Below are 144,179 nucleotides of genomic sequence, written 5' to 3'. Positions count from 1 at the left end.
CAATACAGGAAGGACCAAACAATGCAAAGACAGGGTAAACAAGTGATTACTATTTCAAAAACTTATCCTCCCACATATATGCTGTATCATTTCATCTTCTCAACAACTCAGTGGGGAAGATTTTATTGACTGTTTTACAGTTGAGGAAGCACTCAGAGCAGTTGGAGTACACAACTAGAAGCAAAATTAGAATCCCCATCTCCCTGATTCTAGAACACAGTCTTGTCATCTCACCGTACACCGCCTTTACGCATTTGGAAGTGTAACCTGAATGCTCCAGGCCATATCAATCAACCTGTGTCACATTAGCACTTACCCAAAATTTTGCCCATAGGTCACCCCTCACTTGTTCACATAAGATCTTAGCCTCCTTCAAAATGTCTCCCAAGAAGATTCTCATAGATGTCCAAGAACAAGTTCTCTTGTCTATTTTCCTTGGCAAAAACTAACACAAAAATGATATTCATGCTGCCCAATGTGCCATGAATGATAGAGGTTTTTTTTTCCCTAACTCAGGAATCTCAGGTCTTTTGCCAACATCCATGAAACAGTAATATACTAACTTCTGAACTTGTAAGTAGGGTAAAATCAATCCCAGACCTGACACCTGGCACAGGCTTGAGGTCAGGTGCTATGTGGTGGCAACCACATGAAGCTGTTCAGAGCCCAGGCAGAACTGGTTGCTGTAGCAGTGACTGAAATAAAAGTTGGGTAAAAGCAAAAGAATCCAAATAGGTTGTAATTCTGGAGAAAGTTACTTGAGAGGGAGAGCGAATGGAGCATCTCATGCAAGGTCATTTTGCAACAGCATTTCCAGAAATATTTTTGAAAATCTGTCACTGAAATTAATAAAAAATATTTTGGACACAATAGGTAGTCACATAACAGTACATGTGAATAGGTGTCCTTTCCTCCTACTTACTGGTTGAAAATAGCTAAAATGAGGGATAATAGAGGGTAGAAGAAATAGGCAACGGTCCCCCAAATTAAAGACTATCATTTCCTAAGATCTAGAGAGAGGAAAAATAGAGAAACATACACACAGCTGAGGTTCAACTTTCTTAGTACCTTCAGATTATAAACTTTTAAAAATAAACCATTATTCAAAACAAATATGTGAAACTAGCATAATACTTTTAGTTTTTTTCCTCCCTGTTAACTACTTTTCTTGTGGTTCAGGGATCTCTTGCGACATAGGGGTGGGAGCAGGTAGGCAGGGGTCTCTTGCAACATGTGAACTATGCAAAGGATCACTGAGTGACCAATGGGAACCAGTGGGCATGGGTCACAGATTTCAAGGGCTAATTTTTTAAAAATCACCTTTATTGAGGTATAATTAACATACAATAAAAATGCACCAATTTTAAGTATATTGTTCAATTAGCTTTTAATAAAAGATACAGAACATTTCTGTGATTTCTAATATCTAGTATGCTTTGTCATATAGCTAACAGTACCAGACAGGGGCTGGTAAGAAATAGATGGCCCAGTAAACTGGATAATTTAAGTAGAGGGATTATGTACAAAGCCATGGGCATGGTGTAGGGAAAGCACAAGATGGTTCTGTGTAGCAATGCCAGAAAGCTGTTTCCACTTCTACAGTAGAAGGGTGAAGAGGAAGCAGTTACCAGAATCTGGAAAGAGAGGCTGTATAGAGAGCACTATCTTATAGGAGTTATGACTTATGGCTGGGGAGCACAGCTAGACACAGACTGGGGTCATCCCACAGAGGAGTCAGGGAGATAAACATTCCAATCATACTCTCCTCTGATTTACTGTTAGGGCTCCTCTTGGCATAACTCAACTAGAAGTCAGAGAGTAAGGAAGCCCCTCCATTTAGTCCTTACGTTATCCTCTTAGTTCAGTTCTTATCTTTTTGGTTGCTTTTGCTAGTATGCAATATTGAAATTGCTACTTCTTCTTCCCTAAAGACATAGCTTAAATAATTATGCCTTTTATGTATTTTTGGTGTGTGACCTGTTCTTATTGGCTCAAAGGAAATTTTTTTTCTCCTAAAAATAAACTAGTTAAATTCATGTAATTTTAGCTTTATACAAATAAAAGCCTTAAATATAAGTTTCCTGCCCTTCCTGGTGTGGCTCAGTGGGTTTAATGTCAGTCTGAGAACCAAAGGGTCGCCACTTCAATTCCCAGTCAGGGCACATGCCTGGGTTGTGGGCCAGGTCCCCAGTTGAGGGTACATGAGAGGCAACCACACACTGATGTTTCTCCCCTCTTTTTCTCCCTACCTTCCCCTCTCTGTAAAAATAAAGAAAATCATATGTGTGTGCGTGTGTGTGTGTATGTGTTTTCTAAGCACTTGACAATAGAAGGAATCAAGTAAATTTTTTTATTCACAAGGTGCTTTTCCAGTCAGACAATCATTCTTGAGACTTTGAGATTTTTGAACATAGCTTTTTTTTTTAAAAAATTGACTTCAGAGAGAGAGGGAGAGAAAAAATTCATTTGTTGTTGAACATAGTTTTCGACTCAATAAATTTAGGATACAGCTCTATAAATTACACCTCAAGCTCTTTGGAAGTGGAAATATTCTCAAATATTAAAATCCAATTGACTTAGCCCTGACCAGGTAACTAAGTTGGTTAGGGCGTCATCCAGACACACCAAGGTTGTGGTTTCAATCGTGATCAAAGAATACACAGGCATCAACCAATGAATGCATAAATAAGTGGAGCAAGAAATCGGGTTCTTTTTCTCTCTCCTTTCCTCTTTTTCTTTCTAAAATCAATAAAAAAAAAACCTTTAAAACCCAAATTGACTAAACATCAAAATTTCAACTATAGACCATCACTCAGAACCATCAGAAATCAAGCTGAATGGAAGTCCTACAACTATGGAATTAAAGAAAAAAACCACATAGAGACTGGTAGGAGGGGTGGAGAAGTGGAAAGGGCTGGTCCTATACCCACATGTGGTGGATAAAAATTCAGGAGGGGTCTCTCGGGAGCAAGAGGTCCCACCTCCATACGAGGCCTCCCAGCCAAGGGTTCCACTGCCAGGAAGAGAAGTCCCCATAACTTCTGGCTGTAAAAACCAGTGAGGATTAAGGCTGAAGAAGGTGGAAACTTCTGGAGTCCTAGGCAGTCCTTCTTAAAGGGCCTGCACACAGACTTTCTCAGACTTACTCCCTCTGGGCTCCAGTGCGAGGGCAGCAGACTGAAAGGCATCAGAGACATACAGGGAGGAACTGAATTGTCCAGCATCAGGGTGAAAGCTCGGGGGCACCTTTCTCCAGCCAGAAGTGCTAGAAAAGGCCATTGTTCATCTCTGAGCCCTCCCCTCATAGAGCCAGAGCTGGCAGTTTGGAGCCTTATTTGAGACTCCATCAGTGCTCACACTGTTTGTCCTACCTGGTGATTCCCTGAGACTCCACTCCACCCAAGTTATTGGCCCACCCAAGACATTTCCAGTGGCTCTTCCATACAAATGACTTGTCTTGGCCCATGCTTCAGATCTGCCTAAATTCTCTCAAATAGTATCTGGCTTCAACAAGCCCCATACCTATCATTAAGTTGTCCCAGGCCCAGCACTAGCAGCAGCCAGCCTTGGTTGACAGCTTGGCCTCACCTGAGCAACTCCAAGCACAGCACAAGTAGTGGCCATCTGTGATGACTTTGCAGCTTATACCACCTGACCCTGGATGGAACACTGGCAGCAGCTGACCTTAGATGTGCCAATAGCAATCAATGCTCAACTACAACAGAAGTGTGTAGATGGTGGGTACATCTTGAGTACCCAGCTTTGGTAATAGGAGAAGCTGTGCCACTGGACCCTGCAGGACACCTACTACATTAGGCCACAGTACCAAGACACGGAGTCAAAGCAGCTCTACTTACTACAAAGAAACAAACACAGGGAGGCTGCCAAAATAAGGAGACAAAGAAACATGGCCCAAATGAAAGAACAGATCAAAACTCCAGAAAAAGAACAAAATGGAGGGGGGGGCGGGAACAAGGAAGGGAAGGGGAAAGTCAAGGAACATGTAGCAAGGACTCATGGACAAAACCAAAGGGGAAGAGCTGAGGGAGGGAAGGAGGAAGGGGGCAAGGGAAAGTGGTGGGGGGTTGGCAGAGACAAATGTATTTGAAAAAATAAATTAAAATAAAATTAAAAATAAATAAATAAATAAATAAAATCTTTAAAAAAAAAAGAACAAAATGGAGACAAGAAATTTACTAGATGCAGAGTTCAAAACACTGGTTATCCCGGGGGGGGTGGTTGTTTTTTTTTTGTTTGGGGGGGTTGTTGTTTTTTGGGGTTCTTTTGTTGGTGTTTTCCCTTTTTTTTTTTTTTTCTACGGATGCTCAGTGAATTTAGGACAAGCCTGTATAGTGTAAAAAAAGATACAGCCAGGCCCTGGCTGGTATGGCTCAATGGATTGAGAGCCAGCCTGCAAACCAAAAGGTTGCCAGTTTGATTCTCAGTCAGGGAACATGCCAGGGTTGCAGGCCAGGTCCCCAGTTGGGGGTGTGCAAGAGACAACCAATCGATGTAGCTCTCACACACTGATATTTCTCTCCCTCTTTTTCCCTCCCTTCCCATATCTCTAGAAGTAAATAAAATCTTTTTTTTTTTTTTAACAAAAAAAGATCCAGTCAGAAATGAATACACTAATTGAAATAAAGAACAATTTACAGGGAAACAAGAGCAGAGTGAATGAAGCCAAGAATCAAATCAATGATTTGGAACATAAGGAAGCAAAAACAACCTATCAGAACAAGAAGAAAAAAGAATCCAAAAAAATGAGAGTAGTGTAAGGAGCCTCTGGGACAAGTGTTCCAACATTCACATCATAGAGGTGGCCAGAAGGAGAAGAGAAAGAGCAAGAAATTGGAAATTTGAAAAAAATAATGAAAGAAAACTTCCCTAATTTGGTGAAGGAAATAGACATGGAAGTCCAGGAAGCACAGAGTCGAAAACAAGATGGATCCAAGGAGGCCGACTCCAAGACACATCATGATTAAAATGCGAAAGGGTAAAGATAAAGAGAGAATCTTAAAAGCATCAAGAGAATAGCAGTTAGTTACCTACAAGGGAGTTTTCCATAAGGCTGTCAGCTGATTTCTCAAAAGAAACTTTGCTGACTAGAAGGGACTGGCAAGAAATATACAAAGTTATGAAAAAACAGGGATCTATAGCCAAGGTTGCTCTACCCTGCAAAGCTATCGTTTTGAATTGAAGGGCAGGTAAAGAGCTTCCCAGACATGAAAAAACTAAAGGAGTTCATCATCATCAAACCATTATAGTATGAAATGTTAAAGGGACTTATTTAAAGATCAAAACTATGAACAATAAAATGGCAAAAAAATAAATATCAACAGTTGAATCTAAAAAATAAACTAAGCAAACAACAGAGACAGAATCAATGATACGGAGAGCATGTTGATGGTTGCCAGATGGGAGCGGTGTATGGGGAAACGAATGAAGAGGTGAGGGGAGTAAGAAGTACAAATAGGTAGTTACCGAATAGCCATGGGGATGTAAAGTACAGTAGAGGAAATAGAGTAGCCAAAGGACTTATACCAAGACCCATGGACAGGAACAATGGTGGGGGAATTGCCTGAGGGAGTGGGTTTAGTTTTTTCAAATTAGGGAAGTTGCTGGGCGGAGGGGGGCAAAATCAGGACAACTGTAATAGTGTAACTAATAAAATTTTTTAAAAAAGCAAAAAGAAACCAAATTGACTATCATCTCAGTGCCTCTTGCTAAAATTATTACACTATCCCTCTGTCATCTGTATTTTTTGTTTTTTTTTTTGCAATATAGGTTTATTCTGGAGAGTTACTTCATTATGATCTATTTCAATTACTCAAATGCCCTCCTTAAATTTTGTGCTGTTATTTCTGGGATGTACCCTCTTAGGAGCTCTGGGAATTTAGTGATGATACCTGAGGCCTTAATTTTCTATAAAATTTTTCTGAAAAATTTCAGAGAGGGGATCTTTTCATTCCTGTAGATGTGAAATTGGAAAGCTCAAAACAGTGATGGCTTTAGGTGACTATTAATCTGTGACTGGGGCGGCACACACAAACCCTTAGCTCTGGTCAGGAAGGAAACACTAGGAGATAATGAGGGCAATAGGAACTGAACAGTTGGGCGGGCTTCTTGCAGATACTCGTGAAGGTTCTCTGCAATTTTCTTCCACAGACCTTTAATGAGGTTTTACCTTTCCTAGGCAGGTTTAAGCATCATTTTCTCACACGTTTTACTCCTCCATCTTGTCAGGATGGTGGCTTTCCAGGTTTTTGCCTTTGAAATTTCAAGATATCTTAGTCCTAGAATCCATTAAAGGAAAATATCTCTGGTGTGGTCCCCTTGTCTCATGTCAAAGCTTGACATTCTAAACCCTGTTGTGATATAAAAAACACTTTCCCAGGCTCCTTTGTCAGCAAGTTTCCTATTATGTTTTATTAAGAGGTACTAGGAGGAAGGGGAAAGGGACAGATTGGTTTTTTGCTGTTCCTGTCAGTGTTGTCCTGAGCGGCAGCTTCCAAATTCCTTCAACTCTTCTAGAACAGGACTCACGAGGCCATTTCAGAGTACCAGCATTTGGGAGCTTCCTTCTCAAAGGTCTGAATACCAGGTCTGCAGGGCTCCTTAGTGTAGTAGCCAAAACCCCATGTTCCCCAGCTCAGGGTGGTGGACATTTCCTTCAGTTGTCACCTTTTGGTTCAGTGTTTCCTTTTGATTCAACACCTGTCTAACCAACTTTTTGTAGTACTGCATACCCTCTGCTGAAATACCTGCTGGGGTTTTTGTTTTCTTAACGGGACTCCAATCAATACACCCAATATAATCTACATTTGTCTAGTAGAAACTGAGAGATTGGAGTTCTCAATCTGATCCTGAGACACAGGAAAGTCCATGGTTAGTCATTCTAACCTGCAGTGAGAATACAGACACCCCAAACTTTTTATGGATGATCACCGACTGAAAGCCTTGTGAATTGAACTTCAGGGAGAGAGCCTAATTGTGGCAGCTTGGGAGTACAAAAGCCAAGTTGAAAAGAAATGTAAAGTAAGTAAAATATAAAAAGAAGGGTCCCCTCAGCTGAACTCAGGTTCCATGTTGCTCCAAGTCCTACCAAGACAAGGCAAAATATTCTGGGGGGAAAAAAATCAGGACTCAAACTTTCATCATTGTTTAAGATCTTTACACAGAGATGATGGGTAAACATATAGTAGTAGTTTCACTCCCTGGTCTCTTTAACATCTTAGAGTTTTTAGTGTTTTGCACACCTTTATGCATACGAAATGTGTGGAACCAGTATAAGAACTTGAGGAATCCATTACGTATTTCTGAGAATTGGTTTCCTCTGGGACCGAGGTCTCATGACACACGAAGCTGCGGACACATCTGACAGGGGAGACCTGAGTGGTCTTCATCAGTGGACAAAAGATAATTGACAATTTATGCTACACCTGGGAACCTAAGGGAGCATGAAGTGCTGGATGAAAGTGGGACTGGTGGATGGGGTGGACTGTCAGGGGGTAGGAGCTATCGCCTTATTTTCTTTTTTGAGTCAGGGCCCGTGCAGGTGCTTTATGTATACTACTAAACTCTTGATAGCAACTTTTGGTTACGTAATGATTTCCATTTACAAATTAAGAAAGTGAGGTAATGAAAGTAGCTAAGATAATATAGGTAGAGACCAAGAAGGGAATTCTCTTCCTTCCTTCACTACGTCCTTTTTCTGATGGTCCAAAGCTCACGTACACATTACTAGTCCAACAGTTCCCTTATGGATTAAATACTTTGAGACCTAAGGAATCTAAAGGCATTTAAAGCCATGCTTGGCTCACAGGCCCCACAAAAAAGGTGGCATGTAAATTTGGCCCCTGGGAAGTAGTTTGTAGACCAGTTCTAGGTCATTCATTTGAGACCCTGGTGTGTTAACAGGCTTCCTTCCTTCGGTAGGTACCGAACTTTACTCTCTCCTCTTCAGCACTGTAAACCTGATGACAACTGTCTCTGTTTTTCAAAAGTTTTCAGCCTTTTATCCTCTGCCCTGGGGAGTTTCAAAACTCCACAATTACCTTGATAGGAAAACAGGCCTTGTGTCTGATGGCCCTCTAGTCTTCAATACCATCACTCTAGCTTTATGAAATGGCCAAGAGCTCTGCCAGTTCCTTTGTTCACCAGCAGCAGCCTCGATTCGCATCCTGCATTCAGAACAGGCACCTGCTATCAGTGAAGAAGTGGCTACAAACATCAGCTCGCCGCTTTTAAATCTCCACTCTCTAGAATCTTAACCCCTAAATTAGTCATTGTTTCAGTAGGTCTCTGATATTTTTAAGTCGACAATTATACATTGCTATGTGGCTTTTCTCATTGTTCTCAGCCATGCTATCTGGAAACATACTTAAAAAAAAAAAGATTTTATTTACTTTTGGAGAGATGGGAAGGGAGAAAGGGAAACACCGATGAGTGAAATGATCAGTTGCCCCTCACATGCCCCCAACAAGGGACCTGGCCCAAAACCCACGCCTGTGCCCTGACTGGGAATCGAATTGGCGACCTTTTAATTTGTGTGACAATGCCCCAACCCATTGAGCCACACCAGTCAGGGCAGTTTTGCATTTCAAATAATTTAAAAATAGTACATTAAAGCTAAACAAATTCAAATTCATTTACTATGCTATTTCCAAAAATTCAAAATGCTATTTTTTTCCATGCTGAAAACAAATTAAAGGCATAAAAGAACCTCTAGAGAGGTGCAGGCTGAGATATATAAGCTTCCTCTACCTTGTTACATTTTAAGAACATTAAAATTTTTGACTCTATGATATATTCAGTATGACTGAAAATTAAATCATAGTATAAAAGAACATACTCTCATGTACTAAAAACCACTCCTTTCTCACAGCTACCCAGTCTCCCTCCCTGCTGGCGGAACTGTTTCTCCTTCTACACATATTTTATACAAACACACATACATGTTTCTATTTTTTGGACAATAGTTGCACACTATAGATGCTATTCTGTATCTATTTTTTATTTAACTCTGTACCTTACAGTTCTTTTCATATCTATAAAATGGTGGGGTTTTCTTGTTTGTTTAACCTCTATATAGTTTTCCATTGTACCATATTTACTTAGTGTCTACTGATGCAAGAGTATGGTTGCTTCTAAGCCTGTCATTACAAATAATGCCATTCAAAAGCGTTTTGTACATGTCACTCTACACATATGTGAAGACAGCTTTCAGAAATTCCTAGAGGCACAATTGTCAAGTTTACCTCTCCGGGGATTTATACTTTTCCACTCATACCAAGCAACATGAGTATCTATTTCCTTGCCAAGATTAACACAGACACACACACAAAACCAATCTACTAATCTGAAGAGTGGAAAAATGTATGAACAGTAGTATAAGTGATATCATGCAGCTTTTCACATATTTAAGAGACATTTATATTTCCTTTCCTGGGAACCATTCTCCTTGGTATCAAACATAAATTTTCTAATTTTCCTTTCTGGTTATTAGTATTTTTCTTAATGAATTAGGGGATACTTTATATAAAGGAGATTACCTCTTTGTAATGAAGTACATCTATTTCTTCCCCAGTTTGCCATATCTTCCAATTTTCCTTTATAGAATTTTTTGTAAAATATGTAACAGTTCATTTTTACTTTTAATATTTTAATTTTCTGATTCTCAACCTGTGCAGTTTTAGCACTCCCTGAGAAATTAAAGGCGTTCATATCCCTTCCACAAAAAGGGAAAAGTAGCAATACATTCTAATGACTGACAAAATATTTATTAGTTTCTAACAAAAAGGCATACATAGTAGGACTATCAGAAAGACTAATTAGAGCCCTGGTTGGTGCGACTCAGTGGATGGAGTGCTGGTCCTCAAACTGAAAAAGTTGCTAGTTCAATTCCCAGTCAGGGCACACGGCTGGGTTGTGGGGCAGATCCCTAGTTGGGGACATGGAAGAGGCAACCGATAGATGTCTCTCTCACACATTGATGTTTCTCTGCTTCTCTTGTCCCTCCCTTCCCCTCTCTCTAGAAATGTTCAAACCATTTAAAAAAAAAAGACTAATTAGAGAAATTTAAATTTATTTTAAAACCAACTGTAGTCAGGAAGATTTCAGAGACAAGTAAGTAATTAAACATATAAATCCTAGGTACATCACACTACCCCTCCACCTTTCTGGTCACAGACTATTCCAGAAAATTAAACTTTTTAAAATATTTATTTTTAGAGAGAGGAGAAGGGAGAAAGAGGGGGAGAGAAACATAGATTGATTGGTTGCCTCTCGCACACTCCCAACTGAGGACCTGGCCTGCAAGCCAGGCATGTGCCCTGACTGGGAATTGAACCAGTGACCATTTTGTAGGATGGCACTCAATCCACTGAGCCACATGAGCCAGGGCAAATTACATAATTTTTAATTTGAGGAGATCCATCATTGTCTTCCCTAAAATGTGAAGTGAAATTGCTCTTTGAAAAATATCAGTTCGATGACAAATTTTAGTCTATTTTAGGCAAATTTTGTTAGTTTCTGACTACATGTCATTTCAGCACAATCACTACTCAGAAGGCAATCACTGTTTTTGTTGTTTTTGTTTTTTTTAGAAAGGGCCAAAATAAATTTTAAATTATATCAGGGGTAATTCTACCCCTAATTACCTATCCAATTAATACTGAAGTAGCTATCATCAAATATGCAAAGATTAACAATTTCAGTTACAAAACCTGGAGGAAAAAAAAATCTCAAAAATGTATAAAAATACTGACAAAGTTAAGCTAGACTAAGCTCTAGGACATTTTATTGTATTTTTACTTTAAAAGGATACATAACTAGACATCAGCAGAAATGCTGTTAAAACTGTTTGCTGAAAGTTGTTCATATTAATGAAACAAAGATTAAGAGTTTCTAAATGTCACAAAATGAATGCACTGCCTCTTATTTAACTTTGAGGAGTAATATAAGGTAAAACCCAAGTAGCATACTATTCAGTACATAAAACACAAATAAAAGTCACTACCAATACAAATGATAATAAAAGGAAATAAACACATGGTTATTTGTCTCGGGTCCCACGACATAGTATATTGTGATTTAACTTCCCTATAGTAAATTCCCATATTTTTTTTCTGGAATAGAAGACTAATAGAAATGTTAATTTCCAAAATTTCAGGTTATTTAATACCTAATTTTGATTTTGACACCAGTTACTATGGTGTGACAAGCCGTAAAACCCCAACGTTTTCTGTGTCATTTAGCAAAGAACGAGGGAGGGAGGATGCTCTGCCCAACTATGCCCAACTGTAGCCGCTGTTCCACCCTGGACCCAGTCTCTGATCACCCACTCAGTTCCAGTCCTTCCCAGTTATCAGTTTGCTCTAACTCAGCCTCCCCTCTAGTCTAAACTCCTTTAATTTCCTCTCGCTCAATTCTAATTTTCCAGAAAACACTGATTTCATGTGATGCTAATCCATTTTAAATAAAATGCTATAATGCTTAAAGTAATTAAAAAGATAAAAATCAGATTACTTTAGTGTTATAGAAGATACATTTCAAGTGATCTACAAATACAAGGCAAAATAGCAAAACAACAGATTTTAAACCTGATTCCTTAACTACTTGGTATAATCAAAGCAAGATTATACTCAGGTAAAAAATGTGAGCAAGGGCATAAAACACACATTTTTTTGGAAAGAGAATGGCACTCGAGGATTTCTTGGGAACTGGCCCAGGGATTTTTGCATCTATTATCTATAAAGACTGTCCAACTTTGCACATCAGTTATTAATAAAGAATCAGGACTCTGGTTTATCAGTGACTTTGGCAGAAGTACATTTATACACTCCTCCCTCGTAATTGCACAGTCCTTCAATTATAGACAATGAGTGTGCCCACAGAGCAGAATAAAAAAAAATTATACACATTCTGTAATAGTAAGAGCATCACAATCCAGCTTTATATAGATTTTAAAATATCCCCTCCACTCATGCATTACTCTGTGTATCTCTGAAACATCTGGAAAATACTTTTCTGCGACTTACTAGGCTGTAGGGAATGAGCACTTTTAGATACATTACAATGCTCTCTAGCAGAATTTGGCATCTTTCTTCCATTAACATTAACTGAATGTTTCAACTGGATCTTAAAAGAAGGAGGTTGCCAAGGTTCATTTTTTGGGCCTCTTTGAGGTTTTGAATGCTCTACATCAGTTTGTCCTTTTAAGTTCCTATCTTTGGAATTATTCCTCTTCCCATTTAGCAATTTATCTGGCGGTGAGGGCGTGGTACGTAACTGATACTCATCTGGGGATCCTTTTTGCCTGTTTGGCTTCATTTGTTCTCTATCCACTTCTTTTTGAATTTGTAATGCTAATAACCTGTCCTGTTCTTCTTGTTTATGTCTCTCAAAAAATAGATGTTCCAAATCTAACAGTTTTTGGGTAAAGCTGATTTCTGTTTCTTCTTGCTCTGAGGAAGATGAGGGGAACATTTTCCTTCTTTTTGCAGAAAAGCATGGATCCCTGACTGCTTCAAACAAAGACTCTTGGTTTTTTCTTTTGGAAATATCTTCCTTATCGATCAGTAGGCGAGACTCTTCATTTTCTGTCTCGACTGTGTTATTTCCAATTATTTGTGTCATATCTGATAAAGTACATCCATTCTCTGTTTTGCCACAAGGCTTAACTGCAGCTTCTCTAGAGTAGGGAACTCTGGCCTCAGGTCCCTCGTGATTTGTGACACACAATTCTTTATCATGATTGCTTGGTCTCATTTTGACTTCTCCTTCAACGCACCATTCTGTACCATTGGCACATAACTGAGGCATAGGTGACTCTATTGAAGACTTTATATCTTGTTCTTGAATTTCAAGGCATAATTGCGGAGAAAGTGTTGGCATATCTTCCTCAATTTCTTGCCACTTAGGGCTTTTTACATCACTACTGTCAGTTTCCTGTAGAAAACAAAAAAATACTGAGTGAACCAGTGATATACATCAAGTCATAACATATATGTCTTACACTGATATGACAGTTAAGTTGTCACTATTAGGTAGTTATTTCTACCACTATCACTAAGGTATATTGATTTTTTCTATGTTAATACTTTTGTTTTTATTGTTGTTCAATCACAGTTGTCCCAATTTCCCCCCTGGCATATTGATTTTTAATAGTATTTTTTATTCTGGGTATTTAATTTAATTTAGATTAAAATATCCCCTCACTTTTATTCCCATGAAAATCTATAGAATAAAACCCACAAACTAGATTCTCTATATAAACCAATAGCTGGCACTATGACCTGATCTCTTTTACCTTATAAACTTTCAGTATCCCAGGGATGGTAAACCTTTTTTGTACCATAAACTCTCCTTTTGGCATTTTGGTAAAGCTTACAGACCTCTTCTAAGATTAATATTTTTAAATATAAATTCATAGGATCACAAAGAAAATTTATATTGTAACACAATTATTAAAATGTTAAAAGTTATGATGCAATGCGTGTCCATAAATAAGATCCAGTGGCAAGTTTAACAATGTGTAATACTGAAGTAAGGAAGAGCATAAATTTTTCAAGAGATCTGTAGCAAAGATAGAATGATAAAAACTCATCCTTTTTATTGATAACAAAGTCACAGGTACTGTTAAGAGTATTATAGTTTGCTGCCTACATTCATAATCAAAGGAAACACTAAAATGAGAGGGCAGAAGAAAATAAAGATAAACTTTTTCTTTCATCTAAGTTCATATGTACTCTCTGGATTCTAACCATAAGACCTTAGGTTGAGAATCCTTGCTTTAGCAAGTATAATTCTTCTCACTTACAGGTCTTAGGTAAATCAAGACATAGGATTAGTTTTGACTGTGGGAAAGCCTTAAGAAAGTCTTCACTTAGAATTTGCCCCAGAACAAAAGTTACTCCTTGTTGGAGACGCTCTGTTCTTTTACCTTTTTAGCTATACATTTATCATTTCTGATAGCATTTCTTACGAACCAATATGGTTTGCATCGGACAAATTCTAGGCTGCTTACCTGGTTTTGCTGTGAATATGAATAACAGGATAGAAAAAATATCCCAGCCCTACAATGCCTCTCCCTCCCTTTATTACCTCTACTTAAAGGGCTTTGGGCAAGTCTCTCATCTCTGTGTGCCTCAACTGTAAAAGAGGCACAAGAACGATGTCTACATCATAGAGTTGAAGGTTGTAATGAAGATTTAAAGAAAACACATACATTATCTGGCACACAATAAATGTTCCTAAAAACCCTCAATCTGAATTGAAAAAAGAAAAAAAGGAACCTGTGAGTAAAGGATTAACAAGCTTTTTATGTACGAAATAGAGCTCAGTGACAGCTCCCCTTCCCTCGTTCCGTTTATCTGAAAACCTGATAAAAGGTAGAATGTCATCTGTGTTACTAGGCCACATAGCTTACAGTAGAAATGACCCTTACTGGTGAACTGCATTTGCACTGGAACTATGAGTGGTCTACAAACACCAACCAAGCAGAAAGTGAAAACTTGGGCCTTCTATAAGTGACTTATAACTCCTTTGCCTGGGTGTGTTTCTTATGAGGATCCCTGAAAGTCATACTCTTGGGTTGTTACAATAAATAACTGACTCTCATGGGACATTAGACCCCTAAGCCAGGGTGGTTACCACAGTCACCTGCAATGAGAACTCTTACTAGTTATATGCCTGCTGTTGCCCTACTATCATGCTTTGTTTCCCATCCTGTAATCTTTTAAAGTGAAGGTGGTACTGGAGATAGCCTATTCAGTTTTGTGAGTTTGATTATCTATGTCAGGAATCTACAAACTATGGCCCATTTACCAAATTCAGCCTGCTGTTTTTGCAAATAGTTTTACTGGAACAAAGACAAGGTCATTTGTTGGCATGCCATCTATGGATACTTTGACATGACAACAGCATAATTGCCTTGTGACTTGAGACCACAGGGCCGCAAAGCCTAAAGTATTTACTGTCTGGCCCTTTAGAGAAAAAGTTTACTTGCTGACTCCTAATCTAGGTAAGCCTAAGATGACCAAGAAATGGTGTTACATTTACTATAGTTATCTAAGGAAAAAAAAAGTTAGTAATCTACAAGTATTAGTAAACATGCCAAACTAAGAACATCTTTAGTATCCACATACCTTAGACATGGAGTTTTTCTTGTCTTCTTGTACAACTTCAGACTGTGATGCTGACCCAAATGGAGGTTTAGGTGACAAATACCTTTAAAAAAGAGTTTATCAAAGTATGAATGCTTTGAAAGGCAAGTGGTATGCACCCAGTACAATAAAGCCACTATTGACGCTGAAGGTTGTCTGGTTGCATGGCTGATCTGTCGGAAACAGTATAGTCTATCTCCTTGTCTGACGTATTTTGGTCTAACTCCAGAGCAAAACCTAAATGGCTGAGGATTGATATTTTAGGGAAAAACTGCAGAAAAGGAAGTAAAAGTCAAATTTAAACATTTCTTAATTCTCAAAAAATTTTTAAAAGTTAAATAGCATCAAAACAACCAAGACAATATATATATATATATATAGTCTTACCAAATACTAGAAAAGACATATTAAATATGGAGGAAGAATGTTGTTTTTTTAAAACAGCCAGTTATTAAAAAAATTTTTTTATTGATTTTTAGAGAGAGGGAGAGAGATTTGTTGTTTTGATTTGTTGTTTCACCCATTTATGCATTCATTGGTTGATTCTTGTATGTGCCCTCACTGGGGATCAAACTTCAACTTTGGTACAACCTTGACGCTTTAACCAACTGAGCTACCAGGCAAGGGCCAGAGTGGTTTTTGTTTCTTTTTAAATGTCAGAATTCTTTATTTTTTATCATGGAAAAGTCCATAATTAGATTCTCTCTATGATTTTGGTAGAGAGATATTTGTTTTATACACATTTTATATCAACTATCTGCTTTGAGACAAACATGTATCAACATAGCATAAGACTGTATCTCTAAATTTCTAAACATCTTTAATAGGCTGTTTACCACTAACAATGTAAAGTTTGTAATATAATGGAAAATGCTATAAAAGAAATGGGAATAAAAGGACAGGTCACAAAATGGTAGGAATATTTTAAAAATTATAAAAAATCCAAACACATACACAACTATGCTTAAAAATGGCAGAAATCTCCCAAAATGTTTGATGTCTTTAAGTCATGGTAACTTTGGGTGATTTTCAAAGAGGAGCTAGGTTTCATTTTTATAATTAAAGAAAATAAAAAAAGAACTATCTGATTACAAATAACATGTACAACCCTAAGCTGCATTGTGTTTAATGCATTAACAAGTAGCATGTAGAACAAAATAAAATCTAGACAAAATTTCATATAAAGAACAAATGAATACTCCTTACAGATGAACTAGAGTGTCTAACCCACATACGTAGTTACATCAACCTAAATACTCCATACACTTAGGAGAACAAGAACCACCTTTTCAGTTGATAGGAGAAAAACAGGATTCCAGGTTTAGTTGCACTTTAATCTTGTTTGCCAAGACTATACTTTCAGGGATCATTTCTACAGTTCATTAATCTTGTTTCCCAAAGCTGGAGAATCCCTTCTGTCAAGGTCGGAAGTTAGTCACCAAGTATGTTAGTACCAAGAATTATTACAGCATAATAGTTGTTTTGAAATCCATAAGCAAAGAACCAAACAAAATGTGATCAGATACTTATCTAACTTAATCAGTGAAGATTTATGAACTTGCTTGGATATTCTTTACTTATAATAACCAAGTAACATATGAATACATGCTCATTCTAAAAAACAAAAATGTAGGAAATATATGTCATCCACCCTTATATGTAACCAATTTTTTTAAAGTATATTTCTATATAGTACATACTATCTCTTTTCTAAAGGAATCATATTTCTCTGTGATTTTCTTTTTTCACTTTTGTCTTACAGATCTTTCTAAGAGTATATTTCTGACTTCTTTATGAGAACAGTTTATGAGAAAACAATTACACAATATAAGTAAAAATCACAATACAGGAGTAGGAAAAAGTAACTTTATAAGTTGTTATATGGAAAATGACATACATGCAGGTTATGATCATTACAATAGCTTTATTAACTCAAAAGAATGTCACTCACAACTGTAAACCTACTTTTGCCCACCCCTGTGTACAGGCAGGGGACTACTGACTGGGAAAGGGCACGAGTGAACCTTCTCGAAATATTCTACACCTTAAATCTGGAGGATGGTTTGTGCAAATATAAAAATTCACCAGAAAGTACACTCATGATTAGTGAACTTTAACAGATGTATGCTATACTTTAAAAAATAGTTTTAAATTTACATTATCATGAAAACCCTTATACTTGCCACCTGGTTTAATGGGGGGAAAAAATCACTGATTTTAAAGTCCCTATGGGGCCTCCTATTTGCCCCCTACGTCTGAGATGACTATCCTGAGTTATTTATCTCTTGCTTTTAAAAAGTTTTACCACACACATACCTATATCTCCAAACATCTTATTGCTTAGTACTGTATGATTTTGAACCTTATGTATGTGGAATCATACTGCATGTATCTTCCACAAATTGTTTTCTTTACTATAATGCATATGGAACCATATTATATATAATCTTCCACAATGATTTTTTTTCACTTACTCCATGTATTCTTCCACAAACTGTTTATTCACTATAAATTTGAAGCCACTTTCCTAAATCATGCATGTTTTCTTTAGCTAGAATTCATTTTCACTGCTGGATAAAATTATGTTCTGCTGTTGGAATACAGGTACTTCTGGCTCTTCACTGTTATGAATAATACTGCTGGGAACATGCCAGTACTTGTCTTCTGGGGTTTTTTAAGTGTCTATACTCCAGAGTTACACACTATTAACATTTTACACTCTTCCCAAGCATGTAACTGTTCCTTATCCTCTACAACACTTACTATGTTAGAAAGTTTAATTTTTCCAATAGGATGCATATGGAATGCTAGTTCACTATAATTTTGTGGTTGTTTTTATTGAGGTATAATTGACATAGAACATTGTAATTTGTTCCAGGTGTGCAACATGATTCAGGATTTGTATGTAATGAAAAATGACCTCATTATAATTTTAATTTCCATAAAGTTAAAGTCACAGTGCCTTTTTGAACTTAGAGTCTAAAGTGTACAATGTCCCTTCTGGTAATTCTATTTGTATACTTAAGTCCAACCACATTCAAGGGAGGAATATCAAAAAATTTGTTGACATAGTTTAAAAACAACACAGCTACCTTAAAGGCTCCATAAACTGTGGTGTGTCTCTAAGCTATCTATTATGTTGCCTCAATTATTTTATTTTTCTATCCCTGTGCAAATACCACATGTTTACTCACTATAAATGTGAAGCCATTAAAAAAATGAAATCTCACCATTTGCAACAACATAGATGGACTTCGAGGAGGGTATTATGCCAAGTGAAGTAAGTCACAGAGAGAAAGAGAAACAAAACACTGTATGGTCTCTCTCATATATGGAATTTGGCAGGGGGTGGGGAGGGAGAAACCCAGCTCATAGTCACAGATATTGAGAGCAGATTGGTGGTTGTCAGAGATAGGGAAGAGGGCATGGGATGTGGGAGAGAAATTGGTAAACTGATTTTTGTTTGTAGTATGAATACAAATTTTTTAAAAAGATTCTTTAGCCCTGGCTAGCATGGCTCCGTTGGTAGGAGCACCACCATGTAGACCGAAAGGTCATGAGTTTGATTTCTGGTCAGGACACATACCTAGGTTGTGTGTGGATTTGGTCCCCAGTTGGGTTGCATGCCAGAAGCAACTGATCAATGCTTCTCTTTCTTCTTTTCTTTCTCTTTTTTTCTCTCCCTTCCACCCCTCCCTTCTCTCTAAGACCCATAAGCATATCCTTGGGTGAGCATAAAAATAAAAAAGATTGTTTAACCGATGAGTTACTTAGTAGTTTTTCTTAATGTTCATACACTTTAGTAACATTTTTGTTAATCATTTTAAATTTGAGGTAAAATTCATAACATAAAATTACCATTTTTAAAGTGCATTCAGTGGCATTTAGTACATTCTTTAAGCTGTGCAACCATCACAACTACCGAGTTCCAAAACCTTTTAATCATCCCTAAAGGAGAGACCCTGTATATATTACGCAGCTACTCCCCATTCCCACCTCTCCCCAGCCACTGGCAACTACTCATTTGCTGTCTCTACAGATTAATCTATTCTAGCTATTTCATGTAAAAGATATATGGAACCCTGTTTGTCTGGCTTCCTTCACTTAGTGTGTTTCTGAAGTTCATCCAAATTACAGCATTTATCAGTATGTCATTCCTTTTAAGAGCTAAATAATATTCCATTGCAGGGATACATATTTTGTTTATCCATTCATCCCTCAATGAACATTTGGGCTGTTTCCATTTTTGGCTATTTGAAGTGCTATATATGTTACAAGTATTTGTCAAAATACCCATTTCCAGTTCTTTTGGATAAATATCTAGGAGTAGAATGCAAAGTCATACAGTAATTCTGTTAAACTTTCTGAGGAGCTGCCAAACTGTGTTCCACAATGGTTGTGCCATTTTACATTCCCACCAGCAATGAACCCTAATTTTTCTACATCTTTGCCAACATTTGTTATCCCCTACCCTTTTTTTGATTATAGACATCCTAGTGGGTGTGAAGTGGTATCTCACTGTGATTTTTCACATTTCCCTAATGACTTAGGATGTTGAGCATTTTTTATGTGCTCATTGGCCATTTGCACATCTTTGGAGAAATGTCTATTCAAGTTCTTTGTGCATTTTTATCTTGTTGTTGAGTTATATAAAAATTCTTTATATAGTCTAAAGACTAGACCTTACTTGTTTTTAACTTTGTTTAAACTTTAATCCACTAGTTTCCCAATTTCTGTTTTTAAAATTCACCAGTTTATTAAAATTTGTCAGTTTATTAGGTCCACTGTATTTCTAATAATTTTTTATTTTTGTACATTTCAAAATATATATTTAAGTGCATGAAGACTCATAAGTTATATGCTTTAAGCAAAGTGTTATATTGGGTTGGCCAAAAAAGTTCATTTAGTTTTTTCTGTGTGATGGCTCTACTAGTGCTTAGTTCATTAAAAAACAATTATTAAATTGTATTGCAACAGCTGTCATTATCAGTGTGCATTTAGCCCACTGAGCCACAGTAGCCAGGGTTCTATCAGTGTGCATTTAAAAAAACTTATCCTTCCCTGTCTTGTGTGGCTCAGGGTACTGGCCTGTGAACCAAAAGGCTGCCAGTTTGATTCCCTGTCAGAGCACATGTCTGTGTTGCAAGCTAGGTCCCCAGTTGGGGGAGTGCAAGAGGCAACCAATGGCTTTCTCTCTCACACATCCTTGTTTCTCTCCCTCTCCCTCTCCCTCCCTTCCCTTCTCTCTAAAAATAAATAAATAAAATCTTTTAAAAAATGGTTCTTTCAAAACTTTGATAATTGGTGAATTTTTGTGCAGCCATTTTAATATTGAAGATGGAAGAAGATATGCAGCATTTTCAGCATATTGTGCTTTATTTTTTCAAGAAAGGTTAAAAACACAATTGAAATGCAAAGAAAGATTTGTGCAGTGTATGGAGAAGGTGTTGTGAACTGATCAAATGTGTCAAAAATGATTTGCGAAGTTTCTTGGTACTATTGACCTTTTGACTAAATAATTCTTTGCTGTGGGGCCGTCTTATGCATTGGAAGAGGTTTAGCTGGCCTCTGTCCACTAGAAGCCAATAGTGGGAGATAGTGGATATACTCAAAATATCCAAATCAACAGTTTTTGGTGAAAATGAAAAATGTGTCTTTTATTTTACGGAAAAAAACTAAATGGACTTTTTGACCAACCCAACATAATTATGTAAAGTCTCTGCTTTTCTCCTTTTAATGCTTTTTCTCTTGATTTCTACTTTGCATAACATTAACACAGAAATATTGATATTGCTGCATGTATTTTTTATCTTAATAGGAACCCCTTAATTTAACTCTGCCCCCACCCTAAATCTAAGTGTCCCTATCCCAAATCTCCACTACCCCAAATCCAAAATTTCTAAGAATTCTGGAAGAAGGGAAATTACCTGCAAATATTTACTCAGTTGAACCAAAAGCCCTTATGTTTTTCAAGTCTTTATGGTGGTTCTCAAACTTTCCCAACTATGAATTACAACGGGAAAGCTTATATCCTCATAAAGTCATCAATTCTGTCTGCTGCTGGAGGGGCATTGTGGAGAACTAAATCATTACTCCACTGTTGACTATCTGACTCATGCTTTTTGTATTAGTAGAGAAGAAATGTAATGCACAAACTGGGAAAAAGAAGGTGGGTGAATGACCCACATGCCAAATTACAAACTCCTTCAATGAGTATGACCTTATATGGGGCCAGCTTTTCTCACTTGAATCTAACTAAACCAAGGAGGGGTGGGGTAGAAATCCCACTGGTTAATTTTGAGAAAATGTGAACATCATGGAAACCCTGAGCAATCAAAATTAAAAACAAAAAAAACCTTCACATCCCTCTTCATGCCAGCCGGGAATCTAGGCTACGTGAGCAGCTCTCTTATTTTTACTTTACATCAATCTCAGGCCATCTGGATGGTTTTCATGCACAGCGCAGGAACTAAATTTTGATAGTCAGTGGACTATAGGAACAAAAATACACTGGCATATAGTAGATAGTCAATAAATAATTGATTAATAGTCACGTTCACTTACTTCTGAATATCTCCAGTATTTGTTTGTCTTTTACCTTTCTTTTGCAACTTGCTTGTGACTGGATCCGATTTTCTGGAATTCATCGGAGAAGCCAAGACTTTTCCCTCACAGAAATTGTTCTTTAGCATAACAAGAAAAAGCATAACAGACATTAAAAATAATTTTGTAATAAAATAAGCTATTAATTTAACTAATTTACTCAGAATCCACAACTGAATTTTTCAGGAATTATGCTTACATTTAAATTCTACATACTCTGAATAATGTTGATCATGTAAAAATCAGAATAAACAAGATTAAGTCCACCCAAGTTGGTCTACATTAATTGAATTTTTACTCTACATTATACAGCACAAAAGGTATGATACTAATATTATTAGCTGATAATTTGTTAATTTTTCTAATGAAATGTTTGCTATAACTACTTTAATGTATATGAGTAAATTCAGAGAGCTGTAAGTATATTGGGAATAAACGTTATTTTCCCAAAAGTAATTTAATTTGGGGACTTAAGGACATATTAATAAATACCATGAATATTTACTTGCTGTATGCTCATAAGTTTCTTTCTTTCTTTTTTTTTTTTTAAGGTTTTTATTTATTTTTGGAGAGAGAGGAAAGGAGGGAGAAAGAAAGGGAAAGAAACATCTATTGACCTGCTGCATGTGCCCTGGCCAGGGATGAACTGCAGCCCAGGCAGGTGCCCTGACTGCGAAACTGGTGACCTTCCGCTGTGCAGGACAATGCCCGACCCACTGAGTCACACCGGTCAGGGCATAAATGTCTTACACACTATTTGAAAAAATGAATATATCTGCTGGTGGTAGATACTTGGCCTTGGACCATTGAACTTGCACAAGTAAACAAAAAATTATTCTAAAATATTAATAAATCTACTCTCATAATCCCACGTGAAATGAGGATTACAACAATGTCTCTTTGAAGACAAGTAAAGATTCTCCTTTTTGAAATACAGGAACAAAAGTGGGTTCACAGTTGTATGCAAAACAGATTATTCTTGCACTATGTATTATTGTATTACTTATTTGTACTATATAAACCCACTTTGCCCACTCCTGTATTTTCTTTGTTATCCCATTTGTTATTCTATCAGTCAATGTCTTTTATTTAATTTCCCATCGTGTACCTTTATAAAGCTTTTCTACTTAAATTTTTTAAAAAATGATGAAAAAGGACATACAATCTAAAAGTTGGATATATTATTATGAACAGTAGGCCTCTCAAAAAAGATACTCTGGATATACTTCGTTGTAGTTTGTATTTACTACTTCAACATATTTATTGTTTGAAAGCAGAGTAATTGTTTTTAGAGGCTTACAAACCCAAATGCACATCAGACTTCCCTAGATGCCTCTGGGAATGATATTCCCTAAGTCCCGACCCCAGAGGCTCTGATTCAATAGATTTAGAATAGGTATGGAAATTTATATTTTCAAAGAATTCCCCGGGTAATTCTGCCAGGTTCTTTCAAATTACTGGGTCCCACTGTATTCTTTAAGTCTTAAAGTATGTGTTTTATCATTCTTTCATTCATTTTCCTCTAAGTAGTAATTAAACTACAACAAGATAATTAAATCTGGATTTAATATATGAAGGACTTAATGTGCCTCACTTTTTTTTTTTTTTTTTTTTGGTGTACAGTGAGTTTGTTAGTGAAGCCGTGAGACAGAGAGTGGCTACTCCACAGGCAGTAGCCTGTGCTTCACTTTCTGAAAATGATTTATATCCATATAATGGAATATTATGCCACTCTTAAAAATTAGACATGCTATATGTAGTAATACCAAAATAAAATCTCAATAAAATATACCAAGCGAAAAAATCCAAGGGAAAAAACAGTGTGACTGATAAATCCTTTTCAGGTGACTGGAAAAAAAACAGTTATGAGAGACTCTTAATAGTGCTAACCTTTGGAGAAAGGGACTAATGTAATGGAACAGAATGGACGTGAAGGCGTGGGAGGCAGGAAAGGAAGCTTTGATTTTTCACTGAATAGCCTCCCTACATAACTTGAATTTACTAATAACATGTAAAAAGTTTCAAGAAGTATACTTGGATTAGAGTACATATGTAACAATATGCAAAAACTGCAAAAATATGTAAAAGTTTTTAAGCAGAGCAAATAGAAAGCTTATAGTTAAGGGGAACACTTTTTTGAACCTTTGAAAATCACGTAGTCAAAGCAATAGAAATATTGATACTTTAAAGTTCTCTCCTAAAACTTACAATATCAATGCTTAGTTTTCTTGCCAGTTCTTCATCACTTTTCAACTGTTCTTCCATCTCTCTTCTCCTTTTTTCTGCCTGTCTTTCTTCTTCTTCTTCCTCCTCTGCCAATAATTTCTGTATGTATTCTTCACTGGCTTTGTTTTCTTCTTCCTCATTGGCTCGTCGCTCTGCCTCCACCTTAAAAATGATTAATACAGAACAATCCTTCTCTGAACTTTTTAGTATACCTGCAATATTTCTTAGTAAGAACAATAAATTTTAAAAAATGAACAAACTGGCAGGAATTAAAATATCTCAAATGAAGTACACATCTGGAGAGGCAAATTCCTACAGAACAATTCAAGAGTCTCTTTCATGAAGCCTTCCCCAATCAGCCCAATGAAACCCTAATCAAACCCTCACCCCCCGAGCCTCAGTCTCAATCACACTTTCCACTACACTGTCACTCATTTGTGGACCTGTTTCCAGGTAATACTTTTCTTCAGCTAACAGAATGCCACGTGCTGACTAACTTAGGCCGGGTTCCTGAACTAAACCCTAGCAAATGGAATGTAACGACAAAAACTGACTTAGACTAACATCCCTGAAGTTTGCCAGAATCCCCAAACACAATGGACAGGAGTAGTGTGAGAGCTGAAGAAACAACCACAATGGTTAGTACCTGATTTACAAATAGAGAAACAGACAAGGAAAAGCAAATAACTTTTTTAAAGCAGTAAGTGGCAGAGTAGAGACTCAAACTCTGATTATAGGGTGTAAGGCCATGCTTATGGTCATTTAAACTACACTTCTCCTGAAAACAAACAAACAAACAAGAACCATTTTAGAATTTCAAAGGATTTGACTCAAGTAGAAGTCCTTGATCCAATCCCATGAGAAAACAGGTTTAGAATGGTGCAGCCATCATGCTATTAGTCTGAAGATAAATAAAAGTCATTAGCGAAGATTGGAGCTAGAACTCTAGATGAAACTACCCCCGAAGCCCCTACCTCTGACCTTCCAAATAATTATAATCTTATTATTTAAGGTAGTTTAAGTTAGGTTTTACTTTTATTTGCAGTCAAAACAAAGCCTGTTTTCACTATTGTATAAGTATTAAACTATTCCTTTAAAACCCTTACTTAAGAACACTGCTTAGACAGTGTTTATCATAATTTTTTATTGGGTATTGGTTCTTCTAGAATTGCATGGTCCAATATAGTAGCCACCAGCTACATTATTGAGCACTTGAAATGTTACTAGACCAGAGCAATATGTACTATAAGTACAAAGGATTCTGAGGACTAAATAAGCAAAAATAATGTAAAATCTCATGATCAATTTTTATATAACTTTATATAATAATGCTTAATCACATTGTGATATATAATTATAGTTAATATATAATTATAATTTTATATAATTAATACTTTTATGTTGATAAAATATTTTAGATAGAATGGGTTATATAAATTAAAATTAATTTCATTTTTTAGAAACAATTTTTTTTAAATGCGGCCAACAGAAAAATGAAAATTGTATGTAGGCTCACAATGTCTTTCTACTGGACAACAGTTCTCCACCCGAAGCAGGAGGGCAGGGGGCACCAGGGCTCTCCCCTAGCGCTAGTGAAGTTCAAAGCACTACTGTAAGCGCTGCGTCCTCTTTTTCTCTTTAGGTAATTCACAATGAGATCTATTTTATACTTTCCTCATCTAAACTCATTGTTGTATCCCCCCAAATTCATCTGTTGAAGTCCCAATTTCCAATGTGAAGGTATTTGAAGGTGAGGCCTTTGGGAAGTAACTGGGTCAAGTCCTAATGAATAGGATAATGGCATTAAAACCTTCGTAAGATGAGAAACAAGAAAGATGGCCTGTCTCTGTTCCTCTGTCTCCCCCACTGTCTCTTCTCTCACTCTCTCTGTCACCTCCGCCCCACCCCGTTCTCCGTCTCTGTCCTCTCTCCTCCGCTTCCTATTGCCCTCTCCCTCTCACTAGAGCTCCCAATGCCTTCGCTCTTGGACTTCCCAACCTCCAGAACTGTGAGAAATGTTTGTTGTTCAAGCCTGCTAGTCTATGGAATTTTTGTTATAGCACCCTTAATGGACTAAAAAACCCATAATCTACCACAATTTTTCTATCCTTTAAGCTCAAAGCTTCTAGGAAATGAAAATGCTTAGGGATATCTATCACATAAGAGCAACAATCATGCATAAATAAATTAAAGCTAGTTTGTAACTACAATAAACATCTAAAAAATGGAGCCTTTTAAAAGTACATTAAAATTGTTTACATTTCCATATGTACTATTTATATAAGCACATAAAACTGTATGTAAAATGTGAAACTGAAAACACAGCAGAGAATTTTTCCAAAAAGGAATAACTATTAAGTTCCTACCTTGCTTTTCTCCTCTTCGTATTCTCTTCTCAATTCCCCGGGTTTACTTAACAGATGAACTGGCCGAGAGTCGTCAACTGTTTCAGATTAAGAAAGGAAATAATTAAAAGAGGCAACACTGAATTTAATAGCTTGCTTTGTCTTCCATTAATACTGCATTAGTAAGATCCAGCCAAGATGGAGGCGTAGGTAGACAAGCTTTGCCTCTTCGCACAACCATAAGAAGGATCACAACTAACTTCAAAACAAACAACTAGAACTTCTAGAAAAGCAAACTGTATGGAAGTCCAACAACCAAGGATTTAAAGAAGAAACATTCACCCAAGTGGGTATGAGAGGCGGTGATGGGGAGCGACAGCAGAGAGGACACCGTGTGGCTGCAGCCAGGCAGCAGTGGCGAGGCAGTGACAGCAGCGGCCAGCAGGAGGGGTGGCCCCACATTCACACTGGGCAGATGAAAACTGGGAGGGAAACCTGAGGGGCCAGTGACACCAGCACCAAGCCAGACCACGCAGACCAGGGTTCCAGTGTCAAGAAACAAAGCCCCATAACTTCTGGCTGTAAAAACCAGTGGGGTTGGGGTGTTGGAATAAACTGCCAGTCTCTCGGGAGAGTCCTCTTAAAGAACCCACACATTTCTAGCATATGAAACCCCTACCCACCTGGGGTTTCAGCACCAGGGCAGAAGCTAGAAGGGTGCCAGTTGCATATGAGAAGTGGGGGAAATGACAGGAAAGGGGATGAGATGTGAACAAGCAGCATTGCTCCCTCTCTGACTGGCCCCCTGCCGCCCGCCACAGACAGCACCACAAAGCAGTAAAGCCCCACCCTGGTGAACACCTAAGGCTCTGCTCCTTACAATATAACAGGGACACCAAGACAGGGAGTCAAAGCAGCTCTACCTAATATACAGAAATAAACACAGGGAGGCTGCCAAATTGAGGAGATGAAGAAATATGGCCCAAATGAAAGAAGAGATCAAAACTGCAGAAAAAGGACTAAGTGAAAATGGAGACAGCCAACCTATCAGATGCAGAGTTCAAAACACTGGTGATAAGGATGCTCAGAGAACTCACTGAGTACAGCAAGTGCATAAGGGAAGAAATGAAGACTATGCTAAGTGAAATAAAGAAAAATCCACAAAGAACCAACAGTGAAGGGAAGAAAGCCAGGATTCACATAAACAATTTGGAACTTAAGGAAGAAATAAATAGTCAACCAGTACAGAATGAAGAAACAAGAATTCAAAAAAAAAAAAAAGCAAATGAGGAGAGAATAAGACACTGGTACATCTCCAAATGATACGGGTGCTAGAGGGAGAAGAGAAAGAGCAAGAAATCGAAAACTTACTTGAAAAAAATAATGACAGAAAACTTCCCTAATTTGGCGAACGAAAAACACACACAAGTCCAGGAAGCACAGAGAATCCCAAACAAGGTGGATCCAAAGAGGGCCACACCAAGACACATCATAATTAAAATGCCAGAGGTTAATGATAAAGAGAGAATATTAAAAGCAACAAGAGAAAAGAAAAGCATTACCTACAAAGGAGTTCCCATAAAACTATCAGCTGATTTCCCAAAGGAAACTTTATAGGCAAGAAGGGGTTGGAAAGAAGTATTCGAAGTCATGAAAAGCAAGGACAAAAATCCAAGATTACTCTATCCAACAAAGCTATCATTTAGAATGGAAGGGCAGATAAAGTGCTTCCCAGACAAGGTAAAGCTAAAAGACTTCATCATCACCAGACTCTTACATGAAATGTGAAATGGACTTAAGAAAGAGCAGATCAAAACTATGAACATTAAAATGACAACAAAGTCACAACTATCAACAACTGAACCCAAACAAACAAAAGCAAAAAGAAACTAAGCAAAAAGCTAGAAAAGGAGCAGAATTATAGAAATGGAGATCACATGGAGGGTTATCAGCAGGGTGGAGGGGGGGAGAATGGGGAAAAATGTACAGATTAAGAAACATAACTGGTAGGTACAAAATAGGATGATAAGAATAGAGTAGGAAATGGAGAAGCCAAATAGCTTATATGCACGACCCATGGTCATGAACTAAGGCGGGGCGGGGGATGCTGGAGGGAAAAGGGGTGCTGGGTGGAGGGGGGCAAAGGGGAAAAAATGGGACAACTGTAACAACATAACCAATAAAATATACTTAAAAACCATATTAATATAAAAACAAAGTTAAAATAAATTGTACAATTATTAAAAGCTACAGCAATATCCTCTTTAAGGAGTTTCATTTTAAAAGAAAAACTAGATGTTTAAAATGACACATGAATATGTATACTTAATTCTTTCTCTACATTCCATTAAAATAACAGTAAAGGGATAAAAAGAAAGTAATCCTACATGGCAAAGAGATCAGGGAAAGGGTCAATCGGTAAACAAAAAACTTAACAAATTTGTAGAAAACAGGAAGCCAACATAAGAGCGATGAATGGTGCAGCGGACTACAGGGAAATGTAGCCCTTGGAAGGCTATAGCCTAAGTGGGAGGAGATCTGAGTCATACACCTGAGGAGCAGCTTAGGCTCAGAAATATAAAGTATAATATGAGTACAGTGCAGAGTGAATAAGTGTGGGACACAGAACTCAAAGCTATAAACTATGGAAGTAGAATAATTGGCTGGTTGGCATTTCTTCCTGGAAATATAAATGCACATATATACATTCAAAGTTTACTTTTTAAAGAAACTGAATTGTCTGGGTAGATCCAGTGCAGCTAATATAAGAGATAGTGACCCAGAGCAAAGCCTTTTGACATCCAGCAATTGGAGTGGCAAAGTATAATGGCCAGGTTTCCATCTGCTTAACCTAAATTTCTGCCAGTCACCAGTTTTGACACATGTGCACAGAGCTTTTTTCTAGGGCCTCATTTTTATTTTTATTTTTATTTATTGTAGAGAGAAGGAATGAGGAAGGGTGAGAGAGGGAGGGAGGGAGGGGGAAAGAGAGAGAGAAAGAGAGAGAGAGAGAAATATCAATTGCTGTTTTACTTACTTACGCATACATTAGTTGATTTTTGTACGTGTATGGGAGTATGTGGCCTGGCTGGGATCAAACTCGCAACCTTGGCAAATCTGGACAATGCTCTACCAAACACTGCCAGGGCTCTAGGGCCTTATTTTTAAATATGAAAGCAAAACCAAGGATCATGAGACACTTGAAATAAACCAACAGAATTAAAGAGAAACACTAAGCTATACAAAGAGAGGAGGAGTCTCCCTAGAGTTAAATCCAAAACAAGGGAACACAACTGCCTGTTTAAATGGGCAGCTGTTAGTTACTCAACTCCAGGAAACTTATCAGGAAACTTAGGTCCATTGTTGCCATATTGTTTTTTCAAGACAACCCATAAATCTATATTTTAATGTACAGTCTCCCAATTTTAAAGGTTGGCACTAAGTAGGTCACAGAAAATATGCCTAAAGGCTTTTTAAGGACTGTATGCCAGCAGTTTGCAAATTCTGAAATAGAGGAACTAAAAACAGTGATGTAACTGCAATAAAAGGTAGGATAGAGTATGCTAAATTCTTATTTATTTGAGCCATCAAAGAGGATCTGTTTGAGACAATATAGGGAAAATATAGGAGAGACATTTAAGACCCCTGAAAAAATAGGAAGGGCTAGAAAAAAGCCCAGGAAGAGAGAAAGGGACAGCACTTCTATCACAGCACATCTAACAAAGGATAAACCATGTGCAGAGAGCTAGTATAGTATCAGAGGTGACAGCTTACAGGTTGGCAAACTTTTCCTATAAAGAGCAAGATAATAAATACTTTGTTTCGTAGGCTCTGCGGTCTCTGTCACAGTCACTCAACTTTGCTACTGTAGCACAAAAGCAGTCACAGGCATAGATGAACGAATGTAGTGCCTGTGTTCTACATTAACCTACGAGAAAACTTCATTCACAAAAGAAGATGTGGGCCAAATTTGGCCTGGGAACCACAGTTGGACAGCCCCTGCCTTAGTATATTCCTAACTATTAAAGTTCTGAAATAAAATTCTGTTCCTATGTGTGTGTTTGGGAATGGGGGTAGGGGTTAAATAGTAAAGAGTCGTAAACAATTGGAAAAGGGGAGACTTTAAGTTTCTTTTTATTAAAAAAGCAAATTTAACAAAGTAAAAAGTAAAAATAGCTAACATTAAGAAATTCTTAATAAAAAGATAATCCAAGGAAGAGAAAAAAGAATTCATTAGAAGGAATTTATCCCCATACTTTTTATTTTATTCTGAAGGAAAAAAAACCAAGTTAATTAAAAAACTCAGTGTCCAATACTGGACCAAAAATAAAAATAGTAAAACCTAACTTGAACTTGAATTAAGCTGTTTATAAAATTACTCTTCCATTCCTTAGTTACAGGATACTCCATGGATCCAAAATCCAAGGATGCTCACGTCCCTATATAAAATGGTGTAGAGCAATGCATACAGTTGGCCCTCCACACCCACCAATTCCCAACAGCAACTGAAACAGTACAGGTGTTATTGAAAAAACCCAGCATATTAAGTGGACCCATTGTTCAAGGATCAACTGTAAATTATTGCTGGGATTAGAAAATACAACACCTTTGGAAAATGATCTGGTAGTTTCTTATGCAACCAAACATACACCTACTCTATGACCGAGCAATTCCACTAAATATTTACACAAGAAAAAATGAAAACATATGACCATAAAAAACTTACACAAGAATTTTCACAGCTGGAAACAGCTGAGGTGCCATCAACTGTAGAACAGCCAACAAAGTATAATATAGTCAAACAGTAAAATGATACTCAAAAATAAGAACTAAACTAGTAATACCCTGCCCTGGCCAGGTGGCTCAGTTGGTTGGAGCTTTGTCCGGTGCACCAAAAGGTTGCAGGTTCAATTCCTGGTCAGGGCACATGCCTAGGTTGTGGGTTCAATCCTCAATTGAGGTGTATATAGGAGGTAACTGATCGATGTTTTTTTCTCTCCCTCTCTCTCTAAAATCAATAAAAACATCTCCTTTGGTGAGGATTTTAAAAAGCCAACCAATCAACCAACCAACCAACCAATCAACCAACCAACCAGTAACACCCATAACACAAGGAGGAATCTTAAACTTTATACTGACTAAAAGAACCTTGCACAAAATAACAGGCATTGCTGTAAGAGTCCTGGCTCAGCGGCCCTGATTGCTGTGGTTAAGTTGGGCATCATACAACAAACAGAAAGGTGTCGTTGGTTCAAATCCCAGTCAAGGCACATGCCTGGGTTGCAGGTAAGGTCCCCGGTTGAAGGCATGCAAGAGGCAATGTTTCTTCCATTGTTGGAGGCAATGATCAATGTTTCTCTCCCTCTCTTTTGCCCTCCCTTCCCTCCTCTCTACAAACAAATAAAATCTTTAAAAACTCTCTCTCTCTCTCTCTCTCTCTCTCTCCAAGATTACTCTAAATCCTAAGCCCCTGTACCCAAGAATGTGACCTTATTTGGAAACAGGGTTGTTGGAGATGTAATTAAGTTGAGTTCATCCTGGAGTAGGGTGGGTCCTTAATTCAGTATCACTGGTGTCATCATAAGAATGAGACAGAGAAAATGGAAGAAATGGCCATGTTAAGACCGAGTCACACTGAAAGAAGGCCATGTGACTTAGAGGTAGAGACTAGAGCGATGCAGCTGCAAGCTAAGAACACCATGGACTGGCAACAACACCCAGAAGCTAAGAGAAAGGTGTGGAACAGATTCTACCCTAGACTCTTCAAGAGAACATGTCCCTCATACAGATGGCCAAGAAACATATGAAAAGATGCTCAATGTTGCTAATTGTAAGAGAAATGCAAATTAAAACCACAATGAGCTATCACCTCACACCTGTTAGAACGACCATCATCAATAAATTCACAAACAAGTGTTGGTGAGGATGTGGAGAAAAGGGAACCCTCGTGTGCTGTTAGTGGGAATACAGATTGGTGCAGCCACTGCATTCCCACTAAGAGTATGGAGGCTCCTCAAAAATTTAAAAATGGAACACCTTTATGGCCAAGCAATTCCACTTCTAATTTGAAAGAATATATGCACCCCTACATTCACTGCAACGTTATACAATAGCGAAGCTTTGGAGGCAACCCAAGTGTCCAACAATAGATGAGTGGATAAAAAAGCTTGGTACATACATACAATGGAATATTACTGTGCCATAGAAAAGAACAAAATCTTACCATTTGCAACAGCACTGATGGACCTGGAGGGTGTTATGCTAAGTGAAATCAGTCAATCAAAGACAAATACCATATGATTTCATTTCTATGTGGACTCTAAAGAACAATATAAATGAACAAACAAAACAAACAGACTCATAGATACAAAGAACAGACTAGACTAATGGTTGCCAGAGGGAAGGAGATTTGGGGGAAAGGTGTAGAGACTGAAAAGTATAGGTTGGTAATTACAAAACAGTCATGGGGATATAAAGTACAGCAGAGGAAATAGTCAGTAATAGTGTAATAACTGTACATGGTGCCAGGTGGGTACTGGAAATATCAGGGAGATCACTGTGTAAAGTATGACTGTCTAACCACTATGCTGTGTACCTGAAACCAATACAAAATAATACTGAATGTAAATTGTAATTTAACAAAAATTAAAGAGAACATGTCCCTACTGACATCCTGATTTTGGACTTTTAAGCTCCAAAATTATAAGAAAATAATTTTGTGTTATTTTAAGTTACCTAGTTTGTGGTGTTTTGTTATGGCAAACCCAGAAAACTAGAATTCCATTTATATTGCAATATGAAGTTCTAGAACAAACAAAACTATCTATTGTAGGAAAAAAAGAAAAACAGTAGTTGACTCTTGGGGTATGGGAGCAGGAATTAACAGGAAGGGACATGAGGGAATTTTCAGGGGTGATGGTAATGTTCTGTACTACAGAAGTCTGTATTACAAAGGGTTATGTATGTGTGAACACTCACTGAAGGTACAATGAAGATTTGTGCATCTCACTCATTATGTGTGAATCTTACCTTAAAAGAAAAAATATAATCTAATCATGGTGTCTAATAATATGTATACTTATAAATTTAAGAGGAAGTAAAAGAAATGAAAAAAATAAGACTAATGGATAGTGACACAGCAAGTATAGAAAATGTTAATACTTTTTGTTTAATGGATATGGAGTTTCAGTTTGGGAAGATGAAAAATTGTGGAGATAGATGGTGGTGCTGATTACAAACCAATGTGAATGTACTTAATGCCACTGAACTGTACTTAAAAGTGGTTAAAATGGTAAATTTGTTATGCATTTTACCACAATTAAAAAAACACACTAAGATACCACATCACACCTACTAGGATGGTTATGGGGGAAACAAAAGAAAAAGAACAAGAAAGTGGAATCATTATTTTACATTGCTTGTGAGAATGTAAAATGGTGTAGCCATGTGAAGTTTGGCAGTTTCTTAAAAAGCTAAACGTAGAATTACCATATGGCCCAGCAATTAAGAACTGAAAACATATTCAAATACTTGTCCAAAAGGTGGAAACAACCCAAATGTCTGTCAGTGGATGAAGAGACAGATAAAATATATCCATAAAATAGCCCTGACCAGTGTGGCTCAGTTGGTTGGGTGTCATTTGAAAAGCGAAAGGTCTTGGTTTCAATTCCCAGCCAGGGCACATGCCTGGGTTACAGGTTGGGTCCTGGTTGAGGCACATGTGAAGCAACCTATTGATGTTTCTCTCCCCTTTTCTCCCTCCCTTCCCCTCTCTCTAAAAGTAAGTTAAAAAAAAAGAAAAAGACACAGTCTATCAAGATTCAAAACAGCATAAAAAAGGAATAAAGTCTTTTTTTTAAGGTTTTATTTATTAATTTTCAGAGAGAGGGGAGGGAGAAAGAGAGCAAGAGAAATAGCGATGTGAGAGAGAGAGATACATCAATCAGTTTGGGGACTTGGCCCGCAACACAGGCGTGTGTCCTGACTGGGAATCAAACTGGCAACCTTTTGGTTTGCAGGCTGGGAAGCCAGAACGCCTGCACTCAATCCACTAAGCCACACCAGCCAAGGCAGGAACAAAATATTGACACATGCTACAATGTGCATGAACCTTGGAAACATTATGCAAAGTGAAACAAGCCAAACATAACAGATCACATATTGTATGTGAACACACTTATATAATATCTAGAATAAGAAAATTCATAACAGAAAATGTTGATTAGAAAGGTGGGGAGAGAATGGGGAGTCACTGCTTAATGGTTAAAAAAATCAAGGATGATAAAAGTGTTTTAGAAACAGCCAGTGGTAAAGCTCGCACAACATTGTGAATGTAATTAATGCCACTGAATTGTACCCTTAAAAGTGGTTAAAATAAGCCCTCACCAGGTAGTTTAGTTGGTTAGAGTGTTCTCCTATTATGACAAGGTTGTGGGTTCAATCACTGGTCAGGGCACACACAAGACAAGACCATAGCATGCTTAAATAAGTGGAACAATAAATTGATGTTTCTCTCTTCCTACCCTCTCCCTCTCTCTAAAGCCAATACATTTTTTAAAAATTTTAAATGGTTAAAATAAAAAATACAAGTGGTTAAAAGAGCAAATTTTATGTTATATATTTTACCATAATTATAATCTTGCAACTATAATGTAAAATACCCAAAATCATTGAAGTGTACTCTATAAATGGATCCATTGTATGTGAATATTTCAATAAAGCAGTTTTAATAAAAGATAACTGTTAAAAATGATTAAAACAGCAAAATTTGCTTTATATAGATTTACTACAATAAAAATAATTACAACAACAACAAAAAGGCATGTACACCTGAGCACAGTCGCCACACTGAAACAAGGAACATTTGCATAGCTTATTGATCCACATAAGTAATCAAGATGCTACAGTCAACTGTTCCATCTGGGGCATACTCAATAGCTGCTGAGTCTACACTGTGGAGGACTTTAAAATAAAAATGGCCTAACCAGAGGGAACTGGTCACAGAAAGCTATTTTAGGCTCAATGCATGCTTAAGATGGAGATGTATCAGCAAGTAAGTTAGAGAAAGTAATTGAAAGTAAAAGAAATACTAACACAAGAATCCAGTAGTTTCTTTACCTCTGTTGTTGTTGCACTACCACTATAACTCATCTGAACGTTTATACAAATCATAATAAAGACTCTACGCGAGCAATTCTTTTGATTTTTTTCTTTTTCATTTTTAATCCAACAAACACCAATTGAACAAAGCCATCTTGCAACTGACTTTCGGGCCCAAAGAACCCCCTACCCCCGCCACCGTTAATAATTTAGACAAATACTATTCGGGCTTTATTTTTTAGCCTTTTAAAAAAATGGATTAGCAGTGATTCACTTTTTAAAGGATTTTGGTTTTTCAGCCAACAAACACGCTGGGTTTTACTCACCGATTTTTTCTGATCCTTGCCCAGAGGCTCTAAGCTTGCATTCCTTTGGATAGTGCTTTTTAATTATCTCCCACAGTTCCTTATTGATGAGAGAATTTCTTCGGGTATGGTACCGGGTCCACGAAGAGACCCGGCGACGACAGAAGGGACAGCATAAATTCGCCTTTTCCACAGTCAACTGGAAGCATGCATTACAGACTGTGTGCTTACAAGGCAGTGTTACGGGCTCAATCAGAATTTCCATGCAGATCCCGCACTGGCATTCCGACAAGGAAGGGATGCCGTCTTTCGGTACAGCCATTTCAATATGCTAAAAAGGCATAGTCAACATCAACATCCGAAAGACAAAAAATAGTATTTCCGGCCCAATCAAGGAGAAAGCAAATTAACAGTTTTCTTTAAATATTATGCCAAGCAGCTATCAGAATTCAGATACTGGAAGCATCAAACATATCTTCAAGCAAAAGGCGCCCTTGTGGACCAGGTAAACACAACTCTGAAGGCGGTGTGTTTGCCCATGTTTAAGACAAAAGTCTGGTAAGAAAATAAATGAACGTTCCCGCTGCTCCGAGGTATTAGCAGTTTCTGCAGCGCAGCTGGTGGGCTCCAGTCTTTAGCACCACGGGAGGTACGCGGCAAGTTTCTCTTCTCCCTCTTACCAGGCGAGGATGCTCCCTTTGCTGCCCAGAGTGTAGCCTCAGGGACACCGCTTCCACCCGGACTGCTGGCTCCGCTGGAACAGGATTTCCGTTTTACCGTTTTGCTATGAGGGGAGTACAGGAACCCTGGCGCTCCAGCTTTCCGGCGTCTCCGGCAGCTCTGAGACCACCCCTCCCCTCTTTTTAGGTCCGAAAAGCTTAATCATTGCGGTGGTGCCGTAGTAACCCTCCAAGGGCTAGTGACGTCACAATTGCCCGCCGAAACGGGCCCCGCCCTCTCAGAGAACCGCCCAATGACAGAGACCAAGGACCTCCTGTGGGGCGGGACTTTGGGGGCGGGACTTCCGGGGGCTTGAGCGCACCCATCGTTAACACCATCCAAGGTTGCACCGCCCATCGGGGCACCACTTCCAGGAGGGCTCAGCTGCAGTGTTGTAGCACTTCCTGTTTTAGCTTGGGTGCATTAAGCTCTCGGAGGTTGCAGAAACCTGGAATTGTAGTCCGTGGACAGAAAAGGGAAACCTCCAAGCAAATTTTTTAAATTCTTCCTCCAGTACTCCTCAAACTACCTTTCTGTTTCTGTTAACTTGTAACGAAGCCTCTTAGACTGCTATTCAAAGTTCCGAGACTGATCTCCAAAAAAAAGGTTGTGCTCAGCGAACCGGCAAACTTCTACAATTTATAGAGACACTTACACTTCCTTTCGTAGCGCATTCCCTTCTTAAGCCTGCTGCTCAAAGATTGGTTGTTTTAGGATTGCCTTCCCTTCTAAGGACTTGGGGACCGAATTGCAGGGCTGTCTCTCCTAAAGCTCGGTAGTCCTGTGCATCGTATATGATATATCTGTTATTAAATCAATCTAGAAGAATCAAAATTACAAGGAGGCCAAAACAAAATAGTTTAACATTTTATGCATTTTGAAATGAGTTTTTTTAATTTGGCATTAAGTGCTTGTACCGACAATTTATTCCATTGAATTGAGTGCTATGAAAAATATATTTTGGCTGGGAAATGGCAGATTAAATTAAGACTGTGATCCTTAGAACTTTAGAACCAAGCCTCTGTGGATGAAAAAAAGGGTTCTATTGGAAGTGACCTCACAGGATGATCTGATCATAAATTCCTAATGCAGGTCGCGGTGGGTAGTCCCACCCTAGGCATATATCTTTTTACTAAAAGATTTTATCTTTGTCTTAAGTAAGCAATGTCCATTGTTTCTGTGCATCTAGGCTAACTCACTTTTGAGATAGCTGTGACTACCGTCTAGAGCACATAATCTTAACTATCCTGCAATCCAGTACCTGCCTAGCTTTCTCCTGCCTTCATGAAATCTTTACTGTTCCCTCCTTAATTTCAAATACGTAAAAGGAGCTGCAAAACTGTTACTCTCTGGGGCATCTGAGGTCTTGCTCCTTGGCATATGTTCTCGATTTGGCTCAAATAAACTTATAAAAACTCTTCACAGTTTTAGATGTTCTTATGTCAGCACCTCATAGAGACAAAAAATAGAACATTGTTTGCCAGGGAGCGGGAGAGTTATTGTTTAATGGATATAGAATTTCAGTTTTATAAGTTCTAGAGATGGATGATGGTGACAATTACGAAACTGGAAAAATTGATGTTTGTGCTGCCTGTCACTACCAGAACCAGTAAGTAGAGACAAGGATTGAATCTTTATGGGCGCTTTATTCAGATGCCAGCAATCTGAAAAGATGGCAGGTTATGTGCTCTCAAAAGCCATCTGCACATCTCATCTCCAGCTAATGTTTTTTATAGGGATAAGGAAAGGGTAGGTAAAGGGTTTGGAAAAAAGTTAATCAGAAAAGAGTTGCAATCCAGTGGCAATTGTCCTAGTATTTCTTTATCTGCTCATCAACAATTTTTTTTATATGTCATGCACCTTTCCTTCCTGGAACACAATGGCTCAGATACCATCTGGATCACTTGCAGACCTCCCGGGGCACAAAGGTTGAGTTGATTGTCAACACTCTGGAGTCCCATAGGTCATACCAGCTCTGGAATAACAGCTTTTCACATGCATTAATCACTTAAGCCTATTTCCATGGCTGGTGTGGCTCAGTGTACTGAGTGCTGGCCTGCAAACCAAAGGGTCGCTGGTTTGATTCCCAGTCAGGGCACATGCTTGGGTTGCAGGCCAGGTTCCCAACTGGGGATGCGTGAGAGGCAACCACACATTGATGTTTCTCTCTCTTTCTCTCTCCCTTTCCCTCTGTCTAAAAAAATAAATAAAATCTTTTTTAAAAAGTCACTTAAGCCTATTAACTATGACTGAAGGTAAAATCTTTTCATATATACTCTTTATTATATTTTCTCCATTATTAGTCCCCTTATGCACCCCTGCCGCCATGAAGCTAAAATCTTTAACTTTTGAGTTCTCCCATCATTTACACAACATTATGAATATTTAATACCACTGAACTGATCACTTGAAGCTGTTACTGGGCATACCTGAGTTAGGGGTCTCCTCCCCCTCAGTTCTTGTCTCACTTGGGAGAAATGAATTCAGGCAAGAGACAACACATATAGTTGAAATAAGATAGCAAGTGTATTTATGAAATGCACTTGAGCATGAAACTGCAAGTGGGCACCTAGCTAGTCTGAGTGCCCTGACTCTTGGAGTTTTAGGGGTTTTATGCTTGTAGCTAGCTTCTGGGTTCCTGTCCTCCTCCCTTCTCTGGACCTTGCAATCAACATACAGTTCCAAAGGCTTTCTCTCTTAGATAGTGGAAATCATGCACACGAATTCCAAAGGTTCCCGTTCTCCTATGCTGTCATGACTTCTTTTGTGATTTTCAAAACACTTGGCAATCTTATTTGACCAGGCTCAGGACTACTGAGTTAGCAAGCAAGACACATCTCCCTCCCCCTCCCTGCCTTGTTTGCTATCTATTCTGCCTAACAAAACTAGTTAAGATGGTAAATTTTATGTGTACTTTATCAAAATAAAAAAAAAATGGGGGTGGGGGGAAGAACCAGGCCTGAGTTTTTTGAGGAAATCAACCGTAGAGGAAGAGAAAAGAAAACCACTGTGCATGAAAATACTCTTTAAAGTTTTCTGGCTTTGCTAAAGTCATTCAGGTTGGGGAAATGGGTGGCTTCCCAGATGGAGCCAAAACAAAGAAGTGTAGGTCCTCGGTAGAGAGCTTTGTTTTGTTTTAATACAGGTTCAGAAACCTTTGGTTGCCAACCAGTTGGTCCATAGTATCAATACATAAGCCCATAATTAAAGCTCCATATGATGATTCCAAATGGCTTCTCCCATGGAATCTTGCATTACTCTTTGAGACATTCAACTATGTTCTATTTGCTGTCATCTTGTGCTTTCAGGTCATTGCTTTCTCAATCCATCCTAAATGAGTGGTTTGTGATTTGCCTACTTCAAGGATCAACTCAGTGCACTTTTTTTAGGAAGTATTCCTCCATCACACAGTGATAATCCTTTGAACTCACCCAAATCGTATATCCCTTAGTGACAGTGGCTTTTTATCATAATCTTACTTAGTTCTTGCATTAAAATTTTTTTTACCTCATCCAAGGAAATTTTTTCATTGCTTTTTAGAGAGGAAGGGAGAGAGAAAAACATTGATGTGAGAGAGAAACATCAATTGGTTGCCTACCAAACACACCTAGGATGGAGATCACTTGTGCCTGGACGGGGGATAGTATGTGCCCAGACCTGGGACTGAACCCACAACCTAGTTATGTGACCTGACCAGGAATCACATCTGCAACCTTCCAGTTATGGGATGATGTTCCAACCAACTGAGCCACACCTTCCAGGGCTAATTTTGCATTTTGATTCCATTCTTAGAAATCTTCTCTAATAGATACATTTTATATGCTTTCTCAGATTTCCTTGGCCTTGAATACTTTCTGGACCCACTGTCCTTTGGTCTGCCTGGGGCTGACGAGTTACATTCCTGGCATCTCTGTCTCCTCCTGCCACTTTTAGACTCCTGTGAAACACTGCACTGAACAATGAAGGCTCTGACTTTCCAGTGGCTGATGGGACGGCTTATACCCTGCATCCTGGAAGTATGGAGTATCATTCCCCATGGAGCAAACTGGCTGACTGAAAACAGTGGACTGAATAAGCACAACAGAGAAATTTCCTTTTTCTTTTTTCCCCCAAGGCATGGTTTCTTCAAACTGCATGTCTAAAGAAAGATCAGATTGAAGGGATGTATCTGCCAAGTAACCTTCTGTGTTTCTTGTGGTGGTTTCATTTTCAATGTGGGGACAGCAAGGTAACATATCTTCTTGTATGACTTCTTATCCTTTTCTACTTAACATCCTTCGAGAGTGTTACCTCATTCTTGCTGTCCTGAACTTGTACCTCCCAAATGAAGGATCAACATTTAACCTATGGCACTTAGCACTTGGCATTTGGTATTCAATAAATATCATAAATATATGGGCAATGTGTGTGAGTTCCCTTTCTATAAATATAATATAAATAACTGTGTAACTGCACTAGAGAGAAAATGTATATCATATGCAATATGTATTAGGTAATTTTTATTGAGGTTTTGTCTTTTAATAGATAATACATTCACATTGTTCAACATTTAAAATCTACATGTGGATTAACAGTAAAAAGACTTCCTCCTACTTTTAATCCCCTAGCTCTAGTTTCCTTCCCTAAGACAACCAATATTATCACGTTCTTATGTACTCTCCAGAAGAAGTTTATAAACTTTCTGGATATATTAGCTTATATATATGTATGTATGTATTTGTGTTTCTCCCTTTTTACATTTAACAATATGTATTGGAAATATTTTCAAACAGCACATCTTTGTGATAACCCCATATCATTCATTATATAATAACACAGAGATTCTTCATTTTCACATGGCTACACAGAAAGTACCCATGGTATCAATTTATCATAATTTCTCTAATAGTCCCCCAACTTTTGCTATAAAAATAAGTCCATAACAAAATTGTATATACACATTCTTCCCCATTTGCAAGATTGATTACTGAAAGTAGAATAGCTAGGTCATAAGGTAACAGGTTAGTTTTTGACTGTTGGTATCAACTCTTTTAGGGATGACTTTTGTTCTTCAGAGGCTGCCACTGCTTTCCCCTTGTCAATGAGCTGAACAGCTCTCAGCAAACTATCCTGCAGAGCCCGGTTCTTTACCATGTTTGTGACCATGAAAGTGGCATCCCTAATGTACACCCGTCTCACTTTGGCACTGTAGTGTTCTGCCTTGTTACCGTGTGCAATAAAGAAGGTACAAAGTGCTAAGATATCTCCTTCTTGCAGCCCACACTCCTCCAGCACAGACTCCCACACACCTCTAATGCACTTGTTCTTGGCTTTTCGTCTAAGGACAGAGGCTAAGGTGGGAAGACCTCTTACCAGGTCTGGCAGCTTCTCAAGTACACGAGTGTGCAAGCAGATGAGTACTTCAATGACATAGCTATATATAATATTCAATTCCATTGAAGTGAACCTACAAAAAAAGGAAGAGCTGCTAAAGCAGTAGAACACTTTATGTTCAACTATTAGGATAACTCAGAGAAGTACAAACACACTAGGAGAACCAACTATTCTATTTCAGAAAATACTTTAGAAATTAAGACCTGTACTAAACTGGATACCTTAATTCTCTGGCTACTCATACTATAAGTTTCTCAATTGCAGAGGAGTTATATTGTCCATCTCTGCATTTGTAAGACTTTGACAAGCAAGAGACTGTGATGAGATGAGTACCACAGTGCCTGACATGTAAACAGATTAATCTCCAATTAATCTTTTTTGAATGAATGAACCTAAGAATATGTGATCGCTTCATGATCCATTGCTGGAACCATATTAAGAAATTCAATTTTAGAATGACCATTGTAAGTTCTCACAATGCCACAGGACTCCACTGATTTTTCCCTTGGATACTCACTTGAGTGCCAAAACTGCTGTCCACAGCTCATCTTGGGCTGCTTGGCTTGCCAACATCTTGCTATGATGTTCAAATTTTTGTGTCAGATTATCCTTGGTGAAGTCTAGTTGTTTAAACTGTGCTTTTACAGCTTGGAGTTTGTGGTCTAATCTATAGGATAAAAGAATCAAAGTTTAGTTTTTAGGTCAGGGGACAAAATTAAGGTGATGCCTAAGATGAGGTTATGTTATTCATAAACACTACTATTTGGGTAGCTATTTACCATTCTTTCTTTCCATCATCCTGTTTCTTGCATTCCTTTTTTTAAATCATATTTTATTTTATTTTTAAAATTCTTTTATTGTTCTATTACAGTTGTCCCCATTACTCTCCCCTGCCTTACCCACCCCCACCTCCCACATCCAATCTGCCCCCTTCCACATTCTTTATACAGGGTCCTTTGTACATGTTCCTTAACTTGGCCCTTCCCCTTCTTTCCCGGGTTATCTCCCTTCCCTCTCCCCTCTGGTCACTGTCAATTTGTTCTTTATTTTCATGTCTCTGGTTCTATTTTGCTCTCTTGTTTGTTTTGTTGATTAGGTTCCACATATAGATGAGATCATATGGTATTTGTCTTTCACTGCCTGGCTTATTTCACTTAGCATAATACTCTCCAGTTTCATCCATGCTGTTCTTATATTGCCAAATTTTTGAATTGTCTACTTGAATTCATCTGACATGTTTTGTCTGTGTATTATACTTTAAAAAACATTTATATACAAGCATTACTTTGAGTTTCACAATAACCATAAGAAGTGAAGCAGTCATTTTACACATAAAGAAATTGTGTATCAGAAAGATTGAGACCTAAGGTCATATAGCTAGCTAGTGCAGGAATCAGTATTTAATAAAACAGCTTTCTCTACCCTATTCTGACTGCTCAAATCCTAGCCTTTTTTTAAGGCTTAGCTCAAATTCCACTGCCTGCTTAACTCCCCCCGCCCCACCCCTGCCCCAGCCTTTCTACCTAGTGATCTCCACCCTGCTTACTTCATTCTCACACGGACTACCTCTATCACCTGTCACTTCCCACCCTCTGCTTTATTTTTAGAGTTACTCTTCTTGAACAAAATTGTAAACTCTTAGAGGGAGGGGTTAGAGACCATTTCTTGCATCTTTATACCTGTCTCTCAGCACCTAGCAGAGGACTTACACAGAAGTAATAAAATATGTCTTGTATGATTGAAATCTGCAATGTGAATGAGATGCTGAGCTTAGTAACCAAAGGGGATTTGAGTAGCTCTGAACAGCACTAATCATGAGAGAGCACTGTAGCAGTGGAATTATGTGTAAGTGAACCACAAAGAAACTTGCCTGAAGCCACCCACGTTGCCTTTCATGAAGGAAATGATACACAAACACAGGCCACTTCCCTGAGCTTCTATGTCCCCAATGACCTGAATACTGTTGTAATTGCCCAGGTTCTAATCTTGACCTTTCTCTCAAGGCTAATTCAGCTGCAAGTACCTTCTCTCGCCTAAGCTCTAGACCTGTATCTTTAACTATGTTTTGTACATTTATACCTGAATGGGATGTCAAATTAAACTGACCTACATTGAACCTACTAAATAGAATGTTCCCACTGCTATTTACATATAGATAAGGCTCAGTATGAAGTGTATATTTTGTAGGAGTATAAGCCTGCATGACCTAATATGCTGGCAATCTCTGTCTATACACTAAAACCATGTTATCTAGCATACTGTTTGTATTAATTTTTAGACCATAGGTTATATCTAGCTTGAACTGTAGAGAGGAACTCTAGCTTGTCAATCTATATAAAAGTTTATAATTGCAGCAGTTCTTTGGAGTCCTCTCACCAAAAGCCATCCCCAGACCATTCCAAATAAATCCTGAAGAATGTGTCTGCAGATTTGAATTTGTTTTCTACTATAATTCCTCAGCTTAATTAACGACATCACCATCTATTCAATTGCTTGAACTAGAAATCTCAGAATAATTCTCCACCCCACCCCCGCATTAATGTCTTTAAACTGCCCCTTTTCTCCATCTCTCCTAAACCAGTTAATCATCATCTTTCACATGGACCTAGGATTACAGTAGCCTAGCTGGATCCCTGCCTTCAATTTCTGTCACCTCCAGTCTATCCTCTAGAAATATGCTCTTGAAACACACTTCTGATCACATGCTTCAACTGACTATATACCTTTTATGCCACCCTGACTTGCCCAGTGATGTCATTAGAGCCAAGTTGGATCTCCTCAGCAGGAAACAAAGTCCTTTGCCCTATGCTCCCATCTTCTGCCACTCCTCTTCCAGCCTACTCCCCAGTTACTTGAGGCATCTAGCTGCCGACTGAATAGAGTATGCGATTCCAAGCTCTGTGGCTTACATGCACTGCTTCGCTAGCCTGGAGTTCCTTCCCATATTCTTATTTCTCATAAACTCCTACTCACACTTTAAGACCCAGCTTAAATGTCTATGAATAGTTCCCCCTCCTAGTGTCAAAAGCAAAATTAATTGATCCTCTCTTCATGCTCTCATAGTTCTTTAAAAACATAATCATTATATGGTAATCACATTAAACCTTAAGTATTTTTGAAGACTTTTGTAATCCCTACAGGCCGTGAGTTTCTTCAGGATAGAAATCATGTTTTACTCATTTTTGTATACTACTATATACCACATGCATTAATTGAATGGAATTATTGCACCTGGGAATAAATTTTTCATTATTTACTTTTTCTTTTTACCTAGAAGATTTAAATTACTTTATTTACCTTTTTTCTTTCTTTCTTTCTTTCTTTCTTTCTTTCTTTCTTTCTTTCTTTCTTTCTTTCTTTCTTTCTTTCTTTTTTTTAGAGAGAGAAAGAGAAACAGCAATTTGTTGTTCCACTTATTTATGCATTCATTGGTTGATTCTTGTACATGCCCTGACTAATGATCAAACATGCAACCTTCCATAGTTGGACAATGCTCTAACTAATTGAGCTATCTGGCCAGGGCAAGACTTAAACCACTTTAACAGAGATAGAATTCTAATTGGCATTTTTGTAGTTCTTTCCCTATTTTTATTCCTGACACTTCCCTAACCCATCTTCCCAGAAAAGCAGACCTATGCCTGTTCCCTCCCGGTAGCTCTTAGCAACCTTTTCATCGCGGCCTTCAAGGATATCAGGGTTGTGGTTTCATTGTTCATCTTCTTAAGGCAAAATGAAAGGAAACAAAAGTAAAACAAAAGCCCAACAGAGGTTTGAATCCAGGCTTTTCTGTTCTCTTCCACTCAGCAACAGGCAGCAGCAGCACAAGTATTCAATCTAAATTCTGCCTGAAAGGTCACGTCAGTACAAGAAGCTTTTAATAGCCTGTACATCCAAATATAGTTTCAAAGAACTGATCATGAGAACACAGTTGTCTGAAATGCACCATAATATTTGCCTTTGAAAATGAGCTGTAGTACATCAGCATAGCACAACAGACAGATGTAATTGCGGTTCTATACATATTTTGGTAAAAGTATATACAAATATACAAATGTAGACATATAGTAGGATTTAATTTGATGGAAATATTACTCTCGGACTTTAACAACTAAATTATTCAATTATCATCTAAATTAGGTTTAAAGGAAGACCCAGGCCTTTTATGATGTATTAGATCAACACTAAAAATCTAACCATCTTTAGAAATGAATAAATTTTTATTGAGAGTATCTAGTATTAGATTAGGAAGTGGAAATTAAAACCAATACAAAACAGTATTCCTGAATGTAAGGGATTTAAACTCTAACTGGGGAGATAGAACATTACTTAAAAAAGAAAATGTGTATAAAATGTTGTATGCTAAATAGGTACAGACCATAAAAATAACAGATGATGAGAGTAGGTGGTAATTAAAGAATAGGTTGTACTAACAAACTCATAGATGATTCATGTATTAAAAGTTTCCTTATAAGTATTTTATAGACATCAGCGGTTGCAGCTCCTTCTTAACCAAAGAACGACCCTGACCACAAGAAAATGGGTAAGCATCAGCGACTCATGTCAGGACAAGCAGAAACACTGCTTGCACGTCTTCCTTGCAGATAATTAGCAGAGAAACTGTGAACAGAGCAATGAAGCTACATGATGTGGCATGCAGGAAATAACATTGAAACCACCTGAGTAGAGCTGCGAAACTGCACATCACCAGAAATTCCTTAGTTCCCTTCTTCCCACGGTTCCCTTATGTACACTAGCCAGGATGCCTGAGATGATAAAATGGCCTTTGACAAGAGTCCCCCATCTTCCAGGTTGCTGGCACCTGAATAAAACCACTTTCCTTTACATCAGCACCTGCCTCTCAAGTATTGACTTTCGAAGCAGCAGGCAGCTGGACCTGTATTTGGTTACAGTTTTTGGCAGCCCAGCCAGGACAATATGGACCCTAGTAAGGACCAGATGGCCCAATAAGGGGTCCTCCCTGCTTGTGGGAGGCTGGCCTCATTTACATGCTTTGCTGGGTGAAAGGAAACAGGTTACTGGTGGGTTGATGACCCCAAAGTGGTAAAGTCCCTTGTATGCACAACTAGGAGCCCTCAGCCCCACCATCTGGGTTCTTTGAACTGTCTGGGATAATACAGGAATCAATAGGTATCATATAGCAGTGGGCACTACATGATGACTAAGAAAAATCCCAATTTCCTGGTGTGTGATTTGGAGCATGCTTTGAGTGTTCTGGTTTATGGATTTGGGGGTTTGGAATATTCGTTTTGTTTGAAAACTCTCATCTCTCTGTTTTGTTTGGGAGATCTGTGAGAAAGCTTGTCTGTCTAACGTGAAACTTTGGTTATGGTTGTTCTTTGCTTGCTGTCTTATCTTTTAAGGTCTTGGCTTGCTCTTTGCTGTTTTGTTCACAGAAGGAATCCTCTGTCTTTGTCTCCTGGGTGCTGTGTCATTTAAAACTTGTAAACATCATTTGCACTAATGTCCTGGTCATTCGTTTTAGAGGATTTAGTTGGAGAGTACTCATTTGTTTGAAGTTTGTCTTAGCCTTAGATGTTGTTTTTGTTTCTGTTTAGAAATGGGTGGCTCAGTTTCAATTCCATCAGAAAATTCAACAGGTCACATTTTAGCTGACTAGTCTATTTACAGCTATAAGTCAATGACTAATTAGAATTGTTTTGCCAAAATTCTGGTAAATGTGATAAGATCTCTTATGTGCAAGCTTTCATGTTGTTACATCATAAAAATTCTACTTAGAAAGGATTTAAATTGATGGTTAAAGAGGGAAAAGATCACACTTCCCTCCTAGACTTTAAACTCAGAAAGAAGAAAAATGAGGAGATAGGTCTTTTAAACATTATGAATCCTCCTCCTGGAGGCATGGGAGCTGTGGTTGTCCCAGGAATAATGAGGAGATTAATGCCATCGCCAAATCTTGTGGAAACAACAGGGGTGACTGACCCACCTCAACGTGAAGGAAAAAAAAGACAGGCATTTTTAAACTGCTAAAGTCAGCCAAGCCTGGATCTCCACCACTTCTCTTCCAGCCTCCTTAAAGCTGTCAAGGACACACACACACACACACACACACGCACGCACGCACGCACGCGAAGAAGAAAATCTTGTGTTGTCAACAATTAGTAATAATACTGTTTATGTGTATGGTAAAAAATGTAAGAACTATCACAAATATTTTTTTCAAGATCATGAGGTCTGGAAAAATGTTTGCTATTAAAGTTGGTTTAAACTTGATATATTTTGAAGTTATTAACATAAAATATATGTTATTTGCCTGGTTTGCAGAAATAAGTTCATGTTATTTATATCTGTTACAAATTTTTCAAGAAAATAACTTGGGTAATAATTGACTTTAAAAGTCTCACAAAGTTGTTAAGAACTAATAAATAGATGAAACTAAAATGAAAGACTTTTGATAAAGTTTTTCAGTAATAATTACAAATATACCTAAACATAATTTTCCAAAGTCTTGGTGACTTAGAACTTTGGAGTTTTGCTGGATTAAATGGTGAAAATTATTACATATCTAAATATTTTGAAATAACAGGATACTGAAACATTAACTGATCTGAGTTTGCCTACTTTGGCTTCCCATTGCTATGAAGGTAAAAAATGGATTTGGATCTGTTAATGAATATATCTTACACTATATTTGAAGGATGTCTTTTGAAAATAAGAATGGGTTTGCTGATGGAATAAACGTATTTCTAGAAGCTATGAAAGGTATTCATAAAAGTATCAATCTAAAGATTTCTAATAAAGTTGGAGAGAAACTATATGGTTTGGTAATGGAAAGTATAAAATATGAAAACACTTCTTGAGGAAAAAGAAGAAAATAATTTATTCTAAAGTTGGTTATTTCTGAATGAGTTAAAAAGGGGCAAGCTAAAAGGGACTATGTAAATTTTAGAAAGATTATGTAAGTCACAGAGGGTTTATGTACATTGCACAGACTGTGCAAATTTAAGAAGGTTTGTAAAGAGAGATCTTAAGAGGAAATTATATAGTTAAGCTTAATAATGGGTTTAATTAGGTGAGTGAACCTAAATATCAAACATAAGCTAAGACAGAACTTGTTTGGTTCTTCTTCAGTCTGTTAAAATGAGAAAAGGTTTTCCTGTATATGTCTAGAAAACAAAAATTCTATTTAAAAACAGTTATATGTTATATTGTGTTAATCAGTTACTTGATTACTTAAAAACCCATATTCTTTATTGTAAGAACAAAAGTTTTGCTAGCATGTATTTATATTTGATACCTTTATTGTCACTTTGGGTAAATAATTTCATATTCTTCCATAATAATATATAATTTTTTTATTAACCTCCCCAGAGTTTAAATTTTAAGAGATTTTTCTTGACCTAAAATTGGCTTTGGGTCACTGCAATGAATCCCTGTAATGCCACAAGGATTTGCTCTTTCTCCTTAGGAAGAAATTTTGATCAAATCATGCCTATTTGATATGCTTAAAGTGCAAGGGAAGCTTCGTCAAATAAAGAGATAATAACTATATTCTATTAGGATACACATATTTTTGTTATTAAAGTGAATGTTCTAAAGATTATATAAAAATCTCCAAGAGCCTACAAAGTCCATATACTTTCATTTGTAATTTTAAATTGTTATCTTAAAATGTTGTTACAGGAAAGCAAATTCCTTTGTAAGTTGCATTATAATCAGATCTATACCCATATCATTTACAAATATGTTACATCTTCAGAAAGATCCATGGCAAGGACTCTGACTTATTTTAAATTACATATTTAAATTTATTCTGAGAATAAATTTTCAGATCATATTTTTGAATTCGATGAAGATTACTAGAACTCTGGAATAACTGGATCTAGAGAAATACTGGCAAATAATTAGCATAGACAAAAATTGTTTATGGAACAGAATGAAGGTGATTATAGTTTTGTAACTTTGTTGAAAATTTTTAATCTTTTTGTCTTTCAGACATAAGGAAACTTTTTCTTAAAGCAATTTAGTAAATTACATTTTCATAAGCAATATTGAGGCATTTATATTTATCTCCCTGGTCTCTTTGGAATTTGGAAACTCTTAATGAGTATTATTTCCATGGCAATATGTTTATTTGCACAAATCCAAAAGGAATCTGATTTCTTCATAACAGGACTCATAAAGCTAGTTTCCAATTGTGGCTCTATTAACCAAGACTTTGACTGGAATGTCATGTTTGAGAAAGACATGCCTAGACTCTGGATGTTACCAGAAAACTTTAAGGAATTAAAACTGACTTTGAAGCTGATAAAAACCCCTTAGAGAAATGCCCTGTAATTTTGCTTATTCATAAGGTTCATGGCAGTTTTTCCAGGTAAAGAGTGAAGGTGGCTTTCCTGGAAGGTGGAAAGGAAGAATCTCAAGGCATTTTGAGGCCCTTGAGAACTTGAGGAACTCATAGAGTTATAGCTATTGCAGGCAAAGTTACATGGCAACTGGGTGGCTTGGCTTCCCTGCCCTGTGGAGTTAATTAAAGCTCAAGCTGGAAATTCCTTATAAGATTGTAGCAAAGCACATTTAAGAACGCCTATAGCACTCTGGCTGGCTTGTATAGGCTTTCATTGGATTGAGTGCCGGCCTGTGAACCAAAGGGTCACTGGTTCAATTCCCAGTCAGGGCACATGCCTACGTTGCAGGTCAGGTCCCCTGTAGGGGGTGCACAAGAAGCAAACACACATTGATGTTTCTCTTTCTCCCTCCCTTCCCCTCTCTCTAAAAAGAAATAAATAAAATCTTTAAAAGAAAGAAAGAAAGCCTATAGCCCTGGCTACCATGGTTCAGTGGATTGAGTACCAACCTGTGAACTGAAAGGTCGCTGGTTCAATTCCTCATCAGGGCACATGCTTGGGTTGTGGGCCAAGTCCCCACTTGGGGCATACGAAAGGGAACCATTCAATGTTTCTTTCCCTCTCTTTCTCCCTTCCTTCCCCTCTCTCTAAAAACATACAAATAAAGTCATTAAAAACTGAAAGCCTATACAATCATCTCCTGTTCCTATTGTGTTTATGGAAATAATCAGGCTGAATCAAAACTGGACTTAGTGCAATAAATGAATTGTTCTTGATTTGGCTTTTTGATAAAAATGAGGGTAATTTTAGAGGGAGAAATTGTGTTTCAGTAGACCATAACACACAGTTATGGATATTAAACTCTAGTTCAGTTAATTGTCTTCAAAGCTTAATTTTTTACTTATGCACAGAGAAGATTGGAACAAGAATGATAGATCAGGTGCAGAAGGTCTCCAAGGCAGAAAGCTCAGGTGCCTAACAACATGCATGGGAAAGAGAAATAATAAGCAGATGGTGAAATGGAATGGTGAATGAGGAGGCCCAAAGCTCCTCAAGACACCTCTTAACCAATCATTATTTCCTCACAGGATCCCAAAATACAATTGACAGTGGGGAAGAAGTTGATAGACTTTTAGAAGACAAGAGAGCCACACTCTCTGTATCGAACACCAAACTGACAAAAACACAAGACAAAAAAAAAGCCCCAACAACAGTCTCAGTTGTAGTGTAATGAGAGAAATACAACAAGCCTCCCTCCAGCCTTTAGAATGACAACTCAGAGATTTTAAGTTACCACACATCTTCTTCAGCTTCTTCTATTTGCCTGAATGTCCCATCTCTCTGCTGCGATAAGACTTGCTCTTTAAATTGCCCACCCAAAGAGAGAAGAGAAAATTGCCCACTTCAAAGAGAAAAGTTACCTTTTCTCTTGAAGGGCAGCAGCTTTACTTGGATGTCTGACTGGAACATGCACTCCACCTCCAGATGCTTTTAACCTTTTCAGTGAGACCCAGAGGAGGACTGTACCCTCCTGAGATCTACAAGCAAGTAAGTAAAACTGTTTAGTCAGATAGGACTCCAGGGTGAGCAAATAATGTCCACCCAAATGGCCTGAGATCTCCCCGGAGAAACTTCAGACAACGATGACTATTTCTTTAGATGTATTCTATTACCCTGGTGGCGAATAGCTGCACATCAGCATGTACTTCGGAATCTCTCCAAGACTTTAATCACTATAGCCAATGAAACTGCCACTTCACTTTTTAATATGCAGAAATCACTGGACTTGGTAGCTAAAGTTGTCTTAGATCATTGGATTGCCTTAAACTACGTACTAGCAGAACAAGGATGAATTCGCATGGTCATCAACTCCTCTTCTTGTACATACATTGACACCTCACCTCAGGAGGAAATGAGCAGCTTCATGATTTTGCATGGAGGAGATAACTTTGAAATCACCCAAGAGCAGAGCTGAGATACTGCATGTTGCCAGAAATTCCTTAGTTCCCGTCTTCCCATTGTTCTCCTACCTATATAAACTAGCCAGGACACCTGAGATGGTAAGATCAGCTTTGGGACACGTTTCCCCCATCTTCCAGGTTGTTGGCACCTGGATAAAACCAGTTTCCTTTACAACAACATCTGCCTCTCGAGTATCGGCTTTCAAAGCAGTGGGCAGCCAGATCTGCATTCAGTTACCCTAAGAGGGTACATTTTAAAACTTCTCATTACACACAGAAAATTTATAGCTCTGTGTGGTGATAGATGTTAACTAGGTTTATTGTTTTGATTATGTCCCAATATGTACTTGTATCAAACCATTATGTGGTAGTCCTGAAAATAATGCAGAGTAGCCCCTCTTCCTGACTTGTGGTGGACCTTTCCAAGACTCCCAGTGGATGCCTTGAAACTGTGGATACTACTGAACCCTATATATGCTATGCTTTTCCTATACATACATACTTATGGTAAATTTTAATTCATAGATTAGGCACACTACACATTAACACCAATAGCTAATAAGAAATAGAGCAATTATAAAAATATACTGTAATGAAAGTTATATGAATGTGGTTTCTTTCTCAAAATATCTCATTGTACTGTACTCACCCTCCCACTTCTTGTGATGATGTAAGATAAAATGCCTAAATATGAGTTAAAGTGAGGTGGATGATGTAGGCATTGTGACACAGTGTTAGGATGCTATAAGGATTGCTTGAACACTAGCATTGCGATACCATGACAGTGGATCTGATAACTGAGATGGCTTCTAAGTGACTAACAGGCATGGACACATTGGACAAAGAGATCACTCATGGCCCAGGTGGGATGCAATGGGTCAGTGCAAGGCAGCTTGAGATTTCAGCACACTACTCAGAACAGTAAGCAATTTAAAACCTATTAATTTTTCATTTCTTAATTTTTCCATGTAATATTTTTGGACTATGGTTGACTGTGGGTAACTGATTTTTTATTTCCTATGGTTTTACCTTCCGTAATTAGGTAGGGGGACTACTATCATGTTATATGTTAAGTCCATCTTAACTTAAAACTTTTTCTCCTTTTGACCATTTTTAAACATATACTTTTGTGGAACTAAGTACATTTACACTGTCATCCAGCCATCACCACCATCAATCTCCAGAACTTTTTCACCTTCTCACGCTAAAACTCTCTCCCCATTAAACACTAACTCCACATTCTCCTTCTCTTCAGCCCCTGAAATCAAAATTCTACCTTTTGTTTCTATGTATATGACTATTGTAGGTCCTTGTATAAGTGGAATAGTACAATATTTGTCCTTAATTGACTGGGAGAAACGTTCTTCTGGTGCTAGAAAGAAACACATGGGAGAAAATGGTCTCTCTTTGTCCCTCAATATTGTTGAATCTTTGTGGGATGCATGGAAACTGCAGCAGCCCTTCTTCTATGACCACAAGGGGACACAGCTTCAAGGGTAACCAGGACAGCGGAGCAGAAAGATGAAAAGAACCTGCCACGATGAAAAGTTCCTCAAAAACTTCACAACAGAAGTACTTCAAAAAACCAAAAACAGAACTACCATATAAGATCCAAGAATCCCACTTCTGGGTATTTATCCAAAGGAAATGAAAACAGAGTATCAAAGAGATGTTTGCTCCCATGCTCATTACAGCATTAATCACAAGAGCAAGGTACGAAAACAACCTAAATGTTGAATAAAGAAGGAAATTCTGATGTTTGCCACAACACAGATGAAATTTGATGGCCTTGTGCTGCATGGTATCATTTATATGTGGAATCTAAATAACAAGTGAAACACATAGACAGAGTAGAGAAGTTGTTGGCAGAGGATGGGGAATGGAGGAAATAGAGAGGGGTTGATAGAATGGTAAAGGAAAAAAAAGAAGCTGCCACTGAATTAACTTCCCCTAGAGTTATTCCATTGTTAGCGTGCTTATTGTGAAGAATAACAGCTTTGCTTTATTATAATTTTTTAAATCTTCACCCAAGGGCATTTTCTTTTTAGAGAGGAAGGGAGAGAGAGAAACATCAGTGTGGGAGAGAAGCACTAAGTATTTGCCTCCTGTACATGCCCAGACCAGGGATCGGGGATCAAGGATTGAACCTGCAACCTTTTGGTCACAGGACGATGCTCCAACCCCCAGAGCCACAACGACCGGTGCACAACTTTGTCTTACTGATTAAGCTTTTTATAGTTGGGGCTTCTGTCCTTAAGGAATTAACAGTTTAGTAAAAGAGACTTTATAGATCAGATTCTTCTTTGCAGAGGTTTCTTCTAAAGCCCTTTATTTCTCTGGAGCTAACAACAGTTTTCTTATGGGTAGTTCTGTGGCCCGAACTTTGACAAGGAGATAAAACAGAAGGAAGGAAAGAATGGTGTAGACTCTGATGTAACCTAGTATCTCTCATTAGCTCACTCAGAATAAGCCATTGGAGGACCAGTCCGCAGCCCCTGGAAGAACATTTAAAATAGGGCAAAGAGCAAACAATTCTGCTCCAGGATCAGAGCTGTTTCCTGTGGGATGCTTCCTGTCTCCGCAGGTCTAACGTGTGTTTCCTTCCTCCTGCACTCATCGGCTGCCTCTTGTCTCTGTAGACCTAAACAATAACTGCTTATCTTTCCATCCTTGATTTCCTCTTCCATATTTGGTCTTTTGTCTGCCTGCTCTTTTGTAATTTTCGATCTCTTCTGAAAGGCTCATCTTCTTCCTAACCTTCCTTGTCTCTTGTCGTATCACTTTTCCAACTTTTAAAAAATAAAACTGAACTTTATTTTTTGGAGCAGTTTTAGTTTCACAGCCAAATAGAAAGCAGAAGAATTCCTCTCTACCCCTGCCTTCACACATACACAATCTACCCCATTATTGACGTCCTGCACCATAGAGGTACATTTGCTATAATTAATGAACCTATATTGACACATGATCATCATCCAAAGTCCATAACTTTACATTAGGGTTCACTGTTGGCAATGCCCATCCTATGGGTTTTGACAAATGTATTGCAACATGTATCTACCATTGTTGTACCATACCAACTAGTTTCACTGTCCTTAAAATCCTCTATGTTCCATCTATTCATCTCTCTCTTTCCTCAAACCTCTGGCAACCACTGACCTTTTATTGTCGCCATAGTTTTGCCTTTTCCAGAATGTTATATGGTTGGAATCATAAAATATGTAGTCTTTCCAGATCAGCTCCTTTCACTCAGTTAAATGCATTCAAGTTTCCTCCATGTCTAGTCATGACTTGATAGTTCATTTCTTTTTAGCCTTGAATAATATTCCATTGTTTGGATGTACTACAGTTTATTTATCAATTTACCTACTGAAGGAATCTTGAGTGCTCCCAAGTTTTGGCAATTATAAATAAAACTGCTATAAATATCTGTGTGCAGGTTTTTGTGTGGACATAAGTTTACAGTTTATTTGGGTAAATGCCAAGAGCTCAATTGCTGGATCATATGGTAAGGGTATGTCTAGTTTTGTAAGAACTAACTGTCTTCTGAAGTGGCTGAATCATTTGTCATTCCTATCAACAATGAATGAGAGTTCTTTTTGCTCTGCATCTTGTCAGCATTTGATGTTACCTGTGTCTGGGATTTGGGCCATCCTAATATGTGCATATCTCATTGTTGTTTTAATTTGTGTGACTCCCTAGTGACATATGATGTAGAGCATCTTTTCATATGCTCACTTGCCATCTGTATATCTTCTTTGGTGAAGTGTCTATTGAGGTGTCTTGCCCATTTTTAAATTGGGTTGTTTGTTTTCTTACTGTTGAGTTTTAAGAGTTCTTTGTATATTTTGTTAAGTCTTTTATCAGTTGTATTTTTCAAAGATTTTCTCCCATAAACTTAAAAAAATATGTATATATAGAGAAAGGAAGGAAAATAGAGAGAAAAACATCTATGTGAGGGAGAAACATTGATTGGTTTCCTCCTATATGATCCCAACTGGGGATCAAAACTGCAACCTACCTATGTGCCCTGGATGGAAATCAAACCCCCAACCTTTCAGTGTACAGGAAGACACTCCAACCAGTTGAATCACCTGGCCAAGGCACTCCCACAAACTTTTTTGTAAGAAAGCTGTAGCTTGGATTTCTGCCTGTTTTCTGTTTCAGGGCATAGATCTTTGACAGAATGCTGTGCTCAAGAGCTAACCAGCGGTGCCAAGAGGTAAACAGTTCTTTGTGCTGCTAAAATAAGTGTCTAAAAACAAGCAGCTAAAGCACAGCAGGTTTTTGTTGTTAATGGTAGAACTGAATTAAGTACTAACAATTGAATGTTTGAGTACTACACATTTGAGAGCTTAACTCAGGGTACAGACACTAATAAAATAATGTAATTTCCAGAGTCTTCTGACCCAGAGTAAAGATCCAGGAGTTTTTTTTTTTTTTTTTTTTTTTTTTTTTTACCAGAGATTAAGTTACCATTAGTAAACTTATTAATGGGTGCTTTGCCCTAAGAGTTCTCGTAACAGTAGCATATGTGGATGGAAATAGAAATTGTTAAAATGATTCTTTGGTGGGCTGCCAACCTGGTTTTGCCCACTTTGGACTTGCTCACAATGCAATCTTCAAAATGATGCATTTAGTCCAAATAGTTATCTACACCAATATTTCAGAGAAAGGGGTTCTTTAACTTGCAGCTTCATAAAGACCACAAAAGGATTCACTAAGGTCTGAGCTCATATTCTAGAAAGAAAATTCCATACATTTTTATCAGTTCCATCATCAGATTCAAACTTGCACCTGGCCTGGTCATCATGTAAAAGCAAGATACACACAATAATGACAATTATAGGCAATCACTCCATTTACTTACACCTGGCTTGCATTTAGTTCCCTCTCTTTCATTCCTATAATAGATTCCATTTTCTAAAACCTGATTTGGTGTTCTTCAAACCAAACTATCCTTGGGCTCTGAACAGATTGGTATCAATTCTTCTTCTTCTATCACTTTTTAGCTCTGTAGCTTGTGTAAATTATTTAATATCTCTCAGCTCATTTCTATATTTGTAAAAGGGGATCATGCTTGTATTGAAAAACCTCTAGAGGGATTGAGGTACAGTTGTCCACAGCTTCCTTCTATTCTCTGTCTCAATTTCCTACTTTTGCACTACAGGTGCTTCAGGAATTTATATAATACGCAGTAAGACAGGCATGAGCAGAGTAGGAACAATAGGCCAGGTACAAATGGTCACCCAAGGCTTTCTGCTACACCTTAAACCTAAGCTACAGCTTAAAACACAGCCATAGGGTGGGACCTTGTCCCCAGTGTCACCTTTTCTCCCCTAGCATATTGCTGATCATGCAATTTAGACCCCCTGACTTTTCATATTGCTGATCATGCAGTTTAGACTCCCTGACCTTTCATATTGCTGGTCATTTGGTTCAGATCCTCCCCGACCTTTCCTCTCCTGGCATGTCACCAGTCATGTGGTAGGTCCCCTTAGAGAAGGAACAAGGAGACATGAATAGACCAATCAGTGGAGCCCATGACCCTAAGGAGACACACCTGGAAAGCTGATGAATATTCTATAGAGATCTTTAGATTCTCTCTTGAAATCCCTGCCTTTACACTTTCGTCCTTTTGGCACTCTAAGCAGCACCATGGCGGTGGGCAGGAGCAAGCACTTTACAAGACAGCAAAAAGGGAGCCAAGAAGAAAGTGGCTGATCCATTTTCTAATGAAAATTGGTATGATATGAAAGCCCCAACTATGTTCAACATAAGAAATATTGGAAAAACACTAGTGGTGGGAATTCAAGGAACCAGAATAGCATCTGATGGTCTGAAGGGTCATGTTTTTGAAGTGAGCCTAGATGATCTGCAGAATGATGAAGTTGCATTTAGGAAATCCAAGCTAATTACTGAGGATGTTCAGGGCAAAAACTGCCTGACTAATTTCCATGGCATGGATCTTACCCATGACAAAATGTGCTCCATGGTCAAAAAATTGCAGACTGTGAGGAAGCTCATGTTGCTGTCAAGACTTCCAATGGATATTTGTTTCATATATTCTATGTTGGTGTTACTAAAAAACACAACAATCAGATCTGGAAGACCTCTTATGCTCAGCATCAACAGGTCCACCAACTCTGGAAGAAGATGATAGTATAATGACCTGAGAGGTGCAGAAAAATGACTTGAAAGAAGTGGTCAACAAATTGATTCCAGATAGAATTGGAAAAGACATAGAATAGGTTTGGTGCCCTGGCTGATGTGGATTGATCACCAGCCTGAGAACTGAGGGGTCACCAGTTCGATTCCCAGTCAGGGTGCATGCATGGGTTGCAGGCCAGGTCCTCAGCTGAGGGTGTGCAAAAAGCAACTGATCAATGTATTTCTCACACACGTATGTTTTTCTCCCTCTCTTTCTTCTCCCTTCCCCCTCTCTAAAAAATAAATAAATAAAATCTTTGTTCTAATTTTTAAAAAAAATTTTATTCATTCACACTGGAGAGCTATTATTGGGCTGGCTGTTGTCATTTTATTTATTTATTTATTTTTTAGAGAGGGGAAGGGAGGGAGAGAGGGAGAGAAACATCATCGTGTGGTTGCATCTCATATGTCCCCTACCAGGGACCTGGCCTGCAACCCAGGCATATGTCCTGCACTGGGAATCAAACCAGAGACCTTGTGGTTCACAGGCTGGTGCTCAATCCACTGAGCCACACCAGCCAGAGCACAAAATCTTTAAAAAAAAAGAAAGAAAGAGAAGACTTGCCAATCTATTTATTTGCTTCATGATATTTTTGTTAGACAAATTAAAATTCTGAAGAAGCCCATTTGAATTGGTAAAATTCATGGAGCTTCATAGTGAAGGTAGAAGTTCTGGAAAAGCTATTGTGAACAAGACAGGTGCTGAAGTTGAATAAGCTGAGGGATATGAGCCCCTGGTCCAAGATTCTGTTTAAAATTCAGACATTTAATGGTGACAAATAAAAAGACCTATTTGTGATTAAAAAAAAAAGAAAGAAAAGAAATCCCTGTCTTTAAGACAAATGACCCACTGCATGCGCACTCTCTCTTGAGCAATCCACACCTTTCCCCCTCTCCTTTCCCCAATTCCATTTTGTCTTTCTTTCTCCTAAGGTTCTTTGGCCTCTGTAACTTTCTTCATGAGTCCATGTAGCTCAGATGGCTCACTTCTTCCACAGCTCACTTCATCTACCTCTGTGACTTTCTAAACAATCTTCTACTTGTCTTTGAGTTCCTTGGCTCTAAATTCTTTCCTTAGCCAAACTCAAGGACTGAGGTCTAACATCTGATGCCATTTGCCATCAACAGAATCACCTCACAGAATATTTCCGCTCAGGCCCTGCTTCTAGTGTAAATCAAATTAAGGCTACATGTACTCTACTGCCTGTGTGACATTTCTTGTTCAAGCATTAATCTCAAAGAACCTTAGCAGATCCTACCAGCTAGATCAAAACTATTAACCCCAAAATGTGTTTGTTACTTTTAAATTTATTATACATATATAGGCATATTCACAGACAGCTGTTCTTATGGAAGCTCCAATTAAGGAACTGGTGAAAACAATTCCTTACATATGGTTTACCTACTTCAAATCTACTGGAATATTTTTTTAATTATTAAAGGTTTTCAAAAATTGAAGTATTCACAAACTCAGTGATGGTGAGGTCATGATATAAGAAATATATAGTTGGTCTTTGCCCTGGCTCTTGGCACAGAGCTTCTAAAACACTTGTAACTTTCTAGGCGATAAGAACAACAGGAACATCTTTTGTTATATTTGTGGGGTTTTTCTTGCCCGCCCCCCCTGCCGCAGATCCAGAAACTGGTGAAAGGGTTGTCTTTGACTATAATATTTGGTTTTAATTCTCCAGTTAAAAATAACTCTGAAGGTATAAAAGTGAAAGGAGTATCCTTTGTTATTCATAACCAGCCCCTTTCAACCCATACACAAGTTTATGTTAATGAGGTAATTTTTACTGGCCCCTAAGGATGTGGGGCTGGTTGTCAGGAAAGGCAATCTCATGATTAGAAGTTATAATTTTCAGTTCTATCCCTCAATCTCTGGGAAGGAAGGCAGTGAGGGCTGGAATTCAATCACCAATGATCAAAGACTTAATCAACCATGCCTACTGTAATTAAATCTCCATAAAAACCCATACCAGAGTTTGGAGAACTTTAAAGTTGGTGAACAAGAACACATCCACATCTTGAGAGTGTGGTATACCCAGAACTCCACAGGGACATTCTCCTATGCTTGGGACCCTTCCAGACCGCTCTCTGTGCATCTCTTCATCTAGTTATTATATTCTTTAATATATCCTTTGTAATAAATCAGTAATAGTAAATAAACTGTTTCCTTGGGTTCTGTGAGCAATTCTAGCAAATTATCAAACTTGAGGAGAGGGTCATGGGAACACCTGATTTACAGCTGGTTAGTCGGAAGTATAGGTGACAACTTGGAAATTTTGATTGGCATCTGAAGAGGGAACAGTCTTGTGGGACAGACCCCTTAACCTGTAGGGTCCAAGCTAGCCCCAGACAGTTTTAAAATTGAGTTAAATTGTAGGACACCCAGCCAGTGTCTGTTGAGAACTAGAGAACTGCTTGATGTGAAAAAACCCACACATCTGGTGCCAGAAGTATTGCATGTAGAGAGAAAAAGATGCTTTCCCTTTTAATGACTTATTATAAAGTGAATTCACTCATTAATCCTAACCAAAATCAAGAAATAGAGTATTGTCAACTTACCAGAATTGGAATGACCCTTGTGACTTCTCCCATTTATTGCTCTCCTTATCTTCCAAAAAGATAACCACTGTGTCTCATTATACATTAGTTTTGTCTGTTTCTGTAGATTTGTCTATTCTGGACAGTTAATATAAATGCATATATGCAGAAAAGGCTGAAAAATAAGTGAGCTAAGTGTTCATCTTAAGATGTTAGCAGAAGAGCATATTAAACCTATAGATAGTAGAACTGAGAAAAAGAAAACAGATCATAGAATTATCAAAAGCAAACACTGGTTCGTTGAAAAGGCTATTAATATCAAAATACTACTGATAAGACTACTAAAAAAGAGAAGCCAGATAAGCAGTAACAGGATTGAAGAAGGGGACATCACTATATATGTAAACAGGTATTAAAAAGCTAAGAGGATATTATAAACAAATTCATGACAATACATTTGAAAACCTGGATGTTTATATAGTTTGTTCCTTTTTATTCTGAATATCTGTATGAATATATCACAGTTTTTTTTAAACCATTAATCTGTTTAAGGAATCTGGGCTCTTTTCAGTTGGGAGCTATCACAAATAAAGCTGCTATAAATATCCATGTACAGGTTTTCATGTGAACATATGTTTTTTTCTGGGATAAATGCCCCAGAGTGCAATTGCTGGGTCATATGGCAATGGTATATTTAGTTTACCAAAGGAAGTTTAGTTTTGTAAATTGCTCAACTCTTCTTCAGAGTGGCAGCACCATTTTACATTCCCACCAACAATAGATGACAGATCTAGTTCTCTCTTATTAGCATTTGGTTTTGTCACTTTTTTTCAACTTAAAATAACACAGTTTTAGTTCTTGTTTATACTGTGTATTGATGGAGCAGCCACTATCTGAAATGTCATTTGCCACCATGGAGAAAGATGAATACCTCTTAAGGGTCTGGAAATAGCTTGAGTGGGCTGGCAAGTTTGGTGGGGCAGGGTCTCAGGAAATCACTAGGGAGGGCCACAGTGTGAGCCTGGTAGATGGAGACTCAGATGTGGCGCCTGCCTGCTGGCTGTATGTGTGTGTTGGGAGTTATCTCAAAAAAGGAACAATGAAATCAACAGAGACAAGAGGGAAGGCGGTGGGGGGAAGGAAGGGAAGGGGAAAGTCAAGGAACATGTAGCAAGGACTCATGGACAAAACCAAAAGGGAAGAGCTGAGGGAGGGAAGGAGGGAGGGGCAAGGAAAAGAGGTGGTGGGGAGGCAGAGACAAATGTATTTAAAAATAAATTAAAATTAAATTTTTTAAAAAAAGGAACAATGGCCTCAGCCAGCACTTTTTTTCTGGCGGAAAGCTGCACCCCCAGCCCCTGCGGCTCTTCTGATGCAAGACAAGTCAGTTCCTCTCCATATGACCCTGGTGCCTTTCAAGCTGCTCCGTCTCCCTCAGAGCCCTCTGTCTCCCTCAGCCTCAACCGTGCTTGGTTTTGCAGCCAGAAGTTATGGGAACTTATCTCTCTGGCGCTGGAACCCTGGGCTGGGGGGCCTGGTGTGAGACTGGGACCCCTTGCTCCTCAGAGGGAACCTCCGCAGCCAGATATCCCTCCTGATTTCCATCTACCACATGTGGATGTGGGACCAGCCAATTCCATGTCTCCACCCCTCCTCCTACCAGTCTTGGTGTGGCTTCTTTAAATCCCTAGTTGTGAGACTTTCATTCAGGCAGATTTCAGGTGTTCTGAATGATGGTTGTTCTGTAGTTTAGTTGTAATTTTGATGTGATTGTGGGAGGACTGGAGTACTGGATTTATCTATCTTGACTGGAAGTCCATTTAAAAAATATATAATCCAAAACTTTTAGTATTTTTGAAGGGAGAGTTGATCTGCAACATATTAAACCTCTATAATCCATACTGATTCAGGTTTTTGAGGGATTATGACCCAGGCATCTAGATATTTTTAAAATTTTCACTGGTGAATTTGATTTGCAGCCAGGATTATGAAGACATCTTGATTTCAGAAGACACAATCTTTGAAGGAAAAAACATCCTTTGAAAAAATAGCCATATCCAATGATGGATATGTGATAAACAATGAAAGTATATGGTAGGATAGTAGAGCTTAATAACAATTCAGAAATATAAACAAGGGTTATATGACCCAAAAAATAACGTTTTAGGGAAAATTTTAAAAAACTTTTGAAAATTCAAAATAGATTTTTCTTAAAATGATTTACTTAGACCAAAAAATAATTTTAAATTTCGATTTTACAGCCATGAGGAATTCCTTATCAACATGAAAGAAAGACAATAATTGATAAGGAGCTGTCCAACTACCCAACTCACCTAGAAAAGAAAAAAAAAATAGAAAAAGTACAGATAGTGGCTAATCAAGTTAACTGACTAATTTGAAGCCATCAAAATTCTGACAGCCATCCTGGCTGGTGTGGCTCACTGTATTGAACGCCAGTCGGCGAACTGAAAGGTTGTTGGTTCATTTCCCAGTCAGGGCACATACTTGGTTGCTGGCCAGGTCCCCATTTGGGGGTGTGGAAGAGGCAACCCAGCTGATGTATCTCTCACACATGAATGTTTCTCTCCCTCTTTTTCCCTCCCTTCCTATCTCTCTAAAAATAAATAAATAAAATAAATTCTGACAACCCAGGGAAGCTGGGGGATTGTGTCTCTGGGGGGAATTGAACCTCTACAGAATACACAAAGGGGAAATATTGAAAATTCTAAGAACTAAAAATGTAATGCTTCATGAAGAGCAGTAACATAAAGTAGAAAATTAGAGTGTATTATTTAAAGAGGAGCAAGTCAAAGAGTAAGAGGTTTAAGAAAAACAGAAAGAAAGAGAAGTGTCTCCCTATTAGCCCCTCTGGCTGCTCCAATAACAGACCCAAAATCATCCCTGCCTCTCCAGTGGGATTCTGTTACGTGCAACCACAGAGTCCACACAGCAGCTATGTGCCACTTTGGAAAACTGGTGGTAATGACACCAGAATGGCTAGTCAGGGCAGATAAGTAGTCAAACCTGCTCACCTGCTTGTGCTCTCTACCAGGATGGCATCAGGATCAACAAAATCACTGAAAGCAGAAAGCTGGACTTCATTCTTGACTCCTATACTGCCTAATGATAATGTGACAACTTTCCCTACTTTGCTACCCTAGAATTTATAATGAAAAATCTTCTGTGTTCCTCCAGAATACCCTCTTTCAGAGCAAACTGTGGGTTTCAATCTTGCTATTTTTTACATTTCCCAGCAACATAACTGACCTAGTTCTAGTCTTACCAGGAGATGCTAAAGGTCATGCAAGAGGATTTTTGGGACACAACCTTCAAGCCCATGCACTCAGGCTTCAGTGACACATAAATATGGTCTGGCACAAATAACACCCTTTTTCATTACAAAATCATACACATGTAATTCTCTAACATAACAATATCACACTCGAGCACATCATATGACATTTTAAGTGAAATATTCAAATTGCTGCCCATCTCATATGAGACATTCATGTGCCCTACCAACCACACTCAAGCAGGTGTTACTTCTGCCAGACCCTGTGTATATATATTTTATATTTCCTTGATTGCGCTATTACAGTTGTCCTGATTTTTCCCCTTTGCTCCCTCCACCCAGCCCGCTCCACTCCCTCAGGCAGTCCTCTCACCATTGTTCATGTCCGTGGGTCATGTGTATAAGTTGTTTGGCTATTCCATTTCCTATACTGTACTTTACATCCCTATGGTTATTTTTAATGACCTATTTGTACCCCTCACCTGTTCACCTCTTCCCTCATACCCCCCTTCAGCCTGGAAACCATCAAAACAAACTTTGTGTCCATGATTCTGTCTCTGTTCTCCTTGTTTGCTTAGTTTGTTTATTTGCATTCAATTGTTGATAGATTTATTTTTTTTTTTTGCCATTTTATTGTTCATAGTTTTGATCTTCTTTTTCTTAAATAATTCCCTTTCGCCCTGGCTGGTGTGGCTCAATGGATTGAACAATGGCCTGCAAACCAAAGGTTTGCTGGTTCACTTCCCAGTCAGGGCACATGCCTGGGTTGTGGCGCCGGGCCCCCAGTAGGGGGTACGCAAGAGAAAACCACACATTGATGTTTCCCTCCCTCTCTTTCCCTCCATTCCACTCTCTTTACAAATAAATAAATAAAATCTTTTAAAGAAATTAAATAACTCCCTTTAATATTTTATATAATAATGGTTTGGTGATGATGAACTCCTTTAGTTTTTTCTTGTCTTGGAAGCTCATTATCTGCCCTTCGATTCTAAATGATAGCTTTGCTGGGTAGAGCAATCTTGCCTGTAGGTCTTGGCATTTCATGACTTTGAATATTTGCCAATCTCTTCTAGCCTGCAAAGTTTCTTTTGAGTAATCAGTTGATAGTCTTATGGGAACTCCCCTATAGGTAACAAACTTCTCATGCTCCTTATAAGATTCTCTTTCTCTTTAACCTTTGGCCTTTTAATTATGATGTGTCTTGGAGTGGGCCTCTTTATATCCATCTTGTTTGGTACTCTCTGTGCTTCCTGGACTTGCATGTCTATTTCCTTCACCAAATTAGGAAAGTTTTCTTTCACTGTTTTTTTACAGATAGAGTTCCATTTTCTTGCTTTCTCTTCTTCTGGCACCCTATGATGTGAATGTTGGACCTCTTGAAGTTGTTCTAGAGGCTGTTTATACTATCCTCATTTTTTTTTATTCTTTTTTCTTCTTGTTCTGGTTTGTTGTTTTTTGCTTCCTTATGTTCCAGATCATTGATTTGATTCTCAGCTTCATCCACTATAGTGTTGTTTCCCTGTAAATTGTTCTTTGTTTCAGTTAGTGCATTCTTTGTTTCTGACTGGATCTTTTTTATGCTGCTGAGGTCTTCACTGAGTTCCTTGAGCATCCTTATAACCAGTGTTTTGAACTCTGCATCTTGATAGATTGCTTATCTCCATTTAGCTCATTTAGATTTCTTCTGGAGTTTTGATCTGTTCTTTCATTTGGGCCATGTTTCCTTTTCTCCTCCTTTTGGCAGCCTCCCTGTGTTTATTTCCATGTATTGGCAGAGCTGCTTTGATTCTGTGTCTCGGTAGTGTGACCTGATGTAGTACGTGACCTATGGTGTCCTGTGGCACAGCCTCCCCTATAACCCAAGCTACGTACTCGAGGTATGCCCTTTGTGTGGGCTGAGTACACCCTCCTCTTGTAGTTGAGACTTCATTGCTGTTTGGCAGGTCAATGAGAGGGATTTACCCAGGCCAGTGAGCTGCAAGGATTAGGTGTGACCACTTACTACCAACCTTTGCCCTCTGTGTAGGATCAGCTATGCAGGGGCAGGATGATGGTGCTCCAATGTGGTCTTTAACTGTCCACTGGATGTACTTGCCCTGGGGTTTCCCAGGTGATGCAGGTCAAGGTCAGCCCCCACCTGTATTTTGCCCGGGCCACCCTTCCTGAGTTATAAAGCAATCTAAGGTAGCTGCTACTTGTGCTGGGCTCAGAGATTCCCAGGTGAAGCCAAGCAGTGAATCTAGGCTGGCTACTGCTAGTGATGGGCATGGGGCTCACTGAGGCCAGCTGTTGCTTGTTTGACAGGATTTAGGAAGTTGTGAAGCATGAGAAAGGACCAGTTATTTATATGGAAAAGCAGTTTGGTTTGGACCCGTAAGTTGGGTTGGGCAGAGTCTCTGAGGATTCTCCAAGGCAGGTCAAACAGTGTTAACGAGATTGATGGAGTCTCAAATATGGTACCAGCTTGCTGGCTCTGGAGAGGGAGTTTAGAAAATCCTCTGCTCACCTTGATGCCAGACACTTCAGTTCTTCCTTGTATGCCACTGTTGCCTTTCAAGCTGCCTCCCTGGTACTGGAACTCAGAGGCTGAGTGAGTCTGAGTAGGTAAGTTTGTGTGTGTGTTAACAGAAACTGGTTGGGGTTCCAGAAGTTACTTGTACTGACTCAATCTCCACTGTTTTTTGCAGCCAGAAGTTGTGGGGACTTATCTTCCTGCCACAGGAACCCTGGACTGGGGCTGAGACTCCTTGCTCCCACGGTATCCCTCTTGAATTTTTATCCACCACACATGGGTGTGGGACCAGCCCTTTCTGCATCTTTGCCCCTCCTACCAGTCTGGATGGATGTGGTTTCTTTAATTCTGTAGTTGTCAGACTTCCTTTCAACTCGATTTCTGACAGTTCTGAGTGATGATTGTTCTATATCTTAGTTGTAACAATGCTGTGTATTTTTAAAATAAAAAAATTTAAGACTTTCAGGATTTATTATTATTTTAGTATAATGTTGTTTTAATATGTCCAAACCCAATATTAGGTATAAACTTCTTAGGATTCTTATGCAAGTATAAATCAAACCTAAGTAATTAAATACAGCCCAACTTACAACTAATAAAATTAAATTTTGTTTGACTTTTTGAGGAGCCTCTATACTGTTCTTTGCAGTGGCTGAACCACTTTAAAATCTCACCAAGAATGCACAAATGTTCCCTTTTTTCCACATGCCTACCAACACTTATCTCTGCATTCTTGATGGAAGTCATTCTTACAGGTGTGAAGTGATAATTCACCTTGGTTTTGATTTGAACTTCCCTCATGATTAATGATGCTTAGTGCCTTTTTATGTACCTGTTGGCCATTTGGATGTATTCTTTGGAAAAAAGTATATTTTAAAAATAAGATTTGTTTTTTTGCTGTTGAATTGTATGAGTTCTTTACAAATTTTGGATATTAACCTTTATCCAGTACATGGTTTGCAAAAATTTTCTCCCATTCTGTAGATGGCCTTTTTGTTGTTAAAAATGGTATCTTTTGCTGTGCAGGAGCTTTTAAGTTGGATGTAGTCCCACTTGTTTTTTTGTTTGTTTTTTGTCATTTGTGCTCTGTGTTATATTCAAAATATCATTTCCAAGTCACGTTGAGGACCTTCTTCCTTATCAGTTTTATGGTTTCAGGTCTTATGTTTGTCTTTAATCCAAGTTAATTTTTTTGAGTGGTGTAAGATAGGGGTCCAATTTTATGTTTTTGCATGTAGTTACACAGTTTTTCCAAAATCATTTAGGAGACTATCCTTTCCCAACTAGATGTTCCTAGTTCCCTTATCAAATATTAGTTGAATATATATACACATTTCTGAGCTTTCTATTTTGTTCCATTGGCTTATGTGTCTATTTTTATGCCAGTAACATATTTTTTTTTAGTATCATACTGTTTTAATTATGATAGTTTTGTAGTCACTTGAAATTTGGAAGTGTTGTTACCTCTGGCTTTGTTCTCCTTTCTTAGTATTACTTTGGCAATGCAGGTTGTTTTGTAAATATTTTAGGATTGCTTTTTCTTTTCCTGTAAAAAGTGCCATTGGAAATTTGGTAGGGATTGTGTTGAATCTAAATAGCTTTGAACAGCACAAATATTTTAACACTATTAACTCTTCCAATCCATGAACATGGGATGCCCTTCTATTTTGTTGTTGTTTCTTTCAGCAAAGTCTTATAGTTTTCATTTCACAGATCTTTCACTTTATTGGTTAAATTTATTCTAGGTATTTTTATCACTTTTGACTCTAGTGTGACTGGAATAGGTTTCTTTCTTTTTCAGATGTTTCACTGTTAGTATATAAGAAAGCAACTGACGTGTGTATTGATTTTATATTCTGAAACTTTACTGAATTCAATGATTAGATCCAAGTTTCTTAGTTGTCTTTTATATCTTAGTAAGTTAAAAATATATATATTGATTTTAGAGAGAAGGGGGAGAGAGAAACATTGATTTGTTGTTCCACTTATTTATGCATTCATTGGGTGCTTTTTGTGCGTGACTTGGTGGGAGATTGAACCTGCAATGTTGGCATATGGGGATGATGTTCTAAGCAACTGAGTTGCCCAGCAGGGCTCTTAATATTAAAAATCATTATGAAAAAAATTGACATATAACCACACATTGGCCTGTAACACAATGAACAATCTTGTTTATCCCAGCTATAATACTTAATGAATTCAATAATTAAACTCCTGAGAGTGTAACAAATTGTTATGAGTAAATTCAGGTTTGAAAAGTAGATGATTTTGTTGAATCTGTGAACTCAGGACATAAAATTCTTATCAACACATTCTTTCACTATATTTCATTCATAATAAATCACATTTGATGGGTTACTTTGTAGAAATTCTAAGTATAAACACAGCAGCTAAGTAAACAAAAATGTGCTCAACATTTATTTAGTGCTCAATTTTTAGTTCACTACTTCCTTGTTATCTGTTGTGTCAACATCTGTAAGTTAATAGAATTTGTTTTTACTCGATCACTGCATCTTCTGGATGTTTCTTCATTCATTGGCTAGAATGATTACAGGAAAATCATGTCCAAGTGAGCTTTGTCACTTCTCTCGAGCATTTTTTATGGCTACAGAGAAGAGGAGCTGATGGAGGCTCTATTAAATCTCAGCCCAACCCTTTCTTCCACCACGAGTTCCAGGGTATAGCAGAGGCTCCCCAGATGTTGAGATGTTCTGAATTTCTCCCACATCCTTTCCTGGGCCTAGATTAAATTCTGCTTCACTGGTTGGAATATGGCCCATGTGGTGGTGGTAATAGCAGGGTACCTTGTTTATTCTAGTGTCCCTCTGGCCTGGCAGCTTACTTTAAAATTAACCTTAACCTGATGGAAGGGGCAATCTTCCCCTCTTGGAATACCCCACAGGAAGACTGTTGGCTACAAAGGAGATCCACCCCTGTTCACCTTTCAGACTGAGCTACAAGGTCCTGCTTGGCCCCAGACTTTTACCTCCGTAAGCTTTGCTCATGGCTGAAAGGCCTGTCTTCTGCAGTTCTGGCTTCTACCACCAGATTAGTGCAGTAAGGATACTAAGTTGCAGTTGGCTGGTCAAGGGCAAGAATGTGAATTATTGCTAAGTTTCTTAGATATGATTATCAGTATTATGGTTATACTGGAAAGTACCTTTTTTAGGAGAAGCATGTTGATGTATTTTGAGATCAAGTGTCATGGTATTTCACTTTCAAATAGTTCAGACAACAAAATACACATACATACATATAAATCACATGTGCCACATATTACTGTTTTTCTCTAATTCTCTGCTTATAAATAGGAAAACTGAGGTCAAGGGAGAGCTGTTCATAGGTTAAGGTACCAGGATTGCATACAATTCTGCCAGAGTATGTTTGATTAATCTTGAAGGTATTTTTGCCCTTGGCAGTGAGAAACAACTGGGCGGCACTGCTTCAGTCTCCAGACTGTCCATGCTGAACACAAAATGATTATAATTTGGAGGGAACATTAAATGTGAAATGAGCATGTCTGGGGGCATGTAAATTGAACACTGGTTGGGAGACCTAAGTTTAACTTCTGGTGTTAAAAATTTTGTGCAACAGGTTCAGTCTGTTTAGCAGGCAACCCTGCCACCAGCTTCCTTCAAGTTGACTTTTATTACTTTTTTCTATTTTTCCTATCCACATCTAATTTTAACATTGGCACCTTCTGGATCTCCCTTGATTCATTTAATATTTAATGAGTACTGTTTGTGTGAGTTGGGGGGCGGGGGGTCCAGGACAGGCGAGATCATAATCTTTGCAACGGAATAGGGCAAAAAGCTTGCCCTCAAACATCTTACATTCTAATAAAAAAAAGGCAAATATAATTACTATGACTATGTTCTTTTAACATAATCCTTTATGATTTATAACTTTATATTTGCAAAGACCCTTTTATCAACTAAAGTAACATTTACAGGTTCCAGGGATTAGGACCTGCTGTCTTCAAAGGACATTTTCAGCCTACAAAACAGATGGGGGACATCAGAAGCCCACTTTAGATGGGTCACCACTTAAGTTCTTATTTGTTGTCTGAATGGTTGGCAGACTACTAGAGTTAAGCTATATTCAGAATACTATCCCATTTCTCTATAAGCCTAAGCTGTGGTGCTTTCTTTTGCTTACTTCCTTACTTCTTTGTTTTCTCGAACTCTCATTAACTAAAATAAGTTGGGCATGTCTCTGCTGCTTGCAAATTGAGTAAAACTGCAGCAAAACAGCTGACCTAAGAATGCTTAATTTTGCATATAATTTTCACTGTACATTTACCAAAATATCAATGGTTGTAGATCTTTTAGGATTATTGGTTCAGTCCATGCTCCCCTTCTCTGAGAACTATCCCCCCACCAATTGGGGTAGGTCCCTTTGACAATGTCAATAATAAGCAACAGCCCTCCCCCGTTCCCAAAGAGACCTGATTGGATCAGACAGGCACTTGACTAAGTTGGACCAATCAAATTCTCTTAGGAGACCTGGAACACAGACATAAATCACTTGGTTTCTGAAAGTGAAATGGGTTGCTGAAAGGCATCTTCTACCAAGTGAAAGCCATTATGTACAAAGAAGCAGACAATCGATGTTTCTCTCCCTTCCTCTCTCTAAAATCAATAAACATATACTTGTGTGAAGATTTAAAAAAAAGAAAGAGAGAATTCTGCTCCCCCACCTATGTCCTGATAGTGAATTTTCCTTTTTGCTTAGGTAGTCTGAGAGGGTATGTGTTATCAGCAACCAAAAGATGTTTAAGACTGTTTCAATCTGGCTTAAATATGCTTACCTTGCTCACACAAAATTATTCATGCTCAATAGGTAAAATGATGCTGTACTTGGGTAATTTTTCAGAAGATCCCTCTAAAGCCTCCAGAGATTGACCAATGATAATTAGTCTTTCCTGACATTTTAATAAGTATTTTAACTATTGGCCAAGAACAATATTATGAAGATGTTTTCATTCCATAATACAGTGGCATATTCCCTTATGGGATATCTTCATTTAACCCCCTCATTTTCAAGTAAGGAAACTAAGGCCCAACATGGCCAAAAACCTTCCCCTGTGCTGGGATTAGAATCTTGTTTCTGTAGTGCTCAGGATAGGGTCCTTTGTCAATAATTTTTTTAGGGCCAAGATGGTACTCCCCCCCTTTCCTTAAATTCCAAGTGAAATCACTAAACAATATTTACTGATTGCCGACTTAATTGGTTAGGATTCTTTTAGTTGGAAGTTTAAAAAATCTAGCTCAAACAGCTTAAGCTAAAATAGAAAAAAAAAAAAAAAAAAGAGGCTCCAGGAATACACTTGTTTTAGGCATGACTGTTTCTAGGCTCAAAATTACTATGAGAATAGACTTATATCCTATCAGCTTAGCTACCCCAGCAGTACATGCCAACTATCATTGGACTTCTCAGTTGTGTGAATCAATAAATTCCTTTTTATCCTCTAAAGCAAATTCAAATTTGGTTTCTGTCACTTGCAACAAGTGTTCTGCCTAAAATTGAACTTATCAAAAAGAGTTATCCTCAAACAAGGATAATCAGATTCTCTCTTCAAAACTTGGAATGTAAGAGTAGGATGTACAACCAGAAGCTGCAAGAACATGTAAGAAAGACAGCAATTCAGATGATAATGAAAAGAAACAATATTGACACACTATCTTGACGTCTATTTTCTACCTCTTCTATCTCCTTTTTATCTTATATCTTAAACTTACTTGTGACTTCAGCTTATTCTTGGTCCTACCAGCATCATAGCCTGGATTGCTGCATAATATCCTAAACTGATTTGACCCTTAAATCTTCCCTTTAGAAATAGCAAAAGATAAATTGTCAGCAAAGCCTTCTGCGCTCTACACAGAACATACAAGGACAGGTTTCCTACTCCAATCTGGTAAGGCTCCTCATAGCATCTTAGGATATGAAATAACTCATGTTATAACTACTGTAGTTACCACATTTGGATCAGCATGTGGACTTCCCTAAGGCAGGAGGCTTGACAAGACAACTGAGATCCTTTGCAGGCAAGTAATTGTACCTGCAAATTTCCTGGGTTCTCAAGTTACTTAACATCTCTGAGTCTCAATTCCTATGGCAATAAAACAGGAAGAAATCACTGACTTGGAATAAAAAATGAAATATATGTAAAATCAATGGTATATGTTCAGTACTCAAGGAATGTTAGTTCCCTTTTCCTAAAATTTAATGTCATTTACTATAAGAAGTATTACCCAATTATCTTCTTTTGTTCAAACGTCTTAAAATTTATACAATGGAATAGTACATATGACAAACACTTTAAACAAAGAAACAGCATTTTTTTTTTTAACTTAAAAAGTTTGCCACAGTTTTTCAAATGTTTTTTATTGGATTTAAAATTCATTTAAGGGATATACAGATATACAACTAGTTTGATCAGCTACTAATATACTTTGGTAACCCTTTATTTTTGTACTCAAGAGCCAGTTTACTTTTTCTCCATGTTCAATACTTAGCTTTGGTAAAAATTTGCCCTGTTCTTCATCTGTTACTGAAGCATTACTGTTTCCACCCTGCTTGGTGTAAGTTGCTCTTTTAGTGTTCTTCCTGTGGGTATGTTTTGTAGGACTCCTGTGTTTTTTCTCAACTTCACTGCTTACATCCCACAACAATATCTTCCCATCATTCCCTCCAGTAAGCAGCAAGTAAGATTCTGGCAGAAAGCAGACCTGGGATACCCCCAAAGTGTGGCCCTTAAATCCCAGTTCTTGTTCACACTTGACTCCCGTTACCCTAAAGATTCGAACCTTACCATCTTCTGCACCACAACTAAAAATATTGCCACACGATGCCACAGACACAGAATGAGCTAGAGCAGGGTTTAAAAGCTGACCAGGTGATTGTGGGCTCTTCATTTCTTCTGTTTCATCCTCCTGTAAATTTGTAATCCAGAGTGGCCGAGCTTTCTGAAGGTTCCACAGTATCACCTTTAAATAAAAGGAAGTTACACAGTCAAACAGAGTTCTACACATCTTGTTCAACTACCATGCTTATTCTGCTTCCAATAAAATCACCAAAGTAGTCTTAGAGTGATTAGTAGGATATATTTCCAGCAACATTAAGAGAGAGTTTAGAGAAAACTACAACATGCCAGTGAAATGCTACCCTGGTGTTAAAACTAGAATGCCAAAGGACAGTATGGTAGAATTTAGAAAACAAGATCCTGAATAACTTTCAATTAACAAACTCATTAAAATGTAACCCAAATTATTAAGCAGTTGTGTTTTCTTTAGGTCATTCTATTCTCGTTTCTGCAAGTAAAATAGAAGATTATGAAATTTATTAATTTAAGTCTATGCTGGTTACAAGTAAAAATGCCTACCCTTCCTCTCCTTATTACCCAAATTACCCACCCTGGGGGCTTAACTGAAGTCCCTGTCTCTCCAAGAAGGCTTTCCCAATGATTCCAGCCTGCTTCTCTTTCCCATACTTAATTCTCATTCTGTTAACTGACTTATACTACTATCTTGTCAGTTTCTTGAGGTTTAATTCATCTTTGCTAATGCCTAGTATAATGCCTGGAAAAGAGAAGAAATTCCAAATATGTCTGTTGATTAATCTGACATCATGATATAGTTGGCTTTTTTGTTGTTCCTGACCATGATGTTGGATCTATTAATTTAAATGAAGTGCTAATTAAAATGAAATAAGTTTTGTGAATTGATTTTATTCTGTAGTGATTCATTTTCTTCCTGTAGTATCCAATTTGAAAAGGAAAATAGTCTTAATACTTCTAGAGAGAATGCCATTTTTTGTTGTTTTGGTTTTTTTTTTACCATTTAGTATCATCCCTGAATTATGACTCACAATTTAAAATGGACACAAAGGATAAGCAGGACCTGTTTAGATAGGCAACAGCATAGACCTGAATTGACAAGGTTAATGCTATTAAAGAATTTGGTTTTCTATTCGCTTCTACTAGGGTAAGTCCTGAAAATCCTTTTAAATTGAGTAGCCAGCCATCATTTTTGGGGTGAAGCCAAGAGACTACTAACAAATTAAAATAATTTAAGTAAAATGAAGAAATAACAGAAAATATAACAAAAAATGAATGAGTACTAAAACTTGATGTGGAAATTAATCTCTATTTTAAAAAAACCCTCAACACAGGAAAATTAACACTCCAGAATTTGCTAGCTTAATTATTGGCAAGTACCCCCAAAGTTCTTTCTCACAGATCCCCCTTAAGTACCTGTATTATATTTATTGTTCTCCTAAGACATCCAAACATGACCTATTCCCAAAGTGTTTCCGGCAGCATAAACATTTTTGTATTAATTAAATCACCTAAATATGTAATAACCATCCCAGATTCTACCAATTCAAGAATCATTTCCAAGTATTGAAGAATCAATTTCCAAACTGTTCCTGCCTGGACATTCTCTTTATAGTTCTTAATTCTTCCTAACTGCCAGAGATTCCAAGGTGTTTCACAATTTCTCAACTACCTAGTCAAGCAGTATCAGCCTCAGCAAGAGAGCTAGTGAAGGAAAAAAATACAAGAGTTGGGACGTTATGGCATATAAAACATAAAAGGGAGAGAGTGGACAACTGGCCAATATTTAGAAGTGAATGCAATCATATCAAAGTGATCCTGCTCAAACATTTGTCCATACAATAAACACACACAAATTTTTCCTCCTGCAAAAACATTTCTTTCCACACAAAAGATTGATTTTCAAGGAACAAAAGGCCTCCTTTATCATCCTGATCCTTACTTGTTGGTACTAATGATCTCTCAAACTCCAGAAACAAGAAGAAACCTTTGAACCATTTATTATCAGGTGTGGGTACTGGGGAGAGGGGAAATCATGTATACTGTAGAAATTTAGGATTTCAAATTTCCAAAGATTTTTACCAAAAAACCCTATATTTCAGCCCCTGGCTGGTGTGGCTCAGTGGACTGAGTGCTGGCCTCTGAACCAAAAGGTCACTGGTTTGATTCCCTGTCAGGGCACAGGCCTGGGTTGCAGGCCGGGTCCTCAGTTGGGGGCATGTGAGAGGCAACCAATGGATGTCTTTTATACATCGATGTTTTTCTCCCTTTCTCCCTCCCTTCTCCTCTAAAAATAAAGAAATAACCTTAAAAAAAAAAACCAAACACAAATCCTGTATTTCAGCGGTGGGTACGCAGGTATTGTTATTCTCTATACCTTCACATATACTATAAATATTATTTATACCTATTTCATATAAAACTAAGCAGTCTCAAATATCTTAATTAATCATTTTGTTCTTAAGATCCCTGACTCTCAACATTATACTTCCAGGGATTGTTTCTATAGTTTGTTACTAGAGAAGTTTCTCTGAATGTGTAGAGCATCCAAAACCATGAGGCGGCGGGTACAGGTTCTCCTCCTGAGCATGAAGCCAGCTTCTGGTGTTGCTTTTGCAACTGCTATTGGCCACTGATGATTACTCTCTTCTTTCTTTGGGAGAGTACACTGTCTGAGTATTTAAAAAAAAAAAAAATAGCTCTGGGCTGGTGTGACTCAGTTGATTGAGTGCCAGCCTGTGAAACAAAAAGTCATATGTTCAATTCCCAGTCAGGGCATATGCCTGGGTTGCTGGCCAGGTCCCCAATTGGGGGAGTGCAAGAGACAGCAGATCGATGTATCTCTCCCTCTTTTCCTCTCTCTCTCTCTAAAAATAAAACCTTTAAGAATAAATAAAAAAATAAAATATAAAAAGATCCCGAAGTGCTCTAGCCGGGTCAGTTGGTTAGAGCATGGTCCTGTGCCTCAGATGGTAGGTTCAATCCCCAGTCAGGGCAAATACCTAGGTTGCCGGTTCCACGCATACGGGAAGCAAGTGATCGATGTTTTTCTCTCTCAAATCAGTGAACAAATCCTTGGGTGAGGGGAAAAAAAGATTCTTGAGAGTATGCTATGTCTGATTATTTAAGCCTATCTAAATGAAAAGATCTAATTTTAGTAATTTCTATAATAATGATAGGTGTGTTGAACATATCTACTGTGTGTGGCCAGTTATTTCAATTTATGCCTTGATATAAAATAAATGCATTTGCTCTGAGAGATACAACTAAAAATTAACTTGATAAGAACTCCTTTCCACTATTATAACTACATTCTTGGACTCTCCCACAGGCTGGATATTCTTAAAGTTTAGAGTAATGTGTGGCTCAGTGGGTTAGATGGTTGTTCTATGAACTGAAAAGGTTGCGGGTTCAGAAGGTAACTGGTCAGTGTTTTTCTCTCTTTATTCCTTCCTCCCTCTCTAAAATCAATCAATTAAAAAATAATAATAATATTGGATAATCAGGTTTTAAAAGGTAAATTGTGGAAGAAATTATAGTTTCACCATAAAGAAATATTTTCTTTCTTTTTAGAGATTTTATTTACTTATTTTTAGAGAGGAGAAGGGAGGAAGAGAGGGAGAGAAACATCGACGGATTGCCTCTCATACTCCTCCAACGGGGGGACGTGGCTCATAACCCAGGTATATACCCTGATCAGGAATTGAACTGACAATGTTTGTTTGCAATGTGAGCCACACAAGTCAGGGCAGGAAATAATTTTTTAAAAGCATGTTTGTGTTGTCTTAGTCACTATTGTTATATCACAACGCAATGCAGAAGATAATCTACAGTGAACTTTTAGCAATTTTTAGCAGTCAAGCAATTACCTAGGCCTCCTTTTCACAAAATATTTCTTATCCTGGTCTCTAGCAGTTGTCTGCCACTAAAGCTTCTCGCCTAGAACTGGACTCAAAATGGTAAATTCTGGATGTCTACTTCTTATCTAATTGGAAGAATACAGGTCATTTTTGCACACCTAATTATGTATTGCCATGTCTAATAGCTAAATAATGAACCAGTGATTGAAAACTAATATGGCTTATATCATGTGTGTTTCAAATTGATTTGATACACATATTTTACACTGTAGTAAGCTTACTGAGGCATAGGCAGCACAGGTACAAAGACTAAACATATTCTCTGTTGAAGAATGCTCCAAAAATTTTGGGCACAACTGGTGATTTTATTCCAACACATCAAAAGCCATTAGGGTGAATTTTATTTAAAAAAATAAAGGAATAAATAATGTTTTCTGAAAACAGCCTCTTTGCAGGAAGAAAATGCATAATCGACTATAAATCGACTATTAAGTTTTTAAATTAAAAGAAAACACTAATATACATTAAGGATGAAAGAATGACTAGTCAAAGAGACACTGTATAATCTGCCTACTTAGAACAGTTCTCCATCTGATTGTGTGGGTCTTTCTGCACAACTAAGCAGGAACATTATCACCAAACACTAGGGTAGAAAATTGTAGATCTTAAAGGGCTTGATCAAAACCTGCAAGTGAAGTTACAGGGTAATTGTGTCCTCTAAGTCTAAAATAATAATTCTAAATAGACATTTTTGGTAGGACAATTCTTCATTGTTTAGGGACTGTCCAAGCACTGCAGGACATCTACTGATTCTGCCTATTAAATGCCGGTAGCCTGAGAGAGGGGGAATGGTAGTCATAGTGACAACAAAAACCAATTTCATTTATTTCTAAATTCTGAAAGGGTGAGGAGGGAAGGGAAGGGCATAGTAAAGATCATTGGCCAAGACAAAACTTCTGATGCTATTAACAGAATCAGTCTCAGAAAAAAGATACTGTATATAGTTGAGAAAGACAAAATGCCTAGAATAGGGTGCTGGGAACATCGGTCATTTAATAAAATGGTTCTTTTTCTGGAAGTCACCTGTTCCCAAACCAAGACCCTTTTCTCTATTTTTAATGATATTCTGCTTGAAATATCACACAGAAAAAATATAGGCTTTGGAGCCACAGAGATTGCAGTTTGAATCCCAATTCAAGCAGCTGTGTGAACACTAAATTTGAATCCCAGTTTCCTCATGTCTAAAAAATAGTAACTATCTACAGGGGTGGAATCAGAATGGAAACTAATATATGTAAAGCATTGGCAAGTACTAAGTGCTCACCAAAAAGAAGCCATGATTATTCTCACTCCAGTGATATGAGATTTACTCTCAAGAGGAAGCACATCTGCTGTGAGAAAGTTTAAGCTATTTCAAAGCTTTTTCTTTTGTTTGGCAGCTTATTTTATTAAAAGTTTTTCTACTGATTGATTTTAGAAAGAGAAGGGGAGAGAAAGAGAGAAAGAAATGTTGATTTATTGTTCCACTTACTTATTTATGCATTAATCAGCTCCTTCTTATATGTGCTCTTACTGGGGATCAAACCTACAATGCTGTTTTATTGTGACAACTCTTTAACCAACTAAGCCATCCAGCCACGGCTGAATACTTTCTTTTATTAAACCAAAATCTGTTTCCCTAATGACTTCTATTTAGACCAGCATAAGCATATTCCACGTTTCCCCTCATGAAAACCAAAACTTACACACCTGCAGTTCCCCACATAGTGGGGTTTCTACATACACCTACTCTCCTAATGGCCTTCCTCTGAATTTGAGCTAATCTGTGATGTTCCTTTCAAAACTCAGCATAATTATAATGCTCTGATCCTATCACTAATATACAATATGTCAATTAATGCATCCCAGAATTTCAAAGTAAAAATAACAGACCTAGTCCCAACTTTTTTAAAACAAGCCAGAATTTGTAGAAAGTGGGTGATGAGCTCTGCCTTCAGCATGCCCCTTTATTTAAACAAATATTTAGAAGCAAATATTTGTATTCTCTGGTAGGTACTTAATAAAGCAAAAAGAAAGGAAGATAAAGGGTTAATGAGTACTTTGTGAATACAATCTAATAGGCTTTGTCAAACTGAGTATGAAACATGTGTTAGAAGTAAAGCTTGTGGTTCATAAATAGATGCTAAGTAGAGAATAAAAAATTCAAAGGTATATTTAGCAAATCCCATTTGGAAATTACTCAAGTAATCTTTGCAAATCATCACCTGCATATCCAGTCCACATGACACCAGGCTCTGAGGCCTCTGAGGTCGAAATGCCACAGAAGAACAGATATTGGAATGTCTCTTCAGTGATCTGCTAACTTTCTTATTTTCCAAGTCTAGGATTTTGATTGCCCCAGAGTCATCAGCAGAAGCCAGCAGGTTTTCAGTTTCATTCAATGAAAGGCAATTGATTTCTTCTTCATTCACATGAAAATGGTCCAGGGAACCTTTGAGGGATCTGACATCCAGTATGCTAATGGTTTCTCCATGGGAGGCATAGAGCTTGGTGGGGCAAGAGGGAGAGAAGACGACACTGGTAACATCGTCGGCCCCGTGAAAGCATGTGTGTCCCAGTGGAGTCCCATCTTGGCCCCAAGCAATGAGATCTCCACCCTCAGCTCCAGAAACAACTAGCCCTTCTGGACTTGCATTCAGGCAGAGAATAGGAGAAGAATGTCCACCAGTCCACTTGACAGCCATAATGGCCCAGAGACTCTGTGAAGAGGGAGGAAAAAACTATAATGTCAGGTTTTACTTAAGAACTTGATGGTAGGAGACAAATGCAATAGTATTTCATTTAAATACTTTTAAAAGGACATCTAAAAAACTTAACAACAACAAAAAAGACATTTGAAGATCAAGTCTACAAAAGTCTAGTTGAACACAGGGTTGTGGTGCACCAGGCTGGACCATGCTGAAGTGGGCTTCCCTTGCAATCAAAGACCCAGGTAGGCCTGGCTCTACAGCCTTTGATGAAAGGCTCCCATAAGAATAAACACTAAATATATCTATTTTAAATTAGGAAAAACTCTTTAAGAGAGGGCTGCACAATCAGGTTATATCTTTATCAGAATAATGTTTTAGAGAGTGAGCTCTGGAGCTACAGTCTTTGGATTTGAATAGTTCTACTGCCTATATGCTAGGTGACTTTGGGCAAAATACTAAACCTCTCTGTGACTCACTTTCCTTTCAATAAAATGGGATGATAATAATAACACCTATTTCACAGGATCAGAGAGAATTAAATGAGACTATATGTAAAGCACATATAATAGTGCCTGGTACATAATGAGTGCTCTACAAATATTACCATTATTCTTTTTCTCATTTTTATGAGGCTGGTCAAACTAGCATCATATGTATTACACTAATGGTCACCACAGTATCACCTCCAGACTAGAATATGAGCATCACCTAGGAACTTTTTGGAAATATAAATGGTGAGACCTCACTTTAGACCCACTGAATCACAAACTGGAATTGGGGCTTAGCAACACATTTTAATAAGCCCTCCAGATGATTCTGATGCATGCTAGAATTTGAGAACCTGTATTACACCAGTAATCATCTGGGAAGCTGGTTATAAATGCAGACCCTTGCTCTGGCTGGTGTGGCTCAGTGGGTTGAGCTCTGGCCTGCAAACCAAAAGGTTGGTGGTTCGATTCCAGTCAAGGCACATGCCTGGGTTGCAAGCCAGGTACCTAGTCAGGGGTGCGCGAGAGGCAACCTATCAATGTTTCTCCCTCTCTTTCTCCTTCCCTACCCCTCTTTCTGAAAATAAATAAATAAAATCTAAAAATAAAAAAAAAAATAAATGCAGATCCTTAAGCCTTACCATCAGAGACTAAATCAGTAGGCTATTTACTTTTATTCTAAAAACAGCCATTCCGGTTGGTATTATTCCATTTTACAGGTAATAAAACTAAGTTTCGGAAATGTTCAATAATTTGCCCAAAGTCTTCTGGCCCTTAGGATTTGTATAGGGATCCAATCTCACATTTACATTGGGATACCAAATTCTTAAACAACAAACTTTTTTCTAACAATTCCACTTGACAACAGTTTTACTTGTTAATATCGCTGAAAATATAGAAAACAACTAAAAGCTACTAATAATTCTTTACTGCTTTTAAATGTACTCACAAATTTTTAATCACATTATCACCTTCTCGCACTTACACAACAGTAGTACTTTATACAAAATTTAGATTCCTGATACACTAGGCAGCCCAGGTCTATAAACTGGAATTCCCGTATACTTCCCTGCTTCAACTGCCTATGGGCAAAGTGAAAAAGGAAATCAGGGCAATTTATACAACTGTAATGGTCAAATGGTCAGACAAGAGGAAGCAAACAAATCTGGACAAATTTAAGTTTTCATTTCACAAACCAAGGGAGAATTTACCTAGTGAAAGACTGCCATAGTTGCTCTACTATCTTTGGGTTTGACACCTGAATTTTGTCCAATGGTACAGAGTTAAATTTCCTAATATTGTTTTGAAAAATTATTTAAAATAATCTGGCAATCTGCTTAAATTTTCTATTCCCAACACAAAGCCGTTCACTCCTACTTTTAGCCACACACACAGATCACTAACTAGACTACAAAAAAATCACTAATCTGTTGGTAATCAAAGTTAACAGAAATGGCACAAAATCAGATAAAGCAATTTTTATAAAGATGACAAAATGGGAAGACAAAAATACATTTTAAAAAATCTCAGGGGGAGCACTCAGTTAGTATACAAATGAAACTAATTAAACAGAGACTGAAGCCAGTAAGTTTTAATGGAGAGGTTTGGAGAGGAAATGACTCAGAGACAATAAAGAAAGGGAACCCTGGGTGATTTGATTTTGCTGACAAGTATTGAAATACTAGTTAAATAATCTTCCACCATAACAAAGTCTCTTGCCAAATGTTCCAAATAAACCAGAAAAAAAGAACACTTAGCATAATTAAAAATGAAAGCTATTACTATTATTTAGGCTTAGGAACTGTTGTCTGTGGTGACTATTGATTTATCATATAAAAAAGACAATACCCTACCTTAAAATATGAAATATGAATTAGCCATTGAAATGGCCATTTAAATTACAAATAATTTTGTTTAAAATTCTGTAATGAATCCTTAGATTACTGATCACTTATTTCCTAAGTTAGAGTTTTAATTTTTCTATGGTGTATTAACATTAAAATCTGGAAGTCTGCCTTCTACAGCTTTAGGATTTTGTATGTATACAGCTTTTGGATCCCTGCTGGGATTCTAGGTTTTCTCTAAGGTAAGAATGAGTCAGGGTTTCCCACAGGTGACTGAAGTAAATGCTGACTGGGAGACAAAAGTTTTAGCAGGTTTTCCTCCTAATACAATTCTTTTCTGGGAAAGTTTAATTCAATTTAAAAAATATTTAGCCATGCTCCATGCCAAAGTCTTGAGGTCAGGTAATTCAATAAATGGATTTTGTATTAAAGGGACTCTTACAGACAACAACATAGTTCCTGTAAATTTTTCCATAACAGAACCAGTAGTAACTCTCAGACTACTAAGCTCGTAAGACCTAGGACAGCTTATACCTTAATGTCTATGTACCAGAGGGGGAAAAAAATTAAACTTCTTATCTCTATATCACATGGATAATATGTACTGATTACCTAGCTAGTTTAAAAAAGAGAGAGAGACCTAATACAGGGAATATTAGAGTTGAGGAAGCCCCAGAAATTCATACACCGAGGCTTTTGATTTTAGTCAATCAACATTTATCATGCAGAGCATTGAGCCATGAGTCAACCAAAGTCCCCAAACTCACCTTACTTAGTCTGCAGAATTAAAATTTGTTACTATTTGAAACACATAAAAAAAAACCACCATCAAAAAGTGTTAAACAATCAGATTGCTATGGTAAAAAGACAGTAGGGAAAATGTAATTAAATCTGCATTAAATGAAAATCTTTCAGAAGTAAGCTGTCAAGCCATTTTTTCTTGTCTTTCTCTTATTGGGACCAGAAAGCCCACCAGAAGTAGAAATAGTTAAGTGCCACTATCCCCACATTCAGGTATCAAGTCAACAAACTTCTCATACAGATACCTAAAGGGTCCAGCAAAACCATTAATCATATCCTATTATGAATTACTCTAATTATATAATAGATTCCTTCTAACACCTAATGAGATCATGGAGTGTGGGTGGGGAAGGGTGGGGTATTTTGAGGGCATTTTTAGAAAGGGTGGAGTGCACAGCTGGCAATTCTGAACAGTCAGGATGACCCTGAAAGTGAGGGATGGGACGTGGTCAGGAGGGTGATGAGCAGATGAAATGTTTGTATAAAAAAAAGGAGATTATGATAAAAATCTTTTCCTATTTTGCAATTCTACCTGGCCCACTTGGGAGGTACTTTGCCACAAAAAGTCACCTCATTGTCTTGGACTAGATTAGCACCAGAATCATCTGATCAGATGTGTGAAAAGGCTCTACCTCACCTCTACTGTGAAAGACAGGATAAAGGCCAACATCTTTAATAACTCGATGATCTCTACTCTAAATTCTCTACTCCAGTCATACCTCCAAATACCCACTTGTCCTTTTCAAGTGTCTGTGCCTTTAAAGCTTTTTATTCTGCCTAGTTCTTTGTCCCCTTCTCAGATGCATCAACTCTTCTCATCTCTGAAGATTTAAAAGTTAAGCACCTTCCCAGACAAAAGTTGGATGTCCTATGGTTGAAAGCTGAAAAATAAATAAAACTCCATACACTGAGATTACACTACCACATAGTCACTATCACTGTAATGAGTTTAGATCAACTTTTCTTCACGTTTTGGTTTTCCAAAGTTGATCTTGATGTGGAAAGCTGGAGAGTAACCAAAATGACTAAAGGGCGGTGCCACTGGCACTAGCAAGAATGAAAAGAATCTGGGTTACAAAGAGTGTTAGAAACAAAAACCTGGGGAGAACAGAAAGCAAACAGTTGCTGTTCTTTTATTTTTACTGGCAAACAAGAAATGGATTATACACAGTAAGGGAGTTTCTGGTAACATTTGTTACTGTATAAAGGCAAAATAGTGGAGTTGACTATTGAAAGAATCTGTGAGGCCTATCATAATAATTACCTCCTAGAGTTGAGAATGCTATAAAAACCTGAGTAGAAGACCCTACTAGAGTGCCTGGCTCACATGAGTTATTATTTTCTCTTACTAAATAGTCTTTAAAGGCTGTCAGAACTTTTTTGGAACTTTTTAGCTAAGAAAACCTAGTGGGACCAAATGTTTACATTCTTTTCCTTCCAAGAAGCCATCTATAATTACACTCTCCACGTCATTCTCCCATTGGCATGTCTAATTAAAAACACACTGTCTTAATCCGCCTACTAATCAATCGGTGAGTTAGTAGGGAAGTCTGGGAAAGGCTGTATTTTGACCAAAAGAATGTGGAACTTAGTAAGGTTATCCAAACGCTGCGGGGAGGGAATTACATGGTAGCGACCCCAGTTTCAGAATATACATTGGGACACACGTTCTGGTAGGCACCGGTAGTCAGGGAAAACGAGAAGGCCTAACAAGGGAAAGACGACCTGAGCTGCCGAAGGTAACTAAAGAAGATCCAACCTAGCCGAAGGCGGCGGAGGCAGATATTGGCTAGCAAGGAAAGAAGTTGCATATGTTAGGGTGGAGTTTGAAGCACGGACCTGGCTGACACACGGAAATCCAACAGGAATGTCCACAGGGGACCACTAAATCAAAAGAGGACAAGGCACCTAGGCCAGCCACGACCCCACCGGCGCCAGACTCCTACCTGCTCTTCCCGCTTCCCTCCTCGGCGCGTTGGGATGACCTCACCCACCAGCGCCCAATCCCGTGTAGCGTAGGGCGCGAGGCGCGTCAACCGAACAGTCACATCCGGGGCCGAGAGGAACCGCGAGCTAGCCGGGCTTGCGCCCTTGCTTCGTGCCCTCAACCCGCATGGCGGACCCACGGGCGCGCCACGGGGAGGCCGTGCGAGTCGGGCGGTTCCTACGCCCGCACTGAAGCGCGGGGGAGGGACGAGGGAACGCCCGTGCGGCGGGCGCGTCTGCCCTCAGTGAGGCGGGGCGCGCGACGGGCGCCCCCGGGCAGGGGCGGGAGTGACGGAGGGGCCGGACGGTTAGCTGGGAAAGGGGCGGTGAGCGCTGCTTCGGTCTCCAGGCGAGACTTGGCCTCCCCAGCAGAGACGGGGGGAAGCGGCGGCGGTGGCGGCGGCCCTCGGGCCGGCTAGTGAGGCGATGGCGGCGCCCGCCCCGGGGGCTGGGGCAGCCTCGGGCGGCGCTGGCTGCAGTGGCGGCGGCGGCGCGGGCGCCAGCTTGGGCTCTGGGTCCGCGGGGATTGGCGGCCGGCTGCCCTGCCGAGTGTTGGAGTTGGTGTTCTCCTACCTGGAGCTGTCCGAGCTGCGGAGCTGCGCCCTGGTATGCAAGCACTGGTACCGCTGCCTGCACGGCGATGAGAACAGCGAGGTGTGGCGGAGCCTGTGTGCCCGCAGCCTGGCAGAAGAGGCTTTGCGCACGGACATTCTCTGCAACCTGCCCAGCTACAAGGCCAAGGTGAGGGATTCCAGGGCCATGCCGCTGCCCCCAGTCCCGCTCCTGCGTGCCGCTCTCAGTGCTTCTCATCTAAGCTTCTGACTCAGACGCCTCGCTTCACCATCCCGCCTTTCTAGTGCACCAGTCAATACCTTACCTCACATCTCTCTCCGTAAAGGTCTTCTATTTGAAGTTCGGTTCTTTAACCCACCCGACTTCCGTGATACACTTTTTAAAGGACTAGATGGTTCCCATCCCTGGTTTCCGTCACTCTCTCCGCTGTCTTTCCCTTTAAAGACAGACCACCCCCATTGTTGTACTGTCAATACTCATGTTAATTTTCTCCGTGTCCTCCAAATAGGCTTTATTATATTAGATCTGCCTGCTGCCTTAAAATCGGTTTTTACCCTCACTTTCACTCAACCTCTTCCAAGCTCTGATTTATAACCATTTTTTCCCTTTATTTTAACCTAGGTTCGCCTTAATTCCTTCTACTGTGTTTCAAGCTAATAAGTCACTGTGGTCCTAGGCATCCTGCTTACTTTCAATACCCATCAACATCGGTTAACCATCGTATTACTGCCTTGTCCCACTATTACTGGCTACTTCCTTGCCAACTTTTTCCTAGTTCCACCTTGATGGTGTTTCTCTTTGTCATAGAGTTCCCGTTTGGTTGCCTTTTATTTCTTCTAGATTCTTGTGCATATTCCCACCTTCTTGATATGCGAATAAAAATGTCCAGTAACAGGTGTAGTGGTGCTGAGAGGATTCTTCAGGCAAAATAAACGAAAGGCCTCTAGCTTGAGTGCAGTTGGATGGAAAACAGCTATTCAGTATAGCAATTACCAAGAACATATGTGAGAGAGGATAAAGTTTGACTTAGAATGTGGTGAACATTAAAAAAAAAACCACCACCGTTAATAACTAAAAAGGGGAAAACATCGTTTTTTAATGCTAGATTGCCAATGGGTGTCAGAATAAGGAGTAAACATTTTCCATGTGAAATAGATGTAAAATGTATTATTCTGTAATAAAGCAGGTTTTAGTTTAATAAGATAAGGAAGGAATATTGCTGTTAAATATGGTCTATCAAATTGTTTTCTTACTAAGGGATATAACATGTTAATTTACCACATTATATTTGTACATGGTATAAATGTACAGCGGATAGTAGTTGTAAATTATGTAGTAGAGCGCAGATTACACTTTTCTGTTGTACCTCATAAATGTGTAGGCTTCATTAAGTATTATTTTTCAGGAAGTTTGCTGTTTTTACTTATGTTAAATTATGACATTGATCTGTAATAGATATGTTTACATGATTCGAGAGCCACATAATAATATGTAAAACAATGTGTTTGTGTGAGTCAACATTCAAAAAAAGCAAACTGTCTTCCTTTTGTCCTTGTCCGCCAGCCACCCAGTTTCCCTTCTTAGGGACAACCTGTGTTACCTATTTCTTTTGTGCTCCTTCTTAGTTTAGTTTTCTTAAGTCTTTAATATTCTGTATGTCTTTCTACTACATGCACTATAAGTATTGTAGACTTGTGTTAATAACATGTTCATTCAGATGCTGGAGGGCTTTTTTTTTAGTATCTTGAGATAAAAGTGTTAATTCAAAAGAAGTCAGATAGTCTGGTAAAGAAGCTCTCAGTCTAATAGAAGAGAAAAAAAATGTGTAGAAGTAACTAACAAATAATAGAAATTGCTTCTGTTAGAGATATTAAAACATATATTAGAAGTTCAGGGAAAGGAGAGATTTACAAGTTAAGTGGAGGACTGGAGAAGGTTTGAGGTTGAGATTGTACCTGAGCTGAATTTGAAAGTTGGGGAAAATTTGAACATTTTACTAAGATGGAATGCCCTGAACAAAAGCAGGACCAGGGGAAAGCAAAGGCTTTGTACAACATATACTGTATTTTTATTTTAAAAAATACCAGTACTGTTACTATGCTCATTTTTGTAGATGGAATAGTGAATGAAAACAGACACAAACTCTTATGGATGCCTTGCCTTACAATCTAGTGGGGGAAAATGGAAAGTAATCTAATAATCACACAGTTTTAAGATTGCATCTGTGGTAAGTACTATGAAGGAGAGCTACATGGTACTCTGAGTATCAGTAATGGAGAATTTGACCTAGGTAGGGAGGTTAGGGAAGGCCTTCTCTAAAAAAAAAAAAAATTATAACTGAAACCTGGAGGATAAGGCGATAGGCCAAGATGTGAGAGAAGAGCCCCTGTGAGTTTGAGGTACAGAAACTACATCAGTGTGGCTGGAGCATAGAGAGCAAAAGTGAGGCAGGTTTGAGTTAAGATGGAAGCAGTGGACTGGGGCCAGACTGTAGGGAAACTATTTGAACTGTAAGCAAGAGGGGGTTAGGTGTGGGGGGATTGTTGCTACGATTAGTTTATATTTTTAAGAGGTTGTTTCTAACTTCAGTATAGAGCACAGGTTGGAGGAGAACCTTAGAAATATGGGTAGGTCAGTTAGGAAGTAGGTGTTGGTGCAGATGCTGAGAAATTTAGGAAGTAAAATCTACAGTAGATGTGATTAGAGGTGAGGAAGAGGTTGGTGCTAAGGATGACTCTTAGGTGTCTGGTTTACATAATACAGGGATCACCTGGGCTAGATTTAGGGAACAAACAATGAGTCAATTTAGGTAGAATAGAACTGACAGTGTTTTTGAGACATCCAAGAGATTTCAGATAGGCAGCTGTTACAGTTTGGAGCTTAGAGGAGAGACTAAGTATAAAATAGTTTAATTCAATTGAATTTAAGTAGAAATACGATTGTAAAGCCAAGCTGAAACTAGATATGCCATGGATATCCTTTAAATACAGCCTTCAGTCTATAGTTTGGGCTTTGCTCTACACTTGGAAACCATAGAAGTTTGAACAGGGGAGTGACAGAATAAGAGCTCTACTTTAGGGGGGTAGGCAGAGACTAATGTGTTTGAAAAAATAAATTAAAATTAAAAAAATAAAAAATATATATATTTAAAAAAAAAGAGCTCTACTTTAGAAAAACTTGGTCATAAGATGAATTGGAGAGAGCAGGGTTTAGTGCCTATTACCAGAAGTACTTAAGTATATAGAACAAATACATGAACAAGTATGTAGAGGAGAGTAGGGGGCGGTTTGGAGAGCTGTTGCAGAGAACAAATCCACAGAGGTGGACAGCTTGCTGACTAGCTGAGTAAGATGAAGCAGGAAGAGTCAGCTTGAATTTCCAGGGAGCCTGGGTAACTGAGAGAAGGACGGAGACAGGCTTGGGAGAGCATAAAACTGGAAAGTGTTTGGAGTTGTCAGTCTATTAAGATTGGTCTTTTTTTTTAAAAAGTTCATATCTTCCCTGTCACCTAATAGCATCAATTATTCCAGTCATACTTAGCATCTAACTATAATTCCTTAAATTTCAGACTTAGATCCTAAAGTAGGTCTTAAAACTGTTTGCCATAAATGTACAATCCAGGTTATGCGTGAGACTGTGGGACAAGAACTACACATTGTTTTTATTTATTACAGTAATTTGTGTATTTATTTTCCATATCTGAATTTTTTAGTATCCATCTCTAAAAGATAAGAACACTTTACAATATCAGTACATTTCTAAAGTGTAAATAAATTAGCAGTAATTCCTTAATGTAAAAAAGTTCAGTGTTCAAATTTCCAATTGTCTCATAAATGTCAAATGTTTGTTTTAAATTTTCACTTTATTTAATCAAGATCTGTATAATGTTCCAATGGCAAACAGTTAAACAGTTGACATGTCTCTTAAGGCTACCTCAGTCTACAAATTCACTCTCCATTTTCCCACCTCCCATCCCTGCAATTTACTGTTGAAGAAATCAGTAGTTTCCCTTGGCCTGGATTTTGCAGATTTCATTCCCATGGTGTTGCTCTTCTGTCCTTTGTATTTCTTAAAGAGATTTGATCAATTAGGTTAGATTAAACTTTTTGCACGATATTTTTTTACTAGAATCAACTGGTTGGAGTGTATACAGATCTGTGTTGTACAGTGTAGACTATGGTGGATAGGAATTCAGCAGAGAGAAGCTAGGGAGACTGGGTGGTCCCGGTTAAGAACAGCTTCGTGGAGGTGGTAAGACTGGAGCTGGTTATAGAGGATACGGAGGGGTAGGAGAGCAGGTCTGATACTATAGACAGGGAGAATAACATGAAGTTAGAAAGGGAAACAGGAAGAACCACTTCTGAAGGACTTTGAAAGCCAGCAGAAGAATTTATAATTGATAGGGTCATCAGTATGGAACTATCAAGGTTTGCTGAACTAGGATGAGATGTATCAATAATAAAGGTGCTATTTTAGAGAGACAGTTCTGGAAGGAGTTCAGGTAGAGGGTTAAAGACTGAGTCAGGAGAGTTTGGGTGGCAGAGGTAGGATGGTCACCAAAAAAGGTTATAGTGAAGGATCAGTCCAGAGTAATAGGAAAATGCCATAGAGTTTTTTTTTTTTAAGATTTTATTTATTTATTTTCAGAGAGAGGGGAAGGGAAGGAGACAGGGAGAAACATCAATGTGTGAGAGATACATTGATCGGTTGCCTCTTTCATGCCCCCAACTGGGGACCTGGCCAGCAAGCCAAGCGTGTGCCCTGACTGGGAATCAAACCAGCAACCTTTTAGTTCACAAGCCAGCACTCAATCCACTGAGCCACACCAGCCAGGGTGGAAAATATAGAATTTTGAGGGAGAGGTTGTCAATAGTGTCAGTGTGATGAAGAAAATAAGGATAGAGAAAAAAGCAATTGGTATTTACAAGAATTAGGGCTAGGCATAGGTGAGTATTAATTAAATGTTTATAATGAGGAGTTGTCTTGATGGTAATTGCTTGAGTTATTTAATAATTTCAGGATGTTTTACTCCCCCTTTAATCCTGTTCTGATCTTTTAGGTGCTTTAAAGTGTGTTATAAGTAGGAACAGATAGGAAGGAGATTTAGGAATACTTCAGTTTTATGGTCTCTTTATGAAAACATAGGATACTTGAAACAAGCAGGTTTGTTTGTTAATTTTTTTATTAAATCTGTCTGCTCTGGAGTACGACAGTGAAACAGTGAAGTAGTGGCTAATAGTAAATGAACAGTAGATGAAGGGACTGGATGGATACCTGACTTCTCTTTGGGGCTCTTTCTCTATTTAGCTGTTGACTTTTAGTTCTGTGTCCTTATCGCTGAGTGGGACCAGGTGACCTTTAAGGTCCTTCCTAATGCTGAAATTCTGTGATTTTGGAGCCCATTTCTCAGGTTAACTAAAGCAATTGGTCCCAGCCTTTGGCTGCTTTTGGGTATTTTTGAATAAAGTTAAGAGTTTGTTTATTTGTTTTTTTTTTAAACATACAAGCCAAAAGCTTTAAATGGTTAAAATATGAGAAATTGTTACTATTTGTGTAGAGTAGCAATTTTTTTAAAGATTTTATTTATTTATTTTTAGAGAGAAGAGAAAGAGAAGGAGAGATACATCAATGTGTGGTTGCCTCTCTCACGCCCCCCTACCGGGGACCTGGCCTGCAACCCAAGCATGTGCCCTGACTGGGAATTGAACTGGTGACCTTTTGTTTCACAGGCCAGCACTCAATCCACTGAGCCACACTAGCCAGGGTTAAAGTAGCAATTTTTATGCTGTCTTATTTTGGAAGCTTAAAGAAACTGGTAATTACTGAAGGTCGACTAACCTTTCCTATCAGTGGTAGCTGTTCTTAATGGCTATCTCTTAATAAATTCCGGTGGTTGAATTTAAATGCTATCTAAAAGATTAGTGATTTGGTAAAAATGAGAGTGTTATTGTCTCAATGTATGAATAATACTTAGCAAGAAGGCTGGGGATTTAGATCATTTGTGATTATTTAAAGTTTTCAGAAACTTTAAAGCTGCTATGACTAAGTTCTCTATTTTACTTAAAATGTTCTTTTTGGTGACAGGATTGCTAACATGAAAATGATGCATCTCTTAACTTTCTGATATAAAAATATTGAATATAAATTAGAGTAGAGAAAATAGTTTAATGAACCACCCTATACGTATCACCAAGCTTTACCAATGATTAATTCATGGGCAATCTAGTTTCATGTTTATCCTACCCACTCTCCTACTCCAAGTCTGGATATTTCAAACCAGTTCCCAGATATCATTATGCCATCCATAAACATTTCAGTATCACCTCTAAAATATATGGATTCTTGTGTATATCTTTTGATATTTTAAGAAGTCTATTTGGGGAAATAATACTATGGTTTAGAATTTTGGTCAGTAATGAAACAGTTGACTTATTTTAAATGTTAGTGTCCCATCCTGAAACTTTAGCCATTTTTTGGAAATATTTTATTATATTACTTAAAAATATGTAACTTTATTGTTTAAAAACACATAGCCTAGGGTTTAGGTGCTTTTTAATATTTAGGAAAAATCAAACTTCTATTTCTTTGGACTGTTTTTCATCTTTTCAGGTACGTGCTTTCCAGCATGCCTTCAGCACTAATGACTGCTCCAGGAATGTCTACATTAAGAAGAATGGCTTTACTTTACATCGAAACCCCATTGCTCAGAGCACTGATGGTGCAAGGACCAAGATTGGTTTCAGTGAGGGCCGCCATGCATGGGAAGTGTGGTGGGAGGGGCCCCTGGGTACGGTGGCAGTGATTGGAATTGCCACAAAACGGGCCCCAATGCAGTGCCAAGGTTATGTGGCATTGCTGGGCAGTGATGACCAGAGCTGGGGCTGGAATCTGGTGGACAATAATCTACTACATAATGGAGAAGTCAATGGCAGTTTTCCACAATGCAACAATGCACCAAAATATCAGGTGAGAAATTAGATATTTTCTTTGATGTGAGCATTTGTCAAATCATGCCTTAGTTTGTTTTAAATTTACAAAATTTTATATAGTAGCTTTGTATGTTGTTTTGGTAATTTTTAATTAAATAGTGTAACTGGCCTTTACTACTCTGATGATAATTTTTTAGTATCTCAGTATTTGTTTTTTAATACATATTAAACCTTGAGCAATTCATCTTTGCTTTAAATCAGGGGTCAACAAACTTTTTCTAAAGTACAGAGCCAGATAGTAAATATTTTAGGCTTTGTGGTCCCTGTGGTCTCTGTCACAACTAATCAACTCTGTTGTTAGAGCACAAAAGCAGCCATAGATAATATGTAAATGAATGAGTATAGCTGTGTTCCAGTAAAACCTTATTTATAGACCACTGGCCAGATTTGGCCCAGGGGCCGTAGTTTGCCAACTCGAGCTCTAGATTGTCATCTCTCCTTTATCATGGTACATCTAAATCTACTTTTTCTAGACATCCCATCCCAACAAATGCACCTGTGTGCATGTACACACATACCCTCTGCTACTTATTAATTTGCTAGTGGATTCACAGCCTTTGCAGATGTCAATGATTTCTATAAAGACAGGCAAGTTTAGGCAAACTTCTACATTTCTTTAAAAACTGATTTTAGAGAAAGAGAGGAAGGGAGAGAGAGAGAGAAAGAGAGAGAAACATCGATTTGTTTTACTACTTATTTTTGCATTCATTGGTTGCCTCTTGTATGTGCCCTGGTTGGAGATCAAACCTGCAGCTTGGACAGACTGGGACGACTCTCTCACCACCTGAGCTACCCTGCCAGGACCATTTTTTAATTGTTTTCATTTTAGCTTTTTACCACAATTTTGTGATTCTAGGGTCAAAATTTTAGTTTCTGTTTGTGAAAGTTATATGACTACCATAGGTCTAAAACATAGTAACCTGATAAGAAAATAGAAATTTTAAGGAATTATGGAGTGCGTATTTCAGAAAAACATGTCTTGAAAGCTATAGCCTCAGTAATGACTTCAAGTCATGGATACTAAAGTAGAAGAACTAAAAATATATTCAATTTCCTGAGGTAGAAAAGCCTGGAAGGGTTTTCTTTCACAGAATCCTTTCTTCACTATCCTTTCAGGCTTTGCAAATACCCAGAGGAGAAGGGTGTCTGGACTTAATGATCATTAATGATAAAGTCCTGTGGCTACTAGCCTTGTGGTAATTTTGTAGTGAAAGTCCTTCGGTTTTTTTCAGAGAAAATACTCTGTATGATTTCAGTTCTTTTAAACTTACTGAGATTTGTTGTAGTGTCAGCATATGGTCTCTCTTGATGAGTGTTCCATGTGTGCTCGAAAAGAACATATATTCTTGTTGTCAGATGGAATATTCCATAAATGACAATTACGTCAAGTTGGTTGATAATGTTCAAGGCTTTTATATTCTTACTGATTTTTCTTTCTACCAGTTCTATCATTTATTGAGAGGAGTATTGAAATTTCCACTATACTTACTAATTTATCTTTTTTTTTCTTTAGTTGTCAGTTTTGTAGCTCTGTTATTAGGTGCATATGTATATATGATATAACAATGATAGAGTTATCATTGTTATATCTCGCAGCCTGATTAACTCTTTTATCATGAAATGACCTCCTTTGACTTAAGTAATATTCCTTGTCTTTAAGTCTGTTTTGTCTGATACTATATAGCCACTCCAACTTTCTTCTGTTTACTAATGCTTACTTTCTTATGCAGGGTACCTTCCCCCATCATCCCTTTTTCTTTCAATTTGTCTTTGTATTAGATAGCATATAATTGGGTCTTGCTTTATTATCAAACTATCTCATAATCTCTGCCTTTTGATTTGAATATTTAATCCAATTACCTTAACATAATTGTTGGACTGCTTGATAATTGTTCTTGTCTCTGTGCCTTGGAAGCTATGTGTTTTTTTAAAATCTTCTTTATTTTTTAGGATTGGATAATTTCTGTTGTTCTGTTGCTCTATCTTCAAGCTCATAGATTTTTTCTTTTTGCCATTTCAACTCTGCTATTAAGCCAGACTAGTGGATTTTAAATATTGTGCTCTTCAGCTTTAGAATTTTCACTATTTTCACTTGGTTCTTTTTTGCAGTTTCCACTTCTCTATTGAGATTCTCTATCTGTGCATTCAATAATACTAGATGTTTTTTTGTTTAATTCTTTCATATTTTTATAATAACTGCTTTGATATTTGCCAATCCAACATCAAGGCCAACTTAGAGTCACTTTCTTTCATTGACTGCCTTTTTTCCCCCCTGAGTCAAATTACACTTCCCTGTTTCTGTTCATATCCAGTAATTTTTAAATTGAAAACAGGACATTATATGTATTATACAGTAGTAGTAGAATGTTTTGTTCCTCTAGAAATGGCTTTGTTTTTCTGAAGAATATAGGTTTTCTTTTGGCAGGCAGTTAACTTGTCTCTACTCAAACTGTAAACTCTGTGTCACCCATGGTGTGGAGCAGCTACTGTCTTTGTTCAGTTTTTGTTTGTTTGATTGATTGACTTTGGCTTCTACCTGCTACTTTTTCAGCCTGGTTCCTTAGAGGTTTCTTCTGTCTGTGTAATGTAGTGGTCATACAGGTACTGGGCAGAGTTTATTCTCAGATTTTGGGGGTCATCCTTTTTGTGGTTTTGTTACTTCTAGAGTTCCTACTTTAAGTTTCCAGTTACTCTATCATCTCTAAGTTTTGCTCTCTGACACCTGAAGCTAGCAAGACTTCTGCTATCTACTCCCTGTGCTGTGTGCATGCTGTATACTCAGTCAAAGGTGAAGCAGGAACAATACAGTCTTTTTTTAGTTTCATTTTTTGTAAAACAGGGATAACATCTAGGATTGATGTGGGGATCAAAATAGGTAATGCAAATAAAGCACAAAACAAATACCCAACAAAATATTAACTTTTCATCTGTTTGTTGTCATCGTTCATGTTTTGTTGGTGGTAGAAGTGGTGATGATAATTAGGATGTTCTTAGGTCCATAAAATGGGGTGTGGGTCATCTGTGAGTTGGACAAAGGGAAGAAAAAAGCAGATGCTTGTAGTTATTTGTGGTAGGAAATACAATGAAACAACAGGAGTTATCAGAATTGGGAAGTACTAAGTTAGTATTTTTGATTGCAAATATTAGGACTTTCTGCCTCTGAATATATAGATGCAACAACCTTTTATAGATGCAAATTATAAAGATAAACATCCTCAATTCTTGGCTTACTTTTTCAAATGGGAAAAATAACTGAATATATTGTGTTTCCAGTTTAGTTTAACAATCAGTGCTGCTTTTTTTGTAATGAACAGATGTTTCAGAGCAGTGGCCTACCAAGTGACTGTTAAAAAACCTTTTCTGGCCTGGACTGGCATGGCTCAGTTAGTTGAACATCATACTGCAAAGGGAATGTTCACTGGGTCGATTCCCAGTCAGGACACATGCCCGGGTTGCGGGCCCAGTCCCCAACTGGGACACATGTGAGAGGCAGCCAGTTGATGTCTCTCTCACACATCGATGTTTCTCTCCCTCTCTTTCTCCCTCCCTTTCCCCTCTCTAAAAAAAGCATAAATAAAACCTTATTAAAAATTAATTTAAAAAAAAGCCTATTCTGCACCTTTAGAATTTATATTCAGATTTGGCTATTCATGACTATGTAAGTTCCACATTGTATATAGAACTGCTTTAACTCTAAAGGCTTATATAAGTATTTGATAATACATGTAATTTTTATCATAAAATATACACAATATTTAAAATTTTAACCATTTTTAAGTATATAATTCAGTGGCATTAAATACATCTGCTGTATAACCATCACCATTATTTATACCCAAAATTTTTCTATCATCCTCAACATAAACTCTGTACTCATTAAAAAATAATTCCCCGTTTTGTGCCCCCCACCCCCCAAGTTCTGGTAACTTCTGTTCTACTTTCTGACTCTAAATGTGAACATTCTAGGTGCCTGATATAAGTGGAATCCATACAATATTGGTCTTTTGGTGTCTTGCTTATTTCACTTAGCATGTTTTCAAGGTGCATCCATGTAGCATACATCAAAAGTGCATTTCTTTTATGGATAAATAATATTCCATTGGGTGTGCATGTGCATGCGTGCTTGCATACGTGTGTGCGTGTATGCTATAGTAATTTGAAAAGGTTTAAATAGCATTTTTGGGGTGAAATGTGATACCAAGTTATAGATTTTAGTGGTATCCTTCTTAAGAAAAGCCTTGAAGCAAAGAGTGAATAAAATCTGAGGACTGTTAAGGAAGAACGTTTGAATTTTCAGTATTAAATGTAGATCCCATGCAAGTCTTAAATTAAACTATCAAAACAAGTAGTTATGATGAAATTGATCTGTATTCTTTCTTCTAGATGTTTCTCACTGACTGGAAACCTCTTTGGGTTTTTCTGTAATTTTTAGGGTATATATTAGTATTTTCAACCCATTCATTTGTGTCATGTTTCTTCTTGCTATGCCCTTTGGGATTTTCTTCTAACCTTCTTTTGATATCTGTTTGCAGATAGGAGAAAGAATTCGAGTCATCTTGGATATGGAAGATAAGACTTTAGCTTTTGAACGTGGATATGAATTCCTGGGGGTTGCCTTTAGAGGACTTCCAAAGGCCTGCTTATATCCAGCAGTTTCTGCTGTATATGGCAACACAGAAGTGACTTTGGTTTACCTTGGAAAACCTTTGGATGGATGACAGTGGCTTCCTTAAGATGAAAGATAGAGAAGAGGAGGTATCTGCTTGTGGAAAGTAGAACCATGAAGTGACAGTGTCATACATGCATGTCCAAGAAACATCTTGAAAAACACATGAAATTATTAACTGGAGAAGCAACTCTACAGCAAAGATTATCTTTAGTGTTTCCTCTTTCTACTGGGCCAGAAAAATCCTCAGGGTTGCAGTTGGTTGAGTGGGCAGTTGACATATGCATGTTGCAACAGATTTTGTCTCTAAGCTAGCAACGTGTTATTTCCATCTTTTAAGGTGAGATCTTAGAGATGCTGTACAAGGGATAAAGTAAGGAAATAACAAGATTTTTAAGTTGTGTGTTTTTGAAGAAAGACTGATCCTGTTTTACAACTGCCTGTTTTTTCCCCAGACACTTTTTTTCTAGCCAGCTTGACTATTAGAAAAATATGAAACTGGCTGGGTTTCATTTAATATTTTTAATATATTGAGAAGCATGGTCTGCTTGGACTGCACTTCTCTAACAGTGAGATGTAAAATTGTGCAGCTATTTTAAAAGTTGTATATACAATATGTGTGTAAAAAAAATACAGGACAAAGGGGTTGCTTTGTTCTAATTAAATTTCTTAAGAACCACTACATGGTACAAAATTAAAATAACATATAGGGACGGTTAGGTATAACTACAAAGAAGAGGATTTTAAGAGGAGATGTGTTGTATTCTCTCATTTTGTATTATCTTTGGTTTACAGTTTCCCTAGCTATTATAGTCTGTTCTTTTCTTTTTGTCAAAATTATTGTAAAAATCCTTTAATATAGTGGATAAAGATTGAAGGAAGGCAAATTTCTTTCTAATCATACATATAATTATAATGGTGTGCATCTTACAGTATCTGGTTTTTTTTTGGCCTTTTGAGAAGTTGTCTCATAAAAACACAGAATTTGCCAATTGCTCTTATAGACCTCAAATAAAAGCTGTTAGTCACAGACCTTAGAAGAAGAATTGATTAATGGTCCTTTTATTTTGTAACTATAATTCTGTAGATATTATAATTTTTTAAATTTCACATTGTTTACAACGTACAACAACCTAAGCCTCAAACTCTTCATTGGGGTTATCAAGAAAATGTTTACTCACCCACCTGGAACAGTGCCAACCTGAACCCATGTTGAAAATGTTCTTAATCTTATAGATAATTGCCCCCATGGGACTTGAAATAAAACACCTTGTGCTGAAAACTTCAGGTTGGCAATATTTTGAAGGTTTCACTGTAGGAGAGCTTAACATTAATTCCTATTCTGAATTTTTGACTAATTTCACAAATACTCTTTTGAATTAATAATCTAACATTCAGGAGTTGAAATTTTTTTTTTTTTTTTTGGAAGAGAAGCAAACATCTTTTGGTATGAAAGCATAACTTGTATGGTTTCAGATACATATTTGTGATAAGAATCGACTAAGACAAGTGGAATCTTTGTACTTTTTAAGGTTGTGATTGTATGCATATTCTTTATTAAATCTAATAAAGTTAGGGACAGCAAGCAGCTGGCTGGGATTTTTGGGTTGCTCCATGAGAGTTAAGATTATCAATACTCCTGTGAAACAGGGGATTTCAGTCATGAACAAAGATTTATTTTTGCCACATGACCGGTTTACAAATATTTGTTGTGTATTTGGTATATTGTTTAAAGGTGAAATCTGTTAAAGATTCTTTTCAATATCCACATCAAGCAGAAACCTGGAAACCATATTTAATAGTGCAGAGTTAAATTATATGTTACATACATTAGAGAATATAGCTGCTACAGAAATTGATTTTTGTTGCTGTGGAATGACTCAATTTGGCAAAGTTTAAAATCTGATTAAAGAGAACTGGTTCAGGATGAAGATTGAGCTAGTTTGAACATTAAAAAGTCTTTTAAGTACTTGTTTGTTTTTTAGGTTGTGATACAGCCGACTCCAAGAGCTTCGGCTGAGAGTTTTGTTTATAATTTCTGTTTTGTCTTATTAGTAAACGTTTATTTTGTAACAAAGATTTGAAGGTGCTGAATGGAAAACAGAAACACATGGTTATTGCATATTGAACCTATAATCAAATAATTGCCTAAATATTTAACAACAAGCTATTCTTAACTCAAAATTTACCATAAATTCCCTAATACCCCATTTGCAAATTTTATAAAATGGAGGTTCATATTTAGCACAAGCATTGGGAGAATGAAGAGCCTTCATTTATAACATAATATGTTACTGGAGACCAATAGTAGCTATATAGAATATTAAAACAAATTACTACAGTTTTCAAGGAAATGGAATCTTTTTCATTGGTGCTCAGAGAGCATTTAGGTAGATGACAGTTGCACTTGAAGATTGAGTATAAGTCATCTAAACCAATAGTTCTCAACCTCAGCTGTACTTTGGAGTCATGTGTGTTTTGAAAAATATCAATACTTGGGTCCCATACCCTAAGATTTTGATGTTGGCCTGGGATATGACATGACCATAAGGATTTTTAAAAACAAACACTTCCTAGATGATTTTCCATGTGCTTCCAAGGTTGAGTTCAAAATTCACCTGAAGTTTCCTCATCTGCAAAAAAAAAAAAAAAGAAAAGAAAAATCCTTGCTCCCTCCCTTCACTACCTCACAAAAATATTGAGGGTAGAGAAGAAAACGCGAAAGGGCTTGTGTGATGGATAAGAAGTGCTATTGAAAGGTGAAGTATTTGTTGTATTTCAACTGAAACTGGGCAGAAAAAATGTGTAACTGAATTTGCTTTGTTGACTAGAGAAACCGGGAGCTTTCTCTACATCTTAACTTTAGTGAAGCATGTTGATGTATAAGACATTACTACTACTCTCATTCATACTATGATATTGTCATACTTGAGATAGACAGTTTTAATTATCTTGGTTTTACATTGGAAAGAAGAAATATTAAGGCTTAAAGTCTGTAATGGTCAGTGGCTCATAATTCATTAAAACATTTCATACAAAGAAATTTGTGGTTAATATATATCATTTCAGTGTTGCCATATTTTGCATCATCTGATTTTTGAATGTTAAGTAATTTATTTCATCTTCATTTATATTCATATATGTTTAGTTTTAGACTTCAGAAAGCTCCTAAAGCAAGTAGGTTTTGCCCAGTTGAATACTTAAATGTCATGACTCCATGGTTAGGCATCCTCTGCATTTTAGACAAGATTTTACCTGGGGAAGAGTTTAGACAATAATAGAACCGCAAATGATATAGTAGATATTATAATTAAGTCCCCAAACTGCCATTTATATATTAATATTTTTTTATCATTTTTAAAAATGAACAGTTTGAGGAGATAGAAACTTACAGAGTTTTAAAGATTAACATTGTGAAGATTACTCTCCAGAAATCAAGGCCACCACATTCAGGACCACTTTGAAGCCTTCTTGAAGGAACAGTCCATACCCAAGTCCTCTCCTCACAAAGCATTCCTTCATTCCTATAGCTGAATGTAATCTCTTCCTCCTTGAAATCCCCCTAGTTTCATATTTTATCTATACTGAAGCCCATGCTATATTACTTTATACTTCATATAAATTTATTTATATTTATTGATTATTCATTGGCATCTTATCTGCCCTGAACATCTTAGGACATGATCTCTGATGGATTCATCTTCACATCCACATCATCTTAGCCCAGTAGGCAGGTGCTTGCATATTTGCTGAAGGAACAGATAAAGAACTGTGTACGAAGACAAAAGCACCTCTGAAGTAACAGACTATAATTAGTACCAAAGGATAGATGGGAAAGAAATTCTTTCTGTATTCTGTCCAAGTGAAGCACAAAGGGAGGGGATGCAAATCTGAGGCTAATAAGGAAGAAATAATGACTGTGAATGCATTTTAGCCATTTTCTTTTATTCTTAAATATTGGTAAACCCTGATTTTTAGTTTTTGGTGTAGATTTCATATTTGTTTAGAATTAAAATTAGAATTCTGTATTTTAATTTTTGAAATTCTGTTATTTTGCTTTAGTTTCATAATAAAAAGTAAAAAAATGAACCACCTGTGGTTGCTTACATTTAACACAAAGAACTTTTTAATACACTGGTCACAAAAACTGGGATACCTTATTAGCCAAACCTAATGGAATTTACCTACAAATTCCATGGCTTTTAATAGTGTAATCTACATTTTCCATGTTTAGAATGGAATGTGTACAGGGAATAGCACAATAATTTACTGGGATCCTGTTCCCTTAATATCTCCACCCCCAGCTAACAGTTGTTTGGCAATGCAGTGGTTTGCCAAGAGTGATGAGACTGACATGGCTGAACAAATGGCTCCTGTGATACAAAACAGAATTAGTTGATCATGTTGCTAAAAGCTGCTTGACATTGTAACACTAAAATTTATGCAAAGGGTTTTAATTTTCTACAAGAAAAGTAGATATAAAATTTCTGTATCTTTCCATTCAGGGACAGCTTTACCTTTTTTGGTTTTTTTTCCTTTGGAGGTGGGACTCCTTCCCTGAACTATTTGCTTTTTATTTAATGTATTCATTAAAATGTTGAGAGCAACATGTTCTCTACTCTTCAAAGTACAGTTTCGTATTAGAAGCAGCCCCTCAGGATTTAAGATTTTCATTATTCAAAATTTGTATGTACTGGATTTCATGAGTGACTCAAATAAAAATCATTTAGTGAGTTTTCCTTAGATCCTCCTGTTGGTAGTACATTTCTGTTTCTTTTTAAACAAGAAAACATTTAAGAAAAAAGTCAAGTCTTGCCTATTCTATGGTATGGAACTTATATTGTATTTCTGCTCCTTCCTTTCCTCCACAGATAAAATTGGGCGATGACCTTGATGGTTTTGAGGTTTCATCTCCATTGAGGAAGGCTTTCTGAAATAATTTATTAAAATGCTAGTTTCCAAAGTTAGATTAGAGGCATGTTGTAATGTGAATAGGCCAAATATCTTTGTTTATTTTAATGTAGCTAACGTTCACATTTTCCAATCAATGTTTAAAAGGTCTTTTATTTATCTATTCCCCTTTCTTGATCACCTTCACCTTTGAACGAAACAATGCTTAAGGCTGCAATGGGAGAAGTCAATGATTTCTCTCCCTGTTTCAACAAGCCAGAGTGATAGAATTCATGACCCAATTGCCCAGAGCAGTGAAGAGCATGAATGTTGCTGAAAGGTACATTGGCAATGGAGACTGGCTGCATTTATTTTTGGGAAGCAACCAAATTCATCCCATTATCCCAAGCACAATCTATGGGAACGGTGACCTTAAATACCTGTGGAGCCACACAGAATGGGTAGTGACTCCCTACACTACTCTGGATTTTAGATGGCCATGGCTGAGCCATAGCCTCTGCAATTGTGAGGATCTCCCTACCACCCAGCTGCTAGTCACCTACTTAGTAGTTTGGAAAGAATGAAAAAGCAGAGAAGAGAGTTCATAACTCATTAAATATTTTTATGCAGGTCCTAGATATGTAGAGATGAGGGGGGAGGGGAAGGTCTAAAATTGTTCATAAGCTAGTGAGAGCAAATGTGGAAATAGACTACCATGAAAGAGTGGAATAATTGGTTTTTAACATTTTAAAAGAATGTTTAATCCTCATCTGAGGATATGTTTATTGATTTGAGAGAGAGAGAGAAACATCGATTGCTTGCCTCTTGCATGTGCTCTGACTGGGATCAAACTCACAACCTAGGTATGTGCCCTGACTGGAAATCAAACCTGCAACCTTTTGGTGTACAGGAAACGCTCCAACCAACTGACTCACCCAGGCAGGGCAAACATACTTGCTTTATTGGAGCTATGTATCAGGTCCAGTGTGGCACAGAGAGAGGGACATAATCTGGAGTGATATTTAAACATGAGTCTTAGAAGATGAATAGGAGTTAGTGAGGATAGTTCCATCATTCTACGCAGATGGTATAGAATGTATGATGGTACTGAGGCATAAATATATCCAGTATATGTGCAGACAGCGCATCCTAGAGAAGTAATGGGAGAGGATATGGATTATAACTGTCATGCTAAGGAGTTTGGGTTTCATCTGCTCTTCAAAGGGAAGCCATTTCAAGGTTTTTAATGGGAGCAGGGCATTTTTAAGGTATTTTTCAATGCTTACTCCAGTTACACAAGGCAGTAATAGAAGCATGGAGGATGAGTCAGGAGGTCTGGCAGGACATGATAAGGACCTAACCATAAAGATACAGAGGAAGGATGCATTCCATAGATATTCAAGAAGGTAAATGGACATTTGTATGTAGAAGATGAGATGCTTTTTTTTGGTGTGGACATTGGGGAGAATAATGGTACTCTTTAATGATATAGGGAATCGAAAAGGAGGAACAAATTGGAGTAGCAGGTGATGAGTTTGGTTTTGTAAATGTTGAATCTGAGGTAGAAATACTCAAAAGTGTTGGAACCAAGTCAGGGGTTAAGAAAGGATTTAGCCAACAGGCCACTGAACAGCGACTGACAGCTGCTGACGTGTTGCTTACCTCACTTGCTCTACCTTCTCCACTAGACTCAACAACCTAGAGGGCAAGACAGACTGTCTACTGGTAACAATGTCAGTTGTAAACTATCTTTGGAGACACTCAGAAAAAGATTCACCTTAATACGAAACTAAAATAAATAAAGAAATAGATATAGGAATCAAGATGGCAGAGGAGTGAGTGGAAGTCACACTGACCTCCTCCCAAGACCAACCTGGAATTACAACGAAATTGTAGAGGAATCACCTGGAACAAACAACTGAACGATAGCGAGAGAGGAGCCTTGTAATCTCGGAGACAGAAGAATCGGCTTTAGCGCAATCCAGCTGCCACGTATCCTGGTCTCCGGCAAAGGTGGAGGCAGACTGGGCTAGAGACACCTGAGGAGAGACGGGGGGAGGAGGCTTTGGGGAGAGAACTGAGAGAGTAGCTGGAGGGATCTCAGTGCTGACTCCTCCCCCATGCGGCAGTAGCCATCTTGCTCAGGCAGAGACCACGCCTCCTGAGTGGCACCGGCATCAAAAGACCCAAAAGCCCCGCCTCCAGGTGGGATTCCACGCCTCCCCTGTGCTGTCTAAGCTGCCTGCTGAGCGCAGAGTGGCAGCCACAGACAGTAGATCCCTGGCTAAAGGGGGCGCAGAGAGGTCTAGCGACACTTGAGGAAAGACTGTAGATGGAAGCTTTGGGGAGAGAACGGAGAGAGTAGCCAGCGGGATCCCAGTGCGGACTCCTCCCCCATAGGGCAGCAGCATGAAAGGACCCAATAACCCCACCCCCAGGAGGGACTCCACCTCGCCCTGAGCTGTCTAAGGTGGCCTCCTGAGTGCAGAGTGAAGAGAGTAACAGCTGAAGGAGACAGCTGAAGTAGATTACTGGAAGTCTCGAACAGACTGCCTAAGGTCAGACAAGGTCAACATCTGACATCATCAGAGGCAGATCCAGAAAGTAAAAGAAGCAGTCTCCTACCATAGAAGTTCACATCACAAAGTCAGGAGATCAAGACAGATCAACTGAAGAAGCAGAAGCAAAAGAGAAGAGTCTCACAAATAATGGGAAGACAAAGAAATATGCCCCACTCGAAGGGAAAGGAGGAATCCCCAGAAAGAGAACTAAATGAAATAGAGGCAAGCAAACTGTCAGATGCTGAGTTCCAAACAACGGTTCTAAGGAAGCTCAGTGAACTCAGTGAGCTCAAAGAGAATTACCAAAAACTACAGGGAAACTACAAGGAACTTACTGCAAACTATATCAGCATGAAAAAGGACATAGAAACTATCAATAAGAGACAAGAGGAAATGAAGAATACAGTTTCTGAATTGAAGAACACAGTAGAAGGAATCAAAAAGCAAGCTAGATGAAGCTGAGGCCAGAATCAGCGAGCTGGAGGATAAGGTAGAAAAAAGCTCCCAGAAAGAGCAAGAAAATGAAAAAGACTTAACAAGAATGAAGAGGCGTTCAGGGAAATGCAGGACAACCTGAAACGTAATAATATGCGTATAGTAGGGATACCAGAAGGAGAAGAGGATGAGGAAGGGATAGAGAACCTATTGGAAAAAGTCATGATGGAAAACTTCCCTAATTGGAGGAGAGAAAAGTCCTGCAAGTCCAGGAAGCACAGAGGATCCCATTCAAGAGGAACCAATGAGGCCCACTCCAAGACACATCATCATTAAAATGGCAAACATCAAAGACAGAGACTCCTAAAGCGAGAAAGAGGTAGTAACATGTAAGGGAGCCCCGATACAGCTAATATCTGACTTCTCAACAGAAACACTGCAAGCCAGAAGGGAGTGGCAGGAAATATTCCAAGTCATGAAAAGCAAAGGCCTGCAAACAAGACTACTCTAGCCAGTAAGGCTCTCCATTAAAATGGAAGGCGAAATAAGGAGTTTTCCAGACAAAAGAAGGCTAAAAGAACACACCTCCACCAAACCAGCACTGCAAAATATGCTAAAGGGACTGCTTTAAGATGAAGAAAAAGTTTCTATGAGTATCCAGTTCCTTTCAGAGTTGCCAATACTCGATATTACTCATATTTTTAATACTCATTAATCTGATTGTGAAAATGATGTTATTTTAATTGTTCCTTTACTATTTGTTGAAACTAAACCTGTTTTAGTATATTTCTTGCCTATTTCTATTTTTTTAAAAGAGCTTTAAATAACTTGTTGGTATTCTTTATCCATTTATCGATTAAAAAAGTTTGTAGAACTTTTTTCCCTAAAAAAAACCCACACAAAAAAAACCCCTATTTACCATGTTTTAGATGTGTTGCAAATACTTTTCTATTCTATTCCTTGTCCTTTAACTTTTTTATAGGTATATTACTATACAGTTAAACATTTAATATAATCATATTGTCAATATTTACTTTATAGCTTCTGGGGTTGAATATTTTACTTCAGGTCATGAAAAATATTAGTTCTATTTTCTTCTAAAACCCCTTAGCTTCTACATATTGATTTTTAACTCACCTGAATATTTCTTCTATAATGTGTGAAATAGGGTTCTATATTTGTTTTACTTCAAGTAATAGTGGTCCATATACCTTATTTATTGAATAAGCCTTATTTTACCCATTATTTGAAATATCAACTTAATCATACATATATTAATCACATATATATGTTTGTCTCTAGAATGTTCATTATATTTCATTGGTCTACTTGATTATTTCTGTGCTGGTGTCATGTTGGTTTAATTGCTGAGACTTTATAATGGTTTCAAATTTTTAAAAATATTTTATAATTAACTTTGACACTTAAAAAAATAAATAAAATCACTTTGCATTTAAGAAAGAAAGAAAGAGATGGAATTCCTACCTTTTGTGACAACATGGATGGAAGTGGAGAATATTAAGCTAAGTGAAATAAGCCAGTCGATAAAAGGCAATTACCGTATGATCTCACCTATAAGTGAACTCTATTCAACAAAATAAACTAATGAACAAAATAAACTACAGGCACGGAAACATGGAGCAGACTGAAAGGGACCAGAGAGGAGGGGGAAAAAGGACAATGGTAGAAAGAAGGGGAAGGGACTAGACAAAGAACATGTATGGATGACCCATGGACACGGACATTAAAGTGGGAATTGACTGTGGGAGTGGGGGCGGGATGGGTGGATGAGGGTAAAGGGGGAAAAATTGAGACAACTGTAATAGGATAAACATGTTTCATAAAAAAAAACCAAAAACCAACAACCTAGAGGGCAGAGTGAGGGGAGGTTATTCAAGGAGTACATTGAAAGGACAACCAACTGCTTCTATACATGGTGACTCTATCAAGTAAAGGCCAGTGGAGTTCTTGGTTTTTGGATGTTTTTAGCTCTCATGCCCTATACCTCTGAGTAACAATTCTAGCACTGCAAATTTTTCAAGTGCCTCTTAAAATTTTAGGGGAGCTTAGTAATTTTCTATCAATTTGGTTTTAAGGCAGAAACACTAGGGTAGGAGTAGTTCAGGAGTTGCAGGTTCTAAATCTTGGCAGTGTTGCTAGCATGACAAGATTCCTGTGCAGATTTCTTCTCTTCTAGGGCTGTTTCCTTACCTACTTAGATGAGAAGAATGACGCAGCTCTCAAAGTGGTTCTCATTTTGGGATGCCCACTAGAATCATTGAGGAAGTTTTTAATTTTTTAAACAGCTTTATTGAGATATAATTGACATATAATAAGCTACACATTCAAAGTGATACGTTTTAATACACATTTACATCCATCATTAGCAAGACAATATATACATGGGAAGCTTTTAAAAGACAGGAAGCCCAGGCAAATTCAGTGGGATAGGGGAATGAACTCAGGCATCAGTACTTATCAGTATTTTTTTTAAGTTCCCAGGTAATTCTCCCCTGAATTAGGAGATCATCATTCAGGACTGACTTTTGAGGGGTCTGAGAGTGGAGGTAAAAATCTCTGTTTTATGACCAGGAGAATAAATAAATATAAATCTCTAGCCCTAGACCAAGAGCAAGTTGATGGCAAGGCTAGAGCTAGAACTGCGACAACTGATCGCTATCCTATCAGGTGAGTTAAATTTCTGCAGTCATTTAAAAGAGGTAAATGCCCTTACCAAGATTCTTCCAGGGAGTAATGGATTTGGTATCCTACCTGAATCAGGGTGGCAATGAAATTTGAGTGCTGAGCCAAAGCTGAGGGGCTGCATCTGTGGTTTGCCACATTTTAGAATTAGATCTTTTGTCTTTGTAAAAACAAAAAACAAACATAATTATTGAAAATTGCTTGCTGCAGGAACGAAAGAAAACATGATGTTATGAGTTTATTTGTAACCACTCTCCTTCACATATTCAAGTCCTAACCCCCATTCCCTCAGAATGGGTCCTTATTTAGAAATAGGGTCCTTGCAGATTAATTAGTTGAGGTCATACTGGAGTGGGTTGGGCCTCTAATCCAATTAGTGTCTTTAAAGAAAGTGGATATTTGGATAGAGGGAGAATGACACAATGAGGTGAAGGCAGAGATCAGGATAATGCCACAGAAGCCAGGAATGTCAAAGAGTGCTAGCCAACCACTAGAAGCTAGGAAAGAGGCATGGGACAGATCCCTCCCTTACAGCTCTGAGAAGGATCCAACTCTGCCCTGACCAATTAGGCTCAGTTGTTTGAGCATTGTCCTGCAAAGTGAAGGATCTCTGGTTTGATTCTCAATGGAGGGCACATGCCTGGGTTGTGGGCCAGGTCTCCGGTTGGGGGTGCATGAGAGGCAACATCTCATGCATTGATGTTCCCCTCTCTCTCCCTCCCTCCCTCCCTCTCTCTCTAAAAATAAATAAATAAAATCTTTAAAAAATAAAATACAAAATAAAAATAAATAATATATTTTGAAAAAAGAAGAAGGATCCAACTTTTAGTCTCTGACTTCTGGCCTCCAGAACAGTGAGACAATAAATTTTTGTTGTTTAAGCCACCCATGTATGGTATTTTGCTATAACAGCCCTAGGAAATTAATATTCCTGGTAAGTTTTCTCTCTACAAATTCTCCTATTTCTCTCTGAAGGCAACTTCGATACTGTGTTTAGTTTTCACTAGAACAAGGGGTAAGGACAGGAACTATTTCATGGTGTTATAGATTTGTTGGAAGGTCTTTTGTCAGATTGTTTTTGTAATCCAGTGTTTGTAAAGTATATAGTATAGTGGATAAGGGCATGGATTCTGGAGTCAAAACTTCCTGTTCTACTACTTATTAGATCTGTAAGTTTGGAAAAGTGATTTCTGTGTGCCTCAGTTTCCTTATCTGTAAAATGAGGGGGATAGTGCTACCTACTTTAAAGAATTTTGTGAACATAAATGAAAGGCGCATTGAGCTACTTAGAACAGTGCCAGGAACATAGTAAGCATTCAACACTTCTCATTATTATTACTGAACTGTTCTAAAATAGGTAAATATCATTAGTAACCAACCATGAAAGAAAAACATTGTGTGTGTGGTAGGGAATGGGGAGCAGGTTCTTTTATGTATGTGTGAAATACAAAACTTTAACTCATTTGGCCCTAAAATTAAGAATAGATACATTTTAAAAAATATTTGAAGCAACAGAAGCTTGAGGTAGTTTAACAAAAGGAGTTGATTAGGGAGGTACATGGGTATCTCACAGAGGCCACTGGCAAGGGTGCCTTTGGATTTCATGAGGGCTTGGACAAGGCAATGGAAAGTCATCAGGAGCCTGGGAGTATCAGCTCTTCCTTGTCCCTGAGAGGTCTTCTCATTCTTTCCTTAAATATCCTCTTCTACATAGTCTCATTGTACATTGCCCACGCCTGTCCTCCTTTTAAGAGGTCAACCCAGGATGAGATCAGACTCTTAGTCCCAATACCAAATTTCAAAGATAGAGACTCCACTTCCCATTCCTGGTCCTGTCAGCTGTGGTCATGACATAAGATGGACCGTGGGTTTGCATAGTACCTAGGAAGTAGCCAGGGTTCCAGCTCTGTGACCCTGTGGCTGGCGGTGGGTGTGGGGAGGGGAGAGAGTTAGATGGGAGACAGTCACAAAGAAAAGAGACCGGATACTACACAAAAACGCTAACAAATATGTTTTTATTTTGAAGTGTGGCCATATAAAGAGCAATACTTTTAGGGAATTTGAGAGAAGAAAGACAGAGGCTCAAAGGGGTGAGGAGAAAAACACAGAGGGGAGAATAAGGCAACCCCATAGAGGGATGGAGGCTCATGGCATGACAGCATTCTGAGGGAGACGACAAGTGTTTCAATGCCAGACTCAGCTCTGAGAGGCAACAGACACTACCGGTGGAGGGGGGCGGGGGAGTGTTAGCAGGAGCTGGTTTGCTAAATTAAAGGAAGGAATAAGAATTTCAGGGGTGTTGGATCCCTGAAAATAAGGGATGCTTCTTGACTCAAGCTTCTGACCCCTGCTTTTGGGCGGAGGGGCGGGGCGGGGGTGGAGAGAGAGACTGAAGGATGGGGAGGTTTGAAATTCAAAGGAAAGCCTGCTCAGTGATCTGCTTTTTTTGTTTGGCTGATCTTGAGTCGTTAGCACTCTGCTGCTCACTGGCTGCTCATTTTGAGCATTAAAAACAACGTAGTTGCTTTGTTAACAAGTTGCTCCCTCTCTGTAGACATGATGCTTACATATTTCACTAGATTCCTTTCCCAGAGACCCCAGAGATAGTATTGGTTGCCTCTGAGGTACTGAGGTGAATTGAGGGTCACGATCTGGAGGGGACTTTTGTGATGAGGTGAACTGAGGAAATATTTTAAGGAAGACATATTGTCTTAGCTCAGGCTGCTGTAACAAAATACCACTAAGTGGCTTGTAAACAACAGAAATTTCTTTCTCACAGTTCTGAGGGCTGGTAATAGAAGGTCAGGGTGCCAGCCTCTGGTCAACCTCTGGTGAAAACCCTGTGCCAGGTTGCTGGCTTCAGCCTTAATAAGCATCTTTACATGGCTAAGAGCAGAGCAGAGCAAGCAAGCTCTACCAACTCTTTTAAGGGCATTAATCCCTTTCATGAGCGCTCCACCCTTATGACTTCAACTAATCCTAATTACTTCCCAAAGGCTCACATCCTAATACCATCATATCAGAAGCTAGGATTTCTAAATATGAATTTTGGGTGGACACAAACATTCAGTCCATGAGAGACAGCAAAAGAAGTACACATTCAAATCTACTGCTTCAAACAAATGAAACCTTCCTGCTTCTCACAGAGTGAAACTTAGAGCTACAGGTTTTAGGTAGAAAAGGAGCTCTTGTGCGAACATGCTGCCAGTCATTTGCCCACAGAGGGCTCAAGAGGACCTAATGTACACTCAGCACTTCTCCCTGCCAAAGCCTGTATGGGTCCTCTGATTTCACGACCTCCTGTGACCTGCCACCCTCACAACCAAGTCCCTGACTTGGGGACCCCCCTGAGGAAATGAAGGCTCTTCCCAGCAGGAGTCCCTTCCATGAGGAAGCACCTGGTATGGTAAAGCTCAAGGGTATTACAAGGGCTTGTCTTCTGTGCATCTTCTTTTAGAGCCTTATCAGAGGTGGCTGGTGGAATATTATGACTGAGGCTTTCTTATCTCTTTTTCCATCAGAATCATGACTTGGCAACAAGAACATAATATTAAGAGCCTCTAATCTAGAGAATCAATGTAGAGCTCATACTCCTTTCTTCGATTTCACCATCTGCAAAGAATGGAATAGCACGTACAGTGTGGTGTTAAGACTAAGGTCTTCATAGATGTTGTGCTTAGTATTTCTGAGCACCGCTATATACTTCACCTACATTATCTCATTTATTGATTACAACTCTCAATGGTACATATTCTGTCAAAGAGAAAACTGAACTTCATAGAGGATAACTTACTTGCTAAAGTCAGAAAGCTTTAAGTTTCAGAGTCTGGATTTGAATCTAGATCTCTTGACTCAAAAGCTTGGTCACTTTCCACTCAAGGGTAGGCAGACATGTCAATGGATAGATATCCTATAAGAAGGTAAGTGCTCTTGAAGAGGCAGGCAAGAGTGGTGCGGGCATGTCTGGCTTGCCTGGAGAGTCAGTGGGGACACTGACAGTTGTTTTTTTCATCAGCACTAGGGAGGCAATGGGAACAACACATGTTCCTGCCCTCAAGACACATTCAGGGTCTGGGTTAGCTTTTCTCTGCTTTCCTTCTCACTTCTGTGAACTGCCCCTCTTACATATGATCTGCAACCCAGACCTATGTCTGGATTGCCAGACAAAATACAGGCAGCCCGATGAAATGTGACTTTCTGATAAATTATTTTTTATTTAGTGTAAGTATGTCCCAGTGTTTCATGAGATATATTTATGCTAAAGAATTATAGCTTACCTGGAACTCAAATTTCATTGGGTATCCTTATTTCTATTTCCTACATCCAGGCAACTCCAAAACCCCAGCCAGAGGCCTCTTGTCCAGTCCTGACTGTCAGCAGCCTTACCCTTCTTAACTCTTGTTTTGTTTTGTTTTGTTTTGTTTTTCCCATGTTGTATCCTGATAGCAGCCCTATTCTAGGCTCCTGGTCCCACCCAAACTCTCCTCATCTGCTGCTATACATGCCCCAGCATGACAGCCGGGTCTTCTGCTGCAGCAGAGAAAAGCTTTCATTGTATTTCTTGCTTTGCTTCCTCTGAGAGCACCTCCCTGGCACCACACTGGTAAGCTGGCACTGTTGGCAGACCCTGAATGTAGAAATTGGCAGAACATTATCTCAAAGGAAATGGCCCAAGAGGGGAAAATGTTGAAACAGCAAAAGTCTGTGGCCTAAATTCAAGGCACAGACTGTTATAAATATCCTTCACTTTGCAGCTTTTTTAGTTTGATCCTTTATTCAGAGTTCCTGGTCCCTCTTTCTCCTCTGTTCAGGTACTTATTGAGGACGTACCTTGAGTACCACACCATCAGGCAGGCAGAGATGAATAAAACTTTGCCCTCAAGGATCTCATGGCCTAGCAAGAAAGTCAAGACCTATCTAAATAGTTGTAATATATGGCAAAAAAAAGATAACAAGGGAAGTGAAGAGAGAGTGCTATGGGACTTCAGAGGAAGAACAGGGCATATTATATTAGGGTGAAGGAGGAATTCAATTCAAGCAGCTTTATAGAGGAGGTGTCTTTTGAACAGCCTCTCAAAGGATAAGTAGTATTTAAATGCCTCTCAGTTGTCTAAATAACTAATTGTTGAACACTAATCTTTGTGTGGAATTCATAACTTTTTCACCACATCTTCCAAATATCCAGTTAATTATTATTTTTAAAAAATCTCAGGTGATGTTCATGTCCCAAATGTGAACAACATTATAAGGTCAACTCCTCCCTTCCACGCAATTTTAAATCCATCTTGCTGCCTCCATGGGCTTCCGTGACTCTACTGGCTTGATTCCCACAGGTACCCCCTTCTGCAGACACAAGCTTGAAGCTTCTTCTGTGTTATGACTATCCCTTTGTAATTTTGACATCTGTGACATAAGCAGAAAAGCAGAGAGAATAACAGCAAACTCCCATGTGCCCACTGTTCAGCTTTAATAAACCTTAACATCTTGCCATATTTGCTTCATATCATTTTTTTCCCAGAAACAAAATATTACTGATACAGTTGGAACACCCATGTATCCTCTCCTGTGATTTGATTCCTTTTCTTTCTCTTCCTTTCCAGAATTTGACACTTCTCATTTCCATGCTTGGCTTTTAATTTTTGGCATATGCATGATTCATAAAACAGGTTTAGAATTGTTGTGCATACTTACAGACTATATACAAGAGCGGACAAAGGTAGGTTTAAATTGTCAGTACACGAAACACAGAGTTTATTCTTGTATTATTATTTAATAATTATTGTGTTATTTTTCCATATGAACAACTATAATCCTACTTTTGCCCACCCCTGTATATACTATAATATTGTTTCTGTTCTCCTGTAATATTATGTCCCCTTATGATCTATCCATACTTAAATACAGAGCTGTTAATTCATTTTTAATTACTGTACAGTATTCCATTTTACAAATATACTACAATCTATTCTTCTGTGGATGGCCATTTAGGTTATTTCTAATTTCTTATTATTACAAATAAAGCTGGGATGCATTCTGTACATTTGCTACAGTTCCTCTAGAATATCTTCCTAAAAATGGCATTCTTGGTTTATAGGTCATGCTCATCTTCACCTTTGTTAGGTATTTCCTAATTGATTGTCAAAATATTTGGATCAATTTACTCTTACTCGCAATATTTCTGTTTATTAAGCAAGAGGTAAAGGGCAACCCCCACAGATAATTCATGGTACAGGCATGTTTCAACCTGCAGCTATAAGGGGATGCAGATGGTGCCCCAGATTCCGACCCTTTCATGTGGAAGTGTGCTGAGGCCAGACACAGCCGGGCACACCATGCATTATTTTGAGGAAAAGGACTACAAATTTCCTGTTGCCTCACACATTCTAGAGGATTCTGGAGGAATCAAGATCATCAAACTAATCTAGCTTTGTGATTAAGGTTGCAGCTTCCCTAGCATGAGAAATGGATTAGAAACAGCCCAATAACTGAGAGAATTTGTAGACCAGAGGCTTTGTAGCTTTCTCTGAAGAGCCAGCTCATTGCTAGGCTCTCTGAAAGAGACAACAGTCATCCAATTGACAAGGTGATTTATCTCTCTACTTACACATCTGACCCTGGGGGCTTGTTAAACACAGGCCTTCCAATCCAGGCCATGCATTATTTGATGGCATTGTGACAAGTTTGCATTATGGGCTATGAAAGGCAGAAAAAATATTTAGGGCCTTTGTATCCATATCTGTAATGCAAAGGGTGAAAGAGTTAAAAAAATTTTTAATATAGGTCTTTAATCTATCTAGAATGTACTTTTTGTTACAAAGAAAGTAGACATTTCCTTATTTAAAAATTTGATTAACATGTTATCCTCGTCCTATTTATTGAATAGTTTATGCTTTCCTCCATTGATTTGCAATGTTCCCTTTGTCACTTATCAAGTTTGCATATATACATGTGTACTTTCTGGGTTCCCTGTTCTATTTCTTTGGTCTATTTCTCCACACATAGGCTTATGTCATACACTCTGAGTTATCCTTACTTTATAATCAGTCTTCATCTTCAAAAAAGCAAGTCCCTTATGATTTTACAAATTACTTCAGTTATTCTTGGCCCTTGCTCTTTCATATGAATTTTAGACCTAGCTTATCATGTTACCTGAAAATTCTGTTGTGATTTGTATTAAAATAGAAAATATAAATCAATATACATTAATAGATTTGGGAAGAACTAATATCTTCATGATAAAGTGTATTGTCATCTGTGATGATGGTATATCTCACCATCCTTTATATCTTTTAATATTATCTTTGAGGGTACAATAATTGGATAGGGTTCCCCACCTGCGATTGGAACAAATAGAGAAATAAAGGAGTTATACCTGGGAAGCCAAAATATTACCTTTACTGCTGATGGAGATCAGGTTAGAGGATGTGGCTTTAAGTCAGGTAGCCCAGTGCTTGGTAGATCAAACCAACAAATAGTAAGCATTCGAAATATTTATACAAGTGATCTAATAGATATTGCTGTATATAGGACATTGTCAAAAGTTTGCTGCCCAAGAAGAAGGTAAACAGAATTGAGCCCAGCATGCCCAAATTATTCTTCTTAGATTGACTAACATCAGTCTGTCCTCCATGGAGTAGAATGAAGAAAGGGGTGGAGAGACTGAGAGTGTCATACAAGCAGAGCTGCTTTCAAATGGATGAAAGTCTTCCAAATAGGAAAGAAAGCTTTTTTACAGGTACCTAAGAAGTTTGTTTGTTTTTTAAATGAAGAATAGATTTTGTTTCCCGTTACATTTTTTTATTGGTTATTATGGCTATATAGGAATGCCACTGATTTATCTATGATGACCTCATTTTCAGCAGCCTTAGAACAATCTTATGAGATACGTACTGCTATTATTCCTATGTTAGGTGAACAAACTGAGGCAACAGAGAGCATCAGTAACTTCATTCCTTTTTATGATTGTATAACATTCCATTGCATGTACATATCATATTTGTTCATCCAGCCCATCAGTTGATGGACATTTAGATTTCCACTTTTTGGCTATTATGAATAATGCTGCTAGAAACATCTGTGTCTGTGTTTTTATAAGAACATATGCTTTCAATTTTGTTGGGTGAAATTCCTAGGAGTAGAATTTCTGGATCATGTGGTAACTCTATATTTAAATTTTTAAGAAATGGCCAAACTGTTTTCCACAACATTTGCACCATTTTACATTTGTACCCTCGTGTACAAGGGTTGCAATTTCTCTATATCCTAACCAACATTTGTTTATTTGTTTGTTTTTTAATTCTAGCCATTCTAGTAGGTATGAAGTGGTATCTTGTGGTTTTAAATGATGTCGAACATCTTTTTAGGTATTGGCATTTATAGTATGTTTGTTAAAGAATCACTATTCAAATCCTTTGTCTACTTTTAAATAAAAAATTTGTCTTTTTAGTATTGAATTGTAACAGTTTTATATGCCCTATATGATCATGATGTCCTTTTGAAGTATAAAGAAATTAATTGATAAAATCCAATTTATCTATTTTCTTCTTTCATCAGTGGATATTTGATGTCATATCTAAGAAACCATTGCCTAGTCCAAGGTCACAAAGATTTACTCTTGTTTTCTTCTAAAGGTTATAGCTCTTATATTTAGGTCTATGGTTACTTGGAGTTAATTTTTATTTGTCGTGTGAGGTAGGAGTCTGTTTTGCATCCTCTCTAGGCTGGGCAGGTCCACTCAGGCCTCAGGTAGACAGAAGAAAATGTGCAGAGCTGTGGGGATGCTTGACATGCCTTTATTCGGGAGAGTCACACAGGCCACAAGCCCAGGTCCAAGTTGGCGTCCTGACTCCCAACCTCGTCGAAAGCTCCTACCCCTTAAGTACTAGCCCCAGACAAAGCAGGCTGCAGACCAGAAAGTGAGGTAACCTAGACTGAGCTGCGCATGTGAGCCTACTCAAGGCTACGGGGCAGTTTATTGCACCTGGGCTCAAGGCCATGAAACCCAGGTTCAGGGCGGTAGGAACACTGTTTTATCAGACTCCTTCAAGGTTGTGAGAATCTGCTCCCTCCACTTACTCTACAAGGTCCAACTTTATTCTTCTGCATACAGATATACATGTGAACTATTATTTTTTAAAAAGTTCTTCTCCACCATTCTCTCTATTGTTTTCTTCTGAGACTTGTAAAAGAGATTAAATTAGAAACTCAATCTATTCTTCATGTTACTTGGCTGCTATTTTCTTTTTATTTTTACTTAAAAAATTTTATAGTGTTTACTCCTCTGTCATGTTTTAATCCATAAATTTTCTCTTAGTGCTCCCGTCTGATGAATTTTTTAAGTCATTAAATAAATATTTTATTTCCAAGATTTCTAATTCAATTTTCTTATGATCAAAGAAGTAAACCAAGAGGATTTGACTTTGGGTGATGGGTACACAATGCAATAAGCAGATGATATATCAAAGAAGTGTACATTTGGAATCTATGTAGTCTTGTTAACCAATATCACCCCAATAAATTTAATTTAAAAAGTATATGAATCATAAAAAATAAAGTTGTAGCCAAACAATGTAAAAAAAACTATTTAATTAATTTATTATTTTTGAATGTGCAATATAGGCATATTGTACAAAAATCAAAAGATACAAAATAGAATGAAGAGGTTATTGGGTTTCTTCAATATCTACCTGTTCTTATTTCAGTTTTGTCAGTTTTTGTTTCATAATTTTGTGTCTATATCATGCATGTTATTCATAGAACTAGAAGAGTGGGAGTAGGGAGGACAGAAATGACAGTGGGAGGGAGAGAGGGAGAGTTTGGGAGCAATAAACAGTTTTGTTAGATCAGAGTGCAGCCTGTGAAAGACAGGCTAGTAGGAGGCGAGGCTGAAAAGGGAGGTTAGGATCAACCTGTGGACTTTGGAATAAGAGGGTAGAAAAAGATATTTGAAGATTTTGAACATTATTCTTTCAGCTATGTAGTCTTTGAAGATTTTCATACCCTCCCCCCCGCACACCCCTACACAAAACTTCACTTTGCTTTAGGAAGACCAGTACGGTTCATATAGGCCAGAGGGAGAAGATGGGTAATATAAGTCTCATTAAAAACCTTCTATCAAGGAGATCCTCTCCGTCTTGCTCTGCCTTGATCTTTTTTAACAGGTCTGTCTGTTGATGCTAAGCCAGATGTTTCAGATATTTCTTGCAAAGATTGATTTTTGTGTCAGTCTATTATTTAAAATACTTTGTTTTATTTCCTACTCCTTCGACTGCCCTTCTCTCCGGCCTCTGATGTGGAAAGAGTCTGTCCTCCACAGGTATTCCTCCCCGCTGTGTCCAGCCCAGCAGTGTTCTCTCAGCAGAGGGCAGCAGCGGCACACTTCAGGTGTTCAGGCAAGGGTGGGGTGTTCTGGGGTGGCCTGTAGGGAGGAACTTGCAGGAGGAAATCCACAGATTGGAAAAGCTAACCAGTTCCTTAGTCCCACTTCAGAGCCGAATCCACACCCTGTGGTGAGGTGAGCCACAAACTCCATGTTTTCTGTAAAGTCGACAGAGTCTTTTCTTCAAGAGGGAAGAGAATGACTTCTGAGGACCTGGCTTTGTGTTTTTTTCTTTTTCCTAATTCTTTATCTTCTGCTTTTACCCATATAAGTTCTAGTTCCTCCAGCTTTCTTCTTCCCGTTCTTTCATTTCCTCCATTTTTTCACCACTATGATGTGATCATGGCCCAATGTAAATATTCCCCTCATTGACACCCAGTCACTGGGGTAATAGGGGATAAAGCACAAGGGAGGGGAAAAGCTGACTGGCCCTCTCCTCCTCCACCAGAGGCATCACGTTTATCTTAGAGACTTTAATTACCTCTAATCAAAGCTGCTGGTAATCTCTTACACACCTGCATGTCCCCGCTCACTTGCTGGATCCTCTGCCCAGACAGGATGAGAACATGGGCACCCACCTGCAGTCTGGCCTGTAACTTGGCCCACATCTTCATGCCATGCCAGGAAATAATCCCAGGGACAGAACATGTGAGGATGGGGACCAAAGTACAATGGTGGGGGATAGTTTTGCAAGGATCCCCAAAGAATATGGCCCTAGTACCTTCTCAGCGCTTTTCCCCAAGTCCACTGTTACAATGCCCTTATACACGCTCTCCCCTCCATCATATTCCATCAGAGGCAGTGTGGTATAGGAGAAAACAGGTAGGAGTTTGTCACCCGAGGCTTACTGAGGCCAGGCCATAGGCCATATGATTGATTTTTTTACTGCTGTGTGGTTTTAAGCAAGTCGCTTGTTTCTGAGCCTCAGTTTTTTTCATCTCCAAATGGATATAAATAATGCCCACCACAACTCATAGAATTGAGATAGTTAAGTAAGATAATGAAATGAAAAAGTTTTGTAAGTAACAGAATGGTTTCAAAACATCATTTCTCATGACTATTTCTTTTTCAAGAGTACTTTGGCTCCTGTTTCATGGGCACAGAATTAGGTTTTGAGACAAATTGGATTCTTAAATGTTCCAGGGATTCTTGAGAGACAGCAGAGGACATAACAGAGTGGGGCTATTTCTGGGGACTTGGCTTTTGGCCCTCTGTGTGAGGAGAGGTTTTCTTTCTTTCCCGGGGGCTGAGAGACTAATAGGGAGATCTGCTAGAATTCTGGGTCTGGAGAAGACCACCAAAGAGTTATTATTGGTCTTAGGTCATTTCCCTGCATCTCACCTAAGCATGAATCTAAACTAACCCAGTGGGTAAGAAATAATATGGCATAGTCTGTTTGTTAAGTGTTTCCAGGGAAATTCCATATCCTCTCCAGATAACTCAGAGCTAAGTATCTTTTCCAGTGGGTTCTTTATGTTTAACTTTTCACATTTTGGCTGCACTCAAAGGTTTGGAATGCTTTGAGGGCAGGGAAAGCATCTATTCATCTTTGTTTCCTATCTAAGCCCAGCACACAGTGGCCTTGGGGTCTGGTTTGTTGACCTAAACTGTATTGGTCTGTCCTCACCAGAGTTAGGAAATGTGTTGGTCACGATCCTTCGTCTGCTTTAAATATAGTATTTGCAAAGTTCAATGCAAACTTTTTAGTGATTTGGCTTGCAGCTTCTCTTCTAACTCTCTTTTGGGAACTGATTGGGATGGGGGTAGGAACTGTTGGGGTGGCTGGTGACATGGGCTGTGAAGGAATTCACAAAGAGAAAAACGTGTAGAGAATAAAGATTTTATTCACTCTCCAAGAAAGGAGAGGGGCATGGTGTGGAGAGATACACCAACCATTGAGGGGTGAGAGCGTTGAGCTTTCATTGGATTGTAATTGGATTAAAAAAGGGTGGGAGGAGTTGCTGCTGTGTGGCCCTTGGGCTGTTGGGGGGTTGTAACGCGAGACTGCAGTTTGTTCCAATGTTATCTCCTGCTTGTGGCTGTAGGGAGCTGTTAGTCATTGCTTTCTAGTAATTTCCAGTCCTGGGGACAAGCTCAGGAGAGTAAAATGACATTCATGTTTAACAAGGTCATAGGCCTGCTAGGCAAATGGTGCCACAATAGTGAATAGGGCCGGCTTTGTCCTTTTGGGAACTGTAAAGACTGAGCTCAGGCCCTGCCCGTGTGGCTCAGTTGGTTGGAGCCTTGTCCCCTGATCGAAAATTTGCGCATTTGATTCTCGGTCAGGGCACATACCTAGGTTGCGGGCTGCATCCCCAGGAGCCTAAGGAAGGCAATGAAAAAGTATCCTCAGGTGAAGATTAAAAAAAAAAAAAAAAAAAAAAAAAAAGACTGAGCTCTCTGTTTCTGGTCAAGGACAGGCACCGTGTGATGGCGTGGCTTGCGCTTCCTCACGTTCTTTGCCAAATGAAATTTGCCACCTAATGAAATTGGCTTCTCCAGATTGCTAGAAACAGGAAGCAGCACTGAGAAGCAGGGGCCCGGGAAAGGAAACCAGAGAATTAGCTCAAGACCCAGCCTGGCCAGTGCCTGGTTCCTGGCCTCCTTTCCTGCAGCTTTGTCTTGTTCTCACCAACTCCAGCTCCGCCCTCCTTTTTCCTGGGTCCTGGCTTGTGAGGCAGAAAGGGACTGCAGAAGTCATCAAGGCCCACACTCCCACCTCTTTCCAGCCTGCACCCAATACCTGCAGAAATGAAAATTTTGCTGCTTCCCCAAGAACTCAGCTCCATTGTGGCTTTTATCCAGCCGAAATCTGCCTCCTCCAGCCATCGCCACTGGCCCACCAGGGCTTCTCGTCCATGGGACAGCCCTTCAGATGCCTTAGCCTCCAGACTGACCTCCCCACCCCTACCCCCAAGAGATCCTGATAAAGACATGAGTTTCTCAGAAATTTGCAAACCCAAAGGAAGTCAGGACTGGAACCTCAGCGGGAAGGAAATGCTAAAAACAAAGAGTTGTTAGTGAGCCCTTCCCTTGCCAAGGAGAAGCATGTGGTTCACCCTAATGTTTACTACAACCTTGACACACTGCCTTTTCCCCCTCCTATGTGCCCAGTGTCTTCTAAGGAAGAGCTTTTTTTGGCCCACTTTCTTAATTTTTGCCAAAATATTTAAAAGTATATTTAAAGACATAATGACGTCCCACCCCTAAGCACTTCAGTATATATCTTTAAAACATAAGAATATTTTCCTGCAGAGCTGAAATCAAAATATAATGCCCAACAAAATTAATGATAATTTCCTGACATTATCTAATATTTAATCTGTATCCAACATCCCCCCAGCTTGTCCCCAAAATGTCTTTCACTGATGTTTTGTCCAAACCACTATCTAATCCAGGACTATGCATTGCATCTAGTTTTCATGGTACTTAAGGCTCTTTTAATTATGATGCTGGTAAGTGGAAGAGAGTGTCCCACCTTCTCGATTTATCTATCTTCTTCCTTATAGTGTTCTTCTATGCCTATTATTTTCTATAAATGGTAAGGTAGATTTTAGGGTTTGATTCAAGTTAAACATCTCTTTAGCAAAGATATATTCTTTGTGATGTTGGGACTTCATGGTGCCTCACATAGGGAGACATGTCTGCTAAAATTAACCTCTAGATTGGGTGTTGACAGTTTGACTCCTGGATTGGGTGTTCACAGTTCATTGTGGTTTTTTTCTCTTGTGATCAGAAAAAAATCTGTGTGGTTGCTGTATTATAGCACCAGACAAATGTCAAGTGATGTGTATTTTAAAGTCACAATTGATCAGAGAAAAAAAAGGCCCGGCTGTGATGGATGGAGGGCCCACCTCTGCTACTGTGTTCTGTTCTTGCTTTAAATCATTTAACACGCAGGGTCTTAGTTTTCCTGACTGTAAGATAAAGAGTTCGAACTGAAAGGTCTCTAAGTTTCCTTCCCACTTTAAACTTCTTTAAAAAAATTTTCAGTTGTGGTAAAATACACGTAATGTAAAATTGACCATCTTAATTCTTTTTTTAAAGTCCTCTCCTGAGTGTATGCCTACTGATTTTGACAGAGAGAGAGAGAGAGAGAGAGAGAGATCAATCGCTTACCTCCCATATGCGCCCTGACCAGGGATCAAACCCACAACCTTTTTCGGTGTATGGGATGATGCTCCAACCAATTGAATGACCTGGCCAGGGTCATCCTAGTCATTTTTAAGTGTACAGTTCAGTAGTGTTAATTATATTCACAACATTGTGCAACCATCACCATCGCCCATTACCAAAACTTTTAATCATGCAAATCTCAAACTCTGTACCCAGTAAACAACTCCACTTTACCCCCTCCCCTCAGCTCCTGGCAGCCACTATTCTACTTTGTGTTTGTATGAGTTTGAATTCTTTAGGTACCTCGTATAAGTGGAGTCATGCAGTATTTGTCTTTTTGTGACTGGTTTATCTCATTTAGCATGTAATTTCCCCCAGGTTCATCCATGTTGTAGCATATGTCAGAATTTCCTCCTTTTCTAAGGCTGAATAATATTCCATTTGATGTATATACCACATTTTGCTTATCCCTTCATCTGTGGATGGACCCTTGAGTTGCTTCTGCCTTTTGGTTATTGTAAATAATGTTGCTATGAACATTAGTATACAAGCTATCTCTTGGAGATCCTGCTTTTGATTCTTTTTGTTATGTATCCCCAGTGACATTGTTGGATCGTATGATAATTCTATTTTTAATTTTTTGAGGAACTGTTTTCCTTAGAGGCTGGACTATATTGCATTCTCACTTGCAGGGTGCAAGGACTTCAATTTCTCCATGCCCTTGACATTTGTTTTCTGTTTTTGTTTTGTTTTGTTTTGATAAAGTCACCTAAATGGTTGTGAAATGTTATCTCAACGTAGGGTTTTTTTTTGTTTTTGTTTATTTTTATTCCATATATATTCTAGAGCAGCAGTCTCCAGGCATTTTGCTTTTTGGCACCAGGGACTGGTTTGGTGGAATACAGTTTTTCCACAGACAGCGGGAACATGGCGAATGGTTTCAGAGCATTACATTCAAGCTCACCTCCTGCTGCCTAGACTGGTTCCTAACAGGGCAGATACTGGTCTGAGGCCCGGAGGTTGGGGGCCCCTCTTCTAGAGAGAGGAAGGGAGAGAGGGAAAGAAAGAAACATTGATGTGAGAGAAACATTGATTGGTTGTTTCCTGTACACGCCCTGACCGGGACTGCCCGGGGACCAAACCCACAACCTTTCCGTGTACAGAACGATGCTCCAACCAACTGGGCTACACCAGCTAGGACTCAATATAGTTTTGATTTGCATTTTCCTGATAATTAGTCATGTAGAGTATTTTTTATTTGTTTGTTGGTTGTTTGTATACCTCCTTTAGAGGGATGTATATTCAAGAGCTTTGTCCATTTAAAATTTTTTTTTTGTTGTTGTTGAGTTGTAAGAGTTGTTTATGTATTCTGGATAGTAACCCCTTATCAGATATATGATTTGCAAATATTTTCTCCCATACCATTGTTTCCCTTTTCATTCTGTTGATTTTGTCCTCTGATACATGCAAACTTCTTTAAGTGAGTGAAACTCGAGCTGCAATTCTTCCTCTTATCTTTGGCTCATAGCTGCAGCATGAGGACCTTAACTTTTCTCCTGTGAAGAAGTGGTATTCCTGTTCCACTGCTTCATTGATGAGTCATATCTCAGGATAGAATTTTAAGTTCTTACAGTTTTAGAGTTCTCATCTAATGGACAAGCTGGGGCCCGATGTTAGCCACAGAGCTCTCCAGTGCTCTTTCTATTTCACCAGCATTGTCATTCAACTCTGCAAGTCTACTGGTTGTTTTTCTTTTTTAAATTATCATTAGCAAATAGGTAAGGAGAAACAAAATACATAGATTCTGAGTTTAATACCAATCTGTAGATATTTAGGCCTTGTTGATATCTTGGGTGAGCTCTCTACCTCTGATCTCAACAGCTTCTTATCCTAGAGGTGGTTTTGATGTAGAAGGAGGTGATGTCAGAGACAAGGGAAGATGCCCATTTGAGGTTGTGCCTTGAAATTTCCCTTCCAATGAGGTTGGAGAGTATCTTTTTTTTGATATCCTTTCCAATAGACAAAATCTCCCAGTGGTAGTCAATGATCTTTAAAGTCTTTGTCTCCTGGGAGCTTGCTGTGAAAGGAAGTAGTTACCAACTTGACATTTATTGAAGTGACTCTATCGAACATTGGCCCCAGTGTAAGATATCTTCTTTCAATAATGTCAATTTATAAATTCTTTCATCTGAGTTGGCTTAAATGCACTGTGATGCATGAAGGAATGCAAAAACCAAAAATGGGGAGCCAGGGATCAGAGAACATCCAAGTGGCCATCTTGTGTTTCCCATAACCCCGATTATTTGTTTAATTTACAACCAACCATTCTTTGCCTACAAAATATACTGTCAAAGTTTCTCATCACTTATTTTACATTGCTTAAAAAATAAATCTGCCCTGGCTGGTGTGGCTCAGTGGATTGAGTGCCAGCCTGCAAACCAAAAGGTCGCTGGTTTTATTCCCAGTCAGGGCACATGCCTGGGTTGTAGGCCAGGTCCCCAGTTGGGGATATGCAAGAGGCAACCTGGTTGATGTATCTCTCACACATTGATATTTCTCTCCTTCTCTTTCTCCCTCCCTTCCCCTCTTTCTAAAAATAAATAAATAACATTTTAAAAAAATCTTTTGATGTGTTCCAGGGGCTTTTCTGGGAACACAACAAAGTTATTCCTACATATGTTGAGATTTAATTCTTAAAACTTAAGTTTCTAGTGAAAACTAAGAAGTAATCAATTAGCATTCTTTCATTTGGACATTTTATAACTTCTAGAAACATTTTTTGTAGACTTAAAAGTCAAGTATTAACATGGATTTCTTTTTGCAAAATAGAGACATGTCTGTCTTAAGCCAACAAATTTAAGGTAGCTTTTATTTACTAAGGATTAATCTTAGATCACATGGAGGTGAAAAGTATTTGAGTCAGTTTCTATATTTCTGAGAATTTTAAAATACCCAATCCTTACAAGTGCTTGACTTTAAGTTAATTTTAGCAGTACCATCCAGAGGTAGAAAATTATCTCACATTTACTACACACACACACACACACACACACACACACACACACAGAACAGTTGGATCCAATTTTTGTTTTGGAGGAATCTGCAATTTATATCTGTCCTTGACAAGTCAAGTTTCAAATGACTTTCCCACTTTTAAAATAAGGACAACCATTTTTACAGTCTCAAAGAATTGGGTTGACACCCAAATGATATCATAGGTTGATCCATTTATCTAAATCCTCTTTCTGAAGCTTCAAGAGACCAGTTAAATATGGTTTCCATTCGTTCTCCCTAATCTTATAGCCAGGTTTTTTTCTAATTGTGAACACAACAATTAATTTAAAATTAAAAAAAAATACTCATCTTGACCATTGTAGTATTAATGGGAGGCCAATTATCATGGGCCTTGTCAACTTGGGAGGCAGAATTACCCATATTAATTTTGAGATCTGTAGAGCCTGAACAAACTTCAAGGGAACACCAGCCTTTACATCAACATCTCCAGATGAGCCAATATGGTGGATATTCCTATAGGGCTGCTTTATACCCTAGAGGAAGATTCTTCCTCAGACAACTCCACAAAGATTCTTAGTCACCTAAGTAAGAATACCTGAGCAAGGACCGGGGAGAGCTTATCAGATGCTGAGATGCTTTCCAAGGCATGAGCCCCACTCTTGGGTCCCTCTCTCAGGGTGAACACATTCCTGGGCACCCTGCCCTTCTCCCACAGGCTTCTCCAAACTAGGTTGTGCTACCACACTGGAAGACTCCCAGTGCCCATACCCAGCCCTTCAGATTTAGAGGTCTGAATAATTATCTACGCCATTGGCTATTCTGGTTGGGATAGCAAGTGCCCTTTTTCTTTTGGAGCTAAAGAGAGTTCAGTCTCTCATTTAACCAGGAAAGTTTTTGTTTAGACTCTCAGTAAGCAAGTCAATTTTAAAAGCTGAAATTTAAAGCAGCAATCTTTTTTTTTTTTTTCCTTTCATGGGTTATGCCAACACTTATCCACCTCTAGAATTTTTTAACAAGAACTCAAATAAAGTCATGGCCTGCTACTTAAAGCAAGGAGGCCCGGAATTCCAGGAGAAACTCATCCATGTTCACCCAAAGTGAAGTGGGGACCCAGTGGGGCATGATGGGCCTTTGTCGGTACCTCGCTCCAGGTCCTAGTTCACAAGGTGGTCCTGGGTGGGTTTTTTTTGAAATCCTGCCAAGAAAACCAAGTAAATGTCAATGGAAGAAAAATCCAAAACTGTAGGGAGTTTTTACAAGAGTTTATTTGAGCCAAATTGAAAACATACACCACTGGGGAGCCCAGAGGACAAGTTCTCAAATGCTCCTCTACTGGTTATTTTAATGAACTCCTTGGGAAACATAAGTTACAGGAAAAGATAAACTCTTAAGAGAGAATTTTTTCCTACTGAAGTTTTACTATGAGGAAATTTTCATGTGCTTGTTATATGTATTCTATTTATATATTGAAAAAGCTTTATACATTCTAAAAGTGGTTACTTATGTTCTGGGATGAGTGGATTGGGAGGTGACTTAGGACCAGGATAAGGAGTGGAGAAGTCTAACTTCTAAGGAATCAATGCTAAACTTGCAGAGGAGGACTATTATTATTATTTTTTTAATCTCCCCAGCAGTCTTCTGATAAAATCACTCTGATTTTCTTTAGGGTACCACTCCTCTTCTGCATTTAGTTCATGTAGCTAAGATGGAACTTCAGGGGTAGGCATAGGACCCAGTTGACAAACATCGGCACATTCCACCCTCCAGCCACAGTGACTGGTGAGGGTAGAGGAGAGGCATTGGACCCCAGGTCTCACCCAGGAGGTGCACATTTACAACATACATAGATAGACATGCACAGGCATACTTTTGCTGGTCTATTTTGAAAGAGGTTCTCTTTCCCCTGGAATTGCTAAACTAGTAGGACATTGGCCTGGGGCTGCCAGTAGCCATCCTAGATGCCACTTGGGAAGAATCTGCCAGATGGTGGAGCCACACAGAGGTGGGCAGAGCTGAGAGCTAGAGAGACAGATTTTTGAAAGCACTGTTTGAGAATTTGGATCCAGGCTTGCCTTAAATCAGACATTTTAGGTATGTAGGCCAATAAATTCCCCTTTTTGCTTAAGTCGGTTTGAACTGGGTTTCTATCACTAATAATTAAAAGAATCCTAATTATCCCAGATAGCTCCAGGTAGTGCTTTAAAATATTTATAATCTAGAGAATGCTATGAAAATAATGGGCAAATAGTGAGACTGATATTGAATGCTTTTAGATAGTAAAAAGTGAAACTGTTAGAAATAATTCTGTAGGGAAATTCTGTGACACTATGTTAGTGATAAGAAAAAATGACTTGCTGTGACTGCTGTAGTTCAGTTGGTTTCAAAAAGTGAAAGGTCGCCAGTTCAATTCCCCGCCAGGGCCCATGCCTGGGTTGCAGGTTCAGTCCCTGGTCGGTGAGCATAGGAGAAGCATCCAAGGGATGTTACTTTCCTTCTCTTTCTTCCTCCCTTCCCCTCTCTCTAAAAATAAATAAATAACATCTGAGAAAAAGAAAGAAAGAAAAGTGACTTAATTTTAGGTGTCAGTGTAAGCAAATAGCTGGTAACACAAATAAGAAACAATAATTTAAATTCTGTTTATAGTATGACAAGTCGCAAGACAAAAAATGAGAAGCATTAACGGCTCTTTTTGCCTTTAATGCTCTGACCAGTGTGGCTCTGTTGGTTGGGCATTATCCTGCAAAGCGAAAAGTCACCAGTTTGAGTCCCTGTCAAGGCACATGCCTGGGTTACAGGTTAGATCTCCAGTCAGAGTGAGCACCAGAGGCAACCAATTGATGTTTCTTTCTCACATCAATGTTTTTCTCTTTCTTTCTCCGTCCCTTCCCTTCTTTCTAAAAATAAATAATGAAATCTTTTTTAAAAAATTAAGAAAATAAGAACTATTGTGCCACGAGGGGAAGTAGAAGAAGGTATAGGGGATAAACAGTGATGGAAGGAGGCTTGACTTGGAGTGGTGAATACATAATACAACATACAGATGATGTATTATAGAATTGTATACCTGAAACCTATGTAATTTTATTAACCAATGTCACCCTAATACAGTCAATAAAAAAGAAAAAGAATTATTGTGCCAAGATGCTACGGTTGCCACAACATTTTGGAAAAGGGTAATAGAAAAAAACACCCCAGCTAACAGTTAACATGATTCCTTCTACCCTGTGTAGAATGCCAATTTATTGTTTGGCTTTTGAGGCCCACTCTCCACCTTTGTCCACCCTGCTCTCTGCTCAGAGCAGCTAACATATATTGACTACACTAGGGGTTCCTCTGTTGTTTAGCTTCTAGGTAGGGTTCCTAACAGGGAGCCCTGACAAGAGATTAGAGGCAGAGAGGAGAAAACAGTCGGGATATTTATTCTTCTGGTTCTCTTCTTTGAAGGTTTCTTTAAGGTGGCTGTTTCTCTATATCAAAGGCCCTTCCTCTCTGTGTCACCTTCTGGGTTCTGATTATCATTGTCTCCTCCCAGATCTAGGGACATTAACAGCCTTTTGTGGCAAACCCCGGATTCCTGAGCTACCATGACCACATCTTTGTACTAGTCCTCATATTAAAACCTCCTCAAATTGCCTCATTGGCGTGTGCCAAGTCTTTGCTTCTGGGATCCTCTCTGATACACATAACGTGCACGTGGAAAATTACATTTGGCTGTGATTGCTGACCCCCGCCCCTCAAAATATAAACAAAGTAGGAAAAGTCTACAGGAGGGAAACAGAAGTGATCAGGGACTAGGAATAAAAGAGCAGTCATGTGGGGACAAATCACAATCTGATGCCTAAACATAAAATTTGTAAATGAATAATTTATAGATTAGATTACAAAATAGAATAGTAGTATTGGGAGCTCATTTTGAACCTGGACATATACCTTAAACAAATAAAATGAAGTATTACTTCATGCAGAAGATTGTACACTTGTGAAATTCATTACCCAAAGAGGTGGTACAATTTGAAAGTAAAAATCAATTTAAAAAGTGATTTGAATATAGAAATCAAGAATTTTGAGGTTAATATTGAGATGTGAGAGAGAGAAATAGGGAACTGACCAGGAAATTCTTGTATTTAACAATGAAATATAATGTCAACCTAAATAAAACTTAGAGTTAGTTTTTTACTTTCAACTTTAGTTGACCCTTCTGAAAACAAATACCTTCAATAGTACTTTTAACTCTTTTTTTAAAATTCCAAACTACTACCTACTGCTCTTTCAGGATTTCTTGACCTTGGGTCCATGGACCTAAGGGATCTGTGGATAAAATTCTATTTCAGTATAGTTTATTGCATTTATAATCCAATGCATTTTCTACATTTAAAAACATGATCCTGAGTGCACAGGCTTTTCTAGACCAGCAGAAGAGCATGTGCTATAAGGAAGGTTAAAATTCTTGGGAACCAAGTCAGCCATCGGGGCTATCCAGGGGGCAGCAGAGAAGGGTGTTACCTGCTTCACAGCTCTGGCGAGGATCCCAGTTCCCAGGGCACTTCCCTTGGAGTGGCAGAGAACCCTCCCCACTTTGGTCTGCATGCAGAGGACATAGAGGATGGAGTTATGGCAGGAACTAGTAAGGAACCAGAAGGCAAGGGGCCTGGATAGGCAGGATGAAGCTGGGATGATAGGAGTGATCTTCCTTCCTGGCAGAACAGCTGCAGTCACATCCCTTCCTTGGCTGCTGCGAACAAAGACTCTCTCCTGGGCTCCATTCCCTGATCTCATCCTGGCATACCAGATACGATTTTAGACCATAAGACCAATGCTTGGGCCTCTTACTTCTTGTCCTAACCTTTGGACGCTACACAGCCCTGAGCCAACCTACTCAGCCAGCAATTGCTTTGTTGTCAGCGTGAAACCTTTCAGGACCCAGACTGATAATCCTGAGATTTGGGATCCCTTATCCAAAGCTGCTTCTGGTCACATGGCCCAGGGGCCAACGCCTCTGCCAAGCTGAGAACCACACCATGGAGTTGCACTGGATCATGGCAAGGAGCCCTGAGCAGAAGGGTGGAGTGGAGGCTGAAGTCTAGCCTATGTTTTACCTGTGGGCTGTGTCTGGCTGGAGAGGCATCCCTCCTAAAGTACACAAACGGCCCAGCACAAGCTCTGGATCAGAGCTACCCGTGGTACTGCCTACCTAGTAACAAATCCTTCCGCAGACGCTCCACTGTGCAGTTTAATCTTCATAGAATCATGGTCTCAGGGTTAGGGGCTTCTGAAGTTCTGAATAGTTACTTAGTTTATACCTACACCCAAATACCATGTCTAAATCCCTTCTCAGTAAAGCTTGGTATTTTGAGCACCTCCAACTTCATCCTTCCTTGGTACATTTAGGTTCTTACATTATGACTGCAGCAATTTCAATCTCTCTTCCTCTTTCTCTCTCTCTCCTTTCTGATTTATTGCTTGCAATATTCTCATGGCTGGCCAAGAAATAAATATAAACTATCTTTAAACTTTTATCTAATTCATAATGAATTTCACTAGTAAACAGTCAAAAGAAAATAAAACTGATAACTGCTAATGCTGACACATTTTTTAAAATTGTTTTCAGCTAAAAATTGGGGAGAAAAATCGAATAAAAAAATTTGGATTTGATAGAAATAATAGCCATAAAAGAAAATCCACAGTGGAAAATCTTTCAGCTAAGGCATTTTCAGTTGTAAGGAACAAAAAACTCAATTAAACTGGCTAAAAAAAAAAAAGAGGACTGGGAGGGGACTTAATGGCTCATGTAACTGTAAAGCGCATACAGAGCTTTCAGATGTAGCTTGGTCAGGGCTTCAGTTCAGCTTCCATGGAGTTCTCTAGGCCTCTGTGTGGTGACTTAGCTCTCAGCCAGGCTTCCCTCATGACAACAAAATGGTTGTAATGCTTCCAGGCTTCACATCTTCATACCATACTAGTTAAATGAAGAGAAGGGAACTGCATTCCCAGAAGGCCAAAAGTCTTTTCCAACCTCCTTCTCCTGAATTAAGTCATGTCCTAATCCTTGCAATAGCAACAGTTCACTGCAAATGGAATTTTTCTTCTGGTGAGGCAAGGCCTGAGCCAGGGTCCCTGCTTTACCCAGGGGTGGAGTTGGCTTTCCTCGAAGCCCCTAGATTGCCTGGTGGAAATATGGCTATTAGGTGAAAGTTGGGGTAGTCACCAAGAATAAGGAAATGTATATTGGTGGGGGAGGGACAACCACAATGCCTTCTAACATGGCAAAAACTTTAGTAAGATTTGATGTCTCTCTGATGCAGATAAATAAACCAATCAATGAGGCAAAAGTTGATTTAAAATATAAGTGAAAAATAATTGATCTTAGTGAAAAATATTCCATTAGAAAAAATTAAAATGGATAAAAATATAAATTTTTCAAGTATGTGTCATAGAAACATGATGAATTAAGTTGACTTAGTGGTATTTGACCCAGAGAACACATTCCTGAGGAAAATGAATCAATGTTGCCTTGACCAGGTAGCTAGGTTGGCTAGAGCATTGACCTACCACGCCAAGATTGCAGATTTGATCCCCAGGCAAGGCACACAACAGGAAGAAACAAATGAATACATGGATGAATAGAACAACACAATCGATGTCTCTCCCTCTCCCTGTCTCTCAAATCAATAAATTAAACTTTTTAAAAATGAATCAATGTTGATGTAATTCATTTGAAATGTTTGTACTGAAATTCTCCTTGAGGACAAAATGGCAGGGATAGGAATGTTCTCCATCTTCCTACATTGAATCCTAGTAACCACTGCCCTTTTGAGGCTCCCACCAGCCATCTCAATAATCAGTTTTGGTTCTGGGACTCATAAATACACACCTGTGGCATGTGGAACTGAATTTCCTCACTGTTTTAAAAATTGTAATAAGTATCTGCCTCCAGAGGCCTGTCCTTTAGACAATGCCTCAAGGCATGCTTTCATTTGTAAGTCTGCCCACACTCTGGAAAATAATTTGTTCTGGTCAGATTCCTGGAATTCATACAGAGATCCTACAGTTGCCTCTTGTAATATTTTCTCCCACTTTGGGTTAACTTTTCCTCTGGGCGTTTCTGTTCTAAGAATGTTCCCTTTGACAGAGAAAACAGAAGCAAGATACACATTGAGGAGTTCTGCTTTCTCTTTGCCACCCACCAACATGACAACATTGACCACAAAGATTGTATCCCTTTTTTGCTTTGAGTATGACTTTATCAAGGTCTTTATAGGCCTCAGTTTACGGAAGGCTTTCACTTTCTCAAAAGTACATTAGGCATCTATTCTATCTTCGTATGTTCATCAGTGGTTATGTGCCCCTCTGTCCATATTAGGCTTACTTTCTCTTATTTTCAAATAAACAAACATTTATGTAACTATGATTTTTTTTAAGTCCTTCCCCTTTTTCACTGACTTAAGCTTTCATAGGTAAAGTGAATGTTCTTAAGAGATATTCAGTTCTTGAGCATTTTTCTAAAGTCTCAAGCCATGGTTTTAATATTCTTTTAATTGTTAAAATCTAGGGAATACATCTAACCATGCTCTACCATTGCTCTCCCTATCACAAACTTCAGGAAGACTCAGTTGCTTTCTCCCAAGTTTCCTGCTATTTCCACTGCCAACCAGTTTCTCGTTTTGGCCAAATTTAGGTTCAGAATGGCAGTTCCCCTTATTACTTCCTCTACTCTCTGGAAGATAAAACTGTCAGCAAGCAATACGAATAGCTAAGGTCCATTGAGTTCTTGTTGGGTGAAAGGCACCCTTCCTATGAGGAAGCTGAGGCCCACAGAGAAGCTAAGTATCTCGCTCAAGTTCATCCATCTGGAAGGTTGTAAAGCATGGGCTTCAAAGTCAGAGTCTGGCTCCAGAGCCAGGCTCTGTCCCTAGTTAAAAGAGCTTGTTGTAGAGAACAGTGGTTACCAGAGGAAAAGAAGGGTGGGGGGGCAGGGGGTAGACGAAGAGAGTAAAGGGGGTCAAATATACAATGACAAAAGGAAACTGGGCTTTAGTGGTAAACACACAATAGAGTATACAGGTGTAGTATTATAAAGTTGTACATCTGAAATTTATATAATGTTATTAACCAATGTTATCACATACATTTAATTTTTTTTTTTTAAGAGCTTGTTGCACAGCCTGTTTTGGGCTGGACAGACTTCTAGCAGACCTAAGGATGTTAAGATCTTCTGACAGTATCTCCAGCCTCTGGCCCACTTTTGGGATGTAGAGCGACGTGTGGTGTATTTCCTGCATCTGGTGGTGGGAGCGGTGGTAATCCCACTGCAACATCCTTTCTGGATTTCTCCTCCCCTTCCACCCTCAGCTTTCCAGCATCATGACCTACCCTGTCCATTCCTAAGAGGGATTCTGAGGTTACCTCCCAGGATGTCTTTATCCTCTCCCTGACAAGTCACATAAAGAAGTCTTTCTCTAACACCTTTTGTTTCCTCCTGCTGGTGAACCATCTTGCACATGTTACATATACAGCTGGCAGAAGGATGATGGCGGCACTTGAGGTTAGTGATGGGTTCCCGGGTAGAACGGTTATTCCTTGTGGATCTTCCTGCAAACAGTCCTGTTCTCTCTCTCTCTTCTTACCCCTAAAGTTAGGTAAGTTTTGGGAATGCCTCTTTTTAAGAAAAGTTATCTGGTTTTAGTTAAATTGCTGCCTAAGCCTGCCTTCCTTTCCATAGTCGTTGGGAGTACGTCTGAATTTTCCCCAAGTAATAAAAAGCCCAATTATCAAAATAAAAGCAGCTAACACTTATTGAGCTCTTAATGTGTGCCAGGCTCTATTCTTATGGCTTACACTATTAATTACTTAATTTTCTCAGAATAATTCTATGAGGTAGGTACTATTATAATCAACATTTTACAAATGAGGAAACTGAGACACAGAGATGCCAAACAACTACTGAGCAGCTCATTTCTGCTGATAATCAACCAGTTTGCTCCTGAATCAGAACAAAGTCTATTTGTACCTGTATCTTTTACAAACTTTCTATAATATTTTCAAATAATCCATATGATTGAAAGGATCCTAAGATTGAAAGAATTATCATTTCACTAAAATGACTTTAAATTCATTATTATCACATTTAACTATAAACCACTATAAGCTTAGGAAGTATTGTTTTCTTGTCAGTAATTCCAATGATAATATTTGTTACTTTAATTACATAGAATCGTGATTTCAGAATAGCTTAAACAGTAATTATAGCTCAAACTGCAAGTATTTCTATCGCATAATCATAAGTGAATTCTCTCAATTATTTTTAAGTTTGGCCAACTGAGATTATCTCACCTACCAAAAATATTTGTTTATTAATGTTGCCACTAATTTTTGTGGCTAATATTTTAATTCTTCCTATGTTATTACCAAGCTTTTTGGGTTATTATTTACCTCATTTCAAGTGTTCTTTCAATAATTTCCAGGCCTAATTTGTCCTAAAATATTCCCACAAAGAAACATTTCACAATATCAGACAATACTACCTCTGAAAGAATGCTCACTCTATCGCTTATCACTCAGTTTTCTCTAGGGTAGTGGACTGCAATTTTTGACTTGTGTCTGTTAAATTGCAGTCCTGGTTTCCCTGGGAGTCTAGCAGCTTTGCTCATAGCTGCAGTGGTTTTACAAGACTTCTTGTAGTCGTTACTTTCTGCTAATTCCAAAAAAAACCTTATTTTACCTTTCCAAATCCTAATAGTTCCTTTCTTTCCTTGCCTCCTCTTCTCCCATCATGTTTTCAACTTCAAGAGGTTTTTGTTTTTTTTGTTTTTTAAAAAATTTATTTTTCTTTTTCCTATTTGGAGAATGAGTCAGAGTCCTTAACTGCAAGCAACAGCAACTGATTCTGGCTCACTTGAACAGGAAAGGAAAGAAATGCTTGGAAGAATAATAGGCAGATGTCAATATGAAGGCTGGAGATCCAGGTGAATGAATGGGCAGAACCATGAGGAGGTGGGCGGCTGTAACCGCAATCATGGTCACATCCTGAGGACAGCCTGGTTGGAAGTCTGTGTCACTGTGGCTGCTGAACACTGTCCCTGGCACTGCTGCCACCACTGCCCCAGACATCAGAGGTGGCTGCTGCCACTTCTGGAACAGTCAGCTTCTTTGCATCACTTGCTGCAGACCCATGATTCTTTGCACAGATTCAGGTGGTTCAGGCTGGATCATGTACCATACCCTAATTGCCAAAGGATAAGGCTGTTTCTTACCAAGTTGATGCAAGGGAAGACTCTTCTAAGCAATAAGAAGGTTTGAGTACTGAGCACCCTTTAAAAACAAACCAGGAAATATTGACTATTATAGGCCCAAGCCCTACGTACATAACCTTCTTTCCCCCAAATAGATGAAGGGACCAATTTCTGCTTTCAAAGTCATGAGTGCCTTTTTCTTTTTAATAAGTAATACCAGCTGCCTGAATTTTTCTGATATATAATAATATATAATTGATATACAATAATTTCTATATCTAAATTATATTTGTTTTATATTTACTATACTCATAGTTATTATCTTTATATTATTATATTATATGTTGTATGAAAATGTAATAACTGAATATAGTTTAATTTATATTAATGATTCCCTTAGCAACCATCTCTAACGTAGAATTAAGGATAATTATATTTTAAATAAGAAATCTATAACGTCAAAATCTTTTATTTTTATTTTTATTTATTGATTTTAGGGAGAGAGAGAGGAAGGGAGAGACAGAAACATCGATTTGTTGTTCCACTCATTTATGCATTCATTGGTTGATTCTTGCATGTGCTCTCACTGGGGATCAAACTTGCAACCTTGGCATATCAGGACAAAGCTCTAACCAACTAAGCTATGTGTCTAGGGCCTCAAAATCTTCAAAACATTTAAAAAAATTTAAATATGTGTTAAAGGGAGAGTTCAACAGCAGTGGAAAATTTTTAATTTGAAAAGCTAAATATATATACATATATGTGTATGTATCTATGTGTGTGTGTGTGTGTGTGTGTGTGTGTGTGTGTGTGTGTATACATATATAAAACAACTACAAAGAATAACTACACCAATTTGCTGGTAAAAATGCTATGTCATTCTGGTACTTAATGTTTTCAAGCATTAAGACCTTGGTAGTTATTCTAATACTCCATCTGCTCTAGATTGCAATAGTTAGGAAATGAGATGTTTTACATAAATGTATTTTCCAGAGTATCAATTTAAGCAATAACTTTTTCATTCTGACTTTTAAAATATGCTTAAATTGTATACTTCCCTTTCTTATGTAAGAAACTGAGTCTACAGATTTTGTTCTTTTCCCCCCTAATTTTATTTTTACATAGAAATTTTGTTGAGCTATAACTCACATTATTGAACACATGCTAAGTGTATCATTCAATGTCTTTTTAAAAAGATATTCACAGACTTGTGCAACCATCACCATGATTATTTTCGTTACTTCAAAAGGAAACTCCATACCCTTTAGCAGTCTCTTTCCAACTTCCCCCAAACCTCTAAACCCAGGTAACCACTAATCTTTTTGTTTCTACTGACTTGTCTCTTTGAGATTCTTCATATAAATACAATCGTATAATATGTGGTCTATTGTCATTGACTTCTTCATGTTTTCAAGGTTTCATTGTGTTGTGGTATATATCAGTGCTTCATTATTTTTATGGTTGAAGAATAGTCCATTGTATGTATTTTGTTTATCCATTCATTCCTAAATAGGTATTTGAATTTTTTACACTTTTTGGTTATCATGAATAATGCTGCTATAAACATTTGTGTACAGGTTTTTGTGTAGTTATACATTTTTATTTCTTTGGTGTACCTAGGAATAGAATGTCTGGGTCGTATGATACCTCTATGTTTAGCCTTTTGAGAAACTGCCAAACTATTTTCCAAAGTTTCTGCACCATTTGAGATTCCTACAGTGGTGTATTAATACTTGTTATCTGTCTTTTTTTTTTTTTAATTGTAGCTGTCTGTGGGTCTGAAGTGGTATCTCACCGTGGTTTTGATTTGCATTTCCCTGCTGACAAATTATGTTCAGCATCTTTCTATGTGCTTATTGCCCACTTGTATATCTTCTGGAGAAATGTGTATTCACATCCTGCAGGGGACCACTTTGCATGGTATCAGGAATTGTAGCCCCAAACAAGCCAGGCCTTGAAAAATGACCTGTAAGTCTCAACCGGAAAACTGGGAATGCTGGGAGGCAGACATGATCCAATGCTAATACCAATGGTTTCTGTGGGAAATCTGGCCTAAAGAATGCATTGTATCCACTGAAGCTTGTTCTGCTTTGCACTGCCCTGATAAGGAAAAACTAGGCATGTGAGTTCCAAACAGGAGTGAATTCCTGAATGCAGGAGCAATACCTTAACAACCATCTGCTGTCAGGTTGTCTTACAGACCCTGACCTGAGGCAAATCTCTGTGTTCCTTGAATCGTTATCTATGATCTCTATCTGCTTTCTGTAAATATAGCCTTTAGCCATTGATTGATAAGCTTTGCATGCATGCTGTGTACCCTGGTTCATATCCTTCTCTATAAGCCACTTCAGAGAAGGGCTCAGGGCATTCTCCACTCCAGAGAATCGCCTTCCGCTTTCCTTGACAGCACTTGGTGTCTGGAACTACTCGTTGTTTCATCCGCAGCTAATCGGATGCAGGATGGGTCCTCCACAACATCCTTTGCGTATTTCTTGACTGGATTATTTATCTTTTCATTACTGAGTTGTAGAAATTCTTTAAACAAGTTAGTCATTTCTTGATGACTGAGAGCCTTCTTATGAGCGTCAATGACTAAGGTTCACTGTGTGTGCTATGGTGGAGAGCTTATAGGTTATAGACCGTGAAGGGCTGTCTTTCCTAAATTAAAACGCAACACGATGCTGTCAAGAACTAAAAAAACAAACAAAGAAACAAACAAAACAAAGTTACAAGACCTTGTCCTCATATGTTTATGTCTATATTTTTTTTTATCACTTTCTCTGCTATCTCCCTTGATTTCACAGCTCTAAATATTTATTACTACTCTAGGTAGAAGTGGAAGGCTGCTCAGCTTATTCTACAAATGAGATGCTTGGGCATTGAGACAGCTTTCTTTTTTCTTTTCTTCTTCTTCCTCTTCTTTTTTTTTTTTTTTTAACAGCTTTCTAATGTGTCTTGTGTAATTATAGTGCCAGGAATCTGATTTCTGAAAGAATTAGATGACATTTTACATAACTAGAGATAATAAGTTAAATAGGATGTGATTATTTGGGGCAGTTTTGGGTTTTCAGTGAAATCCTCAGGTGGGTAGTGACAGTAATCTGGCAGAGAGGAGGAGATTCCTTTAGGTGAGAATTTCCAAGATGTGCGTGGGAAATGCATCATTGAGTCTACTGATCTTGGTAACTATGGCTAGAAGCAATGAAGAAAAAGTATCCTACAGAGGGGTGAAAGGTCTAAATTCAGCTTTTGAACTCACTGCTAGGCTGCTAATAATTGGTTCTCACAGGTCAATCTTCTAGTTTCCTGATATGAGGGAAAAAAAACAACAACACAGCAAGATCACTCTTTGTTTCCCGCCTTACCAGCCTCCCCCCTCTAACAACCCCACCCTGCCCTGGGCTTGTGGCTAAACTGCCCAACTGCCAATTAAAACCCACACTTCCCAGCATGCCTTGCGCCACCCAGAATCCCCAATCCCCACCATTCATTCTGCTCCCCAGCTGAAAGTGGCTCCAGCAAATCACCTTTGAGATTCGAGGCACCCACTGCAGGGCCTCTCGCTCTCTGGAGGCCTCTCGCCTCTACCTCCTTTGACTGTGGCTGAACCTGCTACCACTTGACAGCAAACCACATTTGACAGGAACAGGAAGGGTGACGGGGCCCACTGCCCCAGGCCTCTGCTAAATCAACAAGGTTGTGCTCATTCTCCTACCACAGCAGGGACTCCTCTTTCCTCCTCTGGTGGCCTTATCCCTGACATGCAGAGCTTCTGTGGGTAGGTAGACGTGAAATGAACATAGGAGTTTTTGACCTGTGCTTTGCGGCAGTTTGCACATTGCCCCACTGCCAAGACCTCTCTGGTCTCAGTCACCAACACCTCGTCCTCCCTGAGCACTCCCTCACTTCTAAGGAAATGCTCCTTGTTCTACAGCTGACCTTCAAGCCTGCACCCTTCCACATTGAGGAATCCCACCCCCACTGTTTTGCTTCTTTCACCTCCTTGAGCAGCCAGAACTTTGCCTGGCAGCTGTGCCTTTCCTCTGCCATTCTAGAGTGTCACAGCTGTTGGGAGACATTGTCAGGCTGTGGGACAAGCCAGCTTCAAGTCTTGATGAACCCATAATTCTAAAATCCAAAAAAGCTCTGAAAAACAAAAGGGGTTTTTTTTGGCAGGGGGTGTGGGGTGGGGGGAAGTGGTGAATTTGGCACAAACTCATTTGGTTACAAAACCTGACCTGAACTGACAAAAGCCTTCTTTGTCCACTTTTTCTTTTGTCCACTTAATGTGAATATTCATGTTGCAAAAATATTTGTGTTGATTTTGAGGTGTTGGTTCCAGACTTAGTTGAAGGAATTATGTAACATAAGGTATGAAACCATGAAAAATTGTGATTTTTGAAATATTGTGGGCCCCAAAATTTTAGGGTAATGAATTTTGGAACTGTATTATAATGCCACACAAAACAAGACAGGATAGTTAACTATTAGACATCCAAGTGACAGAATAATATGAAACTAATCAAAATCATGTCCACGTAAATTTAAGGACACATAAAAGCAATTTGAATTATTGTTATAAGTTATCTATGTAAATTTACAAAAGAGCATATGGGATCTGATCTCAACTTTATTAAAAAATATTGCATATGCATAGACAAAGCTTTGAATGCAATACACCATAAAGTTAACAGTGAGTTGTCTCTGTACTGTGGGGTCTGTGGTTGATTTTCTTCTTTTAAGCTCTTTCAGTGTCTATATAATACTTTTTTTAATAAAGGTTTTATATATTTATTTTTAGAAAGACGGGAAGGGAGGGAGACAGGGAGAGAAACATCGATGTGTGAGAGATACATCGATCTGTTCCCTCTCACATGCCACCAACTGGGAACCTAGCCAGCAACCTAGACATGTGCCCTGATTGGGAATCAAACCAGCAACCTTCTGGTTTGCAGACCGGCGCTTGATCCACCGAGCCACACCAGCCAAAGCTATGTAATACTTTTATAATGAGAAAAAAAAATTTTTTTTAACCAGTAATTGTTGTTACTAAAAATAAGTTGGTATTGATCCTTTCTACTGTGTTGTCTTGGACAAAACACATAATCAATATGAGCCCAATTTTTTCCTCTGGAAATTGAGTATGTCCCTGGACTTTCTCCTCAGGCAGGCCTGGGCTGCCCACCGTCTTACACAGCAGTGCAGACCAGTGTCTCCCACACATTGACTGCTGTTTTACAAGTGGATCCTTGTAAACAAGGATGACCAATTGCCCTTTCCAGTCTGCCTTTCCCTCCCCCTATCACATTGCCTTGACTTCCACCACACACAGAGAGTTTGCCACTTTGTCAAGGCTAACCCCACGTAAGCATTTGATTCTGTTTCTACTCATGTCTCCCTGACCCTTTCTGCCAAGGAAAATAGATATATTTATATGGTATTTCACATTTCACAAAAGATACTCACATATTGATCCTTCCTTTTCTTGAAAGCACAGTTTTCTCTTCCTGTGTTTTTTTCCATACCCCTGGTCACTAATTAATGAACACCTGGTAACCTGACTTCTGACCCAACCACTCTACTGAAACTGCTTTTTTTAAGACCATTCATTCAATCATTCACATATACCACATAAATTTATAAGCAGCCAGTATGTGTCAGGCTCTATTCTAGGCAATGAGATGTAGTAATGAGTAAACAAATCTTTTCCTTAAGTACACACAATCTAGTCCAGGAGATAGTCAAGTAACAAGTAAGTATATAATAAGATATCAAGCAGTGAGTGAATAAAAAATATTGTGAAGAAAAAGTAAGTCAAAAGAAAGTAATGGGGGTGTGCACTATTTTAGATGGTATGGTCAGGGAAGGCCTCTTTGAGTAGGTGACAACTGAGCAAAGGCCTAAAGCAAGTGAGGGAGTGAACTATTTGGATATCTGGGGGACAGGAGAGCATTCTTGGCCTAGAAAAGAACAAATGACAAAAGCCCTGAAACAAAAGCCAGCTTGACTTAAACCAGAAGTTGCTGCTTAGATGAGGACTTCATGTTTTGAGTGGAGGAAGGAGGAAAGTGGTAGGTATGAACTCAGAGGGAGCAGATCATGCAGGGCCTTGAGACCATGGTAAGGATTTGTGTTTGTATTTGTCAATTTTGACAACCATTGACTTTTTCTGTGTTCTTAACCTCTTCAATTGCTCTAGAGTAAGTGACAGTTTAATTCATTTATGAAACCTTTGCTGGGCACCCTCTAGGTGCTAGACTGGGTACTGCTGGGAAGACATACAAATGTGAACAAATACTGCTTCCCTGTCAAGATTCATTGCCCCAGAAAGAAGGCAGAATTGTCACCTATAAACAATGTTGCACTTTCGGGCAACACTGGACAAAATCATAAACAAAGTCCTAGGGAGACACAATGAGATGCCATCTCCCTTCCTTGATGTGTCCTTATCCCAAGTCATCATCTTACTCATCTCTTCTTCAGTCTTCAACCCCACGCCTAGTCCAACTTCGTGAAGATCCAGTTCAGATGCCACCTCTTTCAGAAAGCTTTCCTTGAAATGTCCCATCGGTTGTGCTCTCTTCTTCCCGTGACTTTCCTATCCCCTCATTTCTGTTTTCCCATGATTCCCTTCCATTTTTCCCTGAACGGGACAATGGTTAGTTGTATGTGTCCCATCCCCTGGATGTCCCACTGCCAGTCACGGCCTGGCACTAACAGGATACTTCTGCAAGCATCTTGTTATCTTTGCACAACACAAAAGCTTTGATCTATGTTGATTACTGTCAGTGTTTACAGAAAAGGAAGAGGCACTGCCCCCACAGAGTCAGTCACTGGAACTAACGGCTGAGGGAGGCCATGGGCTCATCCTGGAAGAACTTCGTGAACTGCCTGGGCAACAGGATTTGAGACCTACTCCCCTCCCCCAGATAGTTAGAGAAGAAGATTAAACAGGGCAGGAAGGACCTTTAGCCAAGCCACCCTCAATTGCCCTCAGTCTTTGCATTCACCCCTCAGCTTTTCAAAGACTTGCATCATGAGGGATTGAGTAGTACGAGTGTGGGTGGTGGCCTCTCCTCTTTCGGTATTTTGATTTTTGGTTCTTAAAAACTACATCCCAAATGAGGGAAATGAAACTACTAAAGACTCTCCCCCAGCAAACAGCTGACGTGGGGCAAGAGAACAATTCCCAGTTAAGGCCCCGAAGGAAATCCCCTCCCTGTCATGTGCTAAGGCTGGAGAAGTTGGGGAGCCACTACTTCACTTGCTTGGCTAGGCTCAGCAGCCAAGGTGAAGGGCCAGGAGGAAAGGACTGCGCTCTCTGTGGCCAGGAGTGGAGAACCCAAGGCAGAGTAGGTGACAGTGAGAGGGCCAGCACGCCCTCTCTTCCCCCCATGGTGCATCTCTTCACTGCAGGTGAGAGTGAGGGGGCCCGCATCTTAGGCCTGGAGTGAACTGCCTGTTCCAGAGGTAGACCCACCACTGCATTGCTAGTGTGGAAGAAAAAGGTGCCACACACTAAACCTGACAAGCTCAGGGGAAGCCATGCAGGTGGACTTTACAAACTCATAGCATGGTCTGAACATAAAAATGCCTAACTAAAAGCGAGTCATGGCAGGCAGCCACATCCTAGACCTGTAACTTCCTTGATAGTCAATCTTTACCTTAAGTAAGTCTGTCTGTTGTCTTTTTGCATCTAAGAAAACATACCTGTGAAATGTCAGAGCAATCCTCTTTTTCCCAGCCCCTCAGAGTGCAACCTCACACCACAGCATGAGATCGCAGAACCCCTCATTGTTATCTTGTTCCCCAAATATCATCTCTATGTGCTGTAAATATTGTCAACTATCCTCAACCCACCAGTGTAAAAGAAGCACATGTCTTTCCATTTTACTCTTTATGCAAGCTCAAAGGTTTGTCCAATTTGCTTTCTACCATCCCCTTAATCTAGCACCGATAGATTTAATGTAACCTTCTGTATGTCTCCTCCTTTGATTCTAATGTATAAAATAAGATGTACAACTCTTATTCCCCAGAGCATTTTCTCAGTCCCTTGAGATTTTGCTTCCTGGAAGTTGCTGTCAGCTTGCCTCAAATAAACTCATAAAAATTCTCTGAAAATTTGGACATTTCTTACATCGACATTGGGTACAATGGACTGTACTCTCCTCTCACAGACCCATCTAGAGGAAATAAACTAGCCCTCATTTCTCTCTTTGGAGCCTTTGCATACTTTGCCCCCACCTCACCCCACCCCACCCCCACTCCAAATGTCTCCCTTCACATTCTCTGCTGTAGGCCTCCCCACCTCTCAGTCCTGAATAGTATCTGCTTATCCTTTGAAAATGCAGTGGTAAGGGAGGCAGAAGG

General features: G+C 38.5%; 4 protein-coding genes and 2 pseudogenes across 4 annotated transcripts; 3 read left to right on the top strand and 3 right to left on the bottom strand.

The window, feature by feature from the left end:
• Window positions 1–11,071: 11,071 nt before the first annotated feature.
• On the bottom strand, window positions 11,072–36,657 carry RNF168 (ring finger protein 168). The gene is made up of 6 exons (XM_054575137.1): window positions 35,767–36,657; window positions 26,363–26,439; window positions 23,979–24,158; window positions 21,732–21,850; window positions 15,150–15,231; window positions 11,072–12,951 (listed from the first exon to the last, which is right to left on the bottom strand). Exons 1-6 carry the CDS (start codon window positions 36,065–36,067, stop codon window positions 11,992–11,994), a joined length of 1,719 nt encoding a protein of 572 aa, XP_054431112.1. The 5' UTR covers window positions 36,068–36,657; the 3' UTR covers window positions 11,072–11,991.
• A 4,304-nt stretch (window positions 36,658–40,961) lies between these two features.
• On the bottom strand, window positions 40,962–45,711 carry SMCO1 (single-pass membrane protein with coiled-coil domains 1). The gene is made up of 3 exons (XM_054575138.1): window positions 45,471–45,711; window positions 42,356–42,505; window positions 40,962–41,911 (listed from the first exon to the last, which is right to left on the bottom strand). The coding sequence occupies exons 2-3, from the start codon at window positions 42,409–42,411 to the stop codon at window positions 41,467–41,469; spliced, it is 501 nt and encodes a 166-aa protein (XP_054431113.1). The 5' UTR covers window positions 42,412–42,505; window positions 45,471–45,711; the 3' UTR covers window positions 40,962–41,466.
• A 12,073-nt stretch (window positions 45,712–57,784) lies between these two features.
• On the top strand, window positions 57,785–59,091 carry LOC129071797 (40S ribosomal protein S3a-like; annotated as a pseudogene).
• Window positions 59,092–73,058: 13,967 nt separating this feature from the next.
• WDR53 (WD repeat domain 53) lies at window positions 73,059–85,242 on the bottom strand. Its single transcript, XM_054574956.1, has 3 exons — window positions 85,215–85,242; window positions 79,650–80,144; window positions 73,059–73,676 (listed from the first exon to the last, which is right to left on the bottom strand). The coding sequence occupies exons 2-3, from the start codon at window positions 80,127–80,129 to the stop codon at window positions 73,083–73,085; spliced, it is 1,074 nt and encodes a 357-aa protein (XP_054430931.1). The 5' UTR covers window positions 80,130–80,144; window positions 85,215–85,242; the 3' UTR covers window positions 73,059–73,082.
• On the top strand, window positions 76,004–76,203 carry LOC129071863 (uncharacterized; annotated as a pseudogene).
• A 416-nt stretch (window positions 85,243–85,658) lies between the features above and the next one.
• On the top strand, window positions 85,659–100,145 carry FBXO45 (F-box protein 45). Its single transcript, XM_054575136.1, has 3 exons — window positions 85,659–85,995; window positions 92,437–92,793; window positions 97,349–100,145. Exons 1-3 carry the CDS (start codon window positions 85,681–85,683, stop codon window positions 97,532–97,534), a joined length of 858 nt encoding a protein of 285 aa, XP_054431111.1. The 5' UTR covers window positions 85,659–85,680; the 3' UTR covers window positions 97,535–100,145.
• Window positions 100,146–144,179: the final 44,034 nt, after the last annotated feature.

This window comes from Pteronotus mesoamericanus, unplaced genomic scaffold (genome assembly GCF_021234165.1).
Source record: "Pteronotus mesoamericanus isolate MK-2021 breed Mesoamerican mustached bat unplaced genomic scaffold, CSHL_Meso_final contig_27, whole genome shotgun sequence".
Lineage (NCBI taxonomy): Eukaryota > Metazoa > Chordata > Mammalia > Chiroptera > Mormoopidae > Pteronotus > Pteronotus mesoamericanus.
The sequence above is the reverse complement of the archived record's forward strand: the minus strand, read 5'-3'. Positions and strand labels throughout refer to the sequence as shown.

What these genes read in the sequence shown, in the direction of transcription:
- RNF168 (XM_054575137.1), bottom strand. Translation starts at nt 36,067, where the DNA reads ATGGCTGTACCGAAAGACGGCATCCCTTCCTTGTCGGAATGCCAGTGC. An exon ending in GCAAGGATCAGAAAAAATCG is followed by an intron (nt 26,440 to 35,766) that starts GTGAGTAAAACC and finishes AATCTGAAACAG; the next exon opens with TTGACGACTCTCGGCCAGTT. An exon ending in GAAAACTAAGCATTGATATT is followed by an intron (nt 21,851 to 23,978) that starts GTAAGTTTTAGG and finishes GTTATGCTAAAG; the next exon opens with AACAATTTCTGTGAGGGAAA.
- FBXO45 (XM_054575136.1), top strand. Translation starts at nt 85,681, where the DNA reads ATGGCGGCGCCCGCCCCGGGGGCTGGGGCAGCCTCGGGCGGCGCTGGC. An exon ending in TGCCCAGCTACAAGGCCAAG is followed by an intron (nt 85,996 to 92,436) that starts GTGAGGGATTCC and finishes TCATCTTTTCAG; the next exon opens with GTACGTGCTTTCCAGCATGC. An exon ending in ACAATGCACCAAAATATCAG is followed by an intron (nt 92,794 to 97,348) that starts GTGAGAAATTAG and finishes ATCTGTTTGCAG; the next exon opens with ATAGGAGAAAGAATTCGAGT.
- SMCO1 (XM_054575138.1), bottom strand. Translation starts at nt 42,411, where the DNA reads ATGTTGGCAAGCCAAGCAGCCCAAGATGAGCTGTGGACAGCAGTTTTG. An exon ending in ACAGCAGTTTTGGCACTCAA is followed by an intron (nt 41,912 to 42,355) that starts GTGAGTATCCAA and finishes CTTTTTTTGTAG; the next exon opens with GTTCACTTCAATGGAATTGA.
- WDR53 (XM_054574956.1), bottom strand. Translation starts at nt 80,129, where the DNA reads ATGGCTGTCAAGTGGACTGGTGGACATTCTTCTCCTATTCTCTGCCTG. An exon ending in CATGTGGACTGGATATGCAG is followed by an intron (nt 73,677 to 79,649) that starts GTGATGATTTGC and finishes TTTTATTTAAAG; the next exon opens with GTGATACTGTGGAACCTTCA.